This window comes from Lemur catta, chromosome 21, assembly GCF_020740605.2.
Source record: "Lemur catta isolate mLemCat1 chromosome 21, mLemCat1.pri, whole genome shotgun sequence".
In the NCBI taxonomy this organism is placed as follows: domain Eukaryota; kingdom Metazoa; phylum Chordata; class Mammalia; order Primates; family Lemuridae; genus Lemur; species Lemur catta.
The window spans coordinates 1,751,529-1,888,463 of NC_059148.1; positions in this window are offsets into that span (position 1 = coordinate 1,751,529).

Sequence of the window (136,935 nt, forward strand, 5' to 3'; positions counted from 1 at the left end):
GGGTTAGGGGTAGGGTTAGCGTTAGCATCAGCTCTAGGATAGTGTTAGGGTTAGGGTTAGGGTTAGCATCAGCCCTAGGATAGTGTTAGGGTTAGGGTTAGGGTTAGCATCAGCCCTAGGATAGTGTTAGGGTTAGGGTTAGCATCAGCCCTAGGATAGTGTTAGGGTTAGGGTTAGGGTTAGCATCAGCCCTAGGATAGTGTTAGGGTTAGGACTGGGTTAGCATCAGCCCTAGGATAGTGTTAGGGTTAGGGTTAGCATCAGCCCTAGGATAGTGTTAGGGTTAGGGTTAGGGTTAGCATCAGCCCTAGGATAGTGTTAGGGTTAGGGTTAGGGATATCATCAGGCCTAGGATAGTGTGAGGGCTAGGGTTAGCATCAGACTTAGGATAGTGTTAGGGTTAGGGTTAGGGTTAGCATCAGCCCTAGGATAGTGTTAGGGTTAGGGTTAGCATCAGCCCTAGGAAAGTGTTAGGTTTAGGGTTAGGGTTAGCATCAGCCCTAGGATAGTGTTAGGGTTAGGGTTAGCATCAGCCCTAGGATAGTGTTAGGGTTAGGGTTAGGGTTAGCATCAGGCCTAGGATAGTGTTAGGGTTAGGGTTAGCATCAGGCCTAGGATAGTGTTAGGGTTACGGTTAGCATCAGCCCAAGGAGAGTGTTAGGGTTAGGGTTAGGGTTAGCATCAGCCCTAGGATAGTGTTAGGGTTTGGGTTAGCCTCAGCCCTAGGAGAGTGTTAGTGTTAGGGATAGGGTTAGCATCAGGCCTAGGATAGTGTTAGGGTTAGGGTTAGGGTTAGCATCAGCCCTAGGATAGTGTTAGGGTTAGGGTTAGCATCAGGCCTGGGATAGTGTTAGGGTTCGGGTTAGCATCAGCCCTAGGAGAGTGTTAGGGTTAGGGTTAGGGTTAGCATCAGCCCTAGGATAGTGTTAGGGTTTGGGTTAGCCTCAGCCCTAGGAGAGTGTTAGTGTTAGGGATAGGGTTAGCATCAGGCCTAGGATAGTGTTAGGGTTAGGGTTAGGGTTAGCATCAGCCATAGGATAGTGTTAGGATTAGGGTTAGCATCAGGCCTGGGATAGTGTTAGGGTTCGGGTTAGCATCAGCCCTAGGAGAGTGTTAGGGTTAGGGTTAGGGTTAGCATCAGCCCTAGGATAGTGTTAGGGTTAGGGTTAACATAAACCCTAGGATAGTGTTAGAGTTAGGGTTAGGGTTAGCATCAGGCCTAGGATAGTGTTAGGGTTAGGGTTAGGGTTAGCATCAGCCCTAGGATAGTGTTAGGGTTAGGGTTAGGGTTAGCATCAGCCCTAGGATAGTGTTAGTGTTAGGGTTAGCATCAGCCCTAGGATAGTGTTAGGGTTAGGGTTAACATCAGCCCTATGATAGTGTTAGGGTTAGGGTTAGGGTTAGCATCAGCCCTAGGATAGTGTTAGGTTTAGGGTTAGCATCAGACCTAGGATAGTGTTAGGGTTAGGGTTAGGGTTAGCATCAGCACTAGGATAGTGTAAGTGTTAGGGTTAGGGTTAGCATCAGCCCTAGGATAGTGTTAGGGTTAGGGTTAGCATCAGCCATAGGATAGTGTTAGGGTTAGGGTTAGGGTTAGCATCTGCCCTAGGATAGTGTTAGGGTTAGGGTTAGGGTTAGCATCAGCCCTAGGATAGTATTAGGGTTAGGGTTAGCATCAGCCCTAGGATAGTGTTAGGGTTAGGGTTAGCATCAGCCCTAGGAAAGTGTTAGGGTTAGGGTTAGGGTTAGCATCAGCCCCAGGATAGTGTTAGGGTTAGGGATAGCATCAGCCCTAGGATAGTGTTAGGGTTAGGGTTAGGGTTAGCATCAGCCGTAGGATAGTGTTTGGGTTAGGGTTAGCCTCAGCCCTAAGATAGTGTTAGAGTTAGGGTTAGGGTTAGCATCAGCCCTAGGATAGTGTTAGGGTTAGGGTTAGGGTTAGCATCAGCCCTAGGATAGTGTTAGGTTTAGGGTTAGCATCAGACCTAGGATAGTGTTAGGGTTAGGGTTAGGGTTAGCATCAGCCCTAGGATAGTGTAAGTGTTAGGGTTAGGGTTAGCATCAGCCCTAGGATAGTGTTAGGGTTAGGGTTAGCATCAGCCATAGGATAGTGTTAGGGTTAGGGTTAGGGTTAGCATCTGCCCTAGGATAGTGTTAGGGTTAGGGTTAGGGTTAGCATCAGCCCTAGGATAGTATTAGGGTTAGGGTTAGCATCAGCCCTAGGATAGTGTTAGGGTTAGGTTTAGCATCAGCCCTAGGAAAGTGTTAGGGTTAGGGTTAGGGTTAGCATCAGCCCCAGGATAGTGTTACGGTTAGGGATAGCATCAGCCCTAGGATAGTGTTAGGGTTAGGGTTAGGGTTAGCATCAGCCGTAGGATAGTGTTTGGGTTAGGGTTAGCCTCAGCCCTAAGATAGTGTTAGAGTTAGGGTTAGGGTTAGCATCAGCCCTAGGATAGTGTTAGGGTTAGGGTTAGGGTTAGCATCAACCCTAGGATAGTATTAGGGTTAGGGTTAGGGGTAGGGTTAGCGTTAGCATCAGCTCTAGGATAGTGTTAGGGTTAGGGTTAGGGTTAGCATCAGCCCTAGGATAGTGTTAGGGTTAGGGTTAGGGTTAGCATCAGCCCTAGGATAGTGTTAGGGTTAGGGTTAGCATCAGCCCTAGGATAGTGTTAGGGTTAGGGTTAGGGTTAGCATCAGCCCTAGGATAGTGTTAGGGTTAGGGTTAGCATCAGCCCTAGGAAAGTGTTAGGGTTAGGGCTGGGTTAGCATCAGCCCTAGGATAGTGTTAGGGTTAGGGTTAGCATCAGCCCTAGGATAGTGTTAGGGTTAGGGTTAGGGTTAGCATCAGCCCTAGGATAGTGTTAGGGTTAGGGTTAGGGATATCATCAGGCCTAGGATAGTGTGAGGGCTAGGGTTAGCATCAGACTTAGGATAGTGTTAGGGTTAGGGTTAGGGTTAGCATCAGCCCTAGGATAGTGTTAGGGTTAGGGTTAGCATCAGCCCTAGGAAAGTGTTAGGTTTAGGGTTAGGGTAGCATCAGCCCTAAGATAGTGTTAGGGTTAGGGTTAGCATCAGCCCTAGGATAGTGTTAGGGTTAGGGTTAGGGTTAGCATCAGGCCTAGGATAGTGTTAGGGTTAGGGTTAGCATCAGGCCTAGGATAGTGTTAGGGTTACGGTTAGCATCAGCCCTAGGATAGTGTTAGGGTTAGGGTTAGGGTTAGCATCAGCCATAGGATAGTGTTAGGGTTAGGGTTAGGGTTAGCATCAGCCCTAGGATAGTGTTAGGGTTAGGGTTAGGGTTATCATCAGGCCTAGGATAGTGTGAGGGCTAGGGTTAGCATCAGACTTAGGATAGTGTTAGGGTTAGGGTTAGTGTTAGCATCAGCCCTAGGATAGTGTTAGGGTTAGGGTTAGCATCAGCCCTAGGAAAGTGTTAGGGTTAGGGTTAGGGTTAGCATCAGCCCTAGGATAGTGTTAGGGTTAGGCTTAGGGTTAGCATCAGGCCTAGGATAGTGTTAGGGTTAGGGTTAGGGTTAGCATCAGCCCTAGGATAGTGTTAGGGTTAGGGTTAGCATCAGGCCTAGGCTAGTCTTAGGGTTACGGTTAGCATCAGCCCAAGGAGAGTGTTAGGGTTAGGGTTAGGGTTAGCATTAGCCCTAGGATAGTGTTAGGGTTAGGGTTAACATCAGCCATAGGATAGTGTTAGGGTCACGGTTAGGGTTAGCATCAGCCCTAGGATAGTGTTAGGTTTAGGGTTAGCATCAGACCTAGGATAGTGTTAGGGTTAGTGTTAGGGTTAGCATCAGCCGTAGGATAGTGTTTGGGTTAGGGTTAGCCTCAGCCCTAAGATAGTGTTAGAGTTAGGGTTAGGGTTAGCCTCAGCCCTAGGATAGTGTTAGGGTTAGGGTTAGGGTTAGCATCAGCCCTAGGATAGTATTAGGGTTAGGGTTAGGGTTAGGGTTATCGTTAGCATCAGCTCTAGGATAGAGTTAGGGTTAGGGTTAGGGTTAGCATCAGCCCTAGGATAGGGTTAGGGTTAGAGTTAGGGTTAGCATCAGCCCTAGGATAGTGTTAGGGTTAGGGTTAGGGTTAGCATCAGCCCTAGGATAGTGTTAGGGTTAGGGTTAGCATCAGCCCTAGGATAGTGTTAGGGTTAGGGTTAGGGTTAGCATCAGCCCTAGGATAGTGTTAGGGTTAGGGTTAGCATCAGCCCTAGGATAGTGTTAGGGTTAGGGTTAAGGTTAGCATCAGCCCTAGGATAGTGTTAGGGTTAGGGTTAGCATCAACCCTAGGATAGTGTTAGGGTTAGGGTTAGGGTTAGCATCAGCCATAGGATAGTGTTAGGGTTAGGGTTAGCCTCAGCCCTAGGAGAGTGTTAGTGTTAGGGATAGGGTTAGCATCAGGCCTAGGATAGTGTTAGGGTTAGGGTTAGGGTTAGCATCATCCCTAGGATAGTGTTAGGGTTAGGGTTAGCATCAGGCCTAGGATAGTGTTAGGGTTAGGGTTAGCATCAGCCCTAGGAGAGTGTTAGGGTTAGTGTTATGGTTAGCATCAGCCCTAGGATAGTGTTAGGGTTAGGGTTAACATAAACCCTAGGATAGTGTTAGGGTTAGGTTTAGGGTTAGCATCAGGCCTAGGATAGTGTTAGGGTTAGGGTTAGGGTTAGCATTAGTTCAAGGATAGTGTTGGGGTTAGCGTTAGGGTTAGCATCAGCCCTAGAATAGTGTTCGGGTTAGGGTTAAGGTTAGCATCAGCCCTAGGATAGTGTTAGGGTTAGGGTTAGCATCAGCCCTAGGATAGTGTTAGGGTTAGGGTTAGCATCAGCCCTAGGATAGTGTTAGGGTTAGGGTTAACATAAACACTAGGATAGTGTTAATGTTAAGGTTAGGGTTATCATCAGTCCTAGGATAGTGTTAGGGTTAGGGTTAAGGTTAGCATCAGTTCAAGGATAGTGTTAGGGTTAGCGTTAGGGTTAGCATCAGCCCTAGGATAGTGTTAGGGTTAGGGTTAGCATCAGCCCTAGGATAATGTTAGGGTTAGGGTTAGGGTTATCATCAGGCCTAGGGTAGTGTTAGAGTTAGGGTTAGGGTTAGCATCAGCCCTAGGATAGTGTTAGGGTTAGGGTTAGGGTTAGCATCAGCCGTAGGATAGTGTTAGGGTTAGGGTTAGCCTCAGCCCTACGATAGTGTTAGAGTTAGGGTTAGTGTTAGCATCAGCCCTAGGATAGTCTTAGGGTTAGGGTTAGCATCAGCCCTAGGATAGTGTTAGCGTTAGGGTTAGGGTTAGCATCAGCCCTAGGATAGTGTTAGGGTTAGGGTTAGGGTTACGGTTAGGGTTAGGGTTAGCATCAGCTCTAGGATAGTGTTAGGGTTAGGGTTAGGGTTAGCATCAGCACTACGATAGTGTTAGGGTTAGGGTTAGGGTTAGCATCAGGCCTAGGATAGTGTTAGGGTTAGGGTTAGCATCAGCCCTAGGATAGTGTTAGGGTTAGGGTTAGGGTTAGCATCAGCCCTAGGATAGTGTCAGGGTTACGGTTAGCATCAACCCTAGGATAGTGTTTGGGATAGGGTTAGGGTTAGCATCAGCCCTAGGATAGTGTTAGGGTTAGGGTTAGCTTCAGCCCTAGGAGAGTGTTAGGGTTAGGGATAGGGTTAGCATCAGGCCTAGGATAGTGTTAGTGTTAGGGTTAGGGTTAGCATCAGGCCTAGGATAGTGTCAGCGTTACGGTTAGAATCAGCCCTAGGATAGTGTTAGGGTTAGGGTTAGGGTTAGCATCAGCCCTAGGATAGTGTTAGGTTTAGGGTTAGGGATATCATCAGGCCTAGAATATTGTTAGGTTTAGGGTTAGCATCAGCCCTACGATAGTGTTAGAGTTAGGGTTAGGGTTAGCATCAGCCCTAGGATAGTGTTAGGGTTAGGGTTAGCATCAGCCCTAGGAAAGTGTTAGGTTTAGGGTTAGGGTTAGCATCAGCCCTAGGATAGTGTTAGGGTTAGGTTTAGGGTTAGCATCAGCCCTAGGATAGTGTTAGGGTTAGGGTTAGCATCAGGCCTGGGACAGTGTTAGGGTTCGGGTTAGCATCAGCCCTAGGAGAGTGTTAGGGTTAGGGTTAGGGTTAGCATCAGCCCTAGGATAGTGTTAGGGTTAGGGTTAACATAAACCCTAGGATAGTGTTAGAGTTAGGGTTAGGGTTAGCATCAGGCCTAGGATAGTGTTAGGGTTAGGGTTAGGGTTAGCATCAGCCCTAGGATAGTGTTAGGGTTAGGGTTAGGGTTAGCATCAGCCCTAGGATAGTGTTAGTGTTAGGGTTAGCATCAGCCCTAGGATAGTGTTAGGGTTAGGGTTAACATCAGCCCTATGATAGTGTTAGGGTTAGGGTTAGGGTTAGCATCAGCCCTAGGATAGTGTTAGGTTTAGGGTTAGCATCAGGCCTAGGATAGTGTTAGGGTTAGGGTTAGGGTTAGCATCAGCCCTGGGATAGTGTAAGTGTTAGGGTTAGGGTTAGCATCAGCCCTAGGATAGTGTTAGGGTTAGGGTTAGCATCAGCCATAGGATAGTGTTAGGGTTAGGGTTAGGGTTAGCATCTGCCCTAGGATAGTGTTAGGGTTAGCGTTAGGGTTAGCATCAGCCCTAGGATAGTATTAGGGTTAGGGTTAGCATCAGCCCTAGGATAGTGTTAGGGTTAGGGTTAGCATCAGCCCTAGGAAAGTGTTAGGGTTAGGGTTAGGGTTAGCATCAGCCCCAGGATAGTGTTAGGGTTAGGGATAGCATCAGCCCTAGGATAGTGTTAGGGTTAGGGTTAGGGTTAGCATCAGCCGTAGGATAGTGTTTGGGTTAGGGTTAGCCTCAGCCCTACGATAGTGTTAGAGTTAGGGTTAGGGTTAGCATCAGCCCTAGGATAGTCTTAGGGTTAGGGTTAGCATCAGCCCTAGGATAGTGTTAGCGTTAGGGTTAGGGTTAGCATCAGCCCTAGGATAGTGTTAGGGTTAGGGTTAGGGTTACGGTTAGGGTTAGGGTTAGCATCAGCTCTAGGATAGTGTTACGGTTAGGGTTAGGGTTAGCATCAGCCCTACGATAGTGTTAGGGTTAGGGTTAGGGTTAGCATCAGGCCTAGGATAGTGTTAGGGTTAGGGTTAGCATCAGCCCTAGGTTAGTGTTAGGGTTAGGGTTAGGGTTAGCATCAGCCCTAGGATAGTGTCAGGGTTACGGTTAGCATCAACCCTAGGATAGTGTTTGGGTTAGGGTTAGGGTTAGCATCAGCCCTAGGATAGTGTTAGGGTTAGGGTTAGCCTCAGCCCTAGGAGAGTGTTAGGGTTAGGGATAGGGTTAGCATCAGGCCTAGGATAGTGTTAGTGTTAGGGTTAGGGTTAGCATCAGGCCTAGGATAGTGTCAGGGTTACGGTTAGAATCAGCCCTAGGATAGTGTTAGGGTTAGGGTTAGGGTTAGCATCAGCCCTAGGATAGTGTTAGGTTTAGGGTTAGGGATATCATCAGGCCTAGAATATTGTTAGGGTTAGGGTTAGCACCAGCCCTACGATAGTGTTAGAGTTAGGGTTAGGGTTAGCATCAGCCCTAGGATAGTGTTAGGGTTAGGGTTAGCATCAGCCCTAGGAAAGTGTTAGGTTTAGGGTTAGGGTTAGCATCAGCCCTAGGATAGTGTTAGGGTTAGGGTTAGGGTTAGCATCAGCCCTAGGATAGTGTTAGGGTTAGGGTTAGGGTTAGCATCAGGCCTAGGATAGTGTTAGGGTTAGGGTTAGCATCAGGCCTAGGATATTGTTAGGGTTACGGTTAGCATCAGCCCAAGGAGAGTGTTAGGGTTAGGGTTAGGGTTAGCATCAGCCCTAGGGTAGTGTTAGGGTTAGGGTTAACATCAGCCCTAGGATAGTGTTAGGGTTAGGGTTAGGGTTAGCATCAGCCCTAGGATAGTGTTAGGTTTAGGGTTAGCATCAGACCTAGGATAGTGTTAGGGTTAGGGTTAGGGTTAGCATCAACCGTAGGATAGTGTTTGGGTTAGGGTTAGCCTCAGCCCTAAGATAGTGTTAGAGTTAAGGTTAGGGTTAGCATCAGCCCTAGGATAGTGTTAGGGTTAGGGTTAGGGTTAGCATCAGCCCTAGGATAGTATTAGGGTTAGGGTTAGGGTTAGGGTTAGCGTTAGCATCAGCTCTAGGATAGTGTTAGTGTTAGGGTTAGGGTTAGCATCAGCCCTAGGATAGTGTTAGGGTTAGGGTTAGGGTTAGCATCAGCCCTAGGATAGTGTTAGGGTTAATGTTAGGGTTAGCATCAGCCCTAGGATAGTGTTAGGGTTAGGGTTAGCATCAGCCCTAGGATAGTGTTAGGGTTAGGGTTAGGGTTAGCATCAGCCCTAGGATAGTGTTAGGGTTAGGGTTAGCATCAGCCCTAGGATAGTGTTAGGGTTAGGGTTAGGGTTAGCATCAGCCCTAGGATAGTGTTAGGGTTAGGGTTAGCATCTACCCTAGGATATTGTTAGGGTTAGGGTTAGGGTTAGCATCAGCCCTAGGATAGTGTTAGGATTTGGGTTAGTCTCAGCCCTAGGAGAGTGTTAGTGTTAGGGATAGGGTTAGCATCAGGCCTAGGATAGTGTTAGGGTTAGGGTTAGGGTTAGCATCAGCCCTAGGATAGTCTTAGGGTTAGGGTTAGCATCAGGCCTGGGATAGTGTTAGGGTTCGGGTTAGCATCAGCCCTAGGAGAGTGTTAGGGTTAGGGTTAGGGTTAGCATCAGCCCTAGGATAGTGTTAGGGTTAGGGTTAACATAAACCCTAGGATAGTGTTAGAGTTAGGGTTAGGGTTAGCATCAGGCCTAGGATAGTGTTAGGGTTAGGGTTAGGGTTAGCATCAGCCCTAGGATAGTGTTAGGGTTAGGGTTAGGGTTAGCATCAGCCCTAGGATAGTGTTAGTGTTAGGGTTAGCATCAGCCCTAGGATAGTGTTAGGGTTAGGGTTAACATCAGCCCTATGATAGTGTTAGGGTTAGGGTTAGGGTTAGCATCAGCCCTAGGATAGTGTTAGGTTTAGGGTTAGCATCAGACCTAGGATAGTGTTAGGGTTAGGGTTAGGGTTAGCATCAGCCCTAGGATAGTGTAAGTGTTAGGGTTAGGGTTAGCATCAGCCCTAGGATAGTGTTAGGGTTAGGGTTAGCATTAGCCATAGGATAGTGTTAGGGTTAGGGTTAGGGTTAGCATCTGCCCTAGGATAGTGTTAGGGTTAGGGTTAGGGTTAGCATCAGCCCTAGGATAGTATTAGGGTTAGGGTTAGCATCAGCCCTAGGATAGTGTTAGGGTTAGGGTTAGCATCAGCCCTAGGAAAGTGTTAGGGTTAGGGTTAGGGTTAGCATCAGCCCCAGGATAGTGTTAGGGTTAGGGATAGCATCACCCCTAGGATAGTGTTAGGGTTAGGGTTAGGGTTAGCATCAGCCGTAGGATAGTGTTTGGGTTAGGGTTAGCCTCAGCCCTAAGATAGTGTTAGAGTTAGGGTTAGGGTTAGCATCAGCCCTAGGATAGTGTTAGGGTTAGGGTTAGGGTTAGCATCAGCCCTAGGATAGTATTAGGGTTAGGGTTAGGGGTAGGGTTAGCGTTAGCATCAGCTCTAGGATAGTGTTCGGGTTAGGGTTAGGGTTAGCATCAGCCCTAGGATAGTGTTAGGGTTAGGGTTAGGGTTAGCATCAGCCCTAGGATAGTGTTAGGGTTAGGGTTAGCATCAGCCCTAGGATAGTGTTAGGGTTAGGGTTAGGGTTAGCATGAGCCCTAGGATAGTGTTAGGGTTAGGGTTAGCATCAGCCCTAGGATAGTGTTAGGGTTAGGGCTGGGTTAGCATCAGCCCTAGGATAGTGTTAGGGTTAGGGTTAGCATCAGCCCTAGGATAGTGTTAGGGTTAGGGTTAGGGTTAGCATCAGCCCTAGGATAGTGTTAGGGTTAGGGTTAGGGATATCATCAGGCCTAGGATAGTGTGAGGGCTAGGGTTAGCATCAGACTTAGGATAGTGTTAGGGTTAGGGTTAGGGTTAGCATCAGCCCTAGGATAGTGTTAGGGTTAGGGTTAGCATCAGCCCTAGGAAAGTGTTAGGTTTAGGGTTAGGGTTAGCATCAGCCCTAGGATAGTGTTAGGGTTAGGGTTAGCATCAGCCCTAGGATAGTGTTAGGGTTAGGGTTAGGGTTAGCATCAGGCCTAGGATAGTGTTAGGGTTAGGGTTAGCATCAGGCCTAGGATAGTGTTAGGGTTACGGTTAGCATCAGCCCAAGGAGAGTGTTAGGGTTAGGGTTAGGGTTAGCATCAGCCCTAGGGTAGTGTTAGGGTTAGGGTTAACATCAGCCCTAGGATAGTGTTAGGGTTAGGGTTAGGGTTAGCATCAGCCCTAGGATAGTGTTAGGGTTAGGGTTAGGGTTAGCATCAGGCCTAGGATAGTGTTAGGGTTAGGGTTAGGGTTAGCATCAGCCCTAGGATAGTGTTAGGGTTAGGGTTAGCATCAGGCCTAGGATAGTGTTAGGGTTACGGTTAGCATCAGCCCAAGGAGAGTGTTAGGGTTAGGGTTAGGGTTAGCATCAGCCCTAGGATAGTGTTAGGGTTAGGGTTAACATCAGCCCTAGGATAGTGTTAGGGTCACGGTTAGGGTTAGCATCAGCCCTAGGATAGTGTTAGGTTTAGGGTTAGCATCAGACCTAGGATAGTGTTAGGGTTAGTGTTAGGGTTAGCATCACCCGTAGGATAGTGTTTGGGTTAGGGTTAGCCTCAGCCCTAAGATAGTGTTAGAGTTAGGGTTAGGGTTAGCCTCAGCCCTAGGATAGTGTTAGGGTTAGGGTTAGGGTTAGCATCAGCCCTAGGATAGTATTAGGGTTAGGGTTAGGGTTAGGGTTAGCGTTAGCATCAGCTCTAGGATAGAGTTAGGGTTAGGGTTAGGGTTAGCATCAGCCCTAGGATAGGGTTAGGGTTAGAGTTAGGGTTAGCATCAGCCCTAGGATAGTGTTAGGGTTAGGGTTAGGGTTAGCATCAGCCCTAGGATAGTATTAGGGTTAGGGTTAGCATCAGCCCTAGGATAGTGTTAGGGTTAGGGTTAGGGTTAGCATCAGCCCTAGGATAGTGTTAGGGTTAGGGTTAGCATCAGCCCTAGGATAGTGTTAGGGTTAGGGTTAGGGTTAGCATCAGCCCTAGGATAGTGTTAGGGTTAGGGTTAGCATCAACCCTAGGATAGTGTTAGGGTTAGGGTTAGGGTTAGCATCAGCCATAGGATAGTGTTAGGGTTAGGGTTAGCCTCAGCCCTAGGAGAGTGTTAGTGTTAGGGATAGGGTTAGCATCAGGCCTAGGATAGTGTTAGGGTTAGGGTTAGTGTTAGCATCATCCCTAGGATAGTGTTAGGGTTAGGGTTAGCATCAGGCCTAGGATAGTGTTAGGGTTAGGGTTAGCATCAGCCCTAGGAGAGTGTTAGGGTTAGTGTTAGGGTTAGCATCAGCCCTAGGATAGTGTTAGGGTTAGGGTTAACATAAACCCTAGGATGGTGTTAGGGTTAGGGTTAGGGTTAGCATCAGGCCTAGGATAGTGTTAGGGTTAGGGTTAGGGTTAGCATTAGTTCAAGGATAGTGTTAGGGTTAGCGTTAGGGTTAGCATCAGCCCTAGAATAGTGTTCGGGTTAGGGTTAAGGTTAGCATCAGCCCTAGGATAGTGTTAGGGTTAGGGTTAGCATCAGCCCTAGGATAGTGTTAGGGTTAGGGTTAGCATCAGCCCTAGGATAGTGTTAGGGTTAGGGTTAACATAAACACTAGGATAGTGTTAATGTTAGGGTTAGGGTTATCATCAGTCCTAGGATAGTGTTAGGGTTAGGGTTAAGGTTAGCATCAGTTCAAGGATAGTGTTAGGGTTAGCGTTAGGGTTAGCATCAGCCCTAGGATAGTGTTAGGGTTAGGGTTAGCATCAGCCCTAGGATAATGTTAGGGTTAGGGTTAGGGTTATCATCAGGCCTAGGATAGTGTTAGAGTTAGGGTTAGGGTTAGCATCAGCCCTAGGATAGTGTTAGGGTTAGGGTTAGGGTTAGCATCAGCCGTAGGATAGTGTTAGGGTTAGGGTTAGCCTCAGCCCTAGGATAGTGTTAGAGTTAGGGTTAGTGTTAGCATCAGCCCTAGGATAGTCTTAGGGTTAGGGTTAGCATCAGCCCTAGGATAGTGTTAGCGTTAGGGTTAGGGTTAGCATCAGCCCTAGGATAGTGTTAGGGTTAGGGTTAGGGTTACGGTTAGGGTTAGGGTTAGCATCAGCTCTAGGATAGTGTTAGGGTTAGGGTTAGGGTTAGCATCAGCCCTACGATAGTGTTAGGGTTAGGGTTAGGGTTAGCATCAGGCCTAGGATAGTGTTAGGGTTAGGGTTAGCATCAGCCCTAGGATAGTGTTAGGGTTAGGGTTAGGGTTAGCATCAGCCCTAGGATAGTGTCAGGGTTACGGTTAGCATCAACCCTAGGATAGTGTTTGGGTTAGGGTTAGGGTTAGCATCAGCCCTAGGATAGTGTTAGGGTTAGGGTTAGCCTCAGCCCTAGGAGAGTGTTAGGGTTAGGGATAGGGTTAGCATCAGGCCTAGGATAGTGTTAGTGTTAGGGTTAGGGTTAGCATCAGGCCTAGGATAGTGTCAGGGTTACGGTTAGAATCAGCCCTAGGATAGTGTTAGGGTTAGGGTTAGGGTTAGCATCAGCCCTAGGATAGTGTTAGGTTTAGGGTTAGGGATATCATCAGGCCTAGAATATTGTTAGGGTTAGGGTTAGCATCAGCCCTACGATAGTGTTAGAGTTAGGGTTAGGGTTAGCATCAGCCCTAGGATAGTGTTAGGGTTAGGGTTAGGGTTAGCATCAGCCCTAGGATAGTGTTAGGGTTAGGGTTAGGGTTAGCATCAGCCCTAGGATATTATTAGAGTTAGGGTTAGCATCAGCCCTAGGATAGTGTTAGGGTTAGGGTTAGGGTTAGCACCAGGCCTAGGATAGTGTTAGTGTTAGGGTTAGCATCAGCCTTAGGATAGTGTTAGGGTTAGGGTTAGGGTTAGCATCAGCCGTAGGATAGTGTTAGGGTTAGGGTTAGCCTCAGGCATAGGATAGTGTTAGGGTTAGGGTTAGGGTTAGCATCAGCCCTAGGATAGTGTTAGGGTTAGGGTTAGGGTTAGCATCAGCCCTAGGATAGTGTTAGTGTTAGGGTTAGCATCAGCCCTAGGATAGTGTTAGGGTTAGGGTTAACATCAGCCCTATGATAGTGTTAGGGTTAGGGTTAGGGTTAGCATCAGCCCTAGGATAGTGTTAGGTTTAGGGTTAGCATCAGACCTAGGATAGTGTTAGGGTTAGGGTTAGGGTTAGCATCAGCCCTAGGATAGTGTAAGTGTTAGGGTTAGGGTTAGCATCAGGCCTAGGATAGTGTTAGGGTTAGGGTTAGGGTTAGCATCAGCCCTAGGATAGTGTTAGGGTTAGGGTTAGGGTTAGCATCAGCCCTAGGATAGTATTAGGGTTAGGGTTAGCATCAGCCCTAGGATAGTGTTAGGGTTAGGGTTAGCATCAGCCCTAGGAAAGTGTTAGGGTTAGGGTTAGGGTTAGCATCAGCCCTAGGATAGTGTTAGGGTTAGGGTTAGCATCAGCCCTAGGATAGTGTTAGGGTTAGGGTTAGGGTTAGCATCAGCCGTAGGATAGTGTTTGGGTTAGGGTTAGCCTCAGCCCTAAGATAGTGTTAGAGTTAGGGTTAGGGTTAGCATCAGCCCTAGGATAGTGTTAGGGTTAGGGTTAGGGTTAGCATCAGCCCTAGGATAGTATTAGGGTTAGGGTTAGGGTTAGCGTTAGCATCAGCTCTAGGATAGTGTTAGGGTTAGGGTTAGGGTTAGCATCAGCCCTAGGATAGTGTTAGGGTTAGGGTTAGGGTTAGCATCAGCCCTAGGATAGTGTTAGGGTTTGGGTTAGCATCAGCCCTAGGATAGTGTTAGGGTTAGGGTTAGCATCAGCCCTAGGAAAGTGTTAGGTTTAGGGTTAGGGTTAGCATCAGCCGTAGGATAGTGTTAGGGTTAGGGTTAGCATCAGCCCTAGGATAGTGTTAGGGTTAGGGTTAGGGTTAGCATCAGGCCTAGGATAGTGTTAGGGTTAGGGTTAGCATCAGGCCTAGGATAGTGTTAGGGTTACGGTTAGCATCAGCCCAAGGAGAGTGTTAGGGTTAGGGTTAGGGTTAGCATCAGCCCTAGGGTAGTGTTAGGGTTAGGGTTAACATCAGCCCTAGGATAGTGTTAGGGTTAGGGTTAGGGTTAGCATCAGCCCTAGGATAGTGTTAGGTTTAGGGTTAGCATCAGACCTAGGATAGTGTTAGGGTTAGGGTTAGGGTTAGCATCAGCCGTAGGATAGTGTTTGGGTTAGGGTTATCCTCAGCCCTAAGATAGTGTTAGAGTTAGGGTTAGGGTTAGCATCAGCCCTAGGATAGTGTTAGGGTTAGGGTTAGGGTTAGCATCAGCCCTAGGATAGTATTAGGGTTAGGGTTAGGGTTAGGGTTAGCGTTAGCATCAGCTCTAGGATAGTGTTAGTGTTAGGGTTAGTGTTAGCATCAGCCCTAGGATAGTGTTAGGGTTAGGGTTAGGGTTAGCATCAGCCCTAGGATAGTGTTAGGGTTAGGGTTAGGGTTAGCATCAGCCCTAGGATAGTGTTAGGGTTAGGGTTAGCATCAGCCCTAGGATAGTGTTAGGGTTAGGGTTAGGGTTAGCATCAGCCCTAGGATAGTGTTAGGGTTAGGGTTAGCATCAGCCCTAGGATAGTGTTAGGGTTAGGGTTAGGGTTAGCATCAGCCGTAGGATAGTGTTAGGGTTAGGGTTAGCATCTACCCTAGGATAGTGTTAGGGTTAGGGTTAGGGTTAGAATCAGCCCTAGGATAGTGTTATGGTTTGGGTTAGCCTCAGCCCTACGAGAGTGTTAGTGTTAGGGATAGGGTTAGCATCAGGCCTAGGATAGTGTTAGGGTTAGTGTTAGGGTTAGCATCAGCCCTAGGATAGTGTTAGGGTTAGGGTTAGCATCAGGCCTAGGATAGTGTTAGGGTTAGGGTTAGGGTTAGCATCAGCCCTAGGATAGTATTAGGGTTAGGGTTAGGGTTAGGGTTAGCGTTAGCATCAGCTCTAGGATAGTGTTAGGGTTAGGGTTAGGGTTAGCATCACCCCTAGGATAGTGTTAGGGTTAGGGTTAGGGTTAGCATCAGCCCTAGGATAGTGATAGGGTTTGGGTTAGCATCAGCCCTAGGATAGTGTTAGGGTTAGGGTTAGGGTTAGCATTAGCCCTAGGATAGTGTTAGGGTTAGGGTTAGCATCAGCCCTAGGATAGTGTTAGGGTTAGGGTTAGGGTTAGCATCAGCCCTAGGATAGTGTTAGGGTTAGGGTTAGCATCAGCCCTAGGATAGTGTTAGGGTTAGGGTTAGGGTTAGCATCAGCCCTAGGATAGTGTTAGGGTTAGGGTTAGCATCAGCCCTAGGATAGTGTTAGGGTTAGGGTTAGGGTTAGCATCAGCCCTAGGATAGTGTTAGGGTTAGGGTTAGGGTTATCATCAGGCCTAGGATACTGTGAGGGCTAGGGTTAGCATCAGACTTAGGATAGTGTTAGGGTTAGGGTTAGGGTTAGCATCAGCCCTAGGATAGTGTTAGGGTTTGGGTTAGCATCAGCCGTAGGAAAGTGTTAGGTTTAGGGTTAGGGTTAGCATCAGCCCTAGGATAGTGTTAGGGTTAGGGTTAGCATCAGCCCTAGGATAGTGTTAGGGTTAGGGTTAGGGTTAGCATCAGGCCTAGGATAGTGTTAGGGTTAGGGTTAGCATCAGGCCTAGGATATTGTTAGGGTTACGGTTAGCATCAGCCCAAGGAGAGTGTTAGGGTTAGGGTTAGGGTTAGCATCAGCCCTAGGGTAGTGTTAGGGTTAGGGTTAACATCAGCCCTAGGATAGTGTTAGGGTTAGGGTTATGGTTAGCATCAGCCCTAGGATAGTGTTAGGTTTAGGGTTAGCATCAGACCTAGGATAGTGTTAGGGTTAGGGTTAGGGTTAGGGTTAGCATCAACCGTAGGATAGTGTTTGGCTTAGGGTTAGCCTCAGCCCTAAGATAGTGTTAGAGTTAGGGTTAGGGTTAGCATCAGCCCTAGGATAGTGTTAGGGTTAGGGTTAGGGTTAGCATCAGCCCTAGGATAGTATTAGGGTTAGGGTTAGGGTTAGGGTTAGCGTTAGCATCAGCTCTAGGATAGTGTTAGTGTTAGGGTTATTGTTAGCATAAGCCCTAGGATAGTGTTAGGGTTAGGGTTAGGGTTAGCATCAGCCCTAGGATAGTGTTAGGGTTAATGTTAGGGTTAGCATCAGCCCTAGGATAGTGTTAGGGTTAGGGTTAGCATCAGCCCTAGGATAGTGTTAGGGTTAGGGTTAGGGTTAGCATCAGCCCTAGGATACTGTTAGGGTTAGGGTTAGCATCAGCCCTAGGATAGTGTTAGGGTTAGGGTTAGGGTTAGCATCAGCCCTAGGATAGTGTTAGGGTTAGGGTTAGCATCTACCCTAGGATAGTGTTAGGGTTAGGGTTAGGGTTAGCATCAGCCCTAGGATAGTGTTAGGGTTTGGGTTAGCCTCAGCCCTAGGAGAGTGTTAGTGTTAGGGATAGGGTTAGCATCAGACCTAGGATAGTGTTAGGGTTAGGGTTAGGGTTAGCATCAGCCCTAGGATAGTGTTAGGGTTAGGGTTAGCATCAGACCTAGGATAGTGTTAGGGTTCGGGTTAGCATCAGCCCTAGGAGAGTGTTAGGGTTAGGGTTAGGGTTAGCATCAGCCCTAGGATAGTGTTAGTGTTAGGGTTAACATAAACCCTAGGATAGTGTTAGAGTTAGGGTTAGGGTTAGCATCAGGCCTAGGATAGTGTTAGGGTTAGGGTTAGGGTTAGCATCAGCCCTAGGATAGTGTTAGGGTTAGGGTTAGGGTTAGCATCAGCCCTAGGATAGTGTTAGTGTTAGGGTTAGCATCAGCCCTAGGATAGTGTTAGGGTTAGGGTTAACATCAGCCCTATGATAGTGTTAGGGTTAGGGTTAGGGTTAGCATCAGCCCTAGGATAGTGTTAGGTTTATGGTTAGCATCAGACCTAGGATATTGTTAGGGTTAGGGTTAGGGTTAGCATCAGCCCTAGGATAGTGTAAGTGTTAGGGTTAGGGTTAGCATCAGGCCTAGGATAGTGTTAGGGTTAGGGTTAGCATCAGCCATAGGATAGTGTTAGGGTTAGGGTTAGGGTTAGCATCAGCCCTAGGATAGTGTTAGGGTTAGGGTTAGGGTTAGCATCAGCCCTAGGATAGTATTAGGGTTAGGGTTAGCATCAGCCCTAGGATAGTGTTAGGGTTAGGGTTAGGGTTAGCATCAGCCCTAGGATAGTATTAGGGTTAGGGTTAGGGTTAGGGTTAGCGTTAGCATCAGCTCTAGGATAGTGTTAGGGTTAGGATTAGGGTTAGCATCAGCCCTAGGATAGTGTTAGGGTTAGGGTTAGGGTTAGCATCAGCCCTAGGATAGTGTTAGGGTTTGGGTTAGCATCAGCCCTAGGATAGTGTTAGGGTTAGGGTTAGGGTTAGCATCAGCCCTAGGATAGTGTTAGGGTTAGGGTTTGCATCAGCCCTAGGATAGTGTTAGGGTTAGGGTTAGGGTTAGCATCAGCCCTAGGATAGTGTTAGGGTTAGGGTTAGCATCAGCCCTAGGATAGTGTTAGGGTTAGGGTTAGCATCAGCCCTAGGATAGTGTTAGGGTTAGGGTTAACATAAACACTAGGATAGTGTTAATGTTAGGGTTAGGGTTATCATCAGTCCTAGGATAGTGTTAGGGTTAGGGTTAAGGTTAGCATCAGTTCAAGGATAGTGTTAGGGTTAGCGTTAGGGTTAGCATCAGCCCTAGGATAGTGTTAGGGTTAGGGTTAGCATCAGCCCTAGGATAATGTTAGGGTTAGGGTTAGGGTTATCATCAGGCCTAGGATAGTGTTAGAGTTAGGGTTAGGGTTAGCATCAGCCCTAGGATAGTGTTAGGGTTAGGGTTAGGGTTAGCATCAGCCGTAGGATAGTGTTAGGGTTAGGGTTAGCCTCAGCCCTAGGATAGTGTTAGAGTTAGGGTTAGTGTTAGCATCAGCCCTAGGATAGTCTTAGGGTTAGGGTTAGCATAAGCCCTAGGATAGTGTTAGCGTTAGGGTTAGGGTTAGCATCAGCCCTAGGATAGTGTTAGGGTTAGGGTTAGGGTTACGGTTAGGGTTAGGGTTAGCATCAGCTCTAGGATAGTGTTAGGGTTAGGGTTAGGGTTAGCATCAGCCCTACGATAGTGTTAGGGTTAGGGTTAGGGTTAGCATCAGGCCTAGGATAGTGTTAGGGTTAGGGTTAGCATCAGCCCTAGGATAGTGTTAGGGTTAGGGTTAGGGTTAGCATCAGCCCTAGGATAGTGTCAGGGTTACGGTTAGCATCAACCCTAGGATAGTGTTTGGGTTAGGGTTAGGGTTAGCATCAGCCCTAGGATAGTGTTAGGGTTAGGGTTAGCCTCAGCCCTAGGAGAGTGTTAGTGTTAGGGATAGGGTTAGCATCAGGCCTAGGATAGTGTTAGTGTTAGGGTTAGGGTTAGCATCAGGCCTAGGATAGTGTCAGGGTTACGGTTAGAATCAGCCCTAGGATAGTGTTAGGGTTAGGGTTAGGGTTAGCATCAGCCCTAGGATAGTGTTAGGTTTAGGGTTAGGGATATCATCAGGCCTAGAATATTGTTAGGGTTAGGGTTAGCATCAGCCCTACGATAGTGTTAGAGTTAGGGTTAGGGTTAGCATCAGCCCTAGGATAGTGTTAGGGTTAGGGTTAGGGTTAGCATCAGCCCTAGGATAGTGTTAGGGTTAGGGTTAGGGTTAGCATCAGCCCTAGGATATTATTAGAGTTAGGGTTAGCATCAGCCCTAGGATAGTGTTAGGGTTAGGGTTAGGGTTAGCACCAGGCCTAGGATAGTGTTAGTGTTAGGGTTAGCATCAGCCTTAGGATAGTGTTAGGGTTAGGGTTAGGGTTAGCATCAGCCGTAGGATAGTGTTAGGGTTAGGGTTAGCCTCAGGCATAGGATAGTGTTAGGGTTAGGGTTAGGGTTAGCATCAGCCCTAGGATAGTGTTAGGGTTAGGGTTAGGGTTAGCATCAGCCCTAGGATAGTGTTAGTGTTAGGGTTAGCATCAGCCCTAGGATAGTGTTAGGGTTAGGGTTAACATCAGCCCTATGATAGTGTTAGGGTTAGGGTTAGGGTTAGCATCAGCCCTAGGATAGTGTTAGGTTTAGGGTTAGCATCAGACCTAGGATAGTGTTAGGGTTAGGGTTAGGGTTAGCATCAGCCCTAGGATAGTGTAAGTGTTAGGGTTAGGGTTAGCATCAGGCCTAGGATAGTGTTAGGGTTAGGGTTAGGGTTAGCATCAGCCCTAGGATAGTGTTAGGGTTAGGGTTAGGGTTAGCATCAGCCCTAGGATAGTATTAGGGTTAGGGTTAGCATCAGCCCTAGGATAGTGTTAGGGTTAGGGTTAGCATCAGCCCTAGGAAAGTGTTAGGGTTAGGGTTAGGGTTAGCATCAGCCCTAGGATAGTGTTAGGGTTAGGGTTAGCATCAGCCCTAGGATAGTGTTAGGGTTAGGGTTAGGGTTAGCATCAGCCGTAGGATAGTGTTTGGGTTAGGGTTAGCCTCAGCCCTAAGATAGTGTTAGAGTTAGGGTTAGGGTTAGCATCAGCCCTAGGATAGTGTTAGGGTTAGGGTTAGGGTTAGCATCAGCCCTAGGATAGTATTAGGGTTAGGGTTAGGGTTAGCGTTAGCATCAGCTCTAGGATAGTGTTAGGGTTAGGGTTAGGGTTAGCATCAGCCCTAGGATAGTGTTAGGGTTAGGGTTAGGGTTAGCATCAGCCCTAGGATAGTGTTAGGGTTTGGGTTAGCATCAGCCCTAGGATAGTGTTAGGGTTAGGGTTAGCATCAGCCCTAGGAAAGTGTTAGGTTTAGGGTTAGGGTTAGCATCAGCCGTAGGATAGTGTTAGGGTTAGGGTTAGCATCAGCCCTAGGATAGTGTTAGGGTTAGGGTTAGGGTTAGCATCAGGCCTAGGATAGTGTTAGGGTTAGGGTTAGCATCAGGCCTAGGATAGTGTTAGGGTTACGGTTAGCATCAGCCCAAGGAGAGTGTTAGGGTTAGGGTTAGGGTTAGCATCAGCCCTAGGGTAGTGTTAGGGTTAGGGTTAACATCAGCCCTAGGATAGTGTTAGGGTTAGGGTTAGGGTTAGCATCAGCCCTAGGATAGTGTTAGGTTTAGGGTTAGCCTCAGACCTAGGATAGTGTTAGGGTTAGGGTTAGGGTTAGCATCAGCCGTAGGATAGTGTTTGGGTTAGGGTTATCCTCAGCCCTAAGATAGTGTTAGAGTTAGGGTTAGGGTTAGCATCAGCCCTAGGATAGTGTTAGGGTTAGGGTTAGGGTTAGCATCAGCCCTAGGATAGTATTAGGGTTAGGGTTAGGGTTAGGGTTAGCGTTAGCATCAGCTCTAGGATAGTGTTAGTGTTAGGGTTAGTGTTAGCATCAGCCCTAGGATAGTGTTAGGGTTAGGGTTAGGGTTAGCATCAGCCCTAGGATAGTGTTAGGGTTAGGGTTAGGGTTAGCATCAGCCCTAGGATAGTGTTAGGGTTAGGGTTAGCATCAGCCCTAGGATAGTGTTAGGGTTAGGGTTAGGGTTAGCATCAGCCCTAGGATAGTGTTAGGGTTAGGGTTAGCATCAGCCCTAGGATAGTGTTAGGGTTAGGGTTAGGGTTAGCATCAGCCGTAGGATAGTGTTAGGGTTAGGGTTAGCATCTACCCTAGGATAGTGTTAGGGTTAGGGTTAGGGTTAGAATCAGCCCTAGGATAGTGTTATGGTTTGGGTTAGCCTCAGCCCTACGAGAGTGTTAGTGTTAGGGATAGGGTTAGCATCAGGCCTAGGATAGTGTTAGGGTTAGTGTTAGGGTTAGCACCAGCCCTAGGATAGTGTTAGGGTTAGGGTTAGCATCAGGCCTAGGATAGTGTTAGGGTTAGGGTTAGGGTTAGCATTAGTTCAAGGATAGTGTTAGGGTTAGCGTTAGGGTTAGCATCAGCCCTAGAATAGTGTTCGGGTTAGGGTTAAGGTTAGCATCAGCCCTAGGATAGTGTTAGGGTTAGGGTTAGCATCAGCCCTAGGATAGTGTTAGGGTTAGGGTTAGCATCAGCCCTAGGATAGTGTTAGGGTTAGGGTTAACATAAACACTAGGATAGTGTTAATGTTAGGGTTAGGGTTATCATCAGTCCTAGGATAGTGTTAGGGTTAGGGTTAAGGTTAGCATCAGTTCAAGGATAGTGTTAGGGTTAGCGTTAGGGTTAGCATCAGCCCTAGGATAGTGTTAGGGTTAGGGTTAGCATCAGCCCTAGGATAATGTTAGGGTTAGGGTTAGGGTTATCATCAGGCCTAGGATAGTGTTAGAGTTAGGGTTAGGGTTAGCATCAGCCCTAGGATAGTGTTAGGGTTAGGGTTAGGGTTAGCATCAGCCGTAGGATAGTGTTAGGGTTAGGGTTAGCCTCAGCCCTAGGATAGTGTTAGAGTTAGGGTTAGTGTTAGCATCAGCCCTAGGATAGTCTTAGGGTTAGGGTTAGCATCAGCCCTAGGATAGTGTTAGCGTTAGGGTTAGGGTTAGCATCAGCCCTAGGATAGTGTTAGGGTTAGGGTTAGGGTTACGGTTAGGGTTAGGGTTAGCATCAGCTCTAGGATAGTGTTAGGGTTAGGGTTAGGGTTAGCATCAGCCCTACGATAGTGTTAGGGTTAGGGTTAGGGTTAGCATCAGGCCTAGGATAGTGTTAGGGTTAGGGTTAGCATCAGCCCTAGGATAGTGTTAGGGTTAGGGTTAGGGTTAGCATCAGCCCTAGGATAGTGTCAGGGTTACGGTTAGCATCAACCCTAGGATAGTGTTTGGGTTAGGGTTAGGGTTAGCATCAGCCCTAGGATAGTGTTAGGGTTAGGGTTAGCCTCAGCCCTAGGAGAGTGTTAGGGTTAGGGATAGGGTTAGCATCAGGCCTAGGATAGTGTTAGTGTTAGGGTTAGGGTTAGCATCAGGCCTAGGATAGTGTCAGGGTTACGGTTAGAATCAGCCCTAGGATAGTGTTAGGGTTAGGGTTAGGGATAGCATCAGCCCTAGGATAGTGTTAGGTTTAGGGTTAGGGATATCATCAGGCCTAGAATATTGTTAGGGTTAGGGTTAGCATCAGCCCTACGATAGTGTTAGAGTTAGGGTTAGGGTTAGCATCAGCCCTAGGATAGTGTTAGGGTTAGGGTTAGGGTTAGCATCAGCCCTAGGATAGTGTTAGGGTTAGGGTTAGGGTTAGCATCAGCCCTAGGATATTATTAGAGTTAGGGTTAGCATCAGCCCTAGGATAGTGTTAGGGTTAGGGTTAGGGTTAGCACCAGGCCTAGGATAGTGTTAGTGTTAGGGTTAGCATCAGCCTTAGGATAGTGTTAGGGTTAGGGTTAGGGTTAGCATCAGCCGTAGGATAGTGTTAGGGTTAGGGTTAGCCTCAGGCATAGGATAGTGTTAGGGTTAGGGTTAGGGTTAGCATCAGCCCTAGGATAGTGTTAGGGTTAGGGTTAGGGTTAGCATCAGCCCTAGGATAGTGTTAGTGTTAGGGTTAGCATCAGCCCTAGGATAGTGTTAGGGTTAGGGTTAACATCAGCCCTATGATAGTGTTAGGGTTAGGGTTAGGGTTAGCATCAGCCCTAGGATAGTGTTAGGTTTAGGGTTAGCATCAGACCTAGGATAGTGTTAGGGTTAGGGTTAGGGTTAGCATCAGCCCTAGGATAGTGTAAGTGTTAGGGTTAGGGTTAGCATCAGGCCTAGGATAGTGTTAGGGTTAGGGTTAGGGTTAGCATCAGCCCTAGGATAGTGTTAGGGTTAGGGTTAGGGTTAGCATCAGCCCTAGGATAGTATTAGGGTTAGGGTTAGCATCAGCCCTAGGATAGTGTTAGGGTTAGGGTTAGCATCAGCCCTAGGAAAGTGTTAGGGTTAGGGTTAGGGTTAGCATCAGCCCTAGGATAGTGTTAGGGTTAGGGTTAGCATCAGCCCTAGGATAGTGTTAGGGTTAGGGTTAGGGTTAGCATCAGCCGTAGGATAGTGTTTGGGTTAGGGTTAGCCTCAGCCCTAAGATAGTGTTAGAGTTAGGGTTAGGGTTAGCATCAGCCCTAGGATAGTGTTAGGGTTAGGGTTAGGGTTAGCATCAGCCCTAGGATAGTATTAGGGTTAGGGTTAGGGTTAGCGTTAGCATCAGCTCTAGGATAGTGTTAGGGTTAGGGTTAGGGTTAGCATCAGCCCTAGGATAGTGTTAGGGTTAGGGTTAGGGTTAGCATCAGCCCTAGGATAGTGTTAGGGTTTGGGTTAGCATCAGCCCTAGGATAGTGTTAGGGTTAGGGTTAGCATCAGCCCTAGGAAAGTGTTAGGTTTAGGGTTAGGGTTAGCATCAGCCGTAGGATAGTGTTAGGGTTAGGGTTAGCATCAGCCCTAGGATAGTGTTAGGGTTAGGGTTAGGGTTAGCATCAGGCCTAGGATAGTGTTAGGGTTAGGGTTAGCATCAGGCCTAGGATAGTGTTAGGGTTACGGTTAGCATCAGCCCAAGGAGAGTGTTAGGGTTAGGGTTAGGGTTAGCATCAGCCCTAGGGTAGTGTTAGGGTTAGGGTTAACATCAGCCCTAGGATAGTGTTAGGGTTAGGGTTAGGGTTAGCATCAGCCCTAGGATAGTGTTAGGTTTAGGGTTAGCATCAGACCTAGGATAGTGTTAGGGTTAGGGTTAGGGTTAGCATCAGCCGTAGGATAGTGTTTGGGTTAGGGTTATCCTCAGCCCTAAGATAGTGTTAGAGTTAGGGTTAGGGTTAGCATCAGCCCTAGGATAGTGTTAGGGTTAGGGTTAGGGTTAGCATCAGCCCTAGGATAGTATTAGGGTTAGGGTTAGGGTTAGGGTTAGCGTTAGCATCAGCTCTAGGATAGTGTTAGTGTTAGGGTTAGTGTTAGCATCAGCCCTAGGATAGTGTTAGGGTTAGGGTTAGGGTTAGCATCAGCCCTAGGATAGTGTTAGGGTTAGGGTTAGGGTTAGCATCAGCCCTAGGATAGTGTTAGGGTTAGGGTTAGCATCAGCCCTAGGATAGTGTTAGGGTTAGGGTTAGGGTTAGCATCAGCCCTAGGATAGTGTTAGGGTTAGGGTTAGCATCAGCCCTAGGATAGTGTTAGGGTTAGGGTTAGGGTTAGCATCAGCCGTAGGATAGTGTTAGGGTTAGGGTTAGCATCTACCCTAGGATAGTGTTAGGGTTAGGGTTAGGGTTAGAATCAGCCCTAGGATAGTGTTATGGTTTGGGTTAGCCTCAGCCCTACGAGAGTGTTAGTGTTAGGGATAGGGTTAGCATCAGGCCTAGGATAGTGTTAGGGTTAGTGTTAGGGTTAGCATCAGCCCTAGGATAGTGTTAGGGTTAGGGTTAGCATCAGGCCTAGGATAGTGTTAGGGTTAGGGTTAGGGTTAGCATCAGCCCTAGGATAGTATTAGGGTTAGGGTTAGGGTTAGGGTTAGCGTTAGCATCAGCTCTAGGATAGTGTTAGGGTTAGGGTTAGGGTTAGCATCACCCCTAGGATAGTGTTAGGGTTAGGGTTAGGGTTAGCATCAGCCCTAGGATAGTGATAGGGTTTGGGTTAGCATCAGCCCTAGGATAGTGTTAGGGTTAGGGTTAGGGTTAGCATTAGCCCTAGGATAGTGTTAGGGTTAGGGTTAGCATCAGCCCTAGGATAGTGTTAGGGTTAGGGTTAGGGTTAGCATCAGCCCTAGGATAGTGTTAGGGTTAGGGTTAGCATCAGCCCTAGGATAGTGTTAGGGTTAGGGTTAGGGTTAGCATCAGCCCTAGGATAGTGTTAGGGTTAGGGTTAGCATCAGCCCTAGGATAGTGTTAGGGTTAGGGTTAGGGTTAGCATCAGCCCTAGGATAGTGTTAGGGTTAGGGTTAGGGTTATCATCAGGCCTAGGATACTGTGAGGGCTAGGGTTAGCATCAGACTTAGGATAGTGTTAGGGTTAGGGTTAGGGTTAGCATCAGCCCTAGGATAGTGTTAGGGTTTGGGTTAGCATCAGCCGTAGGAAAGTGTTAGGTTTAGGGTTAGGGTTAGCATCAGCCCTAGGATAGTGTTAGGGTTAGGGTTAGCATCAGCCCTAGGATAGTGTTAGGGTTAGGGTTAGGGTTAGCATCAGGCCTAGGATAGTGTTAGGGTTAGGGTTAGCATCAGGCCTAGGATATTGTTAGGGTTACGGTTAGCATCAGCCCAAGGAGAGTGTTAGGGTTAGGGTTAGGGTTAGCATCAGCCCTAGGGTAGTGTTAGGGTTAGGGTTAACATCAGCCCTAGGATAGTGTTAGGGTTAGGGTTATGGTTAGCATCAGCCCTAGGATAGTGTTAGGTTTAGGGTTAGCATCAGACCTAGGATAGTGTTAGGGTTAGGGTTAGGGTTAGGGTTAGCATCAACCGTAGGATAGTGTTTGGCTTAGGGTTAGCCTCAGCCCTAAGATAGTGTTAGAGTTAGGGTTAGGGTTAGCATCAGCCCTAGGATAGTGTTAGGGTTAGGGTTAGGGTTAGCATCAGCCCTAGGATAGTATTAGGGTTAGGGTTAGGGTTAGGGTTAGCGTTAGCATCAGCTCTAGGATAGTGTTAGTGTTAGGGTTATTGTTAGCATAAGCCCTAGGATAGTGTTAGGGTTAGGGTTAGGGTTAGCATCAGCCCTAGGATAGTGTTAGGGTTAATGTTAGGGTTAGCATCAGCCCTAGGATAGTGTTAGGGTTAGGGTTAGCATCAGCCCTAGGATAGTGTTAGGGTTAGGGTTAGGGTTAGCATCAGCCCTAGGATACTGTTAGGGTTAGGGTTAGCATCAGCCCTAGGATAGTGTTAGGGTTAGGGTTAGGGTTAGCATCAGCCCTAGGATAGTGTTAGGGTTAGGGTTAGCATCTACCCTAGGATAGTGTTAGGGTTAGGGTTAGGGTTAGCATCAGCCCTAGGATAGTGTTAGGGTTTGGGTTAGCCTCAGCCCTAGGAGAGTGTTAGTGTTAGGGATAGGGTTAGCATCAGACCTAGGATAGTGTTAGGGTTAGGGTTAGGGTTAGCATCAGCCCTAGGATAGTGTTAGGGTTAGGGTTAGCATCAGACCTAGGATAGTGTTAGGGTTCGGGTTAGCATCAGCCCTAGGAGAGTGTTAGGGTTAGGGTTAGGGTTAGCATCAGCCCTAGGATAGTGTTAGTGTTAGGGTTAACATAAACCCTAGGATAGTGTTAGAGTTAGGGTTAGGGTTAGCATCAGGCCTAGGATAGTGTTAGGGTTAGGGTTAGGGTTAGCATCAGCCCTAGGATAGTGTTAGGGTTAGGGTTAGGGTTAGCATCAGCCCTAGGATAGTGTTAGTGTTAGGGTTAGCATCAGCCCTAGGATAGTGTTAGGGTTAGGGTTAACATCAGCCCTATGATAGTGTTAGGGTTAGGGTTAGGGTTAGCATCAGCCCTAGGATAGTGTTAGGTTTATGGTTAGCATCAGACCTAGGATATTGTTAGGGTTAGGGTTAGGGTTAGCATCAGCCCTAGGATAGTGTAAGTGTTAGGGTTAGGGTTAGCATCAGGCCTAGGATAGTGTTAGGGTTAGGGTTAGCATCAGCCATAGGATAGTGTTAGGGTTAGGGTTAGGGTTAGCATCAGCCCTAGGATAGTGTTAGGGTTAGGGTTAGGGTTAGCATCAGCCCTAGGATAGTATTAGGGTTAGGGTTAGCATCAGCCCTAGGATAGTGTTAGGGTTAGGGTTAGGGTTAGCATCAGCCCTAGGATAGTATTAAGGTTAGGGTTAGGGTTAGGGTTAGCGTTAGCATCAGCTCTAGGATAGTGTTAGGGTTAGGATTAGGGTTAGCATCAGCCCTAGGATAGTGTTAGGGTTAGGGTTAGGGTTAGCATCAGCCCTAGGATAGTGTTAGGGTTTGGGTTAGCATCAGCCCTAGGATAGTGTTAGGGTTAGGGTTAGGGTTAGCATCAGCCCTAGGATAGTGTTAGGGTTAGGGTTAGCATCAGCCCTAGGATAGTGTTAGGGTTAGGGTTAGGGTTAGCATCAGCCCTAGGATAGTGTTAGGGTTAGGGTTAGCATCAGCCCTAGGATAGTGTTAGGGTTAGGGTTAGGGTTAGCATCAGCCCTAGGATAGTGTTAGGGTTAGGGTTAGCATCAGCCCTAGGATAGTGTTAGGGTTAGGGTTAGGGTTAGCGTCAGCCTTAGGATAGTGTTAGGGTTAGGGTTAGGGATATCATCAGGCCTAGGATAGTGTGAGGGCTAGGGTTAGCATCAGACTTAGGATAGTGTTAGGGTTAGGGTTAGGGTTAGCATCAGCCCTAGGATAGTGTTAGGGTTAGGGTTAGCATCCGCCCTAGGAAAGTGTTAGGTTTAGGGTTAGGGTTAGCATCAGCCCTAGGATAGTGTTAGGGTTAGGGTTAGCATCAGCCCTAGGATAGTGTTAGAGTTTGGGTTAGGGTTAGCATCAGGCCTAGGATAGTGTTAGGGTTAGGGTTAGCATCAGGCCTAGGATAGTGTTAGGGTTACGGTTAGCATCAGCCCAAGGAGAGTGTTAGGGTTAGGGTTAGGGTTAGCATCAGCCCTAGGGTAGTATTAGAGTTAGGGTTAGGGTTAGGGTTAGCGTTAGCATCAGCTCTAGGATAGTGTTAGGGTTAGGGTTAGGGTTAGCATCAGCCCTAGGATAGTGTAAGTGTTAGGGTTAGGGTTAGCATCAGGCCTAGGATAGTGTTAGGGTTAGGGTTAGCATCAGCCATAGGATAGTGTTAGGGTTAGGGTTAGGGTTAGCATCAGCCCTAGGATAGTGTTAGGGTTAGGGTTAGGGTTAGCATCAGCCCTAGGATAGTATTAGGGTTAGGGTTAGCATCAGCCCTAGGATAGTGTTAGGGTTAGGGTTAGCATCAGCCCTAGGAAAGTGTTAGGGTTAGGGTTAGGGTTAGCATCAGCCTTAGGATAGTGTTAGGGTTAGGGTTAGCATCAGCCCTAGGATAGTGTTAGGGTTAGGGTTAGGGTTAGCATCAGCCGTAGGATAGTGTTTGGGTTAGGGTTAGCCTCAGCCCTAAGATAGTGTTAGAGTTAGGGTTAGGGTTAGCATCAGCCCTAGGATAGTGTTAGGGTTAGGGTTAGGGTTAGCATCAGCCCTAGGATAGTATTAGTGTTAGGGTTAGGGTTAGGGTTAGCGTTAGCATCAGCTCTAGGATAGTGTTAGGGTTAGGGTTAGGGTTAGCATCAGCCCTAGGATAGTGTTAGGGTTAGGGTTAGGGTTAGCATCAGCCCTAGGATAGTGTTAGGGTTTGGGTTAGCATCAGCCCTAGGATAGTCTTAGGGTTAGGGTTAGGGATATCATCAGGCCTAGGATAGTTTGAGGGCTAGGGTTAGCATCAGACTTAGGATAGTGTTAGGGTTAGGGTTAGGGTTAGCATCAGCCCTAGGATAGTGTTAGGGTTAGGGTTAGCATCAGCCCTAGGAAAGTGTTAGGTTTAGGGTTAGGGTTAGCATCAGCCCTAGGATAGTGTTAGGGTTAGGGTTAGCATCAGCCCTAGGATAGTGTTAGGGTTAGGGTTAGGGTTAGCATCAGGCCTAGGATAGTGTTAGGGTTAGGGTTAGCATCAGGCCTAGGATAGTGTTAGGGTTACGGTTAGCATCAGCCCAAGGAGAGTGTTAGGGTTAGGGTTAGGGTTAGCATCAGCCCTAGGGTAGTGTTAGGGTTAGGGTTAACATCAGCCCTAGGATAGTGTTAGGGTTAGGGTTAGGGTTAGCATCAGCCCTAGGATAGTGTTAGGTTTAGGGTTAGCATCAGACCTAGGATAGTGTTAGGGTTAGGGTTAGGGTTAGCATCAGCCGTAGGATAGTGTTTGGGTTAGGGTTATCCTCAGCCCTAAGATAGTGTTAGAGTTAGGGTTAGGGTTAGCATCAGCCCTAGGATAGTGTTAGGGTTAGGGTTAGGGTTAGCATCAGCCCTAGGATAGTATTAGGGTTAGGGTTAGGGTTAGGGTTAGCGTTAGCATCAGCTCTAGGATAGTGTTAGTGTTAGGGTTAGTGTTAGCATCAGCCCTAGGATAGTGTTAGGGTTAGGGTTAGGGTTAGCATCAGCCCTAGGATAGTGTTAGGGTTAGGGTTAGGGTTAGCATCAGCCCTAGGATAGTGTTAGGGTTAGGGTTAGCATCAGCCCTAGGATAGTGTTAGGGTTAGGGTTAGGGTTAGCATCAGCCCTAGGATAGTGTTAGGGTTAGGGTTAGCATCAGCCCTAGGATAGTGTTAGTGTTAGGGTTAGGGTTAGCATCAGCCGTAGGATAGTGTTAGGGTTAGGGTTAGCATCTACCCTAGGATAGTGTTAGGGTTAGGGTTAGGGTTAGCATCAGCCCTAGGATAGTGTTATGGTTTGGGTTAGCCTCAGCCCTAGGAGAGTGTTAGTGTTAGGGATAGGGTTAGCATCAGGCCTAGGATAGTGTTAGGGTTAGTGTTAGGGTTAGCATCAGCCCTAGGATAGTGTTAGGGTTAGGGTTAGCATCAGGCCTAGGATAGTGTTAGGGTTAGGGTTAGGGTTAGCATCAGCCCTAGGATAGTATTAGGGTTAGGGTTAGGGTTAGGGTTAGGGTTAGCGTTAGCATCAGCTCTAGGATAGTGTTAGGGTTAGGGTTAGGGTTAGCATCACCCCTAGGATAGTGTTAGGGTTAGGGTTAGGGTTAGCATCAGCCCTAGGATAGTGATAGGGTTTGGGTTAGCATCAGCCCTAGGATAGTGTTAGGGTTAGGGTTAGGGTTAGCATTAGCCCTAGGATAGTGTTAGGGTTAGGGTTAGCATCAGCCCTAGGATAGTGTTAGGGTTAGGGTTAGGGTTAGCATCAGCCCTAGGATAGTGTTAGGGTTAGGGTTAGCATCAGCCCTAGGATAGTGTTAGGGTTAGGGTTAGGGTTAGCATCAGCCCTAGGATAGTGTTAGGGTTAGGGTTAGCATCAGCCCTAGGATAGTGTTAGGGTTAGGGTTAGGGTTAGCATCAGCCCTAGGATAGGGTTAGGGTTAGGGTTAGGGTTATCATCAGGCCTAGGATACTGTGAGGGCTAGGGTTAGCATCAGACTTAGGATAGTGTTAGGGTTAGGGTTAGGGTTAGCATCAGCCCTAAGATATTGTTAGGGTTTGGGTTAGCATCAGCCCTAGGAAAGTGTTAGGTTTAGGGTTAGGGTTAGCATCAGCCCTAGGATAGTGTTAGGGTAAGGGTTAGCATCAGCCCTAGGATAGTGTTAGGGTTAGGGTTAGGGTTAGCATCAGGCCTAGGATAGTGTTAGGGTTAGGGTTAGCATCAGGACTAGGATATTGTTAGGGTTACGGTTAGCATCAGCCCAAGGAGAGTGTTAGGGTTAGGGTTAGGGTTAGCATCAGCCCTAGGGTAGTGTTAGGGTTAGGGTTAACATCAGCCCTAGGATAGTGTTAGGGTTAGGGTTAGGGTTAGCATCAGCCCTAGGATAGTGTTAGGTTTAGGGTTAGCATCAGACCTAGGATAGTGTTAGGGTTAGGGTTAGCATCAACCGTAGGATAGTGTTTGGGTTAGGGTTAGCCTCAGCCCTAAGATAGTGTTAGAGTTAGGGTTAGGGTTAGCATCAGCCCTAGGATAGTGTTAGGGTTAGGGTTAGGGTTAGCATCAGCCCTAGGATAGTATTAGGGTTAGGGTTAGGGTTAGGGTTAGCGTTAGCATCAGCTCTAGGATAGTGTTAGTGTTAGGGTTATTGTTAGCATAAGCCCTAGGATAGTGTTACGGTTAGGGTTAGGGTTAGCATCAGCCCTAGGATAGTGTTAGGGTTAATGTTAGGGTTAGCATCAGCCCTAGGATAGTGTTAGGGTTAGGGTTAGCATCAGCCCTAGGATAGTGTTAGGGTTAGGGTTAGGGTTAGCATCAGCCCTAGGATACTGTTAGGGTTAGGGTTAGCATCAGCCCTAGGATAGTGTTAGGGTTAGGGTTAGGGTTAGCATCAGCCCTAGGATAGTGTTAGGGTTAGGGTTAGCATCTACCCTAGGATAGTGTTAGGGTTAGGGTTAGGGTTAGCATCAGCCCTAGGATAGTGTTAGGGTTTGGGTTAGCCTCAGCCCTAGGAGAGTGTTAGTGTTAGGGATAGGGTTAGCATCAGACCTAGGATAGTGTTAGGGTTAGGGTTAGGGTTAGCATCAGCCCTAGGATAGTGTTAGGGTTAGGGTTAGCATCAGGCCTAGGATAGTGTTAGGGTTCGGGTTAGCATCAGCCCTAGGAGAGTGTTAGGGTTAGGGTTAGGGTTAGCATCAGCCCTAGGATAGTGTTAGGGTTAGGGTTAACATAAACCCTAGGATAGTGTTAGAGTTAGGGTTAGGGTTAGCATCAGGCCTAGGATAGTGTTAGGGTTAGGGTTAGGGTTAGCATCAGCCCTAGGATAGTGTTAGGGTTAGGGTTAGGGTTAGCATCAGCCCTAGGATAGTGTTAGTGTTAGGGTTAGCATCAGCCCTAGGATAGTGTTAGAGTTAGGGTTAACATCAGCCCTATGATAGTGTTAGGGTTAGGGTTAGGGTTAGCATCAGCCCTAGGATAGTGTTAGGTTTATGGTTAGCATCAGACCTAGGATATTGTTAGGGTTAGGGTTAGGGTTAGCATCAGCCCTAGGATAGTGTTAGGGTTAGGGTTAGCATCAGCCATAGGATAGTGTTAGGGTTAGGGTTAGGGTTAGCATCAGCCCTAGGATAGTGTTAGGGTTCGGGTTAGGGTTAGCATCAGCCCTAGGATAGTATTAGGGTTAGGGTTAGCATCAGCCCTAGGATAGTGTTAGGGTTAGGGTTAGCATCAGCCCTAGGAAAGTGTTAGGGTTAGGGTTAGGGTTAGCATCAGCCCTAGGATAGTGTTAGGGTTAGGGTTAGCATCAGCCCTAGGATAGTGTTAGGGTTAGGGTTAGGGTTAGCATCAGCCGTAGGATAGTGTTTGGGTTAGGGTTAGCCTCAGCCCTAAGATAGTGTTAGAGTTAGGGTTAGGGTTAGCATCAGCCCTAGGATAGTGTTAGGGTTAGGGTTAGGGTTAGCATCAGCCCTAGGATAGTATTAGGGTTAGGGTTAGGGTTAGGGTTAGCGTTAGCATCAGCTCTACGATAGTGTTAGGGTTAGGATTAGGGTTAGCATCAGCCCTAGGATAGTGTTAGGGTTAGGGTTAGGGTTAGCATCAGCCCTAGGATAGTGTTAGGGTTTGGGTTAGCATCAGCCCTAGGATAGTGTTAGGGTTAGGGTTAGGGTTAGCATCAGCCCTAGGATAGTGTTAGGGTTAGGGTTAGCATCAGCCCTAGGATAGTGTTAGGGTTAGGGTTAGGGTTAGCATCAGCCCTAGGATAGTGTTAGGGTTAGGGTTAGCATCAGCCCTAGGATAGTGTTAGGGTTAGTGTTAGGGTTAGCATCAGCCCTAGGATAGTGTTAGGGTTAGGGTTAGCATCAGCCCTAGGATAGTGTTAGGGTTAGGGTTAGGGTTAGCGTCAGCCCTAGGATAGTGTTAGGGTTAGGGTTAGGGATATCATCAGGCCTAGGATAGTGTGAGGGCTAGGGTTAGCATCAGACTTAGGATAGTGTTAGGGTTAGGGTTAGGGTTAGCATCAGCCCTAGGATAGTGTTAGGGTTAGGGTTAGTGTTAGCATCAGCCCTAGGATAGTATTAGGGTTAGGGTTAGGGTTAGGGTTAGCGTTAGCATCAGCTCTAGGATAGTGTTAGTGTTAGGGTTATTGTTAGCATAAGCCCTAGGATAGTGTTACGGTTAGGGTTAGGGTTAGCATCAGCCCTAGGATAGTGTTAGGGTTAATGTTAGGGTTAGCATCAGCCCTAGGATAGTGTTAGGGTTAGGGTTAGCATCAGCCCTAGGATAGTGTTAGGGTTAGGGTTAGGGTTAGCATCAGCCCTAGGATACTGTTAGGGTTAGGGTTAGCATCAGCCCTAGGATAGTGTTAGGGTTAGGGTTAGGGTTAGCATCAGCCCTAGGATAGTGTTAGGGTTAGGGTTAGCATCTACCCTAGGATAGTGTTAGGGTTAGGGTTAGGGTTAGCATCAGCCCTAGGATAGTGTTAGGGTTTGGGTTAGCCTCAGCCCTAGGAGAGTGTTAGTGTTAGGGATAGGGTTAGCATCAGACCTAGGATAGTGTTAGGGTTAGGGTTAGGGTTAGCATCAGCCCTAGGATAGTGTTAGGGTTAGGGTTAGCATCAGGCCTAGGATAGTGTTAGGGTTCGGGTTAGCATCAGCCCTAGGAGAGTGTTAGGGTTAGGGTTAGGGTTAGCATCAGCCCTAGGATAGTGTTAGGGTTAGGGTTAACATAAACCCTAGGATAGTGTTAGAGTTAGGGTTAGGGTTAGCATCAGGCCTAGGATAGTGTTAGGGTTAGGGTTAGGGTTAGCATCAGCCCTAGGATAGTGTTAGGGTTAGGGTTAGGGTTAGCATCAGCCCTAGGATAGTGTTAGTGTTAGGGTTAGCATCAGCCCTAGGATAGTGTTAGAGTTAGGGTTAACATCAGCCCTATGATAGTGTTAGGGTTAGGGTTAGGGTTAGCATCAGCCCTAGGATAGTGTTAGGTTTATGGTTAGCATCAGACCTAGGATATTGTTAGGGTTAGGGTTAGGGTTAGCATCAGCCCTAGGATAGTGTTAGGGTTAGGGTTAGCATCAGCCATAGGATAGTGTTAGGGTTAGGGTTAGGGTTAGCATCAGCCCTAGGATAGTGTTAGGGTTCGGGTTAGGGTTAGCATCAGCCGTAGGATAGTATTAGGGTTAGGGTTAGCATCAGCCCTAGGATAGTGTTAGGGTTAGGGTTAGCATCAGCCCTAGGAAAGTGTTAGGGTTAGGGTTAGGGTTAGCATCAGCCCTAGGATAGTGTTAGGGTTAGGGTTAGCATCAGCCCTAGGATAGTGTTAGGGTTAGGGTTAGGGTTAGCATCAGCCGTAGGATAGTGTTTGGGTTAGGGTTAGCCTCAGCCCTAAGATAGTGTTAGAGTTAGGGTTAGGGTTAGCATCAGCCCTAGGATAGTGTTAGGGTTAGGGTTAGGGTTAGCATCAGCCCTAGGATAGTATTAGGGTTAGGGTTAGGGTTAGGGTTAGCGTTAGCATCAGCTCTACGATAGTGTTAGGGTTAGGATTAGGGTTAGCATCAGCCCTAGGATAGTGTTAGGGTTAGGGTTAGGGTTAGCATCAGCCCTAGGATAGTGTTAGGGTTTGGGTTAGCATCAGCCCTAGGATAGTGTTAGGGTTAGGGTTAGGGTTAGCATCAGCCCTAGGATAGTGTTAGGGTTAGGGTTAGCATCAGCCCTAGGATAGTGTTAGGGTTAGGGTTAGGGTTAGCATCAGCCCTAGGATAGTGTTAGGGTTAGGGTTAGCATCAGCCCTAGGATAGTGTTAGGGTTAGTGTTAGGGTTAGCATCAGCCCTAGGATAGTGTTAGGATTAGGGTTAGCATCAGCCCTAGGATAGTGTTAGGGTTAGGGTTAGGGTTAGCGTCAGCCCTAGGATAGTGTTAGGGTTAGGGTTAGGGATATCATCAGGCCTAGGATAGTGTGAGGGCTAGGGTTAGCATCAGACTTAGGATAGTGTTAGGGTTAGGGTTAGGGTTAGCATCAGCCCTAGGATAGTGTTAGGGTTAGGGTTAGGGTTAGCATCAGCCCTAGGATAGTATTAGGGTTAGGGTTAGGGTTAGGGTTAGCGTTAGCATCAGCTCTAGGATAGTGTTAGTGTTAGGGTTATTGTTAGCATAAGCCCTAGGATAGTGTTACGGTTAGGGTTAGGGTTAGCATCAGCCCTAGGATAGTGTTAGGGTTAATGTTAGGGTTAGCATCAGCCCTAGGATAGTGTTAGGGTTAGGGTTAGCATCAGCCCTAGGATAGTGTTAGGGTTAGGGTTAGGGTTAGCATCAGCCCTAGGATACTGTTAGGGTTAGGGTTAGCATCAGCCCTAGGATAGTGTTAGGGTTAGGGTTAGGGTTAGCATCAGCCCTAGGATAGTGTTAGGGTTAGGGTTAGCATCTACCCTAGGATAGTGTTAGGGTTAGGGTTAGGGTTAGCATCAGCCCTAGGATAGTGTTAGGGTTTGGGTTAGCCTCAGCCCTAGGAGAGTGTTAGTGTTAGGGATAGGGTTAGCATCAGACCTAGGATAGTGTTAGGGTTAGGGTTAGGGTTAGCATCAGCCCTAGGATAGTGTTAGGTTTAGGGTTAGCATCAGGCCTAGGATAGTGTTAGGGTTCGGGTTAGCATCAGCCCTAGGAGAGTGTTAGGGTTAGGGTTAGGGTTAGCATCAGCCCTAGGATAGTGTTAGGGTTAGGGTTAACATAAACCCTAGGATAGTGTTAGAGTTAGGGTTAGGGTTAGCATCAGGCCTAGGATAGTGTTAGGGTTAGGGTTAGGGTTAGCATCAGCCCTAGGATAGTGTTAGGGTTAGGGTTAGGGTTAGCATCAGCCCTAGGATAGTGTTAGTGTTAGGGTTAGCATCAGCCCTAGGATAGTGTTAGAGTTAGGGTTAACATCAGCCCTATGATAGTGTTAGGGTTAGGGTTAGGGTTAGCATCAGCCCTAGGATAGTGTTAGGTTTATGGTTAGCATCAGACCTAGGATATTGTTAGGGTTAGGGTTAGGGTTAGCATCAGCCCTAGGATAGTGTTAGGGTTAGGGTTAGCATCAGCCATAGGATAGTGTTAGGGTTAGGGTTAGGGTTAGCATCAGCCCTAGGATAGTGTTAGGGTTCGGGTTAGGGTTAGCATCAGCCCTAGGATAGTATTAGGGTTAGGGTTAGCATCAGCCCTAGGATAGTGTTAGGGTTAGGGTTAGCATCAGCCCTAGGAAAGTGTTAGGGTTAGGGTTAGGGTTAGCATCAGCCCTAGGATAGTGTTAGGGTTAGGGTTAGCATCAGCCCTAGGATAGTGTTAGGGTTAGGGTTAGGGTTAGCATCAGCCGTAGGATAGTGTTTGGGTTAGGGTTAGCCTCAGCCCTAAGATAGTGTTAGAGTTAGGGTTAGGGTTAGCATCAGCCCTAGGATAGTGTTAGGGTTAGGGTTAGGGTTAGCATCAGCCCTAGGATAGTATTAGGGTTAGGGTTAGGGTTAGGGTTAGCGTTAGCATCAGCTCTACGATAGTGTTAGGGTTAGGATTAGGGTTAGCATCAGCCCTAGGATAGTGTTAGGGTTAGGGTTAGGGTTAGCATCAGCCCTAGGATAGTGTTAGGGTTTGGGTTAGCATCAGCCCTAGGATAGTGTTAGGGTTAGGGTTAGGGTTAGCATCAGCCCTAGGATAGTGTTAGGGTTAGGGTTAGCATCAGCCCTAGGATAGTGTTAGGGTTAGGGTTAGGGTTAGCATCAGCCCTAGGATAGTGTTAGGGTTAGGGTTAGCATCAGCCCTAGGATAGTGTTAGGGTTAGTGTTAGGGTTAGCATCAGCCCTAGGATAGTGTTAGGGTTAGGGTTAGCATCAGCCCTAGGATAGTGTTAGGGTTAGGGTTAGGGTTAGCGTCAGCCCTAGGATAGTGTTAGGGTTAGGGTTAGGGATATCATCAGGCCTAGGATAGTGTGAGGGCTAGGGTTAGCATCAGACTTAGGATAGTGTTAGGGTTAGGGTTAGGGTTAGCATCAGCCCTAGGATAGTGTTAGGGTTAGGGTTAGCATCCGCCCTAGGAAAGTGTTAGGTTTAGGGTTAGGGTTAGCATCAGCCCTAGGATAGTGTTAGGGTTAGGGTTAGCATCAGCCCTAGGATAGTGTTAGAGTTTGGGTTAGGGTTAGCATCAGGCCTAGGATAGTGTTAGGGTTAGGGTTAGCATCAGGCCTAGGATAGTGTTAGGGTTACGGTTAGCATCAGCCCAAGGAGAGTGTTAGGGTTAGGGTTAGGGTTAGCATCAGCCCTAGGGTAGTGTTAGGGTTAGGGTTAACATCAGCCCTAGGATAGTGTTAGGGTTAGGGTTAGGGTTAGCATCAGCCCTAGGATAGTGTTAGGTTTAGGGTTAGCATCAGACCTAGGATAGTGTTAGGGTTAGGGTTGGGGATAGCATCAGCCGTAGGATAGTGTTTGGGTTAGGGTTATCCTCAGCCCTAAGATAGTGTTAGAGTTAGGGTTAGGCTTGGGTCAGCTCTAGGATAGTGTTAGGGTTAGGGTTAGGGTTAGCATCAGCCCTAGGATAGTGTTAGGGTTAGGGTTAGGGTTAGCATCAGCCCTAGGATAGTGTTAGGGTTAGGGTTAGGGTTAGCATCAGCCCTAGGATAGTGTTAGGGTTAGGGTTAGTATCAGCCCTAGGATAGTGTTAGGGTTAGGGTTAGGGTTAGCATCTGCCCTAGGATAGTGTTAGGGTTAGGGTTAGCATCAGCCCTAGGATAGTGTTAGGGTTAGGGTTAGGGTTAGCATCAGCCGTAGGATAGTGTTAGGGTTAGGGTTAGCATCTACCCTAGGATAGTGTTAGGGTTAGGGTTAAGGTTAGCATGAGCCCTAGGATAGTGTTAGGGTTTGGGTCAGCCTCAGCCCTAGGAGAGTGTTAGTGTTAGGGATAGGGTTAGCATCAGGCCTAGGATAGTGTTAGGGTTAGGGTTAGGGTTAGCATCAATCCTAGGATAGCGTTAGGGTTAGGGTTAGCATCAGGCCTAGGATAGTGTTAGGGTTCGGGTTAGCATCAGCCCTAGGAGAGTGTTAGGGTTAGGGTTAGGGTTAGCATCAGCCCTAGGATAGTGTTAGGGTTAGGTTTAGGGTTAGCATCAGCCCTAGGATAGTGTTAGGGTTAGGGTTAACATAAACCCTAGGATAGTGTTAGGGTTAGGGTTAGGGTTAGCATCAGGCCTAGGATAGTGTTAGGGTTAGGGTTAGGGTTAGCATCAGTTCAAGGATAGTGTTAGGGTTAGCGTTAGGGTTAGCATCAGCCCTAGGATAGTGTTAGGGTTAGGGTTAGGGTTAGCATCAGCCCTAGGATAGTGTTAGTGTTAGGGTTAGCATCAGCCCTAGGATAGTGTTAGGGTTAGGGTTAGCATCAGCCCTAGGATAGTGTTAGGGTTAGGGTTAACATAAACACTAGGATAGTGTTAGGGTTAGGGTTAGGGTTATCATCAGGCCTAGGATAGTGTTAGGGTTCGGGTTAGCATCAGCCCTAGGATAGTGTTAGGGTTAGGGTTAGGGTTAGCATCAGCCCTAGGATAGTGTTAGGGTTAGGGTTAGCATCAGCCCTAGGATAGTGTTAGGGTTAGGGTTAGGGTTAGCATCAGGCCTAGGATAGTGTTAGGGTTAGGGTTAGCATCAGCCCTAGGATAGTGTTAGGGTTAGTGTTAGGGTGAGCATCAGCCTTAGGATAGTGTTAGGGTTAGGGTTAGGGTTAGCATCAGCCGTAGGATAGTGTTAGGGTTAGTGTTAGCCTCAGCCCTAGGATAGTGTTAGAGTTAGGGTTAGTGTTAGCATGAGCCCTAGGATAGTCTTAGGGTTAGGGTTAGCATCAGCCCTAGGATAGTGTTAGCGTTAGGGTTAGGGTTAGCATCAGCCCTAGGATAGTGTTAGGGTTATGGTTAGGGTTAGGGTTAGGGTTAGCATCACCTCTAGGATAGTGTTAGTGTTAGGGTTAGGGTTAGCATCAGCCCTACGATAGTGTTAGGGTTAGGGTTAGGGTTAGCATCAGGCCTAGGATAGTGTTAGGGTTAGGGTTAGCATCAGCCCTAGGAAAGTGTTAGGGTTAGGGTTAGGGTTAGCATCAGCCCTAGGAAAGTGTTAGGGTTAGGGTTAGGGTTAGCATCAGCCCTAGGATAGTGTTAGGGTTAGGGTTAGCATCAGCCCTAGGATAGTGTTAGGGTTAGGGTTAGGGTTAGCATCAGCCGTAGGATAGTGTTTGGGTTAGGGTTAGCCTCAGCCCTAAGATAGTGTTAGAGTTAGGGTTAGGGTTAGCATCAGCCCTAGGATAGTGTTAGGGTTAGGGTTAGGGTTAGCATCAGCCCTAGGATAGTATTAGGGTTAGGGTTAGGGTTAGGGTTAGCGTTAGCATCAGCTCTAGGATAGTGTTAGAGTTAGGGTTAGGGTTAGCATCAGGCCTAGGATAGTGTTAGGGTTAGGGTTAGGGTTAGCATCAGCCCTAGGATAGTGTTAGGGTTAGGGTTAGGGTTAGCATCAGCCCTAGGCTAGTGTTAGTGTTAGGGTTAGCATCAGCCCTAGGATAGTGTTAGAGTTAGGGTTAACATCAGCCCTATGATAGTGTTAGGGTTAGGGTTAGGGTTAGCATCAGCCCTAGGATAGTGTTAGGTTTATGGTTAGCATCAGACCTAGGATATTGTTAGGGTTAGGGTTAGGGTTAGCATCAGCCCTAGGATAGTGTAAGTGTTAGGGTTAGGGTTAGCATCAGGCCTAGGATAGTGTTAGGGTTAGGGTTAGCATCAGCCATAGGATAGTGTTAGGGTTAGGGTTAGGGTTAGCATCAGCCCTAGGATAGTGTTAGGGTTCGGGTTAGGGTTAGCATCAGCCCTAGGATAGTATTAGGGTTAGGGTTAGCATCAGCCCTAGGATAGTGTTAGGGTTAGGGTTAGCATCAGCCCTAGGAAAGTGTTAGGGTTAGGGTTAGGGTTAGCATCAGCCCTAGGATAGTGTTAGGGTTAGGGTTAGCATCAGCCCTAGGATAGTGTTAGGGTTAGGGTTAGGGTTAGCATCAGCCGTAGGATAGTGTTTGGGTTAGGGTTAGCCTCAGCCCTAAGATAGTGTTAGAGTTAGGGTTAGGGTTAGCATCAGCCCTAGGATAGTGTTAGGGTTAGGGTTAGGGTTAGCATCAGCCCTAGGATAGTATTAGGGTTAGGGTTAGGGTTAGGGTTAGCGTTAGCATCAGCTCTACGATAGTGTTAGGGTTAGGATTAGGGTTAGCATCAGCCCTAGGATAGTGTTAGGGTTAGGGTTAGGGTTAGCATCAGCCCTAGGATAGTGTTAGGGTTTGGGTTAGCATCAGCCCTAGGATAGTGTTAGGGTTAGGGTTAGGGTTAGCATCAGCCCTAGGATAGTGTTAGGGTTAGGGTTAGCATCAGCCCTAGGATAGTGTTAGGGTTAGGGTTAGGGTTAGCATCAGCCCTAGGATAGTGTTAGGGTTAGGGTTAGCATCAGCCCTAGGATAGTGTTAGGGTTAGGGTTAGGGTTAGCATCAGCCCTAGGATAGTGTTAGGGTTAGGGTTAGCATCAGCCCTAGGATAGTGTTAGGGTTAGGGTTAGGGTTAGCGTCAGCCCTAGGATAGTGTTAGGGTTAGGGTTAGGGATATCATCAGGCCTAGGATAGTGTGAGGGCTAGGGTTAGCATCAGACTTAGGATAGTGTTAGGGTTAGGGTTAGGGTTAGCATCAGCCCTAGGATAGTGTTAGGGTTAGGGTTAGCATCCGCCCTAGGAAAGTGTTAGGTTTATGGTTAGGGTTAGCATCAGCCCTAGGATAGTGTTAGGGTTAGGGTTAGCATCAGCCCTAGGATAGTGTTAGAGTTTGGGTTAGGGTTAGCATCAGGCCTAGGATAGTGTTAGGGTTAGGGTTAGCATCAGGCCTAGGATAGTGTTAGGGTTACGGTTAGCATCAGCCCAAGGAGAGTGTTAGTGTTAGGGTTAGCATCAGACCTAGGATAGTGTTAGGGTTAGGGTTGGGGATAGCATCAGCCGTAGGATAGTGTTTGGGTTAGGGTTATCCTCAGCCCTAAGATAGTGTTAGAGTTAGGGTTAGGCTTGGGTCAGCTCTAGGATAGTGTTAGGGTTAGGGTTAGGGTTAGCATCAGCCCTAGGATAGTGTTAGGGTTAGGGTTAGGGTTAGCATCAGCCCTAGGATAGTGTTAGGGTTAGGGTTAGGGTTAGCATCAGCCCTAGGATAGTGTTAGGGTTAGGGTTAGCATCAGCCCTAGGATAGTGTTAGGGTTAGGGTTAGGGTTAGCATCTGCCCTAGGATAGTGTTAGGGTTAGGGTTAGCATCAGCACTAGGATAGTGTTAGGGTTAGGGTTAGGGTTAGCATCAGCCGTAGGATAGTGTTAGGGTTAGGGTTAGCATCTACCCTAGGATAGTGTTAGGGTTAGGGTTAGGGTTAGCATGAGCCCTAGGATAGTGTTAGGGTTTGGGTCAGCCTCAGCCCTAGGAGAGTGTTAGTGTTAGGGATAGGGTTAGCATCAGGCCTAGGATAGTGTTAGGGTTAGGGTTAGGGTTAGCATCAATCCTAGGATAGCGTTAGGGTTAGGGTTAGCATCAGGCCTAGGATAGTGTTAGGGTTCGGGTTAGCATCAGCCCTAGGAGAGTGTTAGGGTTAGGGTTAGGGTTAGCATCAGCCCTAGGAAAGTATTAGGGTTAGGGTTAGGGTTAGGGTTAGCGTTAGCATCAGCTCTAGGATAGTGTTAGAGTTAGCGTTAGGGTTAGCATCAGGCCTAGGATAGTGTTAGGGTTAGGGTTAGGGTTAGCATCAGCCCTAGGATAGTGTTAGGGTTAGGGTTAGCATCAGGCCTAGGATAGTGTTAGGGTTACGGTTAGCATCAGCCCAAGGAGAGTGTTAGGGTTAGGGTTAGGGTTAGCATCAGCCCTAGGATAGTGTTAGGGTTAGGGTTAACATCAGCCCTAGGATAGTGTTAGGGTTAGGGTTAGGGTTAGCGTCAGCCCTAGGATGGTGTTAGATTTAGGGTTAGCATCAGACCTAGGATAGTGTTAAGGTTAGGGTTAGGGTTAGCATCAGCCGTAGGATAGTGTTTGGGTTAGGTTTAGCCTCAGCCCTAAGATAGTGTTAGAGTTAGGGTTAGGGTTAGCATCAGCCCTAGGATAGTGTTAGGGTTAGGGTTAGGGTTAGCATCAGCCCTAGGAGAGTATTAGGGTTAGGGTTAGGGTTAGCGTTAGCGTTAGCATCAGCTCTAGGATAGTGTTAGGGTTAGGGCTAGGGTTAGCATCAGCCCTAGGATAGTGTTAGGGTTAGGGTTAGGGTTAGCATCAGCCCTAGGATAGTGTTAGGGTTAGGGTTAGCATCAGCCCTAGGATAGTGTTAGGGTTAGGGTTAGGGTTAGCATCAGGCCTAGGATAGTGTTAGGGTTAGGGTTAGCATCAGCCCAAGGAGAGTGTTAGGGTTAGGGTTAGGGTTAGCATCAGCCCTAGGATAGTGTTAGGGTTAGGGTTAACATCAGCCCTAGGATAGTGTTAGTGTTAGGGTTAGGGTTAGCATCAGGCCTAGGATAGTGTTAGGGTTAGGGTTAGGGTTAGCATCAGCCCTATGATAGTGTTAGGGTTAGGGTTAGCCTCAGGCCTAGGATAGTGTTAGTGTTAGGTTAGCATCAGCCCAAGGAGAGTGTTAGGGTTAGGGTTAGGGTTAGCATCAGCCCTAGGATAGTGTTAGGGTTAGGGTTAACATCAGCCCTAGGATAGTGTTAGGGTCAGGGTTAGGGTTAGCATCAGCCCTAGGATAGTGTTAGGTTTAGGGTTAGCATCAGACCTAGGATAGTGTTAGGGTTAGTGTTAGGGTTAGCATCAGCGGTAGGATAGTGTTTGGGTTAGGGTTAGCCTCAGCCCTAAGATAGTGTTAGAGTTAGGGTTAGGGTTAGCATCAGCCCTAGGATAGTGTTAGGGTTAGGGTTAGGGTTAGCATCAGCCCTAGGAATGTATTAGGGTTAGGGTTAGGGTTAGGGTTAGCGTTAGCATCAGCTCTAGGATAGTGTTAGGGTTAGGGTTAGGGTTAGCATCAGCCCTAGGATAGTGTTAGGGTTAGGGTTAGGGTTAGCATCAGCCCTAGGATAGTGTTAGGGTTAGGGTTAGGGTTAGCATCAGCCCTAGGATAGTGTTAGGGTTAGGGTTAGCATCAGCCCTAGGATAGTGTTAGGGTTAGGGTTAGGGTTAGCATCAGCCCTAGGATAGTGTTAGTGTTAGGGTTAGCATCAGCCCTAGGATAGTGTTAGGGTTAGGGTTAGGGTTAGCATCAGCCCTAGGATAGTGTTAGGGTTAGGGTTAGCATCAGCCCTAGGATAGTGTTAGGGTTAGGGTTAGCATCAGGCCTAGGATAGTGTTAGGGTTAGGGTTAATGTTAGCATCAGGCCTAGGATAGTGTTAGGGTTAGGGGTAGCATCAGCCTTAGGATAGTGTTAGGGTTAGTGTTAGGGTTAGCATCAGCGTTAGGATAGTGTTAGGGTTAGGGTTAGGGTTAGCATCAGCCGTAGGATAGTGTTAGAGTTAGGGTTAGTGTTAGCATCAGCCCTAGGATAGTCTTAGGGTTAGGGTTAGCATCAGCCGTAGGATAGTGTTAGCGTTAGGGTTAGGGTTAGCATCAGCCCTAGGATAGTTTTAGGGTTAAGGTTAGGGTTAGGGTTAGGGTTAGCATCAGCTCTAGGATAGTGTTAGGGTTAGTGTTAGGGTTAGCATCAGCCCTACGATAGTGTTAGGGTTAGGGTTAGGGTTAGCATCAGGCCTAGGATAGTGTTAGGGTTAGGGTTAGCATCAGCCCTAGGATAGTGTTAGGGTTAGGGTTAGGGTTAGCATCAGCCCTAGGATAGTGTCAGGGTTACGGTTAGCATCAACCCTAGGATAGTGTTTGGGTTAGGGTTAGGGTTAGCATCAGCCCTAGGATAGTGTTAGGGTTAGGGTTAGCCTCAGCCCTAGGAGAGTGTTAGGGTTAGGGATAGGGTTAGCATCAGGCCTAGGATAGTGTTAGTGTTAGGGTTAGGGTTAGCATCAGGCCTAGGATAGTGTCACGGTTACGGTTAGAATCAGCCCTAGGATAGTGTTAGGGTTAGGCTTAGAGTTAGCATCAGCCCTAGGATAGTGTTAGGTTTAGGGTTAGGGATATCATCAGGCCTAGGATATTGTTAGGGTTAGGGTTAGCATCAGCCCTAGCATAGTGTTAGGTTTAGGGTTAGCATCAGACCTAGGATAGTGTTAGGGTTAGGGTTAGGGTTAGCATCAGCCCTAGGATAGTATTAGGGTTAGGGTTAGGGTTAGGGTTAGCGTTAGCATCAGCTCTAGGATAGTGTTAGGGTTAGGGTTAGGGTTAGCATCAGCCCTAGGATAGTGTTAGGGTTAGGGTTAGGGTTAGCATCAGCCCTAGGATAGTGTTAGGGTTAGGGTTAGCATCAGCCCTAGGATAGTGTTAGGGTTAGGGTTAGGGTTAGCATCAGCCCTAGGATAGTGTTAGGGTTAGGGTTAGCATCAGCCCTAGGATAGTGTTAGGGTTAGGGTTAGGGTTAGCATCAGCCCTAGGATAGTGTTAGGTTTAGGGTTAACATCAGCCCTAGGATAGTGTTAGGGTTAGGGTTAGTGTTAGCATCAGCCCTAGGATAGTGTTAGGGTTAGGGTTAGCATCAGCCCTAGAATAGTGTTAGGGTTAGGGTTAGGGTTAGCATCAGCCCTAGGATAGTGTTAGGGTTAGGGTTAGCATCAGCCCTAGGATAGTGTTAGGGTTAGGGTTAGGGTTAGCATCAGGCCTAGGATAGTGTAAGGGTTAGGGTTAGCATCAGCCCTAGGATAGTGTTAGGGTTAATGTTAGGGTTAGCATCAGCGTTAGGATGGTGTTAGGGTTAGGGTTAGGGTTAGCATCAGCCGTAGGATAGTGTTAGGGTTAGGGTTAGCCTCAGCCCTAGGATAGTGTTAGAGTTAGGGTTAGTGTTAGCATCAGCCCTAGGATAGTCTTAGGGTTAGGGTTAGCATCAGCCCTAGGATAGTGTTAGCGTTAGGGTTAGGGTTAGCATCAGCCCTAGGATAGTGTTAGGGTTAGGGTTAGGGTTATCATCAGGCCTAGGATAGTGTGAGGGCTAGGGTTAGCATCAGACTTAGGATAGTGTTAGGGTTAGGGTTAGTGTTAGCATCAGCCCTAGGATAGTGTTAGGGTTAGGGTTAGCATCAGCCCTAGGAAAGTGTTAGGGTTAGGGTTAGGGTTAGCATCAGCCCTAGGATAGTGTTAGGGTTAGGGTTAGCATCAGCCCTAGGATAGTGTTAGTGTTAGGGTAAGGGTTAGCATCAGGCCTAGGATAGTGTTAGGGTTAGGGTTAGGGTTAGCATCAGCCCTAGGATAGTGTTAGGGTTAGGGTTAGCATCAGGCCTAGGATAGTGTTAGGGTTACGGTTAGCATCAGCCCAAGGAGAGTGTTAGGGTTAGGGTTAGGGTTAGCATCAGCCCTAGGATAGTGTTAGGGTTAGGGTTAACATCAGCCCTAGGATAGTGTTAGGGTCAGGGTTAGGGTTAGCATCAGCCCTAGGATAGTGTTAGGTTTAGGGTTAGCATCAGACCTAGGATAGTGTTAGGGTTAATGTTAGGGTTAGCATCAGCCGTAGGATAGTGTTTGGGTTAGGGTTAGCCTCAGCCCTAAGATAGTGTTAGAGTTAGGGTTAGGGATAGCATCAGCCCTAGGATAGTGTTAGGGTTAGGTTTAGGGTTAGCATCAGCCCAAGGATAGTATTAGGGTTAGGGTTAGGGTTAGGGTTAGCGTTAGCATCAGCTCTAGGATAGTGTTAGGGTTAGGGTTAGGGTTAGCATCAGCCCTAGGATAGTGTTAGGGTTAGGGTTAGGGTTAGCATCAGCCCTAGGATAGTGTTAGGGTTAGGGTTAGCATCAGCCCTAGGATAGTGTTAGGGTTAGGGTTAGGGTTAGCATCAGCCCTAGGATAGTGTTAGGGTTAGGGTTAGCATCAGCCCTAGGATAGTGTTAGGGTTAGGGTTAGGGTTAGCATCAGCCCTAGGATAGTGTTAGGTTTAGGGTTAACATCAGCCCTAGGATAGTGTTAGGGTTAGGGTTAGTGTTAGCATCAGCCCTAGGATAGTGTTAGGGTTAGGGTTAGCATCAGCCCTAGAATAGTGTTAGGGTTAGGGTTAGGGTTAGCATCAGCCCTAGGATAGTGTTAGGGTTAGGGTTAGCATCAGCCCTAGGATAGTGTTAGGGTTAGGGTTAGGGTTAGCATCAGGCCTAGGATAGTGTAAGGGTTAGGGTTAGCATCAGCCCTAGGATAGTGTTAGGGTTAATGTTAGGGTTAGCATCAGCGTTAGGATGGTGTTAGGGTTAGGGTTAGGGTTAGCATCAGCCGTAGGATAGTGTTAGGGTTAGGGTTAGCCTCAGCCCTAGGATAGTGTTAGAGTTAGGGTTAGTGTTAGCATCAGCCCTAGGATAGTCTTAGGGTTAGGGTTAGCATCAGCCCTAGGATAGTGTTAGCGTTAGGGTTAGGGTTAGCATCAGCCCTAGGATAGTGTTAGGGTTAGGGTTAGGGTTATCATCAGGCCTAGGATAGTGTGAGGGCTAGGGTTAGCATCAGACTTAGGATAGTGTTAGGGTTAGGGTTAGTGTTAGCATCAGCCCTAGGATAGTGTTAGGGTTAGGGTTAGCATCAGCCCTAGGAAAGTGTTAGGGTTAGGGTTAGGGTTAGCATCAGCCCTAGGATAGTGTTAGGGTTAGGGTTAGCATCAGCCCTAGGATAGTGTTAGTGTTAGGGTAAGGGTTAGCATCAGGCCTAGGATAGTGTTAGGGTTAGGGTTAGGGTTAGCATCAGCCCTAGGATAGTGTTAGGGTTAGGGTTAGCATCAGGCCTAGGATAGTGTTAGGGTTCCGGTTAGCATCAGCCCAAGGAGAGTGTTAGGGTTAGGGTTAGGGTTAGCATCAGCCCTAGGATAGTGTTAGGGTTAGGGTTAACATCAGCCCTAGGATAGTGTTAGGGTCAGGGTTAGGGTTAGCATCAGCCCTAGGATAGTGTTAGGTTTAGGGTTAGCATCAGACCTAGGATAGTGTTAGGGTTAATGTTAGGGTTAGCATCAGCCGTAGGATAGTGTTTGGGTTAGGGTTAGCCTCAGCCCTAAGATAGTGTTAGAGTTAGGGTTAGGGATAGCATCAGCCCTAGGATAGTGTTAGGGTTAGGTTTAGGGTTAGCATCAGCCCAAGGATAGTATTAGGGTTAGGGTTAGGGTTAGGGTTAGCGTTAGCATCAGCTCTAGGATAGTGTTAGGGTTAGGGTTAGGGTTAGCATCAGCCCTAGGATAGTGTTAGCGTTAGGGTTAGGGTTAGCATCAGCCCTAGGATAGTGTTACGGTTAGGGTTAGCATCAACCCTAGGATAGTGTTAGGGTTAGGGTTAGGGTTAGCATCAGCCCTAGGATAGTGTTAGGGTTAGGGTTATCCTCAGCCCTAGGAGAGTGTTAGTGTTAGGGATAGGGTTAGCATCAGGCCTAGATTAGTGTTAGGGTTACGGTTAGGGTTAGCATCATCCCTAGGATACTGTTAGGGTTAGGGTTAGCATCAGGCCTAGGATAGTGTTAGGGTTAGGGTTAGCATCAGCCCTAGGAGAGTGTTAGGGTTAGGGTTAGGGTTAGCATCAGCCCTAGGATAGTGTTAGGGTTAGGGTTAACATAAACCCTAGGATAGAGTTAGGGTTAGGGTTAGGGTTAGCATCAGGCCTAGGATAGTGTTAGGGTTAGGGTTAGGGTTAGCATTAGTTCAAGGATAGTGTTAGGGTTAGCGTTAGGGTTAGCATCATCCCTAGAATAGTGTTAGGGTTAGGGTTAAGGTTAGCATCAGCCCTAGGATAGTGTTAGGGTTAGGGTTAGCATCAGCCCTAGGATAGTGTTAGGGTTAGGGTTAGCATCAGCCCTAGGATAGTGTTAGGGTTAGAGTTAACATAAACACTAGGATAGTGTTAATGTTAGGGTTAGGGTTATCATCAGGCCTAGGATAGTGTTAGGGTTAGGGTTAAGGTTAGCATCAGTTCAAGGATAGAGTTAGGGTTAGCGTTAGGGTTAGCATCAGCCCTAGGATAGTGTTAGGGTTAGGGTTAGGGTTAGCATCAGCCCTAGGATAGTGTTAGGGTTAGGGTTAGCATCAGCCCTAGGATAATGTTAGGGTTAGGGTTAGGGTTATCATCAGGCCTAGGATAGTGTTAGGGTTAGGGTTAGCATCAGCCCTAGGATAGTGTTAGGGTTAGGGTTAGGGTTAGCATCAGCCCTAGGATAGTGTTATGGTTAGGGTTAGCATCAGCCCTAGGATAGTGTTAGGGTTAGGGTTAGGGTTAGCATCAGGCCTAGGATAGTGTTAGGGTTAGGGTTAGCATCAGCCCTAGGATAGTGTTAGGGTTAGTGTTAGGGTTAGCATCAGCGTTAGGATAGTGTTAGAGTTAGGGTTAGGGTCAGCATCAGCCGTAGGATAGTGTTAGGGTTAGGGTTAACCTCAGCCTTAGGATAGTGTTAGAGTTAGGGTTAGTGTTAGCATCAGCCCTAGGATAGTCTTAGGGTTAGGGTTAGCATCAGCCCTAGGATAGTGTTAGCGTTAGGGTTAGGGTTAGCATCAGCCCTAGGATAGTGTTAGGGTTAAGGTTAGGGTTAGGGTTAGGGTTAGCATCAGCTCTAGGATACTGTTAGGGTTAGGGTTAGGGTTAGCATCAGCCCTACGATAGTGTTAGGGTTAGGGTTAGGGTTAGCATCAGGCCTAGGATAGTGTTAGGGTTAGGGTTAGCATCAGCCCTAGGATAGTGTTAGGGTTAGGGTTAGGGTTAGCAGCAGGCCTAGGATAGTGTTAGTGTTATGGTTAGCATCAACCTTAGGATAGTGTTAGGGTTAGGGTTATGGTTAGCATCAGCCGTAGGATAGCGTTAGGGTTAGGGTTAGAATCAGCCCTAGGATAGTGTCAGGGTTACGGTTAGCATCAACCCTAGGATAGTGTTTGGGTTAGGGTTAGGGTTAGCATCAGCCCTAGGATAGTGTTAGGGTTAGGGTTAGCCTCAGCCCTAGGAGAGTGTTAGGGTTAGGGATAGGGTTAGCATCAGGCCTAGGATAGTGTTAGTGTTAGGGTTAGGGTTAGCATCAGGCCTAGGATAGTGTCAGGGTTACGGTTAGAATCAGCCCTAGGATAGTGTTAGGGTTAGGGTTAGGGTTAGCATCAGCCCTAGGATAGTGTTAGGTTTAGGGTTAGGGATATCATCAGGCCTAGGATATTGTTAGGGTTAGTTTTAGCATCAGCCCTAGGATAGTGTTAGAGTTAGGGTTAGGGTTAGCATCAGCCCTAGGATAGTGTTAGGGTTAGGGTTACGGTTAGCATCAGCCCTAGGATAGTGTTAGGTTTAGGGTTAGGGTTAGCATCAGCCCTAGGATATTATTAGAGTTAGGGTTAGCATCAGCCCTAGGATAGTGTTAGGGTTAGGGTTAGGGTTAGCACCAGGCCTAGGATAGTGTTAGTGTTAGGGTTAGCATCAGCCTTAGGATAGTGTTAGGGTTAGGGTTAGGGTTAGCATCAGCCGTAGGATAGTGTTAGGGTTAGGGTTAGCCTCAGGCCTAGGATAGTGTTAGGGTTAGGGTTAGGGTTAGGGTTAGCATCAGCCCTAGGATAGTGTTAGGGTTAGGGTTAGGGTTAGCATCAGCCCTAGGATAGTGTTAGTGTTAGGGTTAGCATCAGCCCTAGGATAGTGTTAGGGTTAGGGTTAACATCAGCCCTATGATAGTGTTAGGGTTAGGGTTAGGGTTAGCATCAGCCCTAGGATAGTGTTAGGTTTAGGGTTAGCATCAGACCTAGGATAGTGTTAGGGTTCGGGTTAGGGTTAGCATCAGCCCTAGGATAGTGTAAGTGTTAGGGTTAGGGTTAGCATCAGGCCTAGGATAGTGTTAGGGTTAGGGTTAGATCCGCCCTAGGATAGTGTTAGGGTTAGTGTTAGGGTTAGTATCAGCCCTAGGATAGTGTTAGGGTTAGGGTTAGGGTTAGCATCAGCCCTAGGATAGTGTTAGGGTTAGGGTTAGCATCAGCCCTAGGATAGTGTTAGGGTTAGGGTTAGGGTTAGCATCAGGCCTAGGATAGTGTTAGGGTTATGGTTAGGGTTAGCATCAGCCCTAGGATAGTGTTAGGTTTAGTGTTAGCATCAGGCCTAGGATAGTGTTAGGGTTACGGTTAGCATCAGAACAAGGAGAGTGTTAGGGTTAGGGTTAGGGTTAGCATCAGCCCTAGGATAGTGTTAGGTTTAGGGTTAGCATCAGACCTAGGATAGTGTTAGGGTTCGGGTTAGGGTTAGCATCAGCCCTAGGATAGTGTTAGGGTTAGGGTTAGGGTTAGCATCAGCCGTAGGATAGTGTTTGGGTTAGGGTTAGCCTCAGACCTAAGATAGTGTTAGAGTTAGGTTTAGGGTTAGCATCAGCCCTAGGATAGTGTTAGGGTTAGGGTTAGGGTTAGCATCAGCCCTAGGATAGTATTAGGGTTAGGGTTAGGGTTAGGGTTAGCGTTAGCATCAGCTCTAGGATAGTGTTAGGGTTAGGGTTAGGGTTAGCATCAGCCCTAGGATAGTGTTAGGGTTAGGGTTAGGGTTAGCATCAGCCCTAGGATAGTGTTAGGGTTAGGGTTAGCATCAGCCCTAGGATAGTGTTAGGGTTAGGGTTAGGGTTAGCATCAGCCCTAGGATAGTGTTAGGGTTAGGGTTAGCATCAGCCCTAGGATAATGTTAGGGTTAGGTTTAGGGTTAACATCAGCCCTAGGATAGTGTTAGGGTTAGGGTTAGCATCAGCCCTAGGATAGTGTTAGGGTTAGGGTTAGGGTTAGCATCAGCCCTAGGATAGTGTTAGGGTTAGGGTTAGCATCAGCCCTAGGATAGTGTTAGGGTTAGGGTTAGGGTTAGCATCAGCCGTAGGATAGTGTTAGGGTTAGGGTTAGGGTTATCATCAGGCCTAGGATAGTGTGAGGGCTAGGGTTAGCATCAGACTTAGGATAGTGTTAGGGTTAGGGTTAGGGTTAGCATCAGCCCTAGGAAAGTGTTAGGGTTAGGGTTAGGGTTAGCATCAGCCCTAGGATAGTGTTAGGGTTAGGGTTAGCATCAGCCCTAGGATAGTGTTAGGGTTAGGGTTAGGGTTAGCATCAGGGTTAGGATAGTGTTAGGGTTATTGTTAGGGTTAGCATCAGCCCTAGGATAGTGTTAGGTTTAGTGTTAGCATCAGGCCTAGGATAGTGTTAGGGTTACGGTTAGCATCAGCCCAAGGAGAGTGTTAGGGTTAGGGTTAGGTTTAGCATCAGCCCTAGTGTAGTGTTAGGGTTAGGGTTAACATCAGCCCTAGGATAGTGTTAGGTTTAGGGTTAGCATCAGACCTAGGATAGTGTTAGGTTTAGGGTTAGCCTCAGCCCTAACATAGTGTTAGAGTTAGGGTTAGGGTTAGCATCAGCCCTCGGATAGTGTTAGGGTTAGGATTAGGGTTAGGGTTAGCGTTAGCATCAGCTCTAGGATAGTGTTAGTGTTAGGGTTAGGGTTAGCATTAGCCCTAGGATAGTGTTAGGGTTAGGGTTAGGGTTAGCATCAGCCCTAGGATAGTGTTAGGGTTAGGGTTAGGGTTAGCATCAGCCCTAGGATAGTGTTAGGGTTAGGGTTAGCATCAGCCCTAGGATAGTGTTAGGGTTAGGGTTAGGGTTAGCATCAGCCCTAGGATAGTGTTAGGGTTAGGGTTAGCATCAGCCCTAGGATAGTGTTAGGGTTAGGGTTAGGGTTAGCATCAGCCCTAGGATAGTGTTAGGGTTAGGGTTAGCATCTACCCTAGGATAGTGTTAGGGTTAAGGTTAGGGTTAGCATCAGCCCTAGTATAGTGTTAGGGTTTGGGTTAGCCTCAGCCCTAGGAGAGTGTTAGTGTTAGGGATAGGGTTAGCATCAGGCCTAGGATAGTGTTAGGGTTAGGGTTATGGTTAGCATCAGCCCTAGGATAGTGTTAGGGTTAGGGTTAGCATCAGGCCTAGGATAGTGTTAGGGTTCGGGTTAGCATCAGCCCTAGGAGAGTGTTAGGGTTAGGGTTAGGGTTAGCATCAGCCCTAGGATAGTGTTAGGGTTAGGGTTAACAGAAACACGAGGATAGTGTTAGGGTTAGGGTTAGGGTTATCATCAGGCCTAGGATAGTGTTAGGGTTAGGGTTAAGGTTAGCATCAGTTCAAGGATAGTGTTAGGGTTAGCGTTAGGGTTAGCATCAGCCCTAGGATAGTGTTAGGGTTAGGGTTAGCATCAGCCCTAGGATAGTGTTAGGGTTAGGGTTAGCATCAGCCCTAGGATAGTGTTAGGGTTAGGGTTAGGGTTAGCATCAGCCCTAGGATAGTGTCAGGGTTACGGTTAGCATCAACCCTAGGATAGTGTTTGGGTTAAGGTTAGGGTTAGCAACAGCCCTAGGATAGTGTTAGGGTTAGGGTTAGCCTCAGTTCTACTAGAGTGTTAGGGTTAGGGATAGGGTTAGCATCAGGCCTAGGATAGTGTTAGGGTTAGGGTTAGGGTTAGCATCAGGCCTAGGATAGTGTCAGGGTTACGGTTAGAATCAGCCCTAAGATAGTGTTAGGGTTAGGGTTAGGGTTAGCATCAGCCCTAGGATAGTGTTAGGTTTAGGGTTAGGGATATCATTAGGCCTAGGATATTGTTAGGGTTAGGGTTAGCATCAGCCCTAGGATAGTGTTAGAGTTAGGGTTAGGGTTAGCATCAGCCCTAGGATAGTGTTAGGGTTAGGGTTAGGGTTAGCATCAGCCCTAGGATAGTGTTAGGGTTAGGGTTAGGGTTAGCATCAGCCCTAGGATATTATTAGAGTTAGAGTTAGCATCAGCCCTAGGATAGTGTTAGGGTTAGGGTTAGGGTTAGCACCAGGCCTAGGATAGTGTTAGTGTTAGGGTTAGCATCAGCCTTAGGATAGTGTTAGTGTTAGGGTTAGGGTTAGCATCAGCCGTAGGATAGTGTTAGGGTTAGGGTTAGCCTCAGCCCTAGGATAGTGTTAGGGTTAGGGTTAGGGTTAGCATCAGCCCTAGGATAGTGTTAGGGTTAGGGTTAGGGTTAGCATCAGCCCTAGGATAGTGTTAGTGTTAGGGTTAGCATCAGCCCTAGGATAGTGTTAGGGTTAGGATTAGGGTTAGCATCAGCCCTAGGAAAGTATTAGGGTTAGGGTTAGGGTTAGGGTTAGCGTTAGCATCAGCTCTAGGATAGTGTTCGGGTTAGGGTTAGGGTTAGCATCAGCCCTAGGATAGTGTTAGGGTTAGGGTTAGGGTTAGCATCAGCCCTAGGATAGTGTTAGGGTTAGGGTTAGCATCAGCCCTAGGATAGTGTTAGGGTTAGGGTTAGGGTTAGCATCAGCCGTAGCATAGTGTTAGGGTTAGGGTTAGCATCAGCCCTAGGATAGTGTTAGGGTTAGGGTTAGGGTTAGCATCAGCCCTAGGATAGTGTTAGGGTTAGGGTTAGCATCAGCCCTAGGATAGTGTTAGGGTTAGGGTTAGGGTTAGCACCAGGCCCAGGATAGTGTTAGTGTTAGGGTTAGCATCAGCCTTAGGATAGTGTTAGGGTTAGGGTTAGGGTTAGCATCAGCCCTAGGATAGTGTTAGGGTTAGGGTTAGCATCAGCCCTAGGATAGTGTTAGGGTTAGGGTTAGGGTTAGCATCAGCCCTAGGATAGTGTTAGGGTTAGGGTTAGGGTTAGCATCAGCCCTAGGATAGTGTTAGTGTTAGGGTTAGCATCAGCCCTAGGATAGTGTTAGGGTTAGGATTAGGGTTAACATCAGCCCTAGGAAAGTATTAGGGTTAGGGTTAGGGTTAGGGTTAGCGTTAGCATCAGCTCTAGGATAGTGTTCGGGTTAGGGTTAGGGTTAGCATCAGCCCTAGGATAGTGTTAGGGTTAGGGTTAGGGTTAGCATCTGCCCTAGGATAGTGTTAGGGTTAGGGTTAGCATCAGCCCTAGGATAGTGTTAGGGTTAGGGTTAGGGTTAGCATAAGCCCTAGGATAGTGTTAGGTTTAGGGTTAGCATCAGCCCTAGGATAGTGTTAGGGTTAGGGTTAGGGTTAGCATCAGCCCTAGGATATTGTTAGGGTTAGGGTTAGCATCAGCCCTAGGATAGTGTTAGGGTTAGGGTTAGGGTTAGCATCAGGCCTAGGATAGTGTTAGGGTTAGGGTTAGGGTTAGCATCAGCCCTAGGATAGTATTAGGGTTAGGGTTAGCATCAGCCATAGGATAGTGTTAGGGTTAGGGTTAGGGTTAGCACCAGGCCCAGGATAGTGTTAGTGTTAGGGTTAGCATCAGCCTTAGGATAGTGTTAGGGTTAGAGTTAGGGTTAGCATCAGCCCTAGGATAGTGTTAGGGTTTGGGTTAGCATCAGCCCTAGGATAGTGTTAGGGTTAGGGTTAGCATCAGCCCTAGGATAGTGTTAGGGTTAGGGTTAACAGAAACACGAGGATAGTGTTAGGGTTAGGGTTAGGGTTATCATCAGGCCTAGGATAGTGTTAGGGTTAGGGTTAAGGTTAGCATCAGTTCAAGGATAGTGTTAGGGTTAGCGTTAGGGTTAGCATCAGCCCTAGGATAGTGTTAGGGTTAGGGTTAGGGTTAGCATAAGCCCTAGGATAGTGTTAGGTTTAGGGTTAGCATCAGCCCTAGGATAATGTTAGGGTTACGGTTAGGTTTATCATCAGGCCTAGGATAGTGTTAGGGTTCGGGTTAGCATCAGCCCTAGGATAGTGTTAGTGTTAGGGTTAGGGTTAGCATCAGCCCTAGGATAGTGTTAGGGTTAGGGTTAGCATCAGCCCTGGGATAGTGTTAGGGTTAGGGTTAGGGTTAGCATCAGGCCTAGGATAGTGTTAGGGTTAGGGTTAGCATCAGCCCTAGGATAGTGTTAGGGTTAGTGTTAGGGTTAGCATCAGCCTTAGGATAGTGTTAGGGTTAGGGTTAGGGTTAGCATCAGCCGTAGGATAGTGTTAGGGTTAGGGTTAGCCTCAGCCCTAGGATAGTGTTAGAGTTAGGGTTAGTGTTAGCATCAGCCCTAGGATAGTCTTAGGGTTAGGGTTAGCATCAGCCCTAGGATAGTGTTAGCGTTAGGGTTAGGGTTAGCATCAGCCCTAGGATAGTGTTAGGGTTAGGGTTAGGGTTAGGGTTAGGGTTAGCATCAGCTCTAGGATAGTGTTAGGTTTAGGGTTAGGGTTAGCATCAGCCCTAGGATAGTGTTAGGGTTAGGATTAGGGTTAGCATCAGCCCTAGGATAGTGTTAGTGTTAGGGTTAGCATCAGCCCTAGGATAGTGTTAGGGTTAGGATTAGGGTTAGCATCAGCCCTAGGAAAGTATTAGGGTTAGGGTTAGGGTTAGGGTTAGCGTTAGCATCAGCTCTAGGATAGTGTTCGGGTTAGGGTTAGGGTTAGCATCAGACCTAGGATAGTGTTAGGGTTAGGGTTAGGGTTAGCATCAGCCCTAGGATAGTGTTAGGGTTAGGGTTAGCATCAGCCCTAGGATAGTGTTAGGGTTAGGGTTAGGGTTAGCATAAGCCCTAGGATAGTGTTAGGTTTAGGGTTAGCATCAGCCCTAGGATAGTGTTAGGGTTAGGGTTAGGGTTAGCATCAGCCCTAGGATATTGTTAGGGTTAGGGTTAGCATCAGCCCTAGGATAGTGTTAGGGTTAGGGTTAGGGTTAGCATCAGGCCTAGGATAGTGTTAGGGTTAGGGTTAGGGTTAGCATCAGCCCTAGGATAGTATTAGGGTTAGGGTTAGCATCAGCCATAGGATAGTGTTAGGGTTAGGGTTAGGGTTAGGGTTAGCACCAGGCCCAGGATAGTGTTAGTGTTAGGGTTAGCATCAGCCTTAGGATAGTGTTAGGGTTAGGGTTAGGGTTAGCATCAGCCCTAGGATAGTGTTAGGGTTTGGGTTAGCATCAGCCCTAGGATAGTGTTAGGGTTAGGGTTAGCATCAGCCCTAGGATAGTGTTAGGGTTAGGGTTAACAGAAACACGAGGATAGTGTTAGGGTTAGGGTTAGGGTTATCATCAGGCCTAGGATAGTGTTAGGGTTAGGCTTAAGGTTAGCATCAGTTCAAGGATAGTCTTAGGGTTAGCGTTAGGGTTAGCATCAGCCCTAGGATAGTGTTAGGGTTAGGGTTAGGGTTAGCATCAGCCCTAGGATAGTGTTAGGTTTAGGGTTAGGGATATCATCAGGCCTAGGATATTGTTAGGGTTAGGGTTAGCATCAGCCCTAGGATAGTGTTAGAGTTAGGGTTAGGGTTAGCATCAGCCCTAGGATAGTGTTAGGATTAGGGTTAGGGTTAGCATCAGCCCTAGGATAGTGTTAGGGTTAGGGTTAGGGTTAGCATCAGCTCTATGATATTATTAGAGTTAGAGTTAGCATCAGCCCTAGGATAGTGTTAGGGTTAGGGTTAGGGTTAGCACCAGGCCTAGGATAGTGTTAGTGTTAGGGTTAGCATCAGCCTTAGGATAGTGTTAGGGTTAGGGTTAGGGTTAGCATCAGCCGTAGGATAGTGTTAGGGTTAGGGTTAGCCTCAGCCCTAGGATAGTGTTAGGGTTAGGGTTAGGGTTATCATCAGGCCTAGGATAGTGTTAGGGTTAGGGTTAAGGTTAGCATCAGTTCAAGGATAGTGTTAGGGTTAGCGTTAGGGTTAGCATCAGCCCTAGGATAGTGTTAGGGTTAGGGTTAGGGTTAGCATAAGCCCTAGGATAGTGTTAGGTTTAGGGTTAGCATCAGCCCAACATAATGTTAGGGTTAGGGTTAGGGTTATCATCAGGCCTAGGATAGTGTTAGGGTTCGGGTTAGCTTCAGCCCTAGGATAGTGTTAGTGTTAGGGTTAGGGTTAGCATCAGCCCTAGGATAGTGTTAGGGTTAGGGTTAGCATCAGCCCTGGGATAGTGTTAGGGTTAGGGTTAGGGTTAGCATCAGGCCTAGGATAGTGTTAGGGTTAGGGTTAGCATCAGCCCTAGGATAGTGTTAGGGTTAGTGTTAGGGTTAGCATCAGCCTTAGGATAGTGTTAGTGTTAGGGTTAGGGTTAGCATCAGCCGTAGGATAGTGTTAGGGTTAGGGTTAGCCTCAGCCCTAGGATAGTGTTAGAGTTAGGGTTAGTGTTAGCATCAGCCCTAGGATAGTCTTAGGGTTAGGGTTAGCATCAGCCCTAGGATAGTGTAAGGGTTAGGGTTAGGGTTAGGGTTAGCATCAGCCCTACGAGAGTGTTAGGGTTAGGGTTAGGGTTAGCATCAGGCCTAGGATAGTGTTAGGGTTAGGGTTAGCATCAGCCCTAGGATAGTGTTAGGGTTAGGGTTAGGGTTAGCATCAGCCCTAGGATAGTGTCAGGGTTACGGTTAGCATCAACCCTAGGATAGTGTTTGGGTTAGGGTTAGGGTTAGCATCAGCCCTAGGATAGTGTTAGGGTTAGGGTTAGCCTCAGTTCTAGGAGAGTGTTAGGGTTAGGGATAGGGTTAGCATCAGGCCTAGGATAGTGTTAGGGTTAGGGTTAGGGTTAGCATCAGGCCTAGGATAGTGTCAGGGTTACGGTTAGAATCAGCCCTAGGATAGTGTTAGGGTTAGGGTTAGGGTTAGAATCAGCCCTAGGATAGTGTTAGGTTTAGGGTTAGGGATATCATCAGGCCTAGGATATTGTTAGGGTTAGGGTTAGCATCAGCCCTAGGGTAGTGTTAGAGTTAGGGTTAGGGTTAGCATCAGCCCTAGGATAGTGTTAGGGTTAGGGTTAGGGTTAGCATCAGCCCTAGGATAGTGTTAGGGTTAGGGTTAGGGTTAGCATCAGCCCTAGGATATTATTAGAGTTAGAGTTAGCATCAGCCCTAGGATAGTGTTAGGGTTAGGGTTAGGGTTAGGGTTAGCACCAGGCCTAGGATAGTGTTAGGGTTAGGGTTAGGGTTAGCATCAGCCCTAGGATAGTGTTAGGGTTAGGGTTAGGGTTAGCATCAGCCTTAGGATAGTGTTAGTGTTAGGGTTAGCATCAGCCCTAGGATAGTGTTAGGGTTAGGATTAGGGTTAGCATCAGCCCTAGGAAAGTATTAGGGTTAGGGTTAGGGTTAGGGTTAGCGTTAGCATCAGCTCTAGGATAGTGTTCGGGTTAGGGTTAGGGTTAGCATCAGCCCTAGGATAGTGTTAGGGTTAGGGTTAGGTTTAGCATCAGCCCTAGGATAGTGTTAGGGTTAGGGTTAGCATCAGCCCTAGGATAGTGTTAGGGTTAGGGTTAGGGTTAGCATCAGCCCTAGGATAGTGTTAGGTTTAGGGTTAGCATCAGCCCTAGGATAGTGTTAGGGTTAGGGTTAGGGTTAGCATCAGCCCTAGGATATTGTTAGGGTTAGGGTTAGCATCAGCCCTAGGATAGTGTTAGGGTTAGGGTTAGGGTTAGCATCAGGGCTAGGATAGTGTTAGGGTTAGGGTTAGGGTTAGCATCAGCCCTAGGATAGTATTAGGGTTAGGGTTAGCATCAGCCATAGGATAGTGTTAGGGTTAGGGTTAGGGTTAGCACCAGGCCCAGGATAGTGTTAGTGTTAGGGTTAGCATCAGCCTTAGGATAGTGTTAGGGTTAGGGTTAGGGTTAGCATCAGCCCTAGGATAGTGTTAGGGTTTGGGTTAGCATCAGCCCTAGGATAGTGTTAGGGTTAGGGTTAGCATCAGCCCTAGGATAGTGTTAGGGTTAGGGTTAACAGAAACACGAGGATAGTGTTAGGGTTAGGGTTAGGGTTATCATCAGGCCTAGGATAGTGTTAGGGTTAGGGTTAAGGTTAGCATCAGTTCAAGGATAGTGTTAGGGTTAGCGTTAGGGTTAGCATCAGCCCTAGGATAGTGTTAGGGTTAGGGTTAGGGTTAGCATAAGCCCTAGGATAGTGTTAGGTTTAGGGTTAGCATCAGCCCTAGGATAATGTTAGGGTTAGGGTTAGGGTTATCATCAGGCCTAGGATAGTGTTAGGGTTCGGGTTAGCATCAGCCCTAGGATAGTGTTAGTGTTAGGGTTAGGGTTAGCATCAGCCCTAGGATAGTGTTAGGGTTAGGGTTAGCATCAGCCCTGGGATAGTGTTAGGGTTAGGGTTAGGGTTAGCATCAGGCCTAGGATAGTGTTAGGGTTAGGGTTAGCATCAGCCCTAGGATAGTGTTAGGGTTAGTGTTAGGGTTAGCATTAGCCTTAGGATAGTGTTAGGGTTAGGGTTAGGGTTAGCATCAGCCGTAGGATAGTGTTAGGGTTAGGGTTAGCCTCAGCCCTAGGATAGTGTTAGAGTTAGGGTTAGTGTTAGCATCAGCCCTAGGATAGTCTTAGGGTTAGGGTTAGCATCAGCCCTAGGATAGTGTTAGCGTTAGGGTTAGGGTTAGCATCAGCCCTAGGATAGTGTTAGGGTAAGGGTTAGGGTTAGGGTTAGGGTTAGCATCAGCTCTAGGATAGTGTTAGGGTTAGGGTTAGTGTTAGCATCAGCCCCACGATGGTGATAGGGTTAGGGTTAGGGTTAGCATCAGGCCTAGGATAGTGTTAGGGTTAGGGTTAGCATCAGCCCTAGGATAGTGTTTGGGTTAGGGTTAGGGTTAGCATCAGCCCTAGGATAGTGTTAGGGTTAGGGTTAGCCTCAGCCCTAGGAGAGTGTTAGGGTTAGGGATAGGGTTAGCATCAGGCCTAGGATAGTGTTACGGTTAGGGTTAGGGTTAGCATCAGGCCTAGAATAGTGTCAGGGTTACGGTTAGAATCAGCCCTAGGATAGTGTTAGGGTTAGGGTTAGTGTTAGCATCAGCCCTAGGATAGTGTTAGGTTTAGGGTTAGGGATATCATCAGGCCTAGGATATTGTTAGGGTTAGGGTTAGCATCAGCCCTAGGATAGTGTTAGAGTTAGGGTTAGGGTTAGCGTGAGCCCTAGGATAGTGTTAGGCTTAGGGTTAGGGTTAGCATCAGCCCTAGGATAGTGTTAGGGTTAGGGTTAGGGTTAGCATCAGCCCTAGGATAGTGTTAGGGTTAGGGTTAGGGTTAGCACCAGGCCTACGATAGTGTTAGTGTTAGGGTTAGCATCAGCCTTAGGGTAGTGTTAGGGTTAGGGTTAGGGTTAGCATCAGCCGTAGGATAGTGTTAGGGTTAGTGTTAGCCTCAGCCCTAGGATAGTGTTAGGGTTAGGGTTAGGGTTAGCATCAGCCCTAGGATAGTGTTAGGGTTAGGGTTAGGGTTAGCATCAGCCCTAGGATAGTGTTAGGGTTAGGGTTAGGGTTAGCATCAGCCCTAGGATAGTGTTAGGGTTAGGGTTAGGGTTAGCATCAGCCCTAGGATATTATTAGAGTTAGAGTTAGCATCAGCCCTAGGATAGTGTTAGGGTTAGGGTTAGGGTTAGCATCAGCCCTAGGATCGTGTTAGTGTTAGGGTTAGCATCAGCCCTAGGATAGTGTTAGGGTTAGGATTAGGGTTAGCATCAGCCCTAGGAAAGTATTAGGGTTAGGGTTAGGGTTAGGGTTAGCGTTAGCATCAGCTCTAGGATAGTGTTCGGGTTAGGGTTAGGGTTAGCATCAGCCCTAGGATAGTGTTAGGGTTAGGGTTAGGGTTAGCATCAGCCCTAGGATAGTGTTAGGGTTAGGGTTAGCATCAGCCCTAGGATAGTGTTAGGGTTAGGGTTAGGGTTAGCATCAGCCCTAGGATAGTGTTAGGGTTAGGGTTAGCATCAGCCCTAGGATAGTGTTAGGGTTAGGGTTAGGGTTAGCATCAGCCCTATGATATTATTAGAGTTAGAGTTAGCATCAGCCCTAGGATAGTGTTAGGGTTAGGGTTAGGGTTAGCACCAGGCCTAGGATAGTGTTAGTGTTAGGGTTAGCATCAGCCTTAGGATAGTGTTAGGGTTAGGGTTAGGGTTAGCATCAGCCGTAGGATAGTGTTAGGGTTAGGGTTAGCCTCAGCCCTAGGATAGTGTTAGGGTTAGGGTTAGGGTTATCATCAGGCCTAGGATAGTGTTAGGGTTAGGGTTAAGGTTAGCATCAGTTCAAGGATAGTGTTAGGGTTAGCGTTAGGGTTAGCATCAGCCCTAGGATAGTGTTAGGGTTAGGGTTAGGGTTAGCATAAGCCCTAGGATAGTGTTAGGTTTAGGGTTAGCATCAGCCCAACATAATGTTAGGGTTAGGGTTAGGGTTATCATCAGGCCTAGGATAGTGTTAGGGTTCGGGTTAGCTTCAGCCCTGGGATAGTGTTAGTGTTAGGGTTAGGGTTAGCATCAGCCCTAGGATAGTGTTAGGGTTAGGGTTAGCATCAGCCCTGGGATAGTGTTAGGGTTAGGGTTAGGGTTAGCATCAGGCCTAGGATAGTGTTAGGGTTAGGGTTAGCATCAGCCCTAGGATAGTGTTAGGGTTAGTGTTAGGGTTAGCATCAGCCTTAGGATAGTGTTAGTGTTAGGGTTAGGGTTAGCATCAGCCGTAGGATAGTGTTAGGGTTAGGGTTAGCCTCAGCCCTAGGATAGTGTTAGAGTTAGGGTTAGTGTTAGCATCAGCCCTAGGATAGTCTTAGGGTTAGGGTTAGCATCAGCCCTAGGATAGTGTAAGGGTTAGGGTTAGGGTTAGGGTTAGCATCAGCCCTACGATAGTGTTAGGGTTAGGGTTAGGGTTAGTATCAGGCCTAGGATAGTGTTAGGGTTAGGGTTAGCATCAGCCCTAGGATAGTGTTAGGGTTAGGGTTAGGGTTAGCATCAGCCCTAGGATAGTGTCAGGGTTACGGTTAGCATCAACCCTAGGATAGTGTTTGGGTTAGGGTTAGGGTTAGCATCAGCCCTAGGATAGTGTTAGGGTTAGGGTTAGCCTCAGTTCTAGGAGAGTGTTAGGGTTAGGGATAGGGTTAGCATCAGGCCTAGGATAGTGTTAGGGTTAGGGTTAGGGTTAGCATCAGGCCTAGGATAGTGTCAGGGTTACGGTTAGAATCAGCCCTAGGATAGTGTTAGGGTTAGGGTTAGGGTTAGAATCAGCCCTAGGATAGTGTTAGGTTTAGGGTTAGGGATATCATCAGGCCTAGGATATTGTTAGGGTTAGGGTTAGCATCAGCCCTAGGGTAGTGTTAGAGTTAGGGTTAGGGTTAGCATCAGCCCTAGGATAGTGTTAGGGTTAGGGTTAGGGTTAGCATCAGCCCTAGGATAGTGTTAGGGTTAGGGTTAGGGTTAGCATCAGCCCTAGGATATTATTAGAGTTAGAGTTAGCATCAGCCCTAGGATAGTGTTAGGGTTAGGGTTAGGGTTAGGGTTAGCACCAGGCCTAGGATAGTGTTAGGGTTAGGGTTAGGGTTAGCATCAGCCCTAGGATAGTGTTAGGGTTAGGGTTAGGGTTAGCATCAGCCCTAGGATAGTGTTAGTGTTAGGATTAGCATCAGCCCTAGGATAGTGTTAGGGTTAGGATTAGGGTTAGCATCAGCCCTAGGAAAGTATTAGGGTTAGGGTTAGGGTTAGGGTTAGCGTTAGCATCAGCTCTAGGATAGTGTTCGGGTTAGGGTTAGGGTTAGCATCAGCCCTACGATAGTGTTAGGGTTAGGGTTAGGTTTAGCATCAGCCCTAGGATAGTGTTAGGGTTAGGGTTAGCATCAGCCCTAGGATAGTGTTAGGGTTAGGGTTAGGGTTAGCATCAGCCCTAGGATAGTGTTAGGTTTAGGGTTAGCATCAGCCCTAGGATAGTGTTAGGGTTAGGGTTAGGGTTAGCATCAGCCCTAGGATATTGTTAGGGTTAGGGTTAGCATCAGCCCTAGGATAGTGTTAGGGTTAGGGTTAGGGTTAGCATCAGGGCTAGGATAGTGTTAGGGTTAGGGTTAGGGTTAGCATCAGCCCTAGGATAGTATTAGGGTTAGGGTTAGCATCAGCCATAGGATAGTGTTAGGGTTAGGGTTAGGGTTAGCACCAGGCCCAGGATAGTGTTAGTGTTAGGGTTAGCATCAGCCTTAGGATAGTGTTAGGGTTAGGGTTAGGGTTAGCATCAGCCCTAGGATAGTGTTAGGGTTTGGGTTAGCATCAGCCCTAGGATAGTGTTAGGGTTAGGATTAGCATCAGCCCTAGGATAGTGTTAGGGTTAGGGTTAACAGAAACACGAGGATAGTGTTAGGGTTAGGGTTAGGGTTATCATCAGGCCTAGGATAGTGTTAGGGTTAGGGTTAAGGTTAGCATCAGTTCAAGGATAGTGTTAGGGTTAGCGTTAGGGTTAGCATCAGCCCTAGGATAGTGTTAGGGTTAGGGTTAGGGTTAGCATAAGCCCTAGGATAGTGTTAGGTTTAGGGTTAGCATCAGCCCTAGGATAATGTTAGGGTTAGGGTTAGGGTTATCATCAGGCCTAGGATAGTGTTAGGGTTCGGGTTAGCATCAGCCCTAGGATAGTGTTAGTGTTAGGGTTAGGGTTAGCATCAGCCCTAGGATAGTGTTAGGGTTAGGGTTAGCATCAGCCCTGGGATAGTGTTAGGGTTAGGGTTAGGGTTAGCATCAGGCCTAGGATAGTGTTAGGGTTAGGGTTAGCATCAGCCCTAGGATAGTGTTAGGGTTAGTGTTAGGGTTAGCATTAGCCTTAGGATAGTGTTAGGGTTAGGGTTAGGGTTAGCATCAGCCGTAGGATAGTGTTAGGGTTAGGGTTAGCCTCAGCCCTAGGATAGTGTTAGAGTTAGGGTTAGTGTTAGCATCAGCCCTAGGATAGTCTTAGGGTTAGGGTTAGCATCAGCCCTAGGATAGTGTTAGCGTTAGGGTTAGGGTTAGCATCAGCCCTAGGATAGTGTTAGAGTAAGGGTTAGGGTTAGGGTTAGGGTTAGCATCAGCTCTAGGATAGTGTTAGGGTTAGGGTTAGGGTTAGCATCAGCCCCACGATGGTGATAGGGTTAGGGTTAGGGTTAGCATCAGGCCTAGGATAGTGTTAGGGTTAGGGTTAGCATCAGCCCTAGGATAGTGTTTGGGTTAGGGTTAGGGTTAGCATCAGCCCTAGGATAGTGTTAGGGTTAGGGTTAGCCTCAGCCCTAGGAGAGTGTTAGGGTTAGGGATAGGGTTAGCATCAGGCCTAGGATAGTGTTACGGTTAGGGTTAGGGTTAGCATCAGGCCTAGAATAGTGTCAGGGTTACGGTTAGAATCAGCCCTAGGATAGTGTTAGGGTTAGGGTTAGTGTTAGCATCAGCCCTAGGATAGTGTTAGGTTTAGGGTTAGGGATATCATCAGGCCTAGGATATTGTTAGGGTTAGGGATAGCATCAGCCCTAGGATAGTGTTAGAGTTAGGGTTAGGGTTAGCGTGAGCCCTAGGATAGTGTTAGGCTTAGGGTTAGGGTTAGCATCAGCCCTAGGATAGTGTTAGGGTTAGGGTTAGGGTTAGCATCAGCCCTAGGATAGTGTTAGGGTTAGGGTTAGGGTTAGCACCAGGCCTAGGATAGTGTTAGTGTTAGGGTTAGCATCAGCCTTAGGGTAGTGTTAGGGTTAGGGTTAGGGTTAGCATCAGCCGTAGGATAGTGTTAGGGTTAGTGTTAGCCTCAGCCCTAGGATAGTGTTACGGTTAGGGTTAGGGTTAGCATCAGCCCTAGGATAGTGTTAGGGTTAGGGTTAGGGTTAGCATCAGCCCTAGGATAGTGTTAGGGTTAGGGTTAGGGTTAGCATCAGCCCTAGGATAGTGTTAGGGTTAGGGTTAGGGTTAGCATCAGCCCTAGGATATTATTAGAGTTAGAGTTAGCATCAGCCCTAGGATAGTGTTAGGGTTAGGGTTAGGGTTAGCATCAGCCCTAGGATCGTGTTAGTGTTAGGGTTAGCATCAGCCCTAGGATAGTGTTAGGGTTAGGATTAGGGTTAGCATCAGCCCTAGGAAAGTATTAGGGTTAGGGTTAGGGTTAGGGTTAGCGTTAGCATCAGCTCTAGGATAGTGTTCGGGTTAGGGTTAGGGTTAGCATCAGCCCTAGGATAGTGTTAGGGTTAGGGTTAGGGTTAGCATCAGCCCTAGGATAGTGTTAGGGTTAGGGTTAGCATCAGCCCTAGGATAGTGTTAGGGTTAGGGTTAGGGTTAGCATCAGCCCTAGGATAGTGTTAGGGTTAGGGTTAGCATCAGCCCTAGGATAGTGTTAGGGTTAGGGTTAGGGTTAGCATCAGCCCTAGGATATTGTTAGGGTTAGGGTTAGCATCAGCCCTAGGATAGTGTTAGGGTTAGGGTTAGCATCAGCCCTAGGTTAGTGTTAGGGTTAGTGTTAGGGTTAGCATTAGCCTTAGGATAGTGTTAGGGTTAGGGTTAGGGTTAGCATCAGCCGTAGGATAGTGTTAGGGTTAGGGTTAGCCTCAGCCCTAGGATAGTGTTAGAGTTAGGGTTAGTGTTAGCATCAGCCCTAGGATAGTCTTAGGGTTAGGGTTAGCATCAGCCCTAGGATAGTGTTAGCGTTAGGGTTAGGGTTAGCATCAGCCCTAGGATAGTGTTAGAGTAAGGGTTAGGGTTAGGGTTAGGGTTAGCATCAGCTCTAGGATAGTGTTAGGGTTAGGGTTAGGGTTAGCATCAGCCCCACGATGGTGATAGGGTTAGGGTTAGGGTTAGCATCAGGCCTAGGATAGTGTTAGGGTTAGGGTTAGCATCAGCCCTAGGATAGTGTTTGGGTTAGGGTTAGGGTTAGCATCAGCCCTAGGATAGTGTTAGGGTTAGGGTTAGCCTCAGCCCTAGGAGAGTGTTAGGGTTAGGGATAGGGTTAGCATCAGGCCTAGGATAGTGTTACGGTTAGGGTTAGGGTTAGCATCAGGCCTAGAATAGTGTCAGGGTTACGGTTAGAATCAGCCCTAGGATAGTGTTAGGGTTAGGGTTAGTGTTAGCATCAGCCCTAGGATAGTGTTAGGTTTAGGGTTAGGGATATCATCAGGCCTAGGATATTGTTAGGGTTAGGGTTAGCATCAGCCCTAGGATAGTGTTAGAGTTAGGGTTAGGGTTAGCGTGAGCCCTAGGATAGTGTTAGGCTTAGGGTTAGGGTTAGCATCAGCCCTAGGATAGTGTTAGGGTTAGGGTTAGGGTTAGCATCAGCCCTAGGATAGTGTTAGGGTTAGGGTTAGGGTTAGCACCAGGCCTAGGATAGTGTTAGTGTTAGGGTTAGCATCAGCCTTAGGGTAGTGTTAGGGTTAGGGTTAGGGTTAGCATCAGCCGTAGGATAGTGTTAGGGTTAGTGTTAGCCTCAGCCCTAGGATAGTGTTAGGGTTAGGGTTAGGGTTAGCATCAGCCCTAGGATAGTGTTAGGATTAGGGTTAGGGTTAGCATCAGCCCTAGGATAGTGTTAGGGTTAGGGTTAGGGTTAGCATCAGCCCTAGGATAGTGTTAGGGTTAGGGTTAGGGTTAGCATCAGCCCTAGGATATTATTAGAGTTAGAGTTAGCATCAGCCCTAGGATAGTGTTAGGGTTAGGGTTAGGGTTAGCATCAGCCCTAGGATCGTGTTAGTGTTAGGGTTAGCATCAGCCCTAGGATAGTGTTAGGGTTAGGATTAGGGTTAGCATCAGCCCTAGGAAAGTATTAGGGTTAGGGTTAGGGTTAGGGTTAGCGTTAGCATCAGCTCTAGGATAGTGTTCGGGTTAGGGTTAGGGTTAGCATCAGCCCTAGGATAGTGTTAGGGTTAGGGTTAGGGTTAGCATCAGCCCTAGGATAGTGTTAGGGTTAGGGTTAGCATCAGCCCTAGGATAGTGTTAGGGTTAGGGTTAGGGTTAGCATCAGCCCTAGGATAGTGTTAGGGTTAGGGTTAGCATCAGCCCTAGGATAGTGTTAGGGTTAGGGTTAGGGTTAGCATCAGCCCTAGGATATTGTTAGGGTTAGGGTTAGCATCAGCCCTAGGATAGTGTTAGGGTTAGGGTTAGGGGTAGCATCAGGCCTAGGATAGTGTTAGGGTTAGGGTTAGGGTTAGCATCAGCCCTAGGATAGTATTAGGGTTAGGGTTAGCATCAGCCATAGGATAGTGTTAGGGTTAGGGTTAGGGTTAGCACCAGGCCCAGGATAGTGTTAGTGTTAGGGTTAGCATCAGCCTTAGGATAGTGTTAGGGTTAGGGTTAGGGTTAGCATCAGCCGTAGGATAGTGTTTGGGTTAGGGTTAGCCTCAGCCCTAAGATAGTGTTAGAGTTAGGGTTAGGGTTAGCATCAGCCCTAGGATAGTGATAGGGTTAGGGTTAGGGTTAGCATCAGCCCTAGGATAGTGTTAGGGTTTGGGTTAGCATCAGCCCTAGGATAGTGTTAGGGTTAGGGTTAGCATCAGCCCTAGGATAGTGTTAGGGTTAGGGTTAACAGAAACACGAGGATAGTGTTAGGGTTAGGGTTAGGGTTATCATCAGGCCTAGGATAGTGTTAGGGTTAGGGTTAAGGTTAGCATCAGTTCAAGGATAGTGTTAGGGTTAGCGTTAGGGTTAGCATCAGCCCTAGGATAGTGTTAGGGTTAGGGTTAGGGTTAGCATAAGCCCTAGGATAGTGTTAGGTTTAGGGTTAGCATCAGCCCTAGGATAATGTTAGGGTTACGGTTAGGTTTATCATCAGGCCTAGGATAGTGTTAGGGTTCGGGTTAGCATCAGCCCTAGGATAGTGTTAGTGTTAGGGTTAGGGTTAGCATCAGCCCTAGGATAGTGTTAGGGTTAGGGTTAGCATCAGCCCTGGGATAGTGTTAGGGTTAGGGTTAGGGTTAGCATCAGGCCTAGGATAGTGTTAGGGTTAGGGTTAGCATCAGCCCTAGGATAGTGTTAGGGTTAGTGTTAGGGTTAGCATCAGCCTTAGGATAGTGTTAGGGTTAGGGTTAGGGTTAGCATCAGCCGTAGGATAGTGTTAGGGTTAGGGTTAGCCTCAGCCCTAGGATAGTGTTAGAGTTAGGGTTAGTGTTAGCATCAGCCCTAGGATAGTCTTAGGGTTAGGGTTAGCATCAGCCCTAGGATAGTGTTAGCGTTAGGGTTAGGGTTAGCATCAGCCCTAGGATAGTGTTAGGGTTAGGGTTAGGGTTAGGGTTAGGGTTAGCATCAGCTCTAGGATAGTGTTAGGGTTAGGGTTAGGGTTAGCATCAGCCCTAGGATAGTGTTAGGGTTAGGATTAGGGTTAGCATCAGCCCTAGGATAGTGTTAGTGTTAGGGTTAGCATCAGCCCTAGGATAGTGTTAGGGTTAGGATTAGGGTTAGCATCAGCCCTAGGAAAGTATTAGGGTTAGGGTTAGGGTTAGGGTTAGCGTTAGCATCAGCTCTAGGATAGTGTTCGGGTTAGGGTTAGGGTTAGCATCAGACCTAGGATAGTGTTAGGGTTAGGGTTAGGGTTAGCATCAGCCCTAGGATAGTGTTAGGGTTAGGGTTAGCATCAGCCCTAGGATAGTGTTAGGGTTAGGGTTAGGGTTAGCATAAGCCCTAGGATAGTGTTAGGTTTAGGGTTAGCATCAGCCCTAGGATAGTGTTAGGGTTAGGGTTAGGGTTAGCATCAGCCCTAGGATATTGTTAGGGTTAGGGTTAGCATCAGCCCTAGGATAGTGTTAGGGTTAGGGTTAGGGTTAGCATCAGGCCTAGGATAGTGTTAGGGTTAGGGTTAGGGTTAGCATCAGCCCTAGGATAGTATTAGAATTAGGGTTAGCATCAGCCATAGGATAGTGTTAGGGTTAGGGTTAGGGTTAGCACCAGGCCCAGGATAGTGTTAGTGTTAGGGTTAGCATCAGCCTTAGGATAGTGTTAGGGTTAGGGTTAGGGTTAGCATCAGCCCTAGGATAGTGTTAGGGTTTGGGTTAGCATCAGCCCTAGGATAGTGTTAGGGTTAGGGTTAGCATCAGCCCTAGGATAGTGTTAGGGTTAGGGTTAACAGAAACACGAGGATAGTGTTAGGGTTAGGGTTAGGGTTATCATCAGGCCTAGGATAGTGTTAGGGTTAGGGTTAAGGTTAGCATCAGTTCAAGGATAGTGTTAGGGTTAGCGTTAGGGTTAGCATCAGCCCTAGGATAGTGTTAGGGTTAGGGTTAGGGTTAGCATAAGCCCTAGGATAGTGTTAGGTTTAGGGTTAGCATCAGCCCTAGGATAATGTTAGGGTTAGGGTTAGGGTTATCATCAGGCCTAGGATAGTGTTAGGGTTCGGGTTAGCATCAGCCCTAGGATAGTGTTAGTGTTAGGGTTAGGGTTAGCATCAGCCCTAGGATAGTGTTAGGGTTAGGGTTAGCATCAGCCCTGGGATAGTGTTAGGGTTAGGGTTAGGGTTAGCATCAGGCCTAGGATAGTGTTAGGGTTAGGGTTAGCATCAGCCCTAGGATAGTGTTAGGGTTAGTGTTAGGGTTAGCATCAGCCTTAGGATAGTGTTAGGGTTAGGGTTAGGGTTAGCATCAGCCGTAGGATAGTGTTAGGGTTAGGGTTAGCCTCAGCCCTAGGATAGTGTTAGAGTTAGGGTTAGTGTTAGCATCAGCCCTAGGATAGTCTTAGGGTTAGGGTTAGCATCAGCCCTAGGATAGTGTTAGCGTTAGGGTTAGGGTTAGCATCAGCCCTAGGATAGTGTTAGGGTTAGGGTTAGGGTTAGGGTTAGGGTTAGCATCAGCTCTAGGATAGTGTTAGGTTTAGGGTTAGGGTTAGCATCAGCCCTACGATAGTGTTAGGGTTAGGGTTAGGGTTAGCATCAGGCCTAGGATAGTGTTAGGGTTAGGGTTAGCATCAGCCCTAGGATAGTGTTAGGGTTAGGGTTAGGGTTAGCATCAGCCCTAGGATAGTGTCAGGGTTACGGTTAGAATCAGCCCTAGGATAGTGTTAGGGTTAGGGTTAGGGTTAGCATCAGCCCTAGGATAGTGTTAGGTTTAGGGTTAGGGATATCATCAGGCCTAGGATATTGTTAGGGTTAGGGTTAGCATCAGCCCTAGGATAGTGTTAGAGTTAGGGTTAGGGTTAGCATCAGCCCTAGGATAGTGTTAGGATTAGGGTTAGGGTTAGCATCAGCCCTAGGATAGTGTTAGGGTTAGGGTTAGGGTTAGCATCAGCCCTATGATATTATTAGAGTTAGAGTTAGCATCAGCCCTAGGATAGTGTTAGGGTTAGGGTTAGGGTTAGCACCAGGCCTAGGATAGTGTTAGTGTTAGGGTTAGCATCAGCCTTAGGATAGTGTTAGGGTTAGGGTTAGGGTTAGCATCAGCCGTAGGATAGTGTTAGGGTTAGGGTTAGCCTCAGCCCTAGGATAGTGTTAGGGTTAGGGTTAGGGTTATCATCAGGCCTAGGATAGTGTTAGGGTTAGGGTTAAGGTTAGCATCAGTTCAAGGATAGTGTTAGGGTTAGCGTTAGGGTTAGCATCAGCCCTAGGATAGTGTTAGGGTTAGGGTTAGGGTTAGCATAAGCCCTAGGATAGTGTTAGGTTTAGGGTTAGCATCAGCCCAACATAATGTTAGGGTTAGGGTTAGGGTTATCATCAGGCCTAGGATAGTGTTAGGGTTCGGGTTAGCATCAGCCCTAGGATAGTGTTAGTGTTAGGGTTAGGGTTAGCATCAGCCCTAGGATAGTGTTAGGGTTAGGGTTAGCATCAGCCCTGGGATAGTGTTAGGGTTAGGGTTAGGGTTAGCATCAGGCCTAGGATAGTGTTAGGGTTAGGGTTAGCATCAGCCCTAGGATAGTGTTAGGGTTAGTGTTAGGGTTAGCATCAGCCTTAGGATAGTGTTAGTGTTAGGGTTAGGGTTAGCATCAGCCGTAGGATAGTGTTAGGGTTAGGGTTAGCCTCAGCCCTAGGATAGTGTTAGAGTTAGGGTTAGTGTTAGCATCAGCCCTAGGATAGTCTTAGGGTTAGGGTTAGCATCAGCCCTAGGATAGTGTAAGGGTTAGGGTTAGGGTTAGGGTTAGCATCAGCCCTACGATAGTGTTAGGGTTAGGGTTAGGGTTAGCATCAGGCCTAGGATAGTGTTAGGGTTAGGGTTAGCATCAGCCCTAGGATAGTGTTAGGGTTAGGGTTAGGGTTAGCATCAGCCCTAGGATAGTGTCAGGGTTAAGGTTAGCATCAACCCTAGGATAGTGTTTGGGTTAGGGTTAGGGTTAGCATCAGCCCTAGGATAGTGTTAGGGTTAGGGTTAGCCTCAGTTCTAGGAGAGTGTTAGGGTTAGGGATAGGGTTAGCATCAGGCCTAGGATAGTGTTAGGGTTTGGGTTAGGGTTAGCATCAGGCCTAGGATAGTGTCAGGGTTACGGTTAGAATCAGCCCTAGGATAGTGTTAGGGTTAGGGTTAGGGTTAGAATCAGCCCTAGGATAGTGTTAGGTTTAGGGTTAGGGATATCATCAGGCCTAGGATATTGTTAGGGTTAGGGTTAGCATCAGCCCTAGGGTAGTGTTAGAGTTAGGGTTAGGGTTAGCATCAGCCCTAGGATAGTGTTAGGGTTAGGGTTAGGGTTAGCATCAGCCCTAGGATAGTGTTAGGGTTAGGGTTAGGGTTAGCATCAGCCCTAGGATATTATCAGAGTTAGAGTTAGCATCAGCCCTAGGATAGTGTTAGGGTTAGGGTTAGGGTTAGGGTTAGCACCAGGCCTAGGATAGTGTTAGGGTTAGGGTTAGGGTTAGCATCAGCCCTAGGATAGTGTTAGGGTTAGGGTTAGGGTTAGCATCAGCCCTAGGATAGTGTTAGTGTTAGGGTTAGCATCAGCCCTAGGATAGTGTTAGGGTTAGGATTAGGGTTAGCATCAGCCCTAGGAAAGTATTAGGGTTAGGGTTAGGGTTAGGGTTAGCGTTAGCATCAGCTCTAGGATAGTGTTCGGGTTAGGGTTAGGGTTAGCATCAGCCCTAGGATAGTGTTAGGGTTAGGGTTAGGTTTAGCATCAGCCCTAGGATAGTGTTAGGGTTAGGGTTAGCATCAGCCCTAGGATAGTGTTAGGGTTAGGGTTAGGGTTAGCATCAGCCCTAGGATAGTGTTAGGTTTAGGGTTAGCATCAGCCCTAGGATAGTGTTAGGGTTAGGGTTAGGGTTAGCATCAGCCCTAGGATATTGTTAGGGTTAGGGATAGCATCAGCCCTAGGATAGTGTTAGGGTTAGGGTTAGGGTTAGCATCAGGGCTAGGATAGTGTTAGGGTTAGGGTTAGGGTTAGCATCAGCCCTAGGATAGTATTAGGGTTAGGGTTAGCATCAGCCATAGGATAGTGTTAGGGTTAGGGTTAGGGTTAGCACCAGGCCCAGGATAGTGTTAGTGTTAGGGTTAGCATCAGCCTTAGGATAGTGTTAGGGTTAGGGTTAGGGTTAGCATCAGCCCTAGGATAGTGTTAGGGTTTGGGTTAGCATCAGCCCTAGGATAGTGTTAGGGTTAGGGTTAGCATCAGCCCTAGGATAGTGTTAGGGTTAGGGTTAACAGAAACACGAGGATAGTGTTAGGGTTAGGGTTAGGGTTATCATCAGGCCTAGGATAGTGTTAGGGTTAGGGTTAAGGTTAGCATCAGTTCAAGGATAGTGTTAGGGTTAGCGTTAGGGTTAGCATCAGCCCTAGGATAGTGTTAGGGTTAGGGTTAGGGTTAGCATAAGCCCTAGGATAGTGTTAGGTTTAGGGTTAGCATCAGCCCTAGGATAATGTTAGGGTTAGGGTTAGGGTTATCATCAGGCCTAGGATAGTGTTAGGGTTCGGGTTAGCATCAGCCCTAGGATAGTGTTAGTGTTAGGGTTAGGGTTAGCATCAGCCCTAGGATAGTGTTAGGGTTAGGGTTAGCATCAGCCCTGGGATAGTGTTAGGGTTAGGGTTAGGGTTAGCATCAGGCCTAGGATAGTGTTAGGGTTAGGGTTAGCATCAGCCCTAGGATAGTGTTAGGGTTAGTGTTAGGGTTAGCATTAGCCTTAGGATAGTGTTAGGGTTAGGGTTAGGGTTAGCATCAGCCGTAGGATAGTGTTAGGGTTAGGGTTAGCCTCAGCCCTAGGATAGTGTTAGAGTTAGGGTTAGTGTTAGCATCAGCCCTAGGATAGTCTTAGGGTTAGGGTTAGCATCAGCCCTAGGATAGTGTTAGCGTTAGGGTTAGGGTTAGCATCAGCCCTAGGATAGTGTTAGGGTAAGGGTTAGGGTTAGGGTTAGGGTTAGCATCAGCTCTAGGATAGTGTTAGGGTTAGGGTTAGGGTTAGCATCAGCCCCACGATGGTGATAGGGTTAGGGTTAGGGTTAGCATCAGGCCTAGGATAGTGTTAGGGTTAGGGTTAGCATCAGCCCTAGGATAGTGTTAGAGTTAGGGTTAGGGTTAGCGTGAGCCCTAGGATAGTGTTAGGCTTAGGGTTAGGGTTAGCATCAGCCCTAGGATAGTGTTAGGGTTAGGGTTAGGGTTAGCATCAGCCCTAGGATAGTGTTAGGGTTAGGGTTAGGGTTAGCACCAGGCCTAGGATAGTGTTAGTGTTAGGGTTAGCATCAGCCTTAGGGTAGTGTTAGGGTTAGGGTTAGGGTTAGCATCAGCCGTAGGATAGTGTTAGGGTTAGTGTTAGCCTCAGCCCTAGGATAGTGTTAGGGTTAGGGTTAGGGTTAGCATCAGCCCTAGGATAGTGTTAGGGTTAGGGTTAGGGTTAGCATCAGCCCTAGGATAGTGTTTGGGTTAGGGTTAGGGTTAGCATCAGCCCTAGGATAGTGTTAGGGTTAGGGTTAGGGTTAGCATCAGCCCTAGGATATTATTAGAGTTAGAGTTAGCATCAGCCCTAGGATAGTGTTAGGGTTAGGGTTAGGGTTAGCATCAGCCCTAGGATCGTGTTAGTGTTAGGGTTAGCATCAGCCCTAGGATAGTGTTAGGGTTAGGATTAGGGTTAGCATCAGCCCTAGGAAAGTATTAGGGTTAGGGTTAGGGTTAGGGTTAGCGTTAGCATCAGCTCTAGGATAGTGTTCGGGTTAGGGTTAGGGTTAGCATCAGCCCTAGGATAGTGTTAGGGTTAGGGTTAGGGTTAGCATCAGCCCTAGGATAGGGTTAGGGTTAGGGTTAGCATCAGCCCTAGGATAGTGTTAGGGTTAGGGTTAGGGTTAGCATCAGCCCTAGGATAGTGTTAGGGTTAGGGTTAGCATCAGCCCTAGGATAGTGTTAGGGTTAGGGTTAGGGTTAGCATCAGCCCTAGGATATTGTTAGGGTTAGGGTTAGCATCAGCCCTAGGATAGTGTTAGGGTTAGGGTTAGGGGTAGCATCAGGCCTAGGATAGTGTTAGGGTTAGGGTTAGGGTTAGCATCAGCCCTAGGATAGTATTAGGGTTAGGGTTAGCATCAGCCATAGGATAGTGTTAGGGTTAGGGTTAGGGTTAGCACCAGGCCCAGGATAGTGTTAGTGTTAGGGTTAGCATCAGCCTTAGGATAGTGTTAGGGTTAGGGTTAGGGTTAGCATCAGCCGTAGGATAGTGTTTGGGTTAGGGTTAGCCTCAGCCCTAAGATAGTGTTAGAGTTAGGGTTAGGGTTAGCATCAGCCCTAGGATAGTGATAGGGTTAGGGTTAGGGTTAGCATCAGCCCTAGGATAGTGGTAGTGTTAGGGTCAGCATCAGCCCTAGGATAGTGTTAGGGTTAGGGTTAGGGTTAGCGTCAGTTCAAGGATAGTGTTAGGCTTAGCGTTAGGGTTAGCATCAGCCCTAGGATAGTGTTAGGGTTAGGGTTAGGGTTTGCATCAGCCCTAGGATAGTGTTAGGGTTAGGGTTAGCATCAGCCCTAGGATAGTGTTAGGGTTAGGGTTAGGGTTATCATCAGGCCTAGGGTAGTGTTAGGGTTAGGGTTAGCATCAGCTCTAGGATAGTGTTAGGGTTAGGGTTAGGGTTAGCATCAGCCCTAGGATAGTGTTAAGGTTAGGGTTAGGGTTATCATCAGGCCTAGGATAGTGTGAGGGCTAGGGTTAGCATCAGACTTAGGATAGTGTTAGGGTTAGGCTTAGGGTTAGCATCAGCCCTAGGATAGTGTTAGGGTTAGGGTTAGCATCAGCCATAGGATAGTGTTAGGGTTAGGGTTAGGGTTAGCATCAGCCCTAGGATAGTGTTAGGGTTAGGGTTAGCATCAGCCCTAGGATAGTGTTAGGGGTAGGGTTAGAGTTAGCATCAGGCCTAGGATCGTGTTTGGGTTAGGGTTAGGGTTAGCATCAGCCCTAGGATAGTGTTAGGGTTAGGGTTAGCATCAGGCCTAGGATAGTGTTAGGGTTACTGTTAGCATCATCCCAAGGAGAGTGTTAGGGTTAGGGTTAGGGTTAGCATCAGCCCTAGGATAGTGTTAGGGTTAGGGTTAGCCTCAGCCCTAGGATAGTGTTAGGGTTATGGTTAGGGTTAGCATCAGCCCTAGGATAGTGTTAGGGTTAGGGTAAGGGTTAGCATCAGCCCTAGGATAGTGTTAGGGTTAGGGTTAGGGTTAGCATCAGCCCTAGGATAGTGTTAGGGTTAGGGTTAGGGTTAGCATCAGCCCTAGGATATTATTAGAGTTAGAGTTAGCATTAGCCCTAGGATAGTGTTAGGGTTAGGGTTAGGGTTAGCATCAGCCCTAGGATAGTGTTAGTGTTAGGGTTAGCATCAGCCCTAGGATAGTGTTAGGGTTAGGATTAGGGTTAGCATCAGCCCTAGCAAAGTATTAGGGTTAGGGTTAGGGTTAGGGTTAGCGTTAGCATCAGCTCTAGGATAGTGTTCTGGTTAGGGTTAGGGTTAGCATCAGCCCTAGGATAGTGTGAGGGTTAGGGTTAGGGTTAGCATCAGCCCTAGGATAGTGTTAGGGTTAGGGTTAGCATCAGCCCTAGGATAGTGTTAGGGTTAGGGTTAGGGTTAGCATCAGCCCTAGGATAGTGTTAGGGTTAGGGTTAGCATCAGCCCTAGGATAGTGTTAGGGTTAGGGTTAGGGTTAGCATCAGCCCTAGGATATTGTTAGGGTTAGGGTTAGCATCAGCCCTAGGATAGTGTTAGGGTTAGGGTTAGGGTTAGCATCAGGCCTAGGAAAGTGTTAGGGTTAGGGTTAGGGTTAGCATCAGCCCTAGGATAGTATTAGGGTTAGGGTTAGCATCAGCCATAGGATAGTGTTAGGGTTAGGGTTAGGGTTAGCACCAGGCCCAGGATAGTGTTAGTGTTAGGGTTAGCATCAGCCTTAGGATAGTGTTAGGGTTAGGGTTAGGGTTAGCATCAGCCGTAGGATAGTGTTTGGGTTAGGGTTAGCCTCAGCCCTAAGATAGTGTTAGAGTTAGTGTTAGGGTTAGCATCAGCCCTAGGATAGTGATAGGGTTAGGGTTAGGGTTAGCATCAGCCCTAGGATAGTGGTAGTGTTAGGGTTAGCATCAGCCCTAGGATAGTGTTAGGGTTAGGGTTAGGGTTAGCATCAGTTCAAGGATAGTGTTAGGCTTAGCGTTAGGGTTAGCATCAGCCCTAGGATAGTGTTAGGGTTAGGGTTAGGGTTTGCATCAGCCCTAGGATAGTGTTAGGGTTAGGGTTAGCATCAGCCCTAGGATAGTGTTAGGGTTAGGGTTAGGGTTATCATCAGGCCTAGGGTAGTGTTAGGGTTAGGGTTAGCATCAGCTCTAGGATAGTGTTAGGGTTAGGGTTAGGGTTAGCATCAGCCCTAGGATAGTGTTAAGGTTAGGGTTAGGGTTATCATCAGGCCTAGGATAGTGTGAGGGCTAGGGTTAGCATCAGACTTAGGATAGTGTTAGGGTTAGGGTTAGGGTTAGCATCAGCCCTAGGATAGTGTTAGGGTTAGGGTTTGCATCAGCCCTAGGAAAGTGTTAGGGATAGGGTTAGGGTTAGCATCAGCCCTAGGATAGTGTTAGGGTTAGGGTTAGCATGAGCCCTAGGATAGTGTTAGGGGTAGGGTTAGAGTTAGCATCAGGCCTAGGATCGTGTTAGGGTTAGGGTTAGGGTTAGCATCAGCCCTAGGATAGTGTTAGTGTTAGGGTTAGCATCAGGCCTAGGATAGTGTTAGGGTTACGGTTAGCATCATCCCAAGGAGAGTGTTAGGGTTAGGGTTAGGGTTAGCATCAGCCCTAGGATAGTGTTAGGGTTAGCGTTAACATCAGCCCTAGGATAGTGTTAGGGTTAGGGTTAGGGTTAGCGTCAGCCCTAGGATAGTGTTAGGTTTAGGGTTAGCATCAGACCTAGGATACTGTTAGAGTTAGGGTTAGGGTTAGGATCCGCCCTAGGATAGTGTTAGGGTTAGGGTTAGGGTTAGCATCAGCCCTAGGATAGTGTTAGGGTTAGGGTTAGGGTTAGCATCAGCCCTAGGATAGTGTTAGGGTTAGGGTTAGGGTTAGCATCAGCCCTAGGATATTGTTAGGGTTAGGGTTAGCATCAGCCCTAGGATAGTGTTAGGGTTAGGGTTAGGGTTAGCATCAGGCCTAGGATAGTGTTAGGGTTAGGGTTAGGGTTAGCATCAGCCCTAGGATAGTATTAGGGTTAGGGTTAGCATCAGCCATAGGATAGTGTTAGGGTTAGGGTTAGGGTTAGCACCAGGCCCAGGATAGTGTTAGTGTTAGGGTTAGCATCAGCCTTAGGATAGTGTTAGGGTTAGGGTTAGGGTTAGCATCAGCCGTAGGATAGTGTTTGGGTTAGGGTTAGCCTCAGCCCTAAGATAGTGTTAGAGTTAGGGTTAGGGTTAGCATCAGCCCTAGGATAGTGATAGGGTTAGGGTTAGGGTTAGCATCAGCCCTAGGATAGTGGTAGTGTTAGGGTCAGCATCAGCCCTAGGATAGTGTTAGGGTTAGGGTTAGGGTTAGCATCAGTTCAAGGATAGTGTTAGGCTTAGCGTTAGGGTTAGCATCAGCCCTAGGATAGTGTTAGGGTTAGGGTTAGGGTTTGCATCAGCCCTAGGATAGTGTTAGGGTTAGGGTTAGCATCAGCCCTAGGATAGTGTTAGGGTTAGGGTTAGGGTTATCATCAGGCCTAGGGTATTGTTAGGGTTAGGGTTAGCATCAGCTCTAGGATAGTGTTAGGGTTAGGGTTAGGGTTAGCATCAGCCCTAGGATAGTGTTAAGGTTAGGGTTAGGGTTATCATCAGGCCTAGGATAGTGTGAGGGCTAGGGTTAGCATCAGACTTAGGATAGTGTTAGGGTTAGGCTTAGGGTTAGCATCAGCCCTAGGATAGTGTTAGGGTTAGGGTTAGCATCAGCCATAGGATAGTGTTAGGGTTAGGGTTAGGGTTAGCATCAGCCCTAGGATAGTGTTAGGGTTAGGGTTAGCATCAGCCCTAGGATAGTGTTAGGGGTAGGGTTAGAGTTAGCATCAGGCCTAGGATCGTGTTTGGGTTAGGGTTAGGGTTAGCATCAGCCCTAGGATAGTGTTAGGGTTAGGGTTAGCATCAGGCCTAGGATAGTGTTAGGGTTACTGTTAGCATCATCCCAAGGAGAGTGTTAGGGTTAGGGTTAGGGTTAGCATCAGCCCTAGGATAGTGTTAGGGTTAGGGTTAGCCTCAGCCCTAGGATAGTGTTAGGGTTATGGTTAGGGTTAGCATCAGCCCTAGGATAGTGTTAGGGTTAGGGTAAGGGTTAGCATCAGCCCTAGGATAGTGTTAGGGTTAGGGTTAGGGTTAGCATCAGCCCTAGGATAGTGTTAGGGTTAGGGTTAGGGTTAGCATCAGCCCTAGGATATTATTAGAGTTAGAGTTAGCATCAGCCCTAGGATAGTGTTAGGGTTAGGGTTAGGGTTAGCATCAGCCCTAGGATAGTGTTAGTGTTAGGGTTAGCATCAGCCCTAGGATAGTGTTAGGGTTAGGATTAGGGTTAGCATCAGCCCTAGCAAAGTATTAGGGTTAGGGTTAGGGTTAGGGTTAGCGTTAGCATCAGCTCTAGGATAGTGTTCTGGTTAGGGTTAGGGTTAGCATCAGCCCTAGGATAGTGTGAGGGTTAGGGTTAGGGTTAGCATCAGCCCTAGGATAGTGTTAGGGTTTGGGTTAGCATCAGCCCTAGGATAGTGTTAGGGTTAGGGTTAGGGTTAGCATCAGCCCTAGGATAGTGTTAGGGTTAGGGTTAGCATCAGCCCTAGGATAGTGTTAGGGTTAGGGTTAGGGTTAGCATCAGCCCTAGGATATTGTTAGGGTTAGGGTTAGCATCAGCCCTAGGATAGTGTTAGGGTTAGGGTTAGGGTTAGCATCAGGCCTAGGAAAGTGTTAGGGTTAGGGTTAGGGTTAGCATCAGCCCTAGGATAGTATTAGGGTTAGGGTTAGCATCAGCCATAGGATAGTGTTAGGGTTAGGGTTAGGGTTAGGACCAGGCCCAGGATAGTGTTAGTGTTAGGGTTAGCATCAGCCTTAGGATAGTGTTAGGGTTAGGGTTAGGGTTAGCATCAGCCGTAGGATAGTGTTTGGGTTAGGGTTAGCCTCAGCCCTAAGATAGTGTTAGAGTTAGTGTTAGGGTTAGCATCAGCCCTAGGATAGTGATAGGGTTAGGGTTAGGGTTAGCATCAGCCCTAGGATAGTGGTAGTGTTAGGGTTAGCATCAGCCCTAGGATAGTGTTAGGGTTAGGGTTAGGGTTAGCATCAGTTCAAGGATAGTGTTAGGCTTAGCGTTAGGGTTAGCATCAGCCCTAGGATAGTGTTAGGGTTAGGGTTAGGGTTTGCATCAGCCCTAGGATAGTGTAAGGGTTAGGGTTAGCATCAGCCCTAGGATAGTGTTAGGGTTAGGGTTAGGGTTATCATCAGGCCTAGGGTAGTGTTAGGGTTAGGGTTAGCATCAGCTCTAGGATAGTGTTAGGGTTAGGGTTAGGGTTAGCATCAGCCCTAGGATAGTGTTAAGGTTAGGGTTAGGGTTATCATCAGGCCTAGGATAGTGTGAGGGCTAGGGTTAGCATCAGACTTAGGATAGTGTTAGGGTTAGGGTTAGGGTTAGCATCAGCCCTAGGATAGTGTTAGGGTTAGGGTTTGCATCAGCCCTAGGAAAGTGTTAGGGATAGGGTTAGGGTTAGCATCAGCCCTAGGATAGTGTTAGGGTTAGGGTTAGCATGAGCCCTAGGATAGTGTTAGGGGTAGGGTTAGAGTTAGCATCAGGCCTAGGATCGTGTTAGGGTTAGGGTTAGGGTTAGCATCAGCCCTAGGATAGTGTTAGTGTTAGGGTTAGCATCAGGCCTAGGATAGTGTTAGGGTTACGGTTAGCATCATCCCAAGGAGAGTGTTAGGGTTAGGGTTAGGGTTAGCATCAGCCCTAGGATAGTGATAGGGTTAGCGTTAACATCAGCCCTAGGATAGTGTTAGGGTTAGGGTTAGGGTTAGCGTCAGCCCTAGGATAGTGTTAGGTTTAGGGTTAGCATCAGACCTAGGATACTGTTAGAGTTAGGGTTAGGGTTAGGATCCGCCCTAGGATAGTGTTAGGGTTAGGGTTAGGGTTAGCATCAGCCCTAGGATAGTGTTAGGGTTAGGGTTAGGGTTAGCATCAGCCCTAGGATAGTGTTAGGGTTAGGGTTAGGGTTAGCATCAGCCCTAGGATATTGTTAGGGTTAGGGTTAGCATCAGCCCTAGGATAGTGTTAGGGTTAGGGTTAGGGTTAGCATCAGGCCTAGGATAGTGTTAGGGTTAGGGTTAGGGTTAGCATCAGTTCAAGGATACTGTTAGGCTTAGCGTTAGGGTTAGCATCAGCCCTAGGATAGTGTTAGGGTTAGGGTTAGGGTTTGCATCAGCCCTAGGATAGTGTTAGGGTTAGGGTTAGCATCAGCCCTAGGATAGTGTTAGGGTTAGGGTTAGGGTTATCATCAGGCCTAGGGTAGTGTTAGGGTTAGGGTTAGCATCAGCTCTAGGATAGTGTTAGGGTTAGGGTTAGGGTTAGCATCAGCCCTAGGATAGTGTTAAGGTTAGGGTTAGGGTTATCATCAGGCCTAGGATAGTGTGAGGGCTAGGGTTAGCATCAGACTTAGGATAGTGTTAGGGTTAGGCTTAGGGTTAGCATCAGCCCTAGGATAGTGTTAGGGTTAGGGTTAGCATCAGCCATAGGATAGTGTTAGGGTTAGGGTTAGGGTTAGCATCAGCCCTAGGATAGTGTTAGGGTTAGGGTTAGCATCAGCCCTAGGATAGTGTTAGGGGTAGGGTTAGAGTTAGCATCAGGCCTAGGATCGTGTTTGGGTTAGGGTTAGGGTTAGCATCAGCCCTAGGATAGTGTTAGGGTTAGGGTTAGCATCAGGCCTAGGATAGTGTTAGGGTTACTGTTAGCATCATCCCAAGGAGAGTGTTAGGGTTAGGGTTAGGGTTAGCATCAGCCCTAGGATAGTGTTAGGGTTAGGGTTAGCCTCAGCCCTAGGATAGTGTTAGGGTTATGGTTAGGGTTAGCATCAGCCCTAGGATAGTGTTAGGGTTAGGGTAAGGGTTAGCATCAGCCCTAGGATAGTGTTAGGGTTAGGGTTAGGGTTAGCATCAGCCCTAGGATATTATTAGAGTTAGAGTTAGCATCAGCCCTAGGATAGTGTTAGGGTTAGGGTTAGGGTTAGCATCAGCCCTAGGATAGTGTTAGTGTTAGGGTTAGCATCAGCCCTAGGATAGTGTTAGGGTTAGGATTAGGGTTAGCATCAGCCCTAGGAAAGTATTAGGGTTAGGGTTAGGGTTAGGGTTAGCGTTAGCATCAGCTCTAGGATAGTGTTCGGGTTAGGGTTAGGGTTAGCATCAGCCCTAGGATAGTGTGAGGGTTAGGGTTAGGGTTAGCATCAGCCCTAGGATAGTGTTAGGGTTAGGGTTAGCATCAGCCCTAGGATAGTGTTAGGGTTAGGGTTAGGGTTAGCATCAGCCCTAGGATAGTGTTAGGGTTAGGGTTAGCATCAGCCCTAGGATAGTGTTAGGGTTAGGGTTAGGGTTAGCATCAGCCCTAGGATATTGTTAGGGTTAGGGTTAGCATCAGCCCTAGGATAGTGTTAGGGTTAGGGTTAGGGTTAGCATCAGGCCTAGGAAAGTGTTAGGGTTAGGGTTAGGGTTAGCATCAGCCCTAGGATAGTATTAGGGTTAGGGTTAGCATCAGCCATAGGATAGTGTTAGGGTTAGGGTTAGGGTTAGCACCAGGCCCAGGATAGTGTTAGTGTTAGGGTTAGCATCAGCCTTAGGATAGTGTTAGGGTTAGGGTTAGGGTTAGCATCAGCCGTAGGATAGTGTTTGGGTTAGGGTTAGCCTCAGCCCTAAGATAGTGTTAGAGTTAGTGTTAGGGTTAGCATCAGCCCTAGGATAGTGATAGGGTTAGGGTTAGGGTTAGCATCAGCCCTAGGATAGTGGTAGTGTTAGGGTTAGCATCAGCCCTAGGATAGTGTTAGGGTTAGGGTTAGGGTTAGCATCAGTTCAAGGATAGTGTTAGGCTTAGCGTTAGGGTTAGCATCAGCCCTAGGATAGTGTTAGGGTTAGGGTTAGGGTTTGCATCAGCCCTAGGATAGTGTTAGGGTTAGGGTTAGCATCAGCCCTAGGATAGTGTTAGGGTTAGGGTTAGGGTTATCATCAGGCCTAGGGTAGTGTTAGGGTTAGGGTTAGCATCAGCTCTAGGATAGTGTTAGGGTTAGGGTTAGGGTTAGCATCAGCCCTAGGATAGTGTTAAGGTTAGGGTTAGGGTTATCATCAGGCCTAGGATAGTGTGAGGGCTAGGGTTAGCATCAGACTTAGGATAGTGTTAGGGTTAGGGTTAGGGTTAGCATCAGCCCTAGGATAGTGTTAGGGTTAGGGTTAGCATCAGCCCTAGGAAAGTGTTAGGGATAGGGTTAGGGTTAGCATCAGCCCTAGGATAGTGTTAGGGTTAGGGTTAGCATCAGCCATAGGATAGTGTTAGGGGTAGGGTTAGAGTTAGCATCAGGCCTAGGATCGTGTTAGGGTTAGGGTTAGGGTTAGCATCAGCCCTAGGATAGTGTTAGGGTTAGGGTTAGCATCAGGCTTAGGATAGTGTTAGGGTTACGGTTAGCATCATCCCAAGGAGAGTGTTAGGGTTAGGGTTAGGGTTAGCATCAGCCCTAGGATAGTGTTAGGGTTAGGGTTAACATCAGCCCTAGGATAGTGTTAGGGTTAGGGTTAGGGTTAGCGTCAGCCCTAGGATAGTGTTAGGTTTAGGGTTAGCATCAGACCTAGGATAGAGTTAGAGTTACGGTTAGGGTTAGCATCAGCCCTAGGATAGTGTTAGGGTTAGGGTTAGGGTTAGCATCAGCCCTAGGATAGTGTTAGGGTTAGGGTTAGGGTTAGCATCAGCCCTAGGATAGTGTTAGGGTTAGGGTTAGAGTTAGCATCAGCCCTAGGATATTGTTAGGGTTAGGGTTAGCATCAGCCCTAGGATAGTGTTAGGGTTAGGGTTAGGGTTAGCATCAGGCCTAGGATAGTGTTAGGGTTTGGGTTAGCATCAGCCCTAGGATAGTGTTAGGGTTAGGGTTAGCATCAGCCCTAGGATAGTGTTAGGGTTAGGGATAACAGAAACACGAGGATAGTGTTAGGGTTAGGGTTAGGGTTATCATGAGGCCTAGGATAGTGTTAGGGTTAGGGTTAAGGTTAGCATCAGTTCAAGGATAGTGTTAGGGTTAGCGTTAGGGTTAGCATCAGCCCTAGGATAGTGTTAGGGTTAGGGTTAGGGTTAGCATAAGCCCTAGGATAGTGTTAGGTTTAGGGTTAGCATCAGCCCTAGGATAATGTTAGGGTTAGGGTTAGGGTTATCATCAGGCCTAGGATAGTGTTAGGGTTCGGGTTAGCATCAGCCCTAGGATAGTGTTAGTGTTAGGGTTAGGGTTAGCATCAGCCCTAGGATAGTGTTAGGGTTAGGGTTAGCATCAGCCCTGGGATAGTGTTAGGGTTAGGGTTAGGGTTAGCATCAGGCCTAGGATAGTGTTAGGGTTAGGGTTAGCATCAGCCCTAGGATAGTGTTAGGGTTAGTGTTAGGGTTAGCATCAGCCTTAGGATAGTGTTAGGGTTAAGGTTAGGGTTAGCATCAGCCGTAGGATAGTGTTAGGGTTAGGGTTAGCCTAAGCCCTAGGATATTGTTAGAGTTAGGCTTAGTGTTAGCATCAGCCCTACGATAGTCTTAGGGTTAGGGTTAGCATCAGCCCTAGGATAGTGTTAGCGTTAGGGTTAGGGTTAGCATCAGCCCTAGGATAGTGTTAGGGTTAGGGTTAGGGTTAGGGTTAGCATCAGCTCTAGGATAGTGTTAGGGTTAGGGTTAGGGTTAGCATCAGCCCTACGATAGTGTTAGGGTTAGGGTTAGGGTTAGCATCAGGCCTAGGATAGTGTTAGGGTTAGGGTTAGCATCAGCCCTAGGATAGTGTTAGGGTTAGGGTTAGGGTTAGCATCAGCCCTAGGATAGTGTCAGGGTTACGGTTAGCATCAACCCTAGGATAGTGTTTGGGTTAGGGTTAGGGTTAGCATCAGCCCTAGGATAGTGTTAGGGTTAGGGTTAGCCTCAGCCCTAGGAGAGTGTTAGGGTTAGGGATAGGGTTAGCATCAGGCCTAGGATAGTGTTAGGGTTAGGGTTAGGGTTAGCATCAGGCCTAGGATAGTGTTAGGGTTAGGGTTAGCATCAGCCCTAGGATAGTGTTAGGTTTAGGGTTAGGGATATCATCAGGCCTAGGATATTGTTAGGGTTAGGGTTAGCATCAGCCCTAGGATAGTGTTAGAGTTAGGGTTAGGGTTAGCATCAGCCCTAGGATAGTGTTAGGGTTAGGGTTAGGTTTAGCATCAGCCCTAGGATAGTGTTAGGGTTAGGGTTAGGGTTAGCATCAGCCCTAGGATATTATTAGAGTTAGAGTTAGCATCAGCCCTAGGATAGTGTTAGGGTTAGGGTTAGGGTTAGCACCAGGCCTAGGATAGTGTTAGTGTTAGGGTTAGCATCAGCCTTAGGATAGTGTTAGGGTTAGGGTTAGGGTTAGCATCAGCCGTAGGATAGTGTTAGGGTTAGGGTTAGCCTCAGCCCTAGGATAGTGTTAGGGTTAGGGTTAGGGTTAGCATCAGCCCTAGGATAGTGTTAGGGTTAGGGTTAGGGTTAACATCAGCCCTAGGATAGTGTTAGGGTTAGGGTTAGGGTTAGCATCAGCCCTAGGATAGTGTTAGGGTTAGGGTTAGGGTTAGCATCATCCCTAGGATATTATTAGAGTTAGAGTTAGCATCAGCCCTAGGATAGTGTTAGGGTTAGGGTTAGGGTTAGCATCAGCCCTAGGATAGTGTTAGTGTTAGGGTTAGCATCAGCCCTAGGATAGTGTTAGGGTTAGGATTAGGGTTAGCATCAGCCCTAGGAAAGTATTAGTGTTAGGGATAGGGTTAGGGTTAGCGTTAGCATCAGCTCTAGGATAGTGTTCGGGTTAGGGTTAGGGTTAGCATCAGCCCTAGGATAGTGTTAGGGTTAGGGTTAGGGTTAGCATCAGCCCTAGGATAGTGTTAGGGTTAGGGTTAGCATCAGCCCTAGGATAGTGTTAGGGTTAGGGTTAGGGTTATCCTCAGCCCTAGGATAGTGTTAGGGTTAGGGTTAGCATCAGCCCTAGGATAGTGTTAGGGTTAGGGTTAGGGTTAGCATCAGCCCTAGCATATTGTTAGGGTTAGGGTTAGCATCAGCCCTAGGATACTGTTAGGGTTAGGGTTAGGGTTAGCATCAGGCCTAGGATAGTGTTAGGGTTAGGGTTAGGGTTAGCATCAGCCCTAGGATAGTATTAGGGTTAGGGTTAGCATCAGCCATAGGATAGTGTTAGGGTTAGGGTTAGGGTTAGCACCAGGCCCAGGATAGTGTTAGTGTTAGGGTTAGCATCAGCCTTAGGATAGTGTTAGGGTTAGGGTTAGGGTTAGCATCAGCCGTAGGATAGTGTTTGGGTTAGGGTTAGCCTCAGCCCTAAGATAGTGTTAGAGTTAGGGTTAGGGTTAGCATCAGCCCTAGGATAGTGATAGGGTTAGGGTTAGGGTTAGCATCAGCCCTAGGATAGTGGTAGTGTTAGGGTTATCATCAGCCCTAGGATAGTGTTAGGGTTAGGGTTAGGGTTAGCATCAGTTCAAGGATAGTGTTAGGCTTAGCGTTAGGGTTAGCATCAGCCCTAGGATAGTGTTAGGGTTAGGGTTAGGGTTTGCATCAGCCCTAGGATAGTGTTAGGGTTAGGGTTAGCATCAGCCCTAGGATAGTGTTAGGGTTAGGGTTAGGGTTATCATCAGGCCTAGGGTAGTGTTAGGGTTAGGGTCAGCATCAGCTCTAGGATAGTGTTAGGGTTAGGGTTAGGGTTAGCATCAGCCCTAGGACAGTGTTAAGGTTAGGGTTAGGGTTATCATCAGGCCTAGGATAGTGTGAGGGCTAGGGTTAGCATCAGCCGTAGGATAGTGTTAGGGTTAGGGTTAGCCTCAGCCCTAGGATAGTGTTAGGGTTAGGGTTAGGGTTAGCATCAGCCCTAGGATAGTGTTAGGGTTAGGGTTAGGGTTAACATCAGCCCTAGGATAGTGTTAGGGTTAGGGTTAGGGTTAGCATCAGCCCTAGGATAGTGTTAGGGTTAGGGTTAGGGTTAGCATCATCCCTAGGATATTATTAGAGTTAGAGTTAGCATCAGCCCTAGGATAGTGTTAGGGTTAGGGTTAGGGTTAGCATCAGCCCTAGGATAGTGTTAGTGTTAGGGTTAGCATCAGCCCTAGGATAGTGTTAGGGTTAGGATTAGGGTTAGCATCAGCCCTAGGAAAGTATTAGGGTTAGGGTTAGGGTTAGGGTTAGCGTTAGCATCAGCTCTAGGATAGTGTTCGGGTTAGGGTTAGGGTTAGCATCAGCCCTAGGATAGTGTTAGGGTTAGGGTTAGGGTTAGCATCAGCCCTAGGATAGTGTTAGGGTTAGGGTTAGCATCAGCCCTAGGATAGTGTTAGGGTTAGGGTTAGGGTTATCATCAGCCCTAGGATAGTGTTAGGGTTAGGGTTAGCATCAGCCCTAGGATAGTGTTAGGGTTAGGGTTAGGGTTAGCATCAGCCCTAGCATATTGTTAGGGTTAGGGTTAGCATCAGCCCTAGGATACTGTTAGGGTTAGGGTTAGGGTTAGCATCAGGCCTAGGATAGTGTTAGGGTTAGGGTTAGGGTTAGCATCAGCCCTAGGATAGTATTAGGGTTAGGGTTAGCATCAGCCATAGGATAGTGTTAGGGTTAGGGTTAGGGTTAGCACCAGGCCCAGGATAGTGTTAGTGTTAGGGTTAGCATCAGCCTTAGGATAGTGTTAGGGTTAGGGTTAGGGTTAGCATCAGCCGTAGGATAGTGTTTGGGTTAGGGTTAGCCTCAGCCCTAAGATAGTGTTAGAGTTAGGGTTAGGGTTAGCATCAGCCCTAGGATAGTGATAGGGTTAGGGTTAGGGTTAGCATCAGCCCTAGGATAGTGGTAGTGTTAGGGTTATCATCAGCCCTAGGATAGTGTTAGGGTTAGGGTTAGGGTTAGCATCAGTTCAAGGATAGTGTTAGGCTTAGCGTTAGGGTTAGCATCAGCCCTAGGATAGTGTTAGGGTTAGGGTTAGGGTTTGCATCAGCCCTAGGATAGTGTTAGGGTTAGGGTTAGCATCAGCCCTAGGATAGTGTTAGGGTTAGGGTTAGGGTTATCATCAGGCCTAGGGTAGTGTTAGGGTTAGGGTCAGCATCAGCTCTAGGATAGTGTTAGGGTTAGGGTTAGGGTTAGCATCAGCCCTAGGATAGTGTTAAGGTTAGGGTTAGGGTTATCATCAGGCCTAGTATAGTGTGAGGGCTAGGGTTAGCATCAGACTTAGGATAGTGTTAGGGTTAGGGTTAGGGTTAGCATCAGCCCTAAGATAGTGTTAGGGTTAGGGTTAGCATCAGCCCTAGGATAGTGTTAGGGTTAGGGTTAGGGTTAGCATCAGCCCTAGGATATTGTTAGGGTTAGGGTTAGCATCAGCCCTAGGATAGTGTTAGGGTTAGGGTTAGGGTTAGCATCAGGCCTAGGAAAGTGTTAGGGTTAGGGTTAGGGTTAGCATCAGCCCTAGGATAGTATTAGGGTTAGGGTTAGCATCAGCCATAGGATAGTGTTAGGGTTAGGGTTAGGGTTAGCACCAGGCCCAGGATAGTGTTAGTGTTAGGGTTAGCATCAGCCTTAGGATAGTGTTAGGGTTAGGGTTAGGGTTAGCATCAGCCGTAGGATAGTGTTTGGGTTAGGGTTAGCCTCAGCCCTAAGATAGTGTTAGAGTTAGTGTTAGGGTTAGCATCAGCCCTAGGATAGTGATAGGGTTAGGGTTAGGGTTAGCATCAGCCCTAGGATAGTGGTAGTGTTAGGGTTAGCATCAGCCCTAGGATAGTGTTAGGGTTAGGGTTAGGGTTAGCATCAGTTCAAGGATAGTGTTAGGCTTAGCGTTAGGGTTAGCATCAGCCCTAGGATAGTGTTAGGGTTAGGGTTAGGGTTTGCATCAGCCCTAGGATAGTGTTAGTGTTAGGGTTAGCATCAGCCCTAGGATAGTGTTAGGGTTAGGGTTAGGGTTATCATCAGGCCTAGTGTAGTGTTAGGGTTAGGGTTAGCATCAGCTCTAGGATAGTGTTAGGGTTAGGGTTAGGGTTAGCATCAGCCCTAGGATAGTGTTAAGGTTAGGGTTAGGGTTATCATCAGGCCTAGGATAGTGTGAGGGCTAGGGTTAGCATCAGACTTAGGATAGTGTTAGGGTTAGGGTTAGGGTTAGCATCAGCCCTAGGATAGTGTTAGGGTTAGGGTTTGCATCAGCCCTAGGAAAGTGTTAGGGATAGGGTTAGGGTTAGCATCAGCCCTAGGATAGTGTTAGGGTTAGGGTTAGCATGAGCCCTAGGATAGTGTTAGGGGTAGGGTTAGAGTTAGCATCAGGCCTAGGATCGTGTTAGGGTTAGGGTTAGGGTTAGCATCAGCCCTAGGATAGTGTTAGTGTTAGGGTTAGCATCAGGCCTAGGATAGTGTTAGGGTTACGGTTAGCATCATCCCAAGGAGAGTGTTAGGGTTAGGGTTAGGGTTAGCATCAGCCCTAGGATAGTGTTAGGGTTAGCGTTAACATCAGCCCTAGGATAGTGTTAGGGTTAGGGTTAGGGTTAGCGTCAGCCCTAGGATAGTGTTAGGTTTAGGGTTAGCATCAGACCTAGGATACTGTTAGAGTTAGGGTTAGGGTTAGGATCCGCCCTAGGATAGTGTTAGGGTTAGGGTTAGGGTTAGCATCAGCCCTAGGATAGTGTTAGGGTTAGGGTTAGGGTTAGCATCAGCCCTAGGATAGTGTTAGGGTTAGGGTTAGGGTTAGCATCAGCCCTAGGATATTGTTAGGGTTAGGGTTAGCATCAGCCCTAGGATAGTGTTAGGGTTAGGGTTAGGGTTAGCATCAGGCCTAGGATAGTGTTAGGGTTAGGGTTAGGGTTAGCATCAGCCCTAGGATAGTATTAGGGTTAGGGTTAGCATCAGCCATAGGATAGTGTTAGGGTTAGGGTTAGGGTTAGCACCAGGCCCAAGATAGTGTTAGTGTTAAGGTTAGCATCAGCCTTAGGATAGTGTTAGGGTTAGGGTTAGGGTTAGCATCAGCCCTAGGATAGTGTTAGGGTTTGGGTTAGCATCAGCCTTAGGATAGTGTTAGGGTTAGGGTTAGCATCAGCCCTAGGATAGTGTTAGGGTTAGGGTTAACAGAAACACGAGGATAGTGTTAGGGTTAGGGTTAGGGTTAGCATCAGGCCTAGGATAGTGTTAGGGTTAGGGTTAGGGTTAGCATCAGCCCTAGGATAGTATTAGGGTTAGGGTTAGCATCAGCCATAGGATAGTGTTAGGGTTAGGGTTAGGGTTAGCACCAGGCCCAGGATAGTGTTAGGGTTAGGGTTAGCATCAGCCTTAGGATAGTGTTAGGGTTAGGGTTAGGGTTAGCATCAGCCGTAGGATAGTGTTTGGGTTAGGGTTAGCCTCAGCCCTAAGATAGTGTTAGAGTTAGGGTTAGGGTTAGCATCAGCCCTAGGATAGTGATAGGGTTAGGGTTAGGTTTAGCATCAGCCCTAGGATAGTGGTAGTGTTAGGGTTAGCATCAGCCCTAGGATAGTGTTAGGGTTAGGGTTAGGGTTAGCATCAGTTCAAGGATAGTGTTAGGCTTAGCGTTAGGGTTAGCATCAGCCCTAGGATCTTGTTAGGGTTAGGGTTAGGGTTTGCATCAGCCCTAGGATAGTGTTAGGGTTAGGGTTAGCATCAGCCCTAGGATAGTGTTAGGGTTAGGGTTAGGGTTATCATCAGGCCTAGGGTAGTGTTAGGGTTAGGGTTAGCATCAGCTCTAGGATAGTGTTAGGGTTAGGGTTAGGGTTAGCATCAGCCCTAGGATAGTGTTAAGGTTAGGGTTAGGGTTATCATCAGGCCTAGGATAGTGTGAGGGCTAGGGTTAGCATCAGACTTAGGATAGTGTTAGGGTTAGGGTTAGGGTTAGCATCAGCCCTAGGATAGTGTTAGGGTTAGGGTTAGCATCAGCCCTAGGAAAGTGTTAGGGATAGGGTTAGGGTTAGCATCAGCCCTAGGATAGTGTTAGGGTTAGGGTTAGCATCAGCCCTAGGATAGTGTTAGGGGTAGGGTTAGAGTTAGCATCAGGCCTAGGATCGTGTTAGGGTTAGGGTTAGGGTTAGCATCAGCCCTAGGATAGTGTTAGGGTTAGGGTTAGCATCAGGCCTAGGATAGTGTTAGGGTTACGGTTAGCATCATCCCAAGGAGAGTGTTAGGGTTAGGGTTAGGGTTAGCATCAGCCCTAGGATAGTGTTAGGGTTAGGGTTAGCGTCAGCCCTAGGATAGTGTTAGGTTTAGGGTTAGCATCAGACCTAGGATAGAGTTAGAGTTACGGTTAGGGTTAGCATCAGCCCTAGGATAGTGTTAGGGTTAGGGTTAGGGTTAGCATCAGCCCTAGGATAGTGTTAGGGTTAGGGTTAGGGTTAGCATCAGCCCTAGGATAGTGTTAGGGTTAGGGTTAGAGTTAGCATCAGCCCTAGGATATTGTTAGGGTTAGGGTTAGCATCAGCCCTAGGATAGTGTTAGGGTTAGGGTTAGGGTTAGCATCAGGCCTAGGATAGTGTTAGGGTTAGGGTTAGGGTTAGCATCAGCCCTAGGATAGTATTAGGGTTAGGGTTAGCATCAGCCATAGGATAGTGTTAGGGTTAGGGTTAGGGTTAGCACCAGGCCCAAGATAGTGTTAGTGTTAGGGTTAGCATCAGCCTTAGGATAGTGTTAGGGTTAGGGTTAGGGTTAGCATCAGCCCTAGGATAGTGTTAGGGTTTGGGTTAGCATCAGCCCTAGGATAGTGTTAGGGTTAGGGTTAGCATCAGCCCTAGGATAGTGTTAGGGTTAGGGATAACAGAAACACGAGGATAGTGTTAGGGTTAGGGTTAGGCTTATCATGAGGCCTAGGATAGTGTTAGGGTTAGGGTTAAGGTTAGCATCAGTTCAAGGATAGTGTTAGGGTTAGCGTTAGGGTTAGCATCAGCCCTAGGATAGTGTTAGGGTTAGGGTTAGGGTTAGCATAAGCCCTAGGATAGTGTTAGGTTTAGGGTTAGCATCAGCCCTAGGATAATATTAGGGTTAGGGTTAGGGTTATCATCAGGCCTAGGATAGTGTTAGGGTTCGGGTTAGCATCAGCCCTAGGATAGTGTTAGTGTTAGGGTTAGGGTTAGCATCAGCCCTAGGATAGTGTTAGGGTTAGGGTTAGCATCAGCCCTGGGATAGTGTTAGGGTTAGGGTTAGGGTTAGCATCAGGCCTAGGATAGTGTTAGGGTTAGGGTTAGCATCAGCCCTAGGATAGTGTTAGGGTTAGTGTTAGGGTTAGCATCAGCCTTAGGATAGTGTTAGGGTTAAGGTTAGGGTTAGCATCAGCCGTAGGATAGTGTTAGGGTTAGGGTTAGCCTAAGCCCTAGGATATTGTTAGAGTTAGGGTTAGTGTTAGCATCAGCCCTAGGATAGTCTTAGGGTTAGGGTTAGCATCAGCCCTAGGATAGTGTTAGCGTTAGGGTTAGGGTTAGCATCAGCCCTAGGATAGTGTTAGGGTTAGGGTTAGGGTTAGGGTTAGCATCAGCTCTAGGATAGTGTTAGGGTTAGGGTTAGGGTTAGCATCAGCCCTACGATAGTGTTAGGGTTAGGGTTAGGGTTAGCATCAGGCCTAGGATAGTGTTAGGGTTAGGGTTAGGGTTAGCACCAGGCCCAAGATAGTGTTAGTGTTAAGGTTAGCATCAGCCTTAGGATAGTGTTAGGGTTAGGGTTAGGGTTAGCATCAGCCCTAGGATAGTGTTAGGGTTTGGGTTAGCATCAGCCTTAGGATAGTGTTAGGGTTAGGGTTAGCATCAGCCCTAGGATAGTGTTAGGGTTAGGGTTAACAGAAACACGAGGATAGTGTTAGGGTTAGGGTTAGGGTTAGCATCAGGCCTAGGATAGTGTTAGGGTTAGGGTTAGGGTTAGCATCAGCCCTAGGATAGCATTAGGGTTAGGGTTAGCATCAGCCATAGGATAGTGTTAGGGTTAGGGTTAGGGTTAGCACCAGGCCCAGGATAGTGTTAGGGTTAGGGTTAGCATCAGCCTTAGGATAGTGTTAGGGTTAGGGTTAGGGTTAGCATCAGCCGTAGGATAGTGTTTGGGTTAGGGTTAGCCTCAGCCCTAAGATAGTGTTAGAGTTAGGGTTAGGGTTAGCATCAGCCCTAGGATAGTGATAGGGTTAGGGTTAGGTTTAGCATCAGCCCTAGGATAGTGGTAGTGTTAGGGTTAGCATCAGCCCTAGGATAGTGTTAGGGTTAGGGTTAGGGTTAGCATCAGTTCAAGGATAGTGTTAGGCTTAGCGTTAGGGTTAGCATCAGCCCTAGGATCTTGTTAGGGTTAGGGTTAGGGTTTGCATCAGCCCTAGGATAGTGTTAGGGTTAGGGTTAGCATCAGCCCTAGGATAGTGTTAGGGTTAGGGTTAGGGTTATCATCAGGCCTAGGGTAGTGTTAGGGTTAGGGTTAGCATCAGCTCTAGGATAGTGTTAGGGTTAGGGTTAGGGTTAGCATCAGCCCTAGGATAGTGTTAAGGTTAGGGTTAGGGTTATCATCAGGCCTAGGATAGTGTGAGGGCTAGGGTTAGCATCAGACTTAGGATAGTGTTAGGGTTAGGGTTAGGGTTAGCATCAGCCCTAGGATAGTGTTAGGGTTAGGGTTAGCATCAGCCCTAGGAAAGTGTTAGGGATAGGGTTAGGGTTAGCATCAGCCCTAGGATAGTGTTAGGGTTAGGGTTAGCATCAGCCCTAGGATAGTGTTAGGGGTAGGGTTAGAGTTAGCATCAGGCCTAGGATCGTGTTAGGGTTAGGGTTAGGGTTAGCATCAGCCCTAGGATAGTGTTAGGGTTAGGGTTAGCATCAGGCCTAGGATAGTGTTAGGGTTACGGTTAGCATCATCCCAAGGAGAGTGTTAGGGTTAGGGTTAGGGTTACCATCAGCCCTAGGATAGTGTTAGGGTTAGGGTTAGCGTCAGCCCTAGGATAGTGTTAGGTTTAGGGTTAGCATCAGACCTAGGATAGAGTTAGAGTTACGGTTAGGGTTAGCATCAGCCCTAGGATAGTGTTAGGGTTAGGGTTAGGGTTAGCATCAGCCCTAGGATAGTGTTAGGGTTAGGGTTAGGGTTAGCATCAGCCCTAGGATAGTGTTAGGGTTAGGGTTAGAGTTAGCATCAGCCCTAGGATATTGTTAGGGTTAGGGTTAGCATCAGCCCTAGGATAGTGTTAGGGTTAGGGTTAGGGTTAGCATCAGGCCTAGGATAGTGTTAGGGTTAGGGTTAGGGTTAGCATCAGCCCTAGGATAGTGTTAGGGTTAGGGTTAGGGTTAGCATCAGCCCTAGGATAGTGTTAGGGTTAGGGTTAGAGTTAGCATCAGCCCTAGGATATTGTTAGGGTTAGGGTTAGCATCAGCCCTAGGATAGTGTTAGGGTTAGGGTTAGGGTTAGCACCAGGCCCAAGATAGTGTTAGTGTTAGGGTTAGCATCAGCCTTAGGATAGTGTTAGGGTTAGGGTTAGGGTTAGCATCAGCCCTAGGATAGTGTTAGGGTTTGGGTTAGCATCAGCCCTAGGATAGTGTTAGGGTTAGGGTTAGCATCAGCCCTAGGATAGTGTTAGGGTTAGGGATAACAGAAACACGAGGATAGTGTTAGGGTTAGGGTTAGGGTTATCATGAGGCCTAGGATAGTGTTAGGGTTAGGGTTAAGGTTAGCATCAGTTCAAGGATAGTGTTAGGGTTAGCGTTAGGGTTAGCATCAGCCCTAGGATAGTGTTAGGGTTAGGGTTAGGGTTAGCATAAGCCCTAGGATAGTGTTAGGTTTAGGGTTAGCATCAGCCCTAGGATAATGTTAGGGTTAGGGTTAGGGTTATCATCAGGCCTAGGATAGTGTTAGGGTTCGGGTTAGCATCAGCCCTAGGATAGTGTTAGTGTTAGGGTTAGGGTTAGCATCAGCCCTAGGATAGTGTTAGGGTTAGGGTTAGCATCAGCCCTGGGATAGTGTTAGGGTTAGGGTTAGGGTTAGCATCAGGCCTAGGATAGTGTTAGGGTTAGGGTTAGCATCAGCCCTAGGATAGTGTTAGGGTTAGTGTTAGGGTTAGCATCAGCCTTAGGATAGTGTTAGGGTTAAGGTTAGGGTTAGCATCAGCCGTAGGATAGTGTTAGGGTTAGGGTTAGCCTAAGCCCTAGGATATTGTTAGAGTTAGGGTTAGTGTTAGCATCAGCCCTAGGATAGTCTTAGGGTTAGGGTTAGCATCAGCCCTAGGATAGTGTTAGCGTTAGGGTTAGGGTTAGCATCAGCCCTAGGATAGTGTTAGGGTTAGGGTTAGGGTTAGGGTTAGCATCAGCTCTAGGATAGTGTTAGGGTTAGGGTTAGGGTTAGCATCAGCCCTACGATAGTGTTAGGGTAAGGGTTAGGGTTAGCATCAGGCCTAGGATAGTGTTAGGGTTAGGGTTAGCATCAGCCCTAGGATAGTGTTAGGGTTAGGGTTAGGGTTAGCATCAGCCCTAGGATAGTGTCAGGGTTACGGTTAGCATCAACCCTAGGATAGTGTTTGGGTTAGGGTTAGGGTTAGCATCAGCCCTAGGATAGTGTTAGGGTTAGGGTTAGCCTCAGCCCTAGGAGAGTGTTAGGGTTAGGGATAGGGTTAGCATCAGGCCTAGGATAGTGTTAGGGTTAGGGTTAGGGTTAGCATCAGGCCTAGGATAGTGTTAGGGTTAGGGTTAGCATCAGCCCTAGGATAGTGTTAGGTTTAGGGTTAGGGATATCATCAGGCCTAGGATATTGTTAGGGTTAGGGTTAGCATCAGCCCTAGGATAGTGTTAGAGTTAGGGTTAGGGTTAGCATCAGCCCTAGGATAGTGTTAGGGTTAGGGTTAGGTTTAGCATCAGCCCTAGGATAGTGTTAGGGTTAGGGTTAGGGTTAGCACCAGGCCTAGGATAGTGTTAGTGTTAGGGTTAGCATCAGCCTTAGGATAGTGTTAGGGTTAGGGTTAGGGTTAGCATCAGCCGTAGGATAGTGTTAGGGTTAGGGTTAGCCTCAGCCCTAGGATAGTGTTAGGGTTAGGGTTAGGGTTAGCATCAGCCCTAGGATAGTGTTAGGGTTAGGGTTAGGGTTAACATCAGCCCTAGGATAGTGTTAGGGTTAGGGTTAGGGTTAGCATCAGCCCTAGGATAGTGTTAGGGTTAGGGTTAGGGTTAGCATCATCCCTAGGATATTATTAGAGTTAGAGTTAGCATCAGCCCTAGGATAGTGTTAGGGTTAGGGTTAGGGTTAGCATCAGCCCTAGGATAGTGTTAGTGTTAGGGTTAGCATCAGCCCTAGGATAGTGTTAGGGTTAGGATTAGGGTTAGCATCAGCCCTAGGAAAGTATTAGGGTTAGGGTTAGGGTTAGGGTTAGCGTTAGCATCAGCTCTAGGATAGTGTTCGGGTTAGGGTTAGGGTTAGCATCAGCCCTAGGATAGTGTTAGGGTTAGGGTTAGGGTTAGCATCAGCCCTAGGATAGTGTTAGGGTTAGGGTTAGCATCAGCCCTAGGATAGTGTTAGGGTTAGGGTTAGGGTTATCATCAGCCCTAGGATAGTGTTAGGGTTAGGGTTAGCATCAGCCCTAGGATAGTGTTAGGGTTAGGGTTAGGGTTAGCATCAGCCCTAGCATATTGTTAGGGTTAGGGTTAGCATCAGCCCTAGGATACTGTTAGGGTTAGGGTTAGGGTTAGCATCAGGCCTAGGATAGTGTTAGGGTTAGGGTTAGGGTTAGCATCAGCCCTAGGATAGTATTTGGGTTAGGGTTAGCATCAGCCATAGGATAGTGTTAGGGTTAGGGTTAGGGTTAGCACCAGGCCCAGGATAGTGTTAGTGTTAGGGTTAGCATCAGCCTTAGGATAGTGTTAGGGTTAGGGTTAGGGTTAGCATCAGCCGTAGGATACTGTTTGGGTTAGGGTTAGCCTCAGCCCTAAGATAGTGTTAGAGTTAGGGTTAGGGTTAGCATCAGCCCTAGGATAGTGATAGGGTTAGGGTTAGGGTTAGCATCAGCCCTAGGATAGTGGTAGTGTTAGGGTTATCATCAGCCCTAGGATAGTGTTAGGGTTAGGGTTAGGGTTAGCATCAGTTCAAGGATAGTGTTAGGCTTAGCGTTAGGGTTAGCATCAGCCCTAGGATAGTGTTAGGGTTAGGGTTAGGGTTTGCATCAGTCCTAGGATAGTGTTAGGGTTAGGGTTAGCATCAGCCCTAGGATAGTGTTAGGGTTAGGGTTAGGGTTATCATCAGGCCTAGGGTAGTGTTAGGGTTAGGGTCAGCATCAGCTCTAGGATAGTGTTAGGGTTAGGGTTAGGGTTAGCATCAGCCCTAGGATAGTGTTAAGGTTAGGGTTAGGGTTATCATCAGGCCTAGGATAGTGTGAGGGCTAGGGTTAGCATCAGACTTAGGATAGTGTTAGGGTTAGGGTTAGGGTTAGCATCAGCCCTAGGATAGTGTTAGGGTTAGGGTTAGCATCAGCCCTAGGAAAGTGTTAGGGATAGGGTTAGGGTTAGCATCAGCCCTAGGATAGTGTTAGGGTTAGGGTTAGCATCAGCCCTAGGATAGTGTTAGGGGTAGGGTTAGAGTTAGCATCAGGCCTAGGATCGTGTTAGGGTTAGGGTTAGGGTTAGCATCAGCCCTAGGATAGTGTTAGGGTTAGGGTTAGCATCAGGCCTAGGATAGTGTTAGGGTTACGGTTAGCATCATCCCAAGGAGAGTGTTAGGGTTAGGGTTAGGGTTAGCATCAGCCCTAGGATAGTGTTAGGGTTAGGGTTAGCCTCAGCCCTAGGATAGTGTTAGGGTTAGGGTTAGGGTTAGCATCAGCCCTAGGATAGTGTTAGGGTTAGGGTTAGGGTTAGCATCAGCCCTAGGATAGTGTTAGGGTTAGGGTTAGGGTTAGCATCAGCCCTAGGATAGTGTTAGGGTTAGGGTTAGGGTTAGCATCAGCCCTAGGATATTATTAGAGTTAGAGTTAGCATCAGCCCTAGGATAGTGTTAGGGTTAGGGTTAGGGTTAGCATCAGCCCTAGGATAGTGTTAGTGTTAGGGTTAGCATCAGCCCTAGGATAGTGTTAGGGTTAGGATTAGGGTTAGCATCAGCCCTAGGAAAGTATTAGGGTTAGGGTTAGGGTTAGGGTTAGCGTTAGCATCAGCTCTAGGATAGTGTTCGGGTTAGGGTTAGGGTTAGCATCAGCCCTAGGATAGTGTTAGGGTTAGGGTTAGGGTTAGCATCAGCCCTAGGATATTGTTAGGGTTAGGGTTAGCATCAGCCCTAGGATAGTGTTAGGGTTAGGGTTAGGGTTAGCATCAGGCCTAGGATAGTGTTAGGGTTAGGGTTTGGGTTAGCATCAGCCCTAGGATAGTATTAGGGTTAGGGTTAGCATCAGCCATAGGATAGTGTTAGGGTTAGGGTTAGGGTTAGCACCAGGCCCAGGATAGTGTTAGTGTTAGGGTTAGCATCAGCCTTAGGATAGTGTTAGGGTTAGGCTTAGGGTTAGCATCAGCCGTAGGATAGTGTTTGGGGTAGGGTTAGCCTCAGCCCTAAGATAGTGTTAGAGTTAGGGTTAGGGTTAGCATCAGCCCTAGGATAGTGTTAGGGTTAGGGTTAGGGTTAGCATCAGCCCTAGGATAGTGGTAGTGTTAGGGTTAGCATCAGCCCTAGGATAGTGTTAGGGTTAGGGTTAGGGTTAGCATCAGTTCAAGGATAGTGTTAGGCTTAGCGTTAGCGTTAGCATCAGCCCTAGGATAGTGTTAGGGTTAGGGTTAGGGTTTGCATCAGCCCTAGGATAGTGTTAGGGTTAGGGTTAGCATCAGCCCTAGGATAGTGTTAGGGTTACGGTTAGGGTTATCATCAGGCCTAGGGTAGTGTTAGGGTTAGGGTTAGCATCAGCTCTAGGATAGTGTTAGGGTTAGGGTTAGGGTTAGCATCAGCCCTAGGATAGTGTTAAGGTTAGGGTTAGGGTTATCATCAGGCCTAGGATAGTGTGAGGGCTAGGGTTAGCATCAGACTTAGGATAGTGTTAGGGTTAGGGTTAGGGTTAGCATCAGCCCTAGGATAGTGTTAGGGATAGGGTTAGCATCAGCCCTAGGAAAGTGTTAGGGATAGGGTTAGGGTTAGCATCAGCCCTAGGATAGTGTTAGGGGTAGGGTTAGAGTTAGCATCAGGCCTAGGATCGTGTTAGGGTTAGGGTTAGGGTTAGCATCAGCCCTAGGATAGTGTTAGGTTTAGGGTTAGCATCAGGCCTAGGATAGTGTTAGGGTTACGGTTAGCATCATCCCAAGGAGAGTGTTAGGGTTAGGGTTAGGGTTAGCATCAGCCCTAGGATAGTGTTAGGGTTAGGGTTAACATCAGCCCTAGGATAGTGTTAGGGTTAGGGTTAGGGTTAGCGTCAGCCCTAGGATAGTGTTAGGTTTAGGGTTAGCATCAGACCTAGGATAGTGTTAGAGTTAGGGTTAGGGTTAGCATCAGCCCTAGGATAGTGTAAGGGTTAGGGTTAGGGTTAGCATCAGGCCTAGGATAGTGTTAGGGTTAGGGTTAGCAACAGCCCTAAGATAGTGTTAGGGTTAGGGATAGGGTTATCATCAGCCCTAGGATAGTGTTAGGGTTAGGGTTAGGGTTAGCATCAGCCCTAGGATAGTATTAGGGTTAGGGTTAGCATCAGCCCCAGGATAGTGTTAGGGTTAGGCTTAGGGTTAGCACCAGGCCTAGGATAGCGTTAGTGTTACGGTTAGCATCAGCCTTAGGATAGTGTTAGGGTTAGGGTTAGGGTTAGCATCAGCCGTAGGATAGTTTTTGGGTTAGGGTTAGCCTCAGCCCTAAGATAGTGTTAGAGTTAGGGTTAGGGTTAGCATGAGCCCTAGGATAGTGTTAGGGTTAGGGTTAGGGTTAGCATCAGCCCTAGGATAGTATTAGGGTTAGGGTTAGGGTTAGGGTTAGCGTTAGCATCAGCTCTAGGATAGTGTTAGGGTTAGGGTTAGGGTTAGCATCAGCCCTAGGATAGTGTTAGGGTTAGGGTTAGGGTTAGCATCAGCCCTAGGATAGTGTTAGGGTTAGGGTTAGCATCAGCCCTAGGATAGTGTTAGGGTTAGGGTTAGGGTTAGCATCAGCCCTAGGATAGTGTTAGGGTTAGGGTTAGCATCAGCCCTAGGATAGTGTTAGGGTTAGGGTTAGGGTTAGCATCAGCCCTAGGATAGTGTTAGGGTTAGAGTTAGCATCAGCCCTAGGATAGTGTTAGGGTTAGGATTAGCCTCAGCCCTAGGAGAGTGTTAGTGTTAGGGATAGGGTTAGCATCAGGCCTAGGATAGCGTTAGGGTTAGGGTTAGGGTTAGCATCAGCGCTAGGATAGTGTTAGGGTTAGGGTTAGCATCCGGCCTAGGATAGTGTTAGGGTTAGGGTTAGCATCAGCTCTAGGAGAGTGTTAGGGTTAGGGTTAGGGTTAGCATCAACCCTAGGATAGTGTTAGAGTTAAGGTTAACATCAGCCCTATGATAGTGTTAGGGTTAGGGATAGGGTTAGCATCAGCCCTAGGATAGTGTTAGGTTTAGTGTTAGCATCAGACCTAGGATAGTGTTAGGGTTAGGGTTAGGGTTATCATCAGCCCTAGGATAGTGTAAGTGTTAGGGTTAGGGTTAGCATCAGGCCTAGGTTAGTGTTAGGGTTAGGGTTAGCATCAGCCCTAGGATAGTGTTAGGGTTAGGGATAGCATCAGGCCTAGGATAGTGTTAGGGTTAGGGTTAGCATCAGCCCTAGGAGAGTGTTAGGGTTAGGGTTAGGGTTATCATGAGGCCTAGGATAGTGTTAGGGTTAGGGTTAGGGTTAGCATCAGTTCAAGGATAGTGTTAGGCTTAGCGTTAGGGTTAGCATCAGCCCTAGGATAGTGTTAGGGTTAGGGTTAGGGTTAGCATCAGCCCTAGGATAGTGTTAGGGTTAGGGTTAGGGTTAGCACCAGGCCTAGGATAGCGTTAGTGTTACGGTTAGCATCAGCCTTAGGATAGTGTTAGGGTTAGGGTTAGGGTTAGCATCAGCCCTAGGATAGTGTTAGGGTTAGGGTTAGGGTTAGCATCAGCCCTAGGATAGTGTTAGGGTTACGGTTAGGGTTAGCATCAGCCCTAGGATAGTGTTAGGGTTAGGGTTAGGGTTAGCATCAGCCCTAGGATATTATTAGAGTTAGAGTTAGCATCAGCCCTAGGATAGTGTTAGGGTTAGGGTTAGGGTTAGCATCAGCCCTAGGATAGTGTTAGTGTTAGGGTTAGCATCAGCCCTAGGATAGTGTTAGGGTTAGGATTAGGGTTAGCATCAGCCCTAGGAAAGTATTAGGGTTAGGGTTAGGGTTAGGGTTAGCGTTAGCATCAGCTCTAGGATAGTGTTCGGGTTAGGGTTAGGGTTAGCATCAGCCCTAGGATAGTGTTAGGGTTAGGGTTAGGGTTAGCATCAGCCCTAGGATAGTGTTAGGGTTAGGGTTAGCATCAGCCCTAGGATAGTGTTAGGGTTAGGGTTAGGGTTAGCATCAGCCCTAGGATAGTGTTAGGGTTAGGGTTAGCATCAGCCCTAGGATAGTGTTAGGGTTAGGGTTAGGGTTAGCATCAGCCCTAGGATATTGTTAGGGTTAGGGTTAGCATCAGCCCTAGGATAGTGTTAGGGTTAGGGTTAGGGTTAGCATCAGACCTAGGATAGTGTTAGGGTTAGGGTTAGGGTTAGCATCAGCCCTAGGATAGTATTAGGGTTAGGGTTAGCATCAGCCATAGGATAGTGTTAGGGTTAGGGTTAGGGTTAGCACGAGGCCCAGGATAGTGTTAGTGTTAGGGTTAGCATCAGCCTTAGGATAGTGTTAGGGTTAGGGTTAGGGTTAGCATCAGCCGTAGGATAGTGTTTGGGTTAGGGTTAGCCTCAGCCCTAAGATAGTGTTAGAGTTAGGGTTAGGGTTAGCATCAGCCCTAGGATAGTGATAGGGTTAGGGTTAGGGTTAGCATCAGCCCTAGGATAGTGGTAGTGTTAGGGTTAGCATCAGCCCTAGGATAGTGTTAGGGTTAGGGTTAGGGTTAGCATCAGTTCAAGGATAGTGTTAGGCTTAGCGTTAGGGTTAGCATCAGCCCTAGGATAGTGTTAGGGTTAGGGTTAGGGTTTGCATCAGCCCTAGGATAGTGTTAGGGTTAGGGTTAGCATCAGCCCTAGGATAGTGTTAGGGTTAGGGTTAGGGTTATCATCAGGCCTAGGGTAGTGTTAGTGTTAGGGTTAGCATCAGCTCTAGGATAGTGTTAGGGTTAGGGTTAGGGTTAGCATCAGCCCTAGGATAGTGTTAAGGTTAGGGTTAGGGTTATCATCAGGCCTAGGATAGTGTGAGGGCTAGGGTTAGCATCAGACTTAGGATAGTGTTAGGGTTAGGGTTAGGGTTAGCATCAGCCCTAGGATAGTGTTAGGGTTAGGGTTAGCATCGGCCCTAGGAAAGTGTTAGGGATAGGGTTAGGGTTAGCATCAGCCCTAGGATAGTGTTAGGGTTAGGGTTAGCATCAGCCCTAGGATAGTGTTAGGGGTAGGGTTAGAGTTAGCATCAGGCCTAGGATCGTGTTAGGGTTAGGGTTAGGGTTAGCATCAGCCCTAGGATAGTGTTAGGGTTAGGGTTAGCATCAGGCCTAGGATAGTGTTAGGGTTACGGTTAGCATCATCCCAAGGATTGTGTTAGGGTTAGGGTTAGGGTTAGCATCAGCCCTAGGATAGTGTTAGGGTTAGGGTTAGCCTCAGCCCTAGGATAGTGTTAGGGTTAGGGTTAGGGTTAGCATCAGCCCTAGGATAGTGGTAGGGTTAGGGTTAGTGTTAGCATCAGCCCTAGGATAGTGTTAGGGTTAGGGTTAGGGTTAGCATCAGCCCTAGGATAGTGTTAGGGTTAGGGTTAGGGTTAGCATCAGCCCTAGGATAGTGTTAGGGTTAGGGTTAGGGTTAGCATCAGCCCTAGGGTATTATTAGAGTTAGAGTTAGCATCAGCCCTAGGATAGTGTTAGGGTTAGGGTTAGGGTTAGCATCAGCCCTAGGATAGTGTTAGGGTTAGGGTTAGCATCAGCCCTAGGATAGTGTTAGGGTTAGGGTTAGTGTTAGCATCAGCCCTAGGATAGTCTTAGGGTTAGGGTTAGCATCAGCCCTAGGATAGTGTTAGCGTTAGGGTTAGGGTTAGCATCAGCCCTAGGATAGTGTTAGGGTTAGGGTTAGGGTTAGGGTTAGGGTTAGCATCAGCTCTAGGATAGTGTTAGGGTTAGGGTTAGGGTTAGCATCAGCCCTACGATAGTGTTACGGTTAGGGTTAGGGTTAGCATCAGGCCTAGGATAGTGTTAGGGTTAGGGTTAGCATCAGCCCTAGGATAGTGTTAGGGTTAGGGTTAGGGTTAGCATCAGCCCTAGGATAGTGTCAGGGTTACGGTTAGCATCAACCCTAGGATAGTGTTTGGGTTAGGGTTAGGGTTAGCATCAGCCCTAGGATAGTGTTAGGGTTAGGGTTATCCTCAGCCCTACTAGAGTGTTAGGGTTAGGGATTGGGTTAGCATCAGGCCTAGGATAGTGTTAGGGTTAGGGTTAGGGTTAGCATCAGGCCTAGGATAGTGTCAGGGGTACGGTTAGAATCAGCCCTAGGATAGTGTTAGGGTTAGGGTTAGGGTTAGCATCACCCCTAGGATAGTGTTAGGTTTAGGGTTTGGGATATCATCAGGCCTAGGATATTGTCAGGGTTAGGGTTAGCATCAGCACTAGGATAGTGTTAGAGTTAGGGTTAGGGTTAGCATCAGCCCTAGGATAGTGTTAGGGTTAGGGTTAGGGTTAGCATCAGCCCTAGGATAGTGTTAGGGTTAGGGTTAGGGTTAGCATCAGCCCTAGGATATTATTAGAGTTAGAGTTAGCATCAGCCCTAGGATAGTGTTAGGGTTAGGGTTAGGGTTAGCACCAGGCCTAGGATAGTGTTAGCGTTAGGGTTAGCATCAGCCTTAGGATAGTGTTAGGGTTAGGGTTAGGGTTAGCATCAGCCGTAGGATAGTGTTAGGGTTAGGGTTAGCCTCAGCCCTAGGATAGTGTTAGGGTTAGGGTTAGGGTTAGCATCAGCCCTAGGATAGTGTTAGGGTTAGGGTTAGGGTTAGCATCAGCCCTAGGATAGTGTTAGTGTTAGGGTTAGCATCAGCCCTAGGATAGTGTTAGGGTTAGGGTTAGGGTTAGGGTTAGCGTTAGCATCAGCTCTAGGATAGTGTTCGGGTTAGGGTTAGGGTTAGCATCAGCCCTAGGATAGTGTTAGGGTTAGGGTTAGGGTTAGCATCAGCCCTAGGATAGTGTTAGGGTTAGGGTTAGGGTTAGCATCAGCCCTAGGATAGTGTTAGGGTTAGGGTTAGCATCAGCCCTAGGATAGTGTTAGGGTTGGGGATAGGGTTAGCATCAGCCCTAGGATATTGTTAGGGTTAGGGTTAGCATCAGCCCTAGGATAGTGTTAGGGTTAGGGTTAGGGTTAGCATCAGGCCTAGGATAGTGTTAGGGTTAGGGTTAGGGTTAGCATCAGCCCTAGGATAGTATTAGGGTTAGGGTTAGCATCAGCCATAGGATAGTGTTAGGGTTAGGGTTAGGGTTAGCACCAGGCCCAGGATAGTGTTAGTGTTAGGGTTAGCATCAGCCTTAGGATAGTGTTAGGGTTAGGGTTAGGGTTAGTATTAGCCGTAGGATAGTGTTTCGGTTAGGGTTAGCCTCAGCCCTAAGATAGTGTTAGAGTTAGGTTTAGGGTTAGCATCAGCCCTAGGATAGTGATAGGGTTAGGGTTAGGGTTAGCATCAGCCCTAGGATAGTGGTAGTGTTAGGGTAAGCATCAGTCCTAGGATAGTGTTACGGTTAGGGTTAGGGTTAGCATCAGTTCAAGGATAGTGTTAGGCTTAGCGTTAGGGTTAGCATCAGCCCTAGGATAGTGTTAGTGTTAGGGTTAGGGTTTGCATCAGCCCTAGGATAGTGTTAGGGTTAGGGTTAGCATCAGCCCTAGGATAGCGTTAGGGTTAGGGTTAGGGTTATCATCAGGCCTAGGATAGTGTTAGGGTTAGGGTTAGCATCAGCTCTAGGATAGTGTTAGGGTTAGGGTTAGGGTTAGCATCAGCCCTAGGATAGTGTTAAGGTTAGGGTTAGGGTTATCATCAGGCCTAGGATAATGTGAGGGCTAGGGTTAGCATCAGACTTAGGATAGTGTTAGGGTTAGGTTTAGGGTTAGCATCAGCCCTAGGATAGTGTTAGGGTTAGGGTTAGCATCAGCCCTAGGAAAGTGTTAGGGTTAGGGTTAGGGTTAGCATCAGCCCTAGGATAGTGTTAGGGTTAGGGTTAGCATCAGCCCTAGGATAGTGTTAGGGTTAGGTTTAGAGTTAGCATCAGGCCTAGGATCGTGTTAGGGTTAGGGTTAGGGTTAGCATCAGCCCTAGGATAGTGTTAGGGTTAGGGTTAGCATCAGGCCTAGGATAGTGTTAGGGTTACGGTTAGCATCAGCCCAAGGAGAGTGTTAGGGTTAGGGTTAGGATTAGCATCAGCCCTAGGATAGTGTTAGGGTTAGGGTTAACATCAGCCCTAGGATAGTGTAAGGGTTAGGGTTAGGGTTAGCATCAGGCCTAGGATACTGTTAGGGTTAGGGTTAGCATCAGCCCTAGGATAGTGTTAGGGTTAGGGATAGGGTTAGCATCAGCCCTAGGATAGTGTTAGGGTTAGGGTTAGGGTTAGCATCAGCCCTAGGATAGTGTTAGGGTTAGGGTTACGGTTAGCATCAGCCCTAGGATATTATTAGAGTTAGAGTTAGCATCAGCCCTAGGATAGTGTTAGGGTTAGGGTTAGGGTTAGCACCAGGCCTAGGATAGTGTTAGTGTTAGGGTTAGCATCAGCCTTAGGATAGTGTTAGGGTTAGGGTTAGGGTTAGCATCAGCCGTAGGATAGTGTTAGGGTTAGGGTTAGCCTCAGCCCTAGGATAGTGTTAGGGTTAGGGTTAGGGTTAGCATCAGCCCTAGGATAGTGTTAGGGTTAGGGTTAGGGTTAGCATGAGCCCTAGGATAGTGTTAGTGTTAGGGTTAGCATCAGCCCTAGGATAGTGTTAGGGTTAGGATTAGGGTTAGCATCAGCCCTAGGATAGTATTAGGGTTAGGGTTAGGGTTAGGGTTAGGGTTAGCGTTAGCATCAGCTCTAGGATAGTGTTCGGGTTAGGGTTAGGGTTAGCATCAGCCCTAGGATAGTGTTAGGGTTAGGGTTAGGGTTAGCATCAGCCCTAGGATAGTGTTAGGGTTAGGGTTAGCATCAGCCCTAAGATAGTGTTAGGGTTAGGGTTAGGGTTAGCATCAGCCCTAGGATAGTGTTAGGGTTAGGGTTAGCATCAGCCCTAGGATAGTGTTAGGGTTAGGGTTAGGGTTAGCATCAGCCCTAGGATACTGTTAGGGTTAGGGTTAGCATCAGCCCTAGGATAGTGTTAGGGTTAGGGTTAGGGTTAGCATCAGGCCTAGGATAGTGTTATGGTTAGGGTTAGGGTTAGCATCAGCCCTAGGATAGTATTAGGGTTAGGGTTAGCATCAGCCATAGGATAGTGTTAGGGTTAGGGTTAGGGTTAGCACCAGGCCCAGGATAGTGTTAGTGTTAGGGTTAGCATCAGCCTTAGGATAGTGTTAGGGTTAGGGTTAGGGTTAGCATCAGCCGTAGGATAGTGTTTCGGTTAGGGTTAGCCTCAGCCCTAAGATAGTGTTAGAGTTAGGTTTAGGGTTAGCATCAGCCCTAGGATAGTGATAGGGTTAGGGTTAGGGTTAGCATCAGCCCTAGGATAGTGGTAGTGTTAGGGTTAGCATCAGCCCTAGGAAAGTGTTAGCGTTAGGGTTAGGGTTAGCATCAGCCCTAGGATAGTGTTAGGGTTAGGGTTAGCATCAGCCCTAGGATAGTGTTAGGGTTAGGGTTAGGGTTAGCATCAGGCCTAGGATCATGTTAGGGTTAGGGTTAGGGTTAGCATCAGCCCTAGGATAGTGTTAGGGTTAGGGTTAGCATCAGGCCTAGAATAGTGTTAGGGTTACGGTTAGCATCAGCCCAAGGAGAGTGTTAGGGTTAGGGTTAGGGTTAGCATCAGCCCTAGGATAGTGTTAGGGTTAGGGTTAACATCAGCCCTAGGATAGTGTTAGGGCTATGGTTAGGGTTAGCGTCAGCCCTAGGATAGTGTTAGGTTTAGGGTTAGCATCAGACCTAGGATAGTGTTAGTGTTAGGGTTAGGGTTAGCAACAGCCCTAGGATAGTGTAAGGGTTAGGGTTAGGGTTAGCATCAGGCCTAGGATAGTGTTAGGGTTAGGGCTAGGGTTAGCATCAGCCCTAGGATAGTGTTAGGGTTAGAGATAGGGTTAGCATCAGCCCTAGGATAGTGTTAGGGTTAGGGATAGGGTTAGCATCAGCCCTAGGATAGTATTAGGGTTAGGGTTAGCATCAGCCCCAGGATAGTGTTAGGGTTAGGCTTAGGGTTAGCACCAGGCCTAGGATAGTGTTAGTGTTACGGTTAGCATCAGCCTTAGGATAGTGTTAGGGTTAGGGTTAGGGTTAGCATCAGCCATAGGAAAGTTTTTGGGTTAGGGTTAGCCTGAGCCCTTAGATAGTGTTAGAGTTAAGGTTAGGGTTAGCATTAGCCCTAGGATAGTGTTAGGGTTAGGGTTAGGGTTACCATCAGCCCTAGGATAGTATTAGGGTTAGGGTTAGGGTTAGGGTTAGCGTTAGCATCAGCTCTAGGATAGTGTTAGGGTTAGGGTTAGGGTTAGCATCAGCCCTAGGATAGTGTTAGGGTTAGGGTTAGGGTTAGCATCAGCCCTAGGATAGTGTTAGGGTTAGGGTTAGCATCAGCCCTAGGATAGTGTTAGGGTTAGGGTTAGGGTTAGCATCAGCCCTAAGATAGTGTTAGGGTTAGGGTGAGCATCAGGCCTAGGATAGTGTTAGCGTTAGGGTTAGGTTAGCATCAGCCCTAGGATAGTGTTAGGGTTAGGGTTAGCATCAACCCTAGGATAGTGTTAGGGTTAGGGTTAGGGTTAGCATCAGCCCTAGGATAGTATTAGGGTTAGGGTTAGCCTCAGCCCTAGGAGAGTGTTAGTGTTAGGGATAGGGTTAGCATCAGGCCTAGGATAGTGTTAGGGTTAGGGTTAGGGTTAGCATCAGCCCTAGGATAGTGTTAGGGTTAGGGTTAGCATCAGGCCTAGGATAGTGTTAGGGTTAGGGTTAGGGTTAGCATCAGCCCTAGGAGAGTGTTAGGGTTAGGGTTAGGGTTAGCATCAGCCCTAGAATAGTGTTAGGGTTAGGGTTAACATCAGCCCTATGATAGTGTTAGGATTAGGGTTAGGGTTAGCATCAGCCCTAGGATAGTGTTAGGTTTAGGGTTAGCATCAGCCCTAGGATAGTGTAAGTGTTAGGGTTAGGGTTAGCATCAGGCCTAGGATAGTGTTAGGGTTAGGGTTAGCATCAGCCCTAGGATAGTGTTAGGGTTAGGGTTAGGGTTAGCATCAGCCCTAGGATACTGTTAGGGTTAGGGTTAGGGTTAGCATCAGCCCTAGGATAGTATTAGGGTTAGGGTTAGCATCAGCCCTAGGATAGTGTTAGGGTTAGGGTTAGGGTTAGCACCAGGCCCAGGATAGTGTTAGTGTTAGGGTTAGCATCAGCCTTAGGATAGTGTTAGGGTTAGGGTTAGGGTTAGCATCAGCCGTAGGATAGTGTTTGGGTTAGGGTTAGCCTCAGCCCTAAGATAGTGTTAGAGTTAGGGTTAGGGTTAGCATCAGCCCTAGGATAGTGTTAGGGTTAGGGTTAGGGTTAGCATCAGCCCTAGGATAGTATTAGGGTTAGGGTTAGGGTTAGCGTTAGCATCAGCTCTAGGATAGTGTTAGGGTTAGGGTTAGGGTTAGCATCAGCCCTAGGATAGTGTTAGGGTTAGGGTTAGGGTTAGCATCAGCCCTAGGATAGTGTTAGGGTTAGGGTTAGCATCAGACCTAGGATAGAGTTAGGGTTAGGGTTAGGGTTAGCATCAGCCCTAGGATAGTGTTAGGGTTAGGGTTAGCATCAGCCCTAGGATAGTGTTAGGGTTAGGGTTAGGGTTAGCATCAGCCCTAGGATAGTGTTAGGGTTAGGGTTAGCATCAGCCCTAGGATAGTGTTAGGGTTAGGGTTAGGGTTAGCATCAGCCCAAGGATAGTGTTAGGGTTAGGGTTAGCATCAGCCCTAGGATAGTGTTAGGGTTAGGGTTAGGGTCAGCATCAGCCCTAGGATAGTGTTAGGGTTAGGGTTATAATCAACCCTAGGATAGTGTTAGGTTTAGGGTTAGGGTTAGCATCAGTCCTAGGATAGTGTTAGGGTTAGGGTTAGCCTCAGCCCTAGGAGAGTGTTAGTGTTAGGGATAGGGTTAGCATCAGGCCTAGGATAGTGTTAGGGTTAGGGTTAGGGTTAGCATCAGCCCTAGGATAGTGTTAGGGTTAGGGTTAGCATCAGCCCTAGGATAGTGTTAGGGTTAGTGTTAGGGTCAGCATGAGCCCTAGGATAGTGTTAGGGTTAAGGTTATAATCAACCCTAGGATAGTGTTAGGTTTAGGGTTAGGGTTAGCATCAGTCCTAGGATAGTGTTAGGGTTAGGGTTAGCCTCAGCCCTAGGAGAGTGTTAGTGTTAGGGATAGGGTTAGCATCAGGCCTAGGATAGTGTTATGGTTAGGGTTAGGGTTAGCATCAGCCCTAGGATAGTGTTAGGGTTAGGGTTAGCATCAGGCCTAGGATAGTGTTAGGGTTAGGGTTAGCATCAGCCCTAGGATAGTGTTAGGGTTTGGGTTAGGGTTAGCATCAGGCCTAGGATAGTGTTAGGGTTAGGGTTAGGGTTAGCATCAGCCCTAGGATAGTGTTAGGGTTAGGGTTAGGGTTAGCATCAGCCCTAGGATAGTGTTAGGGTTAGGGTTAGCATCAGCCCTAGGATAGTGTTAGGGTTATGGTTAGGGTCAGCATCAGCCCTAGGATAGTGTTAGGGTTAGGGTTAGCGTCAACCCTAGGATAGTGTTAGGGTTAGGGTTAGGGTTAGCATCAGCCCTAGGATAGTGTTAGGGTTAGCGTTAGCATCAGCTCTAGGATAGTGTTAGGGTTAGGGTTAGGGTTAGCATCAGCCCTAGGATAGTGTGAGGGTTAGGGTTAGGGTCAGCATCAGCCCTAGGATAGTGTTAGGGTTAGGGTTATAATCAACCCTAGGATAGTGTTACGGTTAGGGTTAGGGTTAGCATCAGCCCTAGGATAGTGTTAGGGTTAGGGTTAGCCTCAGCCCTAGAAGAGTGTTAGTGTTAGGGATAGGGTTAGCATCAGGCCTAGGATAGTGTTAGGGTTAGGGTTAGCATCAGGCCTAGGATAGTGTTAGGGTTAGAGTTAGCATCAGCCCTAGGATAGTGTTAGGGTTTGGGTTAGAGTTAGCATCAGGCCTAGGATAGTGTTAGGGTTAGGGTTAGGGTTAGCATCAGCCCTAGGATAGTGTTAGGGTTAGGGTTAGCATCAGCCCTAGGATAGTGTTAGGGTTAGGGTTAGGGTCAGCATCAGCCCTAGGATAGTGTTAGGGTTAGGGTTAGCATCAACCCTAGGATAGTGTTAGGGTTAGGGTTAGGGTTAGCATCAGCCCTAGGATAGTGTTAGGGTTAGGGTTAGCCTCAGCCATAGGAGAGTGTTAGGGTTTGGGTTAGGGTTAGCATCAGGCCTAGGATAGTGTTAGGGTTAGGGTTAGGGTTAGCATCAGCCCTAGGATAGTGTAAGGGTTAGGGTTAGGGTTAGCATCAGGCCTAGGATAGTGTTAGGGTTAGGGTTATCATCAGCCCTAGGATAGTGTTAGGGTTAGGGATAGGGTTAGCATCAGCCCTAGGATAGTGTTAGGGTTAGGGTTAGGGTTAGCATCAGCCCTAGGATAGTATTAGGGTTAGGGTTAGCATCAGCCCCAGGATAGTTTTAGGGTTAGGCTTAGGGTTAGCACCAGGCCTAGGATAGCGTTAGTGTTACGGTTAGCATCAGCCTTAGGATAGTGTTAGGGTTAGGGTTAGGGTTAGCATCAGCCGTAGGATAGTTTTTGGGTTAGGGTTAGCCTCAGCCCTAAGATAGTGTTAGAGTTAGGGTTAGGGTTAGCATGAGCCCTAGGATAGTGTTAGGGTTAGGGTTAGGGTTAGCATCAGCCCTAGGATAGTATTAGGGTTAGGGTTAGGGTTAGGGTTAGCGTTAGCATCAGCTCTAGGATAGTGTTAGGGTTAGGGTTAGGGTTAGCATCAGCCCTAGGATAGTGTTAGGGTTAGGGTTAGGGTTAGCATCAGCCCTAGGATAGTGTTAGGGTTAGGGTTAGCATCAGCCCTAGGATAGTGTTAGGGTTAGGGTTAGGGTTAGCATCAGCCCTAGGATAGTGTTAGGGTTAGGGTTAGCATCAACCCTAGGATAGTGTTAGGGTTAGGGTTACGGTTAGCATCAGCCCTAGGATAGTGTTAGGGTTAGGATTAGCCTCAGCCCTAGGAGAGTGTTAGTGTTAGGGATAGGGTTAGCATCAGGCCTAGGATAGCGTTAGGGTTAGGGTTAGGGTTAGCATCAGCGCTAGGATAGTGTTAGGGTTAGGGTTAGCATCAGACCTAGGATAGTGTTAGGGTTAGGGTTAGCATCAGCCCTAGGAGAGTGTTAGCGTTAGGGTTAGGGTTAGCATCAGCCCTAGGATAGTGTTAGGGTTAGGGTTAGGGTTAGGGTTAGGGTTAGCATCAGCTCTAGGATAGTGTTAGGGTTAGGGTTAGGGTTAGCATCAGCCCTACGATAGTGTTACGGTTAGGGTTAGGGTTAGCATCAGGCCTAGGATAGTGTTAGGGTTAGGGTTAGCATCAGCCCTAGGATAGTGTTAGGGTTAGGGTTAGGGTTAGCATCAGCCCTAGGATAGTGTCAGGGTTACGGTTAGCATCAACCCTAGGATAGTGTTTGGGTTAGGGTTAGGGTTAGCATCAGCCCTAGGATAGTGTTAGGGTTAGGGTTATCCTCAGCCCTACTAGAGTGTTAGGGTTAGGGATTGGGTTAGCATCAGGCCTAGGATAGTGTTAGGGTTAGGGTTAGGGTTAGCATCAGGCCTAGGATAGTGTCAGGGTTACGGTTAGAATCAGCCCTAGGATAGTGTTAGGGTTAGGGTTAGGGTTAGCATCACCCCTAGGATAGTGTTAGGTTTAGGGTTTGGGATATCATCAGGCCTAGGATATTGTCAGGGTTAGGGTTAGCATCAGCACTAGGATAGTGTTAGAGTTAGGGTTAGGGTTAGCATCAGCCCTAGGATAGTGTTAGGGTTAGGGTTAGGGTTAGCATCAGCCCTAGGATAGTGTTAGGGTTAGGGTTAGGGTTAGCATCAGCCCTAGGATATTATTAGAGTTAGAGTTAGCATCAGCCCTAGGATAGTGTTAGGGTTAGGGTTAGGGTTAGCACCAGGCCTAGGATAGTGTTAGCGTTAGGGTTAGCATCAGCCTTAGGATAGTGTTAGGGTTAGGGTTAGGGTTAGCATCAGCCGTAGGATAGTGTTAGGGTTAGGGTTAGCCTCAGCCCTAGGATAGTGTTAGGGTTAGGGTTAGGGTTAGCATCAGCCCTAGGATAGTGTTAGGGTTAGGGTTAGGGTTAGCATCAGCCCTAGGATAGTGTTAGTGTTAGGGTTAGCATCAGCCCTAGGATAGTGTTAGGGTTAGGGTTAGGGTTAGGGTTAGCGTTAGCATCAGCTCTAGGATAGTGTTCGGGTTAGGGTTAGGGTTAGCATCAGCCCTAGGATAGTGTTAGGGTTAGGGTTAGGGTTAGCATCAGCCCTAGGATAGTGTTAGGGTTAGGGTTAGGGTTAGCATCAGCCCTAGGATAGTGTTAGGGTTAGGGTTAGCATCAGCCCTAGGATAGTGTTAGGGTTGGGGATAGGGTTAGCATCAGCCCTAGGATATTGTTAGGGTTAGGGTTAGCATCAGCCCTAGGATAGTGTTAGGGTTAGGGTTAGGGTTAGCATCAGGCCTAGGATAGTGTTAGGGTTAGGGTTAGGGTTAGCATCAGCCCTAGGATAGTATTAGGGTTAGGGTTAGCATCAGCCATAGGATAGTGTTAGGGTTAGGGTTAGGGTTAGCACCAGGCCCAGGATAGTGTTAGTGTTAGGGTTAGCATCAGCCTTAGGATAGTGTTAGGGTTAGGGTTAGGGTTAGTATTAGCCGTAGGATAGTGTTTCGGTTAGGGTTAGCCTCAGCCCTAAGATAGTGTTAGAGTTAGGTTTAGGGTTAGCATCAGCCCTAGGATAGTGATAGGGTTAGGGTTAGGGTTAGCATCAGCCCTAGGATAGTGGTAGTGTTAGGGTAAGCATCAGTCCTAGGATAGTGTTACGGTTAGGGTTAGGGTTAGCATCAGTTCAAGGATAGTGTTAGGCTTAGCGTTAGGGTTAGCATCAGCCCTAGGATAGTGTTAGTGTTAGGGTTAGGGTTTGCATCAGCCCTAGGATAGTGTTAGGGTTAGGGTTAGCATCAGCCCTAGGATAGTGTTAGGGTTAGGGTTAGGGTTATCATCAGGCCTAGGATAGTGTTAGGGTTAGGGTTAGCATCAGCTCTAGGATAGTGTTAGGGTTAGGGTTAGGGTGAGCATCAGCCCTAGGATAGTGTTAAGGTTAGGGTTAGGGTTATCATCAGGCCTAGGATAATGTGAGGGCTAGGGTTAGCATCAGACTTAGGATAGTGTTAGGGTTAGGTTTAGGGTTAGCATCAGCCCTAGGATAGTGTTAGGGTTAGGGTTAGCATCAGCCCTAGGAAAGTGTTAGGGTTAGGGTTAGGGTTAGCATCAGCCCTAGGATAGTGTTAGGGTTAGGGTTAGCATCAGCCCTAGGATAGTGTTAGGGTTAGGTTTAGAGTTAGCATCAGGCCTAGGATCGTGTTAGGGTTAGGGTTAGGGTTAGCATCAGCCCTAGGATAGTGTTAGGGTTAGGGTTAGCATCAGGCCTAGGATAGTGTTAGGGTTACGGTTAGCATCAGCCCAAGGAGAGTGTTAGGGTTAGGGTTAGGATTAGCATCAGCCCTAGGATAGTGTTAGGGTTAGGGTTAACATCAGCCCTAGGATAGTGTAAGGGTTAGGGTTAGGGTTAGCATCAGGCCTAGGATACTGTTAGGGTTAGGGTTAGCATCAGCCCTAGGATAGTGTTAGGGTTAGGGATAGGGTTAGCATCAGCCCTAGGATAGTGTTAGGGTTAGGGTTAGGGTTAGCATCAGCCCTAGGATAGTGTTAGGGTTAGGGTTACGGTTAGCATCAGCCCTAGGATATTATTAGAGTTAGAGTTAGCATCAGCCCTAGGATAGTGTTAGGGTTAGGGTTAGGGTTAGCACCAGGCCTAGGATAGTGTTAGTGTTAGGGTTAGCATCAGCCTTAGGATAGTGTTAGGGTTAGGGTTAGGGTTAGCATCAGCCGTAGGATAGTGTTAGGGTTAGGGTTAGCCTCAGCCCTAGGATAGTGTTAGGGTTAGGGTTAGGGTTAGCATCAGCCCTAGGATAGTGTTAGGGTTAGGGTTAGGGTTAGCATGAGCCCTAGGATAGTGTTAGTGTTAGGGTTAGCATCAGCCCTAGGATAGTGTTAGGGTTAGGATTAGGGTTAGCATCAGCCCTAGGATAGTATTAGGGTTAGGGTTAGGGTTAGGGTTAGGGTTAGCGTTAGCATCAGCTCTAGGATAGTGTTCGGGTTAGGGTTAGGGTTAGCATCAGCCCTAGGATAGTGTTAGGGTTAGGGTTAGGGTTAGCATCAGCCCTAGGATAGTGTTAGGGTTAGGGTTAGCATCAGCCCTAAGATAGTGTTAGGGTTAGGGTTAGGGTTAGCATCAGCCCTAGGATAGTGTTAGGGTTAGGGTTAGCATCAGCCCTAGGATAGTGTTAGGGTTAGGGTTAGGGTTAGCATCAGCCCTAGGATACTGTTAGGGTTAGGGTTAGCATCAGCCCTAGGATAGTGTTAGGGTTAGGGTTAGGGTTAGCATCAGGCCTAGGATAGTGTTATGGTTAGGGTTAGGGTTAGCATCAGCCCTAGGATAGTATTAGGGTTAGGGTTAGCATCAGCCATAGGATAGTGTTAGGGTTAGGGTTAGGGTTAGCACCAGGCCCAGGATAGTGTTAGTGTTAGGGTTAGCATCAGCCTTAGGATAGTGTTAGGGTTAGGGTTAGGGTTAGCATCAGCCGTAGGATAGTGTTTCGGTTAGGGTTAGCCTCAGCCCTAAGATAGTGTTAGAGTTAGGTTTAGGGTTAGCATCAGCCCTAGGATAGTGATAGGGTTAGGGTTAGGGTTAGCATCAGCCCTAGGATAGTGGTAGTGTTAGGGTTAGCATCAGCCCTAGGAAAGTGTTAGCGTTAGGGTTAGGGTTAGCATCAGCCCTAGGATAGTGTTAGGGTTAGGGTTAGCATCAGCCCTAGGATAGTGTTAGGGTTAGGGTTAGGGTTAGCATCAGGCCTAGGATCATGTTAGGGTTAGGGTTAGGGTTAGCATCAGCCCTAGGATAGTGTTAGGGTTAGGGTTAGCATCAGGCCTAGAATAGTGTTAGGGTTACGGTTAGCATCAGCCCAAGGAGAGTGTTAGGGTTAGGGTTAGGGTTAGCATCAGCCCTAGGATAGTGTTAGGGTTAGGGTTAACATCAGCCCTAGGATAGTGTTAGGGCTATGGTTAGGGTTAGCGTCAGCCCTAGGATAGTGTTAGGTTTAGGGTTAGCATCAGACCTAGGATAGTGTTAGTGTTAGGGTTAGGGTTAGCAACAGCCCTAGGATAGTGTAAGGGTTAGGGTTAGGGTTAGCATCAGGCCTAGGATAGTGTTAGGGTTAGGGCTAGGGTTAGCATCAGCCCTAGGATAGTGTTAGGGTTAGAGATAGGGTTAGCATCAGCCCTAGGATAGTGTTAGGGTTAGGGATAGGGTTAGCATCAGCCCTAGGATAGTATTAGGGTTAGGGTTAGCATCAGCCCCAGGATAGTGTTAGGGTTAGGCTTAGGGTTAGCACCAGGCCTAGGATAGTGTTAGTGTTACGGTTAGCATCAGCCTTAGGATAGTGTTAGGGTTAGGGTTAGGGTTAGCATCAGCCATAGGAAAGTTTTTGGGTTAGGGTTAGCCTGAGCCCTTAGATAGTGTTAGAGTTAAGGTTAGGGTTAGCATTAGCCCTAGGATAGTGTTAGGGTTAGGGTTAGGGTTACCATCAGCCCTAGGATAGTATTAGGGTTAGGGTTAGGGTTAGGGTTAGCGTTAGCATCAGCTCTAGGATAGTGTTAGGGTTAGGGTTAGGGTTAGCATCAGCCCTAGGATAGTGTTAGGGTTAGGGTTAGGGTTAGCATCAGCCCTAGGATAGTGTTAGGGTTAGGGTTAGCATCAGCCCTAGGATAGTGTTAGGGTTAGGGTTAGGGTTAGCATCAGCCCTAAGATAGTGTTAGGGTTAGGGTGAGCATCAGGCCTAGGATAGTGTTAGCGTTAGGGTTAGGTTAGCATCAGCCCTAGGATAGTGTTAGGGTTAGGGTTAGCATCAACCCTAGGATAGTGTTAGGGTTAGGGTTAGGGTTAGCATCAGCCCTAGGATAGTATTAGGGTTAGGGTTAGCCTCAGCCCTAGGAGAGTGTTAGTGTTAGGGATAGGGTTAGCATCAGGCCTAGGATAGTGTTAGGGTTAGGGTTAGGGTTAGCATCAGCCCTAGGATAGTGTTAGGGTTAGGGTTAGCATCAGGCCTAGGATAGTGTTAGGGTTAGGGTTAGGGTTAGCATCAGCCCTAGGAGAGTGTTAGGGTTAGGGTTAGGGTTAGCATCAGCCCTAGAATAGTGTTAGGGTTAGGGTTAACATCAGCCCTATGATAGTGTTAGGATTAGGGTTAGGGTTAGCATCAGCCCTAGGATAGTGTTAGGTTTAGGGTTAGCATCAGCCCTAGGATAGTGTAAGTGTTAGGGTTAGGGTTAGCATCAGGCCTAGGATAGTGTTAGGGTTAGGGTTAGCATCAGCCCTAGGATAGTGTTAGGGTTAGGGTTAGGGTTAGCATCAGCCCTAGGATACTGTTAGGGTTAGGGTTAGGGTTAGCATCAGCCCTAGGATAGTATTAGGGTTAGGGTTAGCATCAGCCCTAGGATAGTGTTAGGGTTAGGGTTAGGGTTAGCACCAGGCCCAGGATAGTGTTAGTGTTAGGGTTAGCATCAGCCTTAGGATAGTGTTAGGGTTAGGGTTAGGGTTAGCATCAGCCGTAGGATAGTGTTTGGGTTAGGGTTAGCCTCAGCCCTAAGATAGTGTTAGAGTTAGGGTTAGGGTTAGCATCAGCCCTAGGATAGTGTTAGGGTTAGGGTTAGGGTTAGCATCAGCCCTAGGATAGTATTAGGGTTAGGGTTAGGGTTAGCGTTAGCATCAGCTCTAGGATAGTGTTAGGGTTAGGGTTAGGGTTAGCATCAGCCCTAGGATAGTGTTAGGGTTAGGGTTAGGGTTAGCATCAGCCCTAGGATAGTGTTAGGGTTAGGGTTAGCATCAGACCTAGGATAGAGTTAGGGTTAGGGTTAGGGTTAGCATCAGCCCTAGGATAGTGTTAGGGTTAGGGTTAGCATCAGCCCTAGGATAGTGTTAGTGTTAGGGTTAGGGTTAGCATCAGCCCTAGGATAGTGTTAGGGTTAGGGTTAGCATCAGCCCTAGGATAGTGTTAGGGTTAGGGTTAGGGTTAGCATCAGCCCAAGGATAGTGTTAGGGTTAGGGTTAGCATCAGCCCTAGGATAGTGTTAGGGTTAGGGTTAGGGTCAGCATCAGCCCTAGGATAGTGTTAGGGTTAGGGTTATAATCAACCCTAGGATAGTGTTAGGTTTAGGGTTAGGGTTAGCATCAGTCCTAGGATAGTGTTAGGGTTAGGGTTAGCCTCAGCCCTAGGAGAGTGTTAGTGTTAGGGATAGGGTTAGCATCAGGCCTAGGATAGTGTTAGGGTTAGGGTTAGGGTTAGCATCAGCCCTAGGATAGTGTTAGGGTTAGGGTTAGCATCAGCCCTAGGATAGTGTTAGGGTTAGTGTTAGGGTCAGCATGAGCCCTAGGATAGTGTTAGGGTTAAGGTTATAATCAACCCTAGGATAGTGTTAGGTTTAGGGTTAGGGTTAGCATCAGTCCTAGGATAGTGTTAGGGTTAGGGTTAGCCTCAGCCCTAGGAGAGTGTTAGTGTTAGGGATAGGGTTAGCATCAGGCCTAGGATAGTGTTATGGTTAGGGTTAGGGTTAGCATCAGCCCTAGGATAGTGTTAGGGTTAGGGTTAGCATCAGGCCTAGGATAGTGTTAGGGTTAGGGTTAGCATCAGCCCTAGGATAGTGTTAGGGTTTGGGTTAGGGTTAGCATCAGGCCTAGGATAGTGTTAGGGTTAGGGTTAGGGTTAGCATCAGCCCTAGGATAGTGTTAGGGTTAGGGTTAGGGTTAGCATCAGCCCTAGGATAGTGTTAGGGTTAGGGTTAGCATCAGCCCTAGGATAGTGTTAGGGTTATGGTTAGGGTCAGCATCAGCCCTAGGATAGTGTTAGGGTTAGGGTTAGCGTCAACCCTAGGATAGTGTTAGGGTTAGGGTTAGGGTTAGCATCAGCCCTAGGATAGTGTTAGGGTTAGCGTTAGCATCAGCTCTAGGATAGTGTTAGGGTTAGGGTTAGGGTTAGCATCAGCCCTAGGATAGTGTGAGGGTTAGGGTTAGGGTCAGCATCAGCCCTAGGATAGTGTTAGGGTTAAGGTTATAATCAACCCTAGGATAGTGTTACGGTTAGGGTTAGGGTTAGCATCAGCCCTAGGATAGTGTTAGGGTTAGGGTTAGCCTCAGCCCTAGAAGAGTGTTAGTGTTAGGGATAGGGTTAGCATCAGGCCTAGGATAGTGTTAGGGTTAGGGTTAGCATCAGGCCTAGGATAGTGTTAGGGTTAGGGTTAGCATCAGCCCTAGGATAGTGTTAGGGTTTGGGTTAGAGTTAGCATCAGGCCTAGGATAGTGTTAGGGTTAGGGTTAGGGTTAGCATCAGCCCTAGGATAGTGTTAGGGTTAGGGTTAGCATCAGCCCTAGGATAGTGTTAGGGTTAGGGTTAGGGTCAGCATCAGCCCTAGGATAGTGTTAGGGTTAGGGTTAGCATCAACCCTAGGATAGTGTTAGGGTTAGGGTTAGGGTTAGCATCAGCCCTAGGATAGTGTTAGGGTTAGGGTTAGCCTCAGCCATAGGAGAGTGTTAGGGTTTGGGTTAGGGTTAGCATCAGGCCTAGGATAGTGTTAGGGTTAGGGTTAGGGTTAGCATCAGCCCTAGGATAGTGTAAGGGTTAGGGTTAGGGTTAGCATCAGGCCTAGGATAGTGTTAGGGTTAGGGTTAGCATCAGCCCTAGGATAGTGTTAGGGTTAGGGATAGGGTTAGCATCAGCCCTAGGATAGTGTTAGGGTTAGGGTTAGGGTTAGCATCAGCCCTAGGATAGTATTAGGGTTAGGGTTAGCATCAGCCCCAGGATAGTTTTAGGGTTAGGCTTAGGGTTAGCACCAGGCCTAGGATAGCGTTAGTGTTACGGTTAGCATCAGCCTTAGGATAGTGTTAGGGTTAGGGTTAGGGTTAGCATCAGCCGTAGGATAGTTTTTGGGTTAGGGTTAGCCTCAGCCCTAAGATAGTGTTAGAGTTAGGGTTAGGGTTAGCATGAGCCCTAGGATAGTGTTAGGGTTAGGGTTAGGGTTAGCATCAGCCCTAGGATAGTATTAGGGTTAGGGTTAGGGTTAGGGTTAGCGTTAGCATCAGCTCTAGGATAGTGTTAGGGTTAGGGTTAGGGTTAGCATCAGCCCTAGGATAGTGTTAGGGTTAGGGTTAGGGTTAGCATCAGCCCTAGGATAGTGTTAGGGTTAGGGTTAGCATCAGCCCTAGGATAGTGTTAGGGTTAGGGTTAGGGTTAGCATCAGCCCTAGGATAGTGTTAGGGTTAGGGTTAGCATCAACCCTAGGATAGTGTTAGGGTTAGGGTTAGGGTTAGCATCAGCCCTAGGATAGTGTTAGGGTTAGGATTAGCCTCAGCCCTAGGAGAGTGTTAGTGTTAGGGATAGGGTTAGCATCAGGCCTAGGATAGCGTTAGGGTTAGGGTTAGGGTTAGCATCAGCGCTAGGATAGTGTTAGGGTTAGGGTTAGCATCAGACCTAGGATAGTGTTAGGGTTAGGGTTAGCATCAGCCCTAGGAGAGTGTTAGGGTTAGGCTTAGGGTTAGCATCAGCCCTAGGATAGTGTTAGAGTTAAGGTTAACATCAGCCCTATGTTAGTGTTAGGGTTAGGGTTAGGGTTAGCATCAGCCCTAGGATAGTGTTAGGTTTAGTGTTAGCATCAGACCTAGGATAGTGTTAGGGTTAGGGTTAGGGTTAGCATCAGCCCTAGGATAGTGTAAGTGTTAGGGTTAGGGTTAGCATCAGGCCTAGGATAGTGTTAGGGTTAGGGTTAGCATCAGCCCTAGGATAGTGTTAGGGTTAGGGTTAGCATCAGGCCTAGGATAGTGTTAGGGTTAGGGTTAGCATCAGCCCTAGGAGAGTGTTAGGGTTAGGGTTAGGGTTATCATGAAGCCTAGGATAGTATTAGGGTTAGGGTTAGGGTTAGCATCAGTTCAAGGATAGTGTTAGGCTTAGCGTTAGGGTTAGCATCAGCCCTAGGATAGTGTTAGTGTTAGGGTTAGGGTTAGCATCAGCCCTAGGATAGTGTTAGGGTTAGGGTTAGCATCAGCCCTAGGATAGTGTTAGGGTTAGGGTTAGGGTTATCATCAGGCCTAGGATAGTGTTAGGGTTAGGGTTAGCATCAGCTCTAGGATAGTGTTAGGGTTAGGGTTAGGGTTAGCATCAGCCCTAGGATAGTGTTAAGGTTAGGGTTAGGGTTATCATCAGGCCTAGGATAGTGTGAGGGCTAGGGTTAGCATCAGACTTAGGATAGTGTTAGGGTTAGGGTTAGGGTTAGCATCAGCCCTAGGATACTGTTAGGGTTAGGGTTAGCATCAGCCCTAGGAAAGTGTTAGCGTTAGGGTTAGGGTTAGCATCAGCCCTAGGATAGTGTTAGGGTTAGGGTTAGCATCAGCCCTAGGATAGTGTTAGGGTTAGGGTTAGGGTTAGCATCAGGCCTAGGATCATGTTAGGGTTAGGGTTAGGGTTAGCATCAGCCCTAGGATAGTGTTAGGGTTAGGGTTAGCATCAGGCCTAGAATAGTGTTAGGGTTACGGTTAGCATCAGCCCAAGGAGAGTGTTAGGGTTAGGGTTAGGGTTAGCATCAGCCCTAGGATAGTGTTAGGGTTAGGGTTAACATCAGCCCTAGGATAGTGTTAGGGCTATGGTTAGGGTTAGCGTCAGCCCTAGGATAGTGTTAGGTTTAGGGTTAGCATCAGACCTAGGATAGTGTTAGTGTTAGGGTTAGGGTTAGCATCAGCCCTAGGATAGTGTAAGGGTTAGGGTTAGGGTTAGCATCAGGCCTAGGATAGTGTTAGGGTTAGGGCTAGGGTTAGCATCAGCCCTAGGATAGTGTTAGGGTTAGAGATAGGGTTAGCATCAGCCCTAGGATAGTGTTAGGGTTAGGGATAGGGTTAGCATCAGCCCTAGGATAGTATTAGGGTTAGGGTTAGCATCAGCCCCAGGATAGTGTTAGGGTTAGGCTTAGGGTTAGCACCAGGCCTAGGATAGTGTTAGTGTTACGGTTAGCATCAGCCTTAGGATAGTGTTAGGGTTAGGGTTAGGGTTAGCATCAGCCGTAGGAAAGTTTTTGGGTTAGGGTTAGCCTGAGCCCTTAGATAGTGTTAGAGTTAAGGTTAGGGTTAGCATCAGCCCTAGGATAGTGTTAGGGTTAGGGTTAGGGTTAGCATCAGCCTTAGGATAGTATTAGGGTTAGGGTTAGGGTTAGGGTTAGCGTTAGCATCAGCTCTAGGATAGTGTTAGGGTTAGGGTTAGGGTTAGCATCAGCCCTAGGATAGTGTTAGGGTTAGGGTTAGGGTTAGCATCAGCCCTAGGATAGTGTTAGGGTTAGGGTTAGCATCAGCCCTAGGATAGTGTTAGGGTTAGGGTTAGGGTTAGCATCAGCCCTAAGATAGTGTTAGGGTTAGGGTGAGCATCAGGCCTAGGATAGTGTTAGCGTTAGGGTTAGGTTAGCATCAGCCCTAGGATAGTGTTAGGGTTAGGGTTAGCATCAACCCTAGGATAGTGTTAGGGTTAGGGTTAGGGTTAGCATCAGCCCTAGGATAGTATTAGGGTTAGGGTTAGCCTCAGCCCTAGGAGAGTGTTAGTGTTAGGGATAGGGTTAGCATCAGGCCTAGGATAGTGTTAGGGTTAGGGTTAGGGTTAGCATCAGCCCTAGGATAGTGTTAGGGTTAGGGTTAGCATCAGGCCTAGGATAGTGTTAGGGTTAGGGTTAGGGTTAGCATCAGCCCTAGGAGAGTGTTAGGGTTAGGGTTAGGGTTAGCATCAGCCCTAGAATAGTGTTAGGGTTAGGGTTAACCTCAGCCCTATGATAGTGTTAGGATTAGGGTTAGGGTTAGCATCAGCCCTAGGATAGTGTTAGGTTTAGGGTTAGCATCAGCCCTAGGATAGTGTAAGTGTTAGGGTTAGGGTTAGCATCAGGCCTAGGATAGTGTTAGGGTTAGGGTTAGCATCAGCCCTAGGATAGTGTTAGGGTTAGGGTTAGGGTTAGCATCAGCCCTAGGATACTGTTAGGGTTAGGGTTAGGGTTAGCATCAGCCCTAGGATAGTATTAGGGTTAGGGTTAGCATCAGCCCTAGGATAGTGTTAGGGTTAGGGTTAGGGTTAGCACCAGGCCCAGGATAGTGTTAGTGTTAGGGTTAGCATCAGCCTTAGGATAGTGTTAGGGTTAGGGTTAGGGTTAGCATCAGCCGTAGGATAGTGTTTGGGTTAGGGTTAGCCTCAGCCCTAAGATAGTGTTAGAGTTAGGGTTAGGGTTAGCATCAGCCCTAGGATAGTGTTAGGGTTAGGGTTAGGGTTAGCATCAGCCCTAGGATAGTATTAGGGTTAGGGTTAGGGTTAGCGTTAGCATCAGCTCTAGGATAGTGTTAGGGTTAGGGTTAGGGTTAGCATCAGCCCTAGGATAGTGTTAGGGTTAGGGTTAGCATCAGACCTAGGATAGAGTTAGGGTTAGGGTTAGGGTTAGCATCAGCCCTAGGATAGTGTTAGGGTTAGGGTTGGCATCAGCCCTAGGATAGTGTTAGGGTTAGGGTTGGGGTTAGCATCAGCCCTAGGATAGTGTTAGGGTTAGGGTTAGCATCAGCCCTAGGATAGTGTTAGGGTTAGGGTTAGGGTTAGCATCAGCCCTAGGATAGTGTTAGGGTTAGGGTTAGCATCAGCCCTAGGATAGTGTTAGGGTTAGGGTTAGGGTCAGCATCAGCCCTAGGATAGTGTTAGGGTTAGGGTTATAATCAACCCTAGGATAGTGTTAGGTTTAGGGTTAGGGTTAGCATCAGTCCTAGGATAGTGTTAGGGTTAGGGTTAGCCTCAGCCCTAGGAGAGTGTTAGTGTTAGGGATAGGGTTAGCATCAGGCCTAGGATAGTGTTAGGGTTAGGGTTAGGGTTAGCATCAGCCCTAGGATAGTGTTAGGGTTAGGGTTAGCATCAGCCCTAGGATAGTGTTAGGGTTAGTGTTAGGGTCAGCATGAGCCCTAGGATAGTGTTAGGGTTAAGGTTATAATCAACCCTAGGATAGTGTTAGGTTTAGGGTTAGGGTTAGCATCAGTCCTAGGATAGTGTTAGGGTTAGGGTTAGCCTCAGCCCTAGGAGAGTGTTAGTGTTAGGGATAGGGTTAGCATCAGGCCTAGGATAGTGTTATGGTTAGGGTTAGGGTTAGCATCAGCCCTAGGATAGTGTTAGGGTTAGGGTTAGCATCAGGCCTAGGATAGTGTTAGGGTTAGGGTTAGCATCAGCCCTAGGATAGTGTTAGGGTTTGGGTTAGGGTTAGCATCAGGCCTAGGATAGTGTTAGGGTTAGGGTTAGGGTTAGCATCAGCCCTAGGATAGTGTTAGGGTTAGGGTTAGGGTTAGCATCAGCCCTAGGATAGTGTTAGGGTTAGGGTTAGCATCAGCCCTAGGATAGTGTTAGGGTTATGGTTAGGGTCAGCATCAGCCCTAGGATAGTGTTAGGGTTAGGGTTAGCGTCAACCCTAGGATAGTGTTAGGGTTAGGGTTAGGGTTAGCATCAGCCCTAGGATAGTGTTAGGGTTAGCGTTAGCATCAGCTCTAGGATAGTGTTAGGGTTAGGGTTAGAGTTAGCATCAGCCCTAGGATAGTGTGAGGGTTAGGGTTAGGGTCAGCATCAGCCCTAGGATAGTGTTAGGGTTAGGGTTATAATCAACCCTAGGATAGTGTTAGGGTTAGGGTTAGGGTTAGCATCAGCCCTAGGATAGTGTTAGGGTTAGGGTTAGCCTCAGCCCTAGGAGAGTGTTAGTGTTAGGGATAGGGTTAGCATCAGGCCTAGGATAGTGTTAGGGTTAGGGTTAGCATCAGGCCTAGGATAGTGTTAGGGTTAGGGTTAGCATCAGCCCTAGGATAGTGTTAGGGTTTGGGTTAGAGTTAGCATCAGGCCTAGGATAGTGTTAGGGTTAGGGTTAGGGTTAGCATCAGCCCTAGGATAGTGTTAGGGTTAGGGTTAGCATCAGCCCTAGGATAGTGTTAGGGTTAGGGTTAGGGTCAGCATCAGCCCTAGGATAGTGTTAGGGTTAGGGTTAGCATCAACCCTAGGATAGTGTTAGGGTTAGGGTTAGGGTTAGCATCAGCCCTAGGATAGTGTTAGGGTTAGGGTTAGCCTCAGCCATAGGAGAGTGTTAGGGTTTGGGTTAGGGTTAGCATCAGGCCTAGGATAGTGTTAGGGTTAGGGTTAGGGTTAGCATCAGCCCTAGGATAGTGTAAGGGTTAGGGTTAGGGTTAGCATCAGGCCTAGGATAGTGTTAGGGTTAGGGTTAGCATCAGCCCTAGGATAGTGTTAGGGTTAGGGATAGGGTTAGCATCAGCCCTAGGATAGTGTTAGGGTTAGGGTTAGGGTTAGCATCAGCCCTAGGATAGTATTAGGGTTAGGGTTAGCATCAGCCCCAGGATAGTTTTAGGGTTAGGCTTAGGGTTAGCACCAGGCCTAGGATAGCGTTAGTGTTACGGTTAGCATCAGCCTTAGGATAGTGTTAGGGTTAGGGTTAGGGTTAGCATCAGCCGTAGGATAGTTTTTGGGTTAGGGTTAGCCTCAGCCCTAAGATAGTGTTAGAGTTAGGGTTAGGGTTAGCATGAGCCCTAGGATAGTGTTAGGGTTAGGGTTAGGGTTAGCATCAGCCCTAGGATAGTATTAGGGTTAGGGTTAGGGTTAGGGTTAGCGTTAGCATCAGCTCTAGGATAGTGTTAGGGTTAGGGTTAGGGTTAGCATCAGCCCTAGGATAGTGTTAGGGTTAGGGTTAGGGTTAGCATCAGCCCTAGGATAGTGTTAGGGTTAGGGTTAGCATCAGCCCTAGGATAGTGTTAGGGTTAGGGTTAGGGTTAGCATCAGCCCTACGATAGTGTTAGGGTTAGGGTTAGCATCAGCCCTAGGATAGTGTTAGGGTTAGGGTTAGGGTTAGCATCAGCCCTAGGATAGTGTTAGTGTTAGGGTTATCATCAGCCCTAGGATAGTGTTAGGGTTAGGGTTAGGGTTAGCATCAGCCCTAGGATAGTGTTAGGGTTAGGGTTAGCATCAGCCCTAGGATAGTGTTAGGGTTAGGGTTAGGGTTAGCCTCAGCCCTAGGATAGTGTTAGGGTTAGGGTTAGCATCAGCCCTAGGATAGTGTTAGGGTTAGGGTTAGCATCAGCCCTAGGATAGTGTTAGGGTTAGGGTTAGGGTTAGCATCAGCCCTAGGATAGTGTTAGGGTTAGGGTTAGCATCAACCCTAGGATAGTGTTAGGGTTAGGGTTAGGGTTAGCATCAGCCCTAGGATAGTGTTAGGGTTAGGATTAGCCTCAGCCCTAGGAGAGTGTTAGTGTTAGGGATAGGGTTAGCATCAGGCCTAGGATAGCGTTAGGGTTAGGGTTAGGGTTAGCATCAGCGCTAGGATAGTGTTAGGGTTAGGGTTAGCATCAGACCTAGGATAGTGTTAGGGTTAGGGTTAGCATCAGCCCTAGGAGAGTGTTAGGGTTAGGGTTAGGGTTAGCATCAGCCCTAGGATAGTGTTAGAGTTAAGGTTAACATCAGCCCTATGTTAGTGTTAGGGTTAGGGTTAGGGTTAGCATCAGCCCTAGGATAGTGTTAGGTTTAGTGTTAGCATCAGACCTAGGATAGTGTTAGGGTTAGGGTTAGGGTTAGCATCAGCCCTAGGATAGTGTAAGTGTTAGGGTTAGGGTTAGCATCAGGCCTAGGATAGTGTTAGGGTTATGGTTAGCATCAGCCCTAGGATAGTGTTAGGGTTAGGGTTAGCATCAGGCCTAGGATAGTGTTAGGGTTAGGGTTAGCATCAGCCCTAGGAGAGTGTTAGGGTTAGGGTTAGGGTTATCATGAAGCCTAGGATAGTATTAGGGTTAGGGTTAGGGTTAGCATCAGTTCAAGGATAGTGTTAGGCTTAGCGTTAGGGTTAGCATCAGCCCTAGGATAGTGTTAGTGTTAGGGTTAGGGTTAGCATCAGCCCTAGGATAGTGTTAGGGTTAGGGTTAGCATCAGCCCTAGGATAGTGTTAGGGTTAGGGTTAGGGTTATCATCAGGCCTAGGATAGTGTTAGGGTTAGGGTTAGCATCAGCTCTAGGATAGTGTTAGGGTTAGGGTTAGGGTTAGCATCAGCCCTAGGATAGTGTTAAGGTTAGGGTTAGGGTTATCATCAGGCCTAGGATAGTGTGAGGGCTAGGGTTAGCATCAGACTTAGGATAGTGTTAGGGTTAGGGTTAGGGTTAGCATCAGCCCTAGGATACTGTTAGGGTTAGGGTTAGCATCAGCCCTAGGAAAGTGTTAGCGTTAGGGTTAGGGTTAGCATCAGCCCTAGGATAGTGTTAGGGTTAGGGTTAGCATCAGCCCTAGGATAGTGTTAGGGTTAGGGTTAGGGTTAGCATCAGGCCTAGGATCATGTTAGGGTTAGGGTTAGGGTTAGCATCAGCCCTAGGATAGTGTTAGGGTTAGGGTTAGCATCAGGCCTAGAATAGTGTTAGTGTTACGGTTAGCATCAGCCCAAGGAGAGTGTTAGGGTTAGGGTTAGGGTTAGCATCAGCCCTAGGATAGTGTTAGGGTTAGGGTTAACATCAGCCCTAGGATAGTGTTAGGGCTATGGTTAGGGTTAGCGTCAGCCCTAGGATAGTGTTAGGTTTAGGGTTAGCATCAGACCTAGGATAGTGTTAGTGTTAGGGTTGGGGTTAGCAACAGCCCTAGGATAGTGTAAGGGTTAGGGTTAGGGTTAGCATCAGGCCTAGGATAGTGTTAGGGTTAGGGCTAGGGTTAGCATCAGCCCTAGGATAGTGTTAGGGTTAGAGATAGGGTTAGCCTCAGCCCTAGGATAGTGTTAGGGTTAGGGATAGGGTTAGCATCAGCCCTAGGATAGTATTAGGGTTAGGGTTAGCATCAGCCCCAGGATAGTGTTAGGGTTAGGCTTAGGGTTAGCACCAGGCCTAGGATAGTGTTAGTGTTACGGTTAGCATCAGCCTTAGGATAGTGTTAGGGTTAGGGTTAGGGTTAGCATCAGCCGTAGGAAAGTTTTTGGGTTAGGGTTAGCCTGAGCCCTTAGATAGTGTTAGAGTTAAGGTTAGGGTTAGCATCAGCCCTAGGATAGTGTTAGGGTTAGGGTTAGGGTTAGCATCAGCCCTAGGTTAGTATTAAGGTTAGGGTTAGGGTTAGGGTTAGCGTTAGCATCAGCTCTAGGATAGTGTTAGGGTTAGGGTTAGGGTTAGCATCAGCCCTAGGATAGTGTTAGGGTTAGGGTTAGGGTTAGCATCAGCCCTAGGATAGTGTTAGGGTTAGGGTTAGCATCAGCCCTAGGATAGTGTTAGGGTTAGGGTTAGGGTTAGCATCAGCCCTAAGATAGTGTTAGGGTTAGGGTGAGCATCAGGCCTAGGATAGTGTTAGCGTTAGGGTTAGGTTAGCATCAGCCCTAGGATAGTGTTAGGGTTAGGGTTAGCATCAACCCTAGGATAGTGTTAGGGTTAGGGTTAGGGTTAGCATCAGCCCTAGGATAGTATTAGGGTTAGGGTTAGCCTCAGCCCTAGGAGAGTGTTAGTGTTAGGGATAGGGTTAGCATCAGGCCTAGGATAGTGTTAGGGTTAGGGTTAGGGTTAGCATCAGCCCTAGGATAGTGTTAGGGTTAGGGTTAGCATCAGGCCTAGGATAGTGTTAGGGTTAGGGTTAGGGTTAGCATCAGCCCTAGGAGAGTGTTAGGGTTAGGGTTAGGGTTAGCATCAGCCCTAGAATAGTGTTAGGGTTAGGGTTAACATCAGCCCTATGATAGTGTTAGGATTAGGGTTAGGGTTAGCATCAGCCCTAGGATAGTGTTAGGTTTAGGGTTAGCATCAGCCCTAGGATAGTGTAAGTGTTAGGGTTAGGGTTAGCATCAGGCCTAGGATAGTGTTAGGGTTAGGGTTAGCATCAGCCCTAGGATAGTGTTAGGGTTAGGGTTAGGGTTAGCATCAGCCCTAGGATACTGTTAGGGTTAGGGTTAGGGTTAGCATCAGCCCTAGGATAGTATTAGGGTTAGGGTTAGCATCAGCCCTAGGATAGTGTTAGGGTTACGGTTAGGGTTAGCACCAGGCCCAGGATAGTGTTAGTGTTAGGGTTAGCATCAGCCTTAGGATAGTGTTAGGGTTAGGGTTAGGGTTAGCATCAGCCGTAGGATAGTGTTTGGGTTAGGGTTAGCCTCAGCCCTAAGATAGTGTTAGAGTTAGGGTTAGGGTTAGCATCAGCCCTAGGATAGTGTTAGGGTTAGGGTTAGGGTTAGCATCAGCCCTAGGATAGTATTAGGGTTAGGGTTAGGGTTAGCGTTAGCATCAGCTCTAGGATAGTGTTAGGGTTAGAGTTAGGGTTAGCATCAGCCCTAGGATAGTGTTAGGGTTAGGGTTAGGGTTAGCATCAGCCCTAGGATAGTGTTAGGGTTAGGGTTAGCATCAGACCTAGGATAGAGTTAGGGTTAGGGTTAGGGTTAGCATCAGCCCTAGGATAGTGTTAGGGTTAGGGTTAGCATCAGCCCTAGGATAGTGTTAGGGTTAGGGTTAGGGTTAGCATCAGCCCTAGGATAGTGTTAGGGTTAGGGTTAGCATCAGCCCTAGGATAGTGTTAGGGTTAGGGTTAGGGTTAGCATCAGCCCTAGGATAGTGTTAGGGTTAGGGTTAGCATCAGCCCTAGGATAGTGTTAGGGTTAGGGTTAGGGTCAGCATCAGCCCTAGGATAGTGTTAGGGTTAGGGTTATAATCAACCCTAGGATAGTGTTAGGTTTAGGGTTAGGGTTAGCATCAGTCCTAGGATAGTGTTAGGGTTAGGGTTAGCCTCAGCCCTAGGAGAGTGTTAGTGTTAGGGATAGGGTTAGCATCAGGCCTAGGATAGTGTTAGGGTTAGGGTTAGGGTTAGCATCAGCCCTAGGATAGTGTTAGGGTTAGGGTTAGCATCAGCCCTAGGATAGTGTTAGGGTTAGTGTTAGGGTCAGCATGAGCCCTAGGATAGTGTTAGGGTTAAGGTTATAATCAACCCTAGGATAGTGTTAGGTTTAGGGTTAGGGTTAGCATCAGTCCTAGGATAGTGTTAGGGTTAGGGTTAGCCTCAGCCCTAGGAGAGTGTTAGTGTTAGGGATAGGGTTAGCATCAGGCCTAGGATAGTGTTATGGTTAGGGTTAGGGTTAGCATCAGCCCTAGGATAGTGTTAGGGTTAGGGTTAGCATCAGGCCTAGGATAGTGTTAGGGTTAGGGTTAGCATCAGGCCTAGGATAGTGTTAGGGTTTGGGTTAGGGTTAGCATCAGGCCTAGGATAGTGTTAGGGTTAGGGTTAGGGTTAGCATCAGCCCTAGGATAGTGTTAGGGTTAGGGTTAGGGTTAGCATCAGCCCTAGGATAGTGTTAGGGTTAGTGTTAGCATCAGCCCTAGGATAGTGTTAGGGTTATGGTTAGGGTCAGCATCAGCCCTAGGATAGTGTTAGGGTTAGGGTTAGCGTCAACCCTAGGATAGTGTTAGGGTTAGGGTTAGGGTTAGCATCAGCCCTAGGATAGTGTTAGGGTTAGCGTTAGCATCAGCTCTAGGATAGTGTTAGGGTTAGGGTTAGGGTTAGCATCAGCCCTAGGATAGTGTGAGGGTTAGGGTTAGGGTCAGCATCAGCCCTAGGATAGTGTTAGGGTTAGGGTTATAATCAACCCTAGGATAGTGTTAGGGTTAGGGTTAGGGTTAGCATCAGCCCTAGGATAGTGTTAGGGTTAGGGTTAGCCTCAGCCCTAGGAGAGTGTTAGTGTTAGGGATAGGGTTAGCATCAGGCCTAGGATAGTGTTAGGGTTAGGGTTAGCATCAGGCCTAGGATAGTGTTAGGGTTAGGGTTAGCATCAGCCCTAGGATAGTGTTAGGGTTTGGGTTAGAGTTAGCATCAGGCCTAGGATAGTGTTAGGGTTAGGGTTAGGGTTAGCATCAGCCCTAGGATAGTGTTAGGGTTAGGGTTAGCATCAGCCCTAGGATAGTGTTAGGGTTAGGGTTAGGGTCAGCATCAGCCCTAGGATAGTGTTATGGTTAGGGTTAGCATCAGCCCTAGGATAGTGTTAGGGTTAGGGTTAGGGTTAGCATCAGCCCTAGGATAGTGTTAGTGTTAGGGTTAGCATCAACCCTAGGATATTGTTAGGGTTAGGGTTAGGGTTAGCATCAGCCCTAGGATAGTGTTAGGGTTAGGGTTAACATCAGCCCTAGGATAGCGTTAGGGTTAGGGTTAGCATCAGACCTAGGATAGTGTTAAGGTTAGGGTTAGGGTTAGCATCAGCCCTAGCATAGTGTTAGGGTTAGGGTTAGCATCAGCCCTAGGATAGTGTTAGGGTTAGGGTTAGGGTTAGCATCAGCCCTAGGATAGTGTAAGTGTTAGGGTTAGGGTTAGGGTTAGCGTTAGCATCAGCTCTAGGATAGTGTTAGGGTTAGGGTTAGGGTTAGCATCAGCCCTAGGATAGTGTTAGGGTTAGGGTTAGGGTTAGCATCAGCCCTAGGATAGTGTTAGGGTTAGGGTTAGCATCAGCCCTAGGATAGTGTTAGGGTTAGGGTTAGGGTTAGCATCAGCCCTACGATAGTGTTAGGGTTAGGGTTAGCATCAGCCCTAGGATAGTGTTAGGGTTAGGGTTAGGGTTAGCATCAGCCCTAGGATAGTGTTAGTGTTAGGGTTAGCATCAGCCCTAGGATAGTGTTAGGGTTAGGGTTAGGGTTAGCATCAGCCCTAGGATAGTGTTAGGGTTAGGGTTAGCATCAGCCCTAGGATAGTGTTAGGGTTAGGGTTAGGGTTAGCCTCAGCCCTAGGATAGTGTTAGGGTTAGGGTTAGCATCAACCCTAGGATAGTGTTAGGGTTAGGGTTAGAGTTAGCATCAGCCCTAGGATAGTGTTAGGGTTAGGATTAGCCTCAGCCCTAGGAGAGTGTTAGTGTTAGGGATAGGGTTAGCATCAGGCCTAGGATAGCGTTAGGGTTAGGGTTAGGGTTAGCATCAGCGCTAGGATAGTGTTAGGGTTAGGGTTAGCATCAGGCCTAGGATAGTGTTAGGGTTAGGGTTAGCATCAGCCCTAGGAGAGTGTTAGGGTTAGGGTTAGGGTTAGCATCAACCCTAGGATAGTGTTAGAGTTAATGTTAACATCAGCCCTATGATAGTGTTAGGGTTAGGGTTAGGGTTAGCATCAGCCCTAGGATAGTGTTAGGTTTAGTGTTAGCATCAGACCTAGGATAGTGTTAGGGTTAGGGTTAGGGTTATCATCAGCCCTAGGATAGTGTTAGGGTTAGGGTTAGCATCAGCCCTAGGATAGTGTTAGGGTTAGGGTTAGGGTTAGCATCAGCCCTACGATAGTGTTAGGGTTAGGGTTAGCATCAGCCCTAGGATAGTGTTAGGGTTAGAGTTAGGGTTAGCATCAGCCCTAGGATAGTGTTAGTGTTAGGGTTAGCATCAGCCCTAGGATAGTGTTAGGGTTAGGGTTAGGGTTAGCATCAGCCCTAGGATAGTGTTAGGGTTAGGGTTAGCATCAGCCCTAGGATAGTGTTAGGGTTAGGGTTAGGGTTAGCCTCAGCCCTAGGATAGTGTTAGGGTTAGGGTTAGCATCAGCCCTAGGATAGTGTTAGGGTTAGGGTTAGAGTTAGCATCAGCCCTAGGATAGTGTTAGGGTTAGGATTAGCCTCAGCCCTAGGAGAGTGTTAGTGTTAGGGTTAGGGTTAGCATCAGGGCTAGGTTAGTGTTAGGGTTAGGGTTAGCATCAGCGCTAGGATAGTGTTAGGGTTAGGGTTAGCATCAGGCCTAGGATAGTGTTAGGGTTAGGGTTAGCATCAGCCCTAGGAGAGTGTTAGGGTTAGGGTTAGGGTTAGCATCAGGCCTAGGATCATGTTAGGGTTAGGGTTAGGGTTAGCATCAGCCCTAGGATAGTGTTAGGGTTAGGGTTAGCATCAGGCCTAGAATAGTGTTAGGGTTACGGTTAGCATCAGCCCAAGGAGAGTGTTAGGGTTAGGGTTAGGGTTAGCATCAGCCCTAGGATAGTGTTAGGGTTAGGGTTAACATCAGCCCTAGGATAGTGTTAGGGCTATGGTTAGGGTTAGCGTCAGCCCTAGGATAGTGTTAGGTTTAGGGTTAGCATCAGACCTAGGATAGTGTTAGTGTTAGGGTTAGGGTTAGCAACAGCCCTAGGATAGTGTAAGGGTTAGGGTTAGGGTTAGCATCAGGCCTAGGATAGTGTTAGGGTTAGGGCTAGGGTTAGCATCAGCCCTAGGATAGTGTTAGGGTTAGAGATAGGGTTAGCATCAGCCCTAGGATAGTGTTAGGGTTAGGGATAGGGTTAGCATCAGCCCTAGGATAGTATTAGGGTTAGGGTTAGCATCAGCCCCAGGATAGTGTTAGGGTTAGGCTTAGGGTTAGCACCAGGCCTAGGATAGTGTTAGTGTTACGGTTAGCATCAGCCTTAGGATAGTGTTAGGGTTAGGGTTAGGGTTAGCATCAGCCGTAGGAAAGTTTTTGGGTTAGGGTTAGCCTGAGCCCTTAGATAGTGTTAGAGTTAAGGTTAGGGTTAGCATCAGCCCTAGGATAGTGTTAGGGTTAGGGTTAGGGTTAGCATCAGCCCTAGGATAGTATTAGGGTTAGGGTTAGGGTTAGGGTTAGCGTTAGCATCAGCTCTAGGATAGTGTTAGGGTTAGGGTTAGGGTTAGCATCAGCCCTAGGATAGTGTTAGGGTTAGGGTTAGGGTTAGCATCAGCCCTAGGATAGTGTTAGGGTTAGGGTTAGCATCAGCCCTAGGATAGTGTTAGGGTTAGGGTTAGGGTTAGCATCAGCCCTAAGATAGTGTTAGGGTTAGGGTGAGCATCAGGCCTAGGATAGTGTTAGCGTTAGGGTTAGGTTAGCATCAGCCCTAGGATAGTGTTAGGGTTAGGGTTAGCATCAACCCTAGGATAGTGTTAGGGTTAGGGTTAGGGTTAGCATCAGCCCTAGGATAGTATTAGGGTTAGGGTTAGCCTCAGCCCTAGGAGAGTGTTAGTGTTAGGGATAGGGTTAGCATCAGGCCTAGGATAGTGTTAGGGTTAGGGTTAGGGTTAGCATCAGCCCTAGGATAGTGTTAGGGTTAGGGTTAGCATCAGGCCTAGGATAGTGTTAGGGTTAGGGTTAGGGTTAGCATCAGCCCTAGGAGAGTGTTAGGGTTAGGGTTAGGGTTAGCATCAGCCCTAGAATAGTGTTAGGGTTAGGGTTAACATCAGCCCTATGATAGTGTTAGGATTAGGGTTAGGGTTAGCATCAGCCCTAGGATAGTGTTAGGTTTAGGGTTAGCATCAGCCCTAGGATAGTGTAAGTGTTAGGGTTAGGGTTAGCATCAGGCCTAGGATAGTGTTAGGGTTAGGGTTAGCATCAGCCCTAGGATAGTGTTAGGGTTAGGGTTAGGGTTAGCATCAGCCCTAGGATACTGTTAGGGTTAGGGTTAGGGTTAGCATCAGCCCTAGGATAGTATTAGGGTTAGGGTTAGCATCAGCCCTAGGATAGTGTTAGGGTTAGGGTTAGGGTTAGCACCAGGCCCAGGATAGTGTTAGTGTTAGGGTTAGCATCAACCTTAGGATAGTGTTAGGGTTAGGGTTAGGGTTAGCATCAGCCGTAGGATAGTGTTTGGGTTAGGGTTAGCCTCAGCCCTAAGATAGTGTTAGAGTTAGGGTTAGGGTTAGCATCAGCCCTAGGATAGTGTTAGGGTTAGGGTTAGGGTTAGCATCAGCCCTAGGATAGTATTAGGGTTAGGGTTAGGGTTAGCGTTAGCATCAGCTCTAGGATAGTGTTAGGGTTAGGGTTAGGGTTAGCATCAGCCCTAGGATAGTGTTAGGGTTAGGGTTAGGGTTAGCATCAGCCCTAGGATAGTGTTAGGGTTAGGGTTAGCATCAGACCTAGGATAGAGTTAGGGTTAGGGTTAGGGTTAGCAACAGCCCTAGGATAGTGTTAGGGTTAGGGTTAGCATCAGCCCTAGGATAGTGTTAGGGTTAGGGTTAGGGTTAGCATCAGCCCTAGGATAGTGTTAGGGTTAGGGTTAGCATCAGCCCTAGGATAGTGTTAGGGTTAGGGTTAGGGTTAGCATCAGCCCTAGGATAGTGTTAGGGTTAGGGTTAGCATCAGCCCTAGGATAGTGTTAGGGTTAGGGTTAGGGTCAGCATCAGCCCTAGGATAGTGTTAGGGTTAGGGTTATAATCAACCCTAGGATAGTGTTAGGTTTAGGGTTAGGGTTAGCATCAGTCCTAGGATAGTGTTAGGGTTAGGGTTAGCCTCAGCCCTAGGAGAGTGTTAGTGTTAGGGATAGGGTTAGCATCAGACCTAGGATAGTGTTAGGGTTAGGGTTAGGGTTAGCATCAGCCCTAGGATAGTGTTAGGGTTAGGGTTAGCATCAGCCCTAGGATAGTGTTAGGGTTAGTGTTAGGGTCAGCATGAGCCCTAGGATAGTGTTAGGGTTAAGGTTATAATCAACCCTAGGATAGTGTTAGGTTTAGGGTTAGGGTTAGCATCAGTCCTAGGATAGTGTTAGGGTTAGGGTTAGCCTCAGCCCTAGGAGAGTGTTAGTGTTAGGGATAGGGTTAGCATCAGGCCTAGGATAGTGTTATGGTTAGGGTTAGGGTTAGCATCAGCCCTAGGATAGTGTTAGGGTTAGGGTTAGCATCAGGCCCAGGATAGTGTTAGGGTTAGGGTTAGCATCAGCCCTAGGATAGTGTTAGGGTTAGCGTTAGCATCAGCTCTAGGATAGTGTTAGGGTTAGGGTTAGGGTTAGCATCAGCCCTAGGATAGTGTGAGGGTTAGGGTTAGGGTCAGCATCAGCCCTAGGATAGTGTTAGGGTTAGGGTTATAATCAACCCTAGGATAGTGTTAGGGTTAGGGTTAGGGTTAGCATCAGCCCTAGGATAGTGTTAGGGTTAGGGTTAGCCTCAGCCCTAGGAGAGTGTTAGTGTTAGGGATAGGGTTAGCATCAGGCCTAGGATAGTGTTAGGGTTAGGGTTAGCATCAGGCCTAGGATAGTGTTAGGGTTAGGGTTAGCATCAGCCCTAGGATAGTGTTAGGGTTTGGGTTAGAGTTAGCATCAGGCCTAGGATAGTGTTAGGGTTAGGGTTAGGGTTAGCATCAGCCCTAGGATAGTGTTAGGGTTAGGGTTAGCATCAGCCCTAGGATAGTGTTAGGGTTAGGGTTAGGGTCAGCATCAGCCCTAGGATAGTGTTAGGGTTAGGGTTAGCATCAACCCTAGGATAGTGTTAGGGTTAGGGTTAGGGTTAGCATCAGCCCTAGGATAGTGTTAGGGTTAGGGTTAGCCTCAGCCATAGGAGAGTGTTAGGGTTTGGGTTAAGGTTAGCATCAGGCCTAGGATAGTGTTCGGGTTAGGGTTAGGGTTAGCATCAGCCCTAGGATAGTGTAAGGGTTAGGGTTAGGGTTAGCATCAGGCCTAGGATAGTGTTAGGGTTAGGGTTAGCATCAGCCCTAGGATAGTGTTAGGGTTAGGGATAGGGTTAGCATCAGCCCTAGGATAGTGTTAGGGTTAGGGTTAGCATCAGCCCTAGGATAGTGTTAGGGTTAGGGTTAGGGTTAGCCTCAGCCCTAGGATAGTGTTAGGGTTAGGGTTAGCATCAACCCTAGGATAGTGTTAGGGTTAGGGTTAGAGTTAGCATCAGCCCTAGGATAGTGTTAGGGTTAGGATTAGCCTCAGCCCTAGGAGAGTGTTAGTGTTAGGGATAGGGTTAGCATCAGGCCTAGGATAGCGTTAGGGTTAGGGTTAGGGTTAGCATCAGCGCTAGGATAGTGTTAGGGTTAGGGTTAGCATCAGGCCTAGGATAGTGTTAGGGTTAGGGTTAGCATCAGCCCTAGGAGAGTGTTAGGGTTAGGGTTAGGGTTAGCATCAACCCTAGGATAGTGTTAGAGTTAATGTTAACATCAGCCCTATGATAGTGTTAGGGTTAGGGTTAGGGTTAGCATCAGCCCTAGGATAGTGTTAGGTTTAGTGTTAGCATCAGACCTAGGATAGTGTTAGGGTTAGGGTTAGGGTTATCATCAGCCCTAGGATAGTGTAAGTGTTAGGGTTAGGGTTAGCATCAGGCCTAGGTTAGTGTTAGGGTTAGGGTTAGCATCAGCGCTAGGATAGTGTTAGGGTTAGGGTTAGCATCAGGCCTAGGATAGTGTTAGGGTTAGGGTTAGCATCAGCCCTAGGAGAGTGTTAGGGTTAGGGTTAGGGTTATCATGAGGCCTAGGATAGTGTTAGGGTTAGCGTTAGGGTTAGCATCAGTTCAAGGATAGTGTTAGGCTTAGCGTTAGGGTTAGCATCAGCCCTAGGATAGTGTTAGGGTTAGGGTTAGGGTTAGCATCAGCCCTAGGATAGTATTCTGGTTAGGGTTAGCATCAGCCCCAGGATAGTGTTAGGGTTAGGCTTAGGGTTAGCACCAGGCCTAGGATAGCATTAGTGTTACGGTTAGCATCAGCCTTAGGATAGTGTTAGGGTTAGGGTTAGGGTTAGCATCAGCCGTAGGATAGTTTTTGGGTTAGGGTTAGCCTCAGCCCTAAGATAGTGTTAGAGTTAGGGTTAGGGTTAGCATGAGCCCTAGGATAGTGTTAGGGTTAGGGTTATTGTTAGCATCAGCCCTATAATAGTATTAGGGTTAGGGTTAGGGTTAGGGTTAGCGTTAGCATCAGCTCTAGGATAGTGTTAGGGTTAGGGTTAGGGTTAGCATCAGCCCTAGGATAGTGTTAGGGTTAGGGTTAGGGTTAGCATCAGCCCTAGGATAGTGTTAGGGTTAGGGTTAGCATCAGCCCTAGGATAGTGTTAGGGTTAGGGTTAGGGTTAGCATCAGCCCTAGGATAGTGTTAGGGTTAGGGTTAGCATCAGCCCTAGGATAGTGTTAGGGTTAGGGTTAAGGTTAGCATCAGCCCTAGGATAGTGTTAGTGTTAGGGTTAGCATCAGCCCTAGGATAGTGTTAGGGTTAGGGTTAGGGTTAGCATCAGCCCTAGGATAGTGTTAGGGTTAGGGTTAGCATCAGCCCTAGGATAGTGTTAGGGTTAGGGTTAGGGTTAGCATCAGCCCTAGGATAGTGTTAGGGTTAGGGTTAGCATCAACCCTAGGATAGTGTTAGGGTTAGGGTTAGGGTTAGCATCAGCCCTAGGATAGTGTTAGGGTTAGGATTAGCCTCAGCCCTAGGAGAGTGTTAGTGTTAGGGATAGGGTTAGCATCAGGCCTAGGATAGCGTTAGGGTTAGGGTTAGGGTTAGCATCAGCGCTAGGATAGTGTTAGGGTTAGGGTTAGCATCAGACCTAGGATAGTGTTAGGGTTAGGGTTAGCATCAGCCGTAGGAGAGTGTTAGGGTTAGGGTTAGGGTTAGCATCAGCCCTAGGATCGTGTTAGAGTTAAGGTTAACATCAGCCCTATGTTAGTGTTAGGGTTAGGGTTAGGGTTAGCATCAGCCCTAGGATAGTGTTAGGTTTAGTGTTAGCATCAGACCTAGGATAGTGTTAGGGTTAGGGTTAGGGTTAGCATCAGCCCTAGGA